This window comes from Panthera leo, chromosome A1, assembly GCF_018350215.1.
Source record: "Panthera leo isolate Ple1 chromosome A1, P.leo_Ple1_pat1.1, whole genome shotgun sequence".
Classification (NCBI taxonomy): domain Eukaryota; kingdom Metazoa; phylum Chordata; class Mammalia; order Carnivora; family Felidae; genus Panthera; species Panthera leo.
The window spans coordinates 184,616,517-184,760,695 of NC_056679.1; the positions used below are offsets into that span (position 1 = coordinate 184,616,517).

The following is a 144,179-nucleotide window of genomic DNA, read 5'->3' on the forward strand; positions in this document are numbered from 1 at the left end:
ATTTTGCTGGTTTTTTTAGTTGATTTGTTTTTTTAATGTTCCAGTATGAAGGAGTGTGTGACTGTGTAAATACCTGTGTGTGTACTTAAAGTTGGTGGGTTCAGATGGGAGGAAAACAAACACTGTTGAGAGTTTTAATTTCAATCACAGTCTGTGTTTGGAGGAGGAAGTCATCTTTGTAGACTCTAGTGCCCAAGAAGATGTGATTTAATAACTTAAAAGATCAATAGAATAGGTAATGGTACACTAAAAGAGAAAAAAAAAAAGTCCTTGTAGGGACAAAAAACCTGAATGAACTACTTCAAATTATCAAGTTGATTACTTTTAAGATCTGGTCTTTTAAAAATATATATTGTTACTAATATTATTATGGCTTATTTTTTAGAACTTATTACCGTATCTACCAAAGTAGATGATGACCCAGAAGAGAATTTCCCCCTTTTTCTCAATAAAAAGACCCCCTACAATGTTTGTAGCCAACTTAGGCATATAAACTTTTACATGAAGATAGAAGACTTAAATATTTACTTCTAATGATTGATTTTTCAAACTTTTATACTCAGGCTTAAAATCACATATTATATGCACTACATTAATTCAGAATTACTCTTTACTACCTTGATGTTGCCTGAAATAATTTTATTCAAGTTCTTCACACACATCTTTGTCAGCATGTCTTTATTAGCCCTGGATTCACACTCTGAGATGCCTTAATGGTTCTCCAGAGTTCATCATGTTCGCTTCTGCCTCAATTGTGTGAATCTGTGCAAATGCAATTGCTAACAATACTACCCATGCCTGAAGTATCACCAGCATTATATTAGGGCATTTACTCTTCTCATCATCCTGTAGGAATATATTCCTTTTTTTTTAAATTTTTGTTTACCATTTATTCATCTCTGAGAGACAAAGCATGAGTGGGGGAGGAGCAGAGAGAGAGGGAGACACAGAAGCCAAAACAGGCTCCAAATTCTGAGCTAGCTGTCAGCACAGAACCTGACAGAGGGCTCGAACTCACTGACTGCTGGATCATGACCTGAGCTAAAGCTGGACACTTAACAGACTGAGCCACCCAGTCGTCCCAGAAGGAATATATTCCAATGTCCACAAACCCAAACACAGAATTTTCCTTTCTTAAAGACTCTTTAAAAGTTTTGTTTACACTGACATACAGTATTTAAAATTGTGAGAACAACCTACAGGAACAACTCCTACAGCTGTGTTAAATACTTTTGCTTCTTTTTTAAGTCTATGATGGCAGATGATCTCTTTAAGTAACATTCACTGAGGTCGTTAGGACTTATGTATTTTCCCCAAACTTTGACCTTTTTTTACAATGTATCCCTTAGGAGGGCTTCATAAGAACTTTTTACTAAATGCCATTCAATCTTCTACAAGATAATATTTGGGGGAAAAGAAAGCCTTTCTTATGTTTAAACATCAGACAGTATGCTAAGAATCTTATATGCAATGTCTTTCAAATAAAATCCTCAGAATAACCGTGTAGGGTAGATAATATTATTGTTTCCATTTTCCAGATAAGAAAACTGAGGCAATTATGTAACCTACCTAAGGCAGTTACATAACTTGCCCAAACTCACAGAGCCAAAAAGTGATGGTTATTTGAAAATCCAAAATCTCAAGCTCTCAGCCACTACTTTCTGTGACACTCCCAGTCAAGATTGCTGGCATAACAAACATTTTGAAGAAAGGCTAAGAAAAATGAAAGGGAAGGATCCAGAGAAAAGCATGAATCGTTTTATTATACAAGGCCAAGAATTCAACAGGAAAGAAAAATCTGGTCAAAGCTACAGAACCCACAAGGGATAAAAGCTGAGTAAAATTTTTCTAAAAATGCAGCTTGTTAGAGCCTCAAAGCTTTACTTATATGAGAATATATCCTGTCTGGTTTTTTTCAAAAAGGTAAAGGTCAGGGCTAGGGAAGTGTGATTTTTCCTATGACATAATAACAGTCTTTGACATCAGTAGGTAGAAAACTTCATTCTGGACAGTCACCTGTGTAAGAAGAAAAGGGGAAGCTAAATCAAACAGGTTAAGTCAAGAAAATATAATTCAACTACTTTGTAAGTTTATTCAATGGTATTTTTGTGGAATGCACTTGATTATTCAATAAAGGTACCCTGAGTATTCATTATTTGACTACCACTTTGTTAAACACTTTAAGTTTATAAAATTAAAAAAAAAGTGTTCTCAGTCTATTTAAAATTTAAGAGTACATAGTTATCATTGGATGATAGGATTATGTTTTCACTTTCCCTTTTGGACTATATTTTCCAGCTATATCAACACAGGCAAATTAATCTAAGCCTCCATTTTCTCATCTATAAAGCATGAATAATAATAATAGTATCCATCTCATAAAATTCATATGAAAAATAGATGAAATAATGATACACAGTAAATGCTTTCAATAAATATTAGCTATTATTTCATTTTTATTGTTATTTTAAATGCTTGCTATTTTTTAATGGGACCTTTATAATCCAACTGTGGTTGAGGAACAATACTTATCCAAATTTAAATAGCTCTTATTTAAATAATTTATTGCCACCATAAAGCAATATGTAATTAAGTACCTAATAAATGTCAAACAGAATCATGAACTCAGAGGAGAGATCACTTTTGCCTAGACTGGTCAGAAAGAGCTTGAAAGACAATTCAAGTTTCCATGAATGAAGAGAAAGGAAAAAGCACAGGCAAAACCAATGTCAGAAGCCAGGAAAAAATTAAGCTCAAATCATGGAACCTGGAATAGAAGTAACTAAGAGATAATAAGGAAACAGCAAAGAGCATTGAGGGCATTTGTTCATCCAATTCCAATATCACCAAAATCTTTCTAAGTTTTGGCCATCCTGATATTCAAACATCTACTTCTTAGAAGAAGAGAAAAGCTATTCTCCCTTCTCCAATGGCTTATGCTCTGGGAATTCTTTCTTCATTCCTTTTCCACCTGCAAGTCTTCTAAGAGTTCTGTAAGCTCACCTATATTGCTAAGTGTAGGAGAATTAGTAATCACGTCACGTCGAGCCAGAAACAAACGTAAAGAGGTTTCTCTGTACCAGGTGCTACAGTAGAATGATCATAGGCTGAGAAATCAGCCTTAAATTCTAGTCCTGGCTTTGCTAATATTACTTAAATTTCAGAGTCTTAGCCTTTCCATTTGTAACATGGGGTGGTAACAACATGGTTAAGAACATTAATTTGTTAAAGTTGAGAAGGTGTTTAGTACAGCAGGCATAAAGTTAGAAGTTAAATAAGATGAGATTGTTAACGAAAATGAAGACAAGGAAAGGAGAGTAAGTGAATGTAAGGCACAATTTCATTACAGATTTTTTTTTTTGGCAACCCTTAAAGAGAGTCAAAAACAAATGGGTCATTAGGAAACCAAAGGAGAAAAAAAAGCATTTCAAAGTTGATCTACCTTGGCTTCTAGTCTAAACATTTTCAGCAATAGATCTCTACAATATGTTTCAGAACTTGAAATACAGAATCTGTTAACACCTATACTAATATAATTGCCCTTACATTTTAGTGAGAAGCCCCTATTCTTATATTTAATGATATGAAAAGTGCTTGTACTGCCTTAATTTTTTTTGCTTATACACAAACATTCATAGCCACTTTATTTGTAACAGCCAAAATCCGGAAACAACCTAAATGTCAATCAACAGGTAGTTTATCCCTACAATGGAATACTACTCAGCAATAAGGCACAAAATAGTAATACCCACAACATGTACAAATCTGTAAAGCACAGTGCCAAGCGAAAAAAGTCAAACACAAAAGACCACACACTATAGAAGTCCACTTAATGTCATCATTCTAAATACAGCGATAAAAACTACAGTGATAAAAATCAGATCAGTAGTTACTTGGGGATGGGGATCAGGGTTACCACCGAGTCCTAAGAAAACTCAGGGTAATGAATGTTCCTATATCTTAATGGTGGTGGTGGTGGTGGTGGTTATTCCACTGTATACAGTTACCAGAACTCAAACTCTACAGGTTAATAGGTGAATTGTATTATATGAAATTATACCTCAATATACTGGGGACAAAAAAATCTATAAGGTAACTGCTGCTTCCTAACAAGTAATAGGAACCTTTTCATACAGTTTTATTTTTTTATACACAGTTTTAAAGCAATGATGCAAACAGAAAAAGGCCCTAATATTTCTTCAGTCATTCAAAAAGTTTACACTCTGTTCCAAAAAAAACTTGCATACTGTAAATGTGAGAAAAATATGCTATTCACCTGCTGCTTCCTAACAAGTAATAGGAACCTTTTCATACACAGTTTTAAAGCAATGATGCAAACAGAAAAAGGCCCTAATATTTTTTCAGTCATTCAAAAAGTTTACACTCTGTTCCAAAAAAAACTTGCATACTGTAAATGTGAGAAAAATACGCTATTCACCTGTCTGTATCCGATTTCAAGGGCTTTGATAATTTCTAGCATTTGTATAAGCTCTGCTGCTTTCCATAGAATTGGCTGCTTCTTCTCCTAGTATTAATTTTGCTGTATACGTGAACTCAACAAAACGACAAAAGGCCATTTTACTAACACCTTCTATCTCCGCCTAAAGTTCCTGGGTAAACCCCTGAAAGAATTTTAAAAGAACTTACTTCAAGCAGCCAAAAGAGCCTGATGGGCCCTAAAATGGTGTCCGCTGACAATCAGAATGATACAAGCTGGGCCTGCCTTCCCTGTCCACACAGTAGGTCCAGGATCATCATAAAACGCTCAGGGAAATCCGGAAGGGATTCCATTGTCCTTTCAGCCTCACCACCAAGGAGACGCAGCAGACACAGGGTGTCGGAGCACCAGGCGCCACGTGACACAGCCGCTACCCCGGCGCGGACACGAGCTAGGGCACAGGCCACGCCCACACACCCGCCCCCTTCCTCTAGGCGGGGCGGAGCCACCTCAGGAGATTTGAAAGGCCAGGTGCTGGGAGGAGGAAATTGGGCTGCTGCAGAGTGGTTGTGCCCACTCGGAGCCTGGCTGTGCTGGGAGTGGGGGTACTCAATCCCCACACTTACCTGTCTCCCATCCCTACTTGAGTCCCGGTATGAGCTTCTGATCTGAACCTTAGAATTGGCCCTTAAATTTCTTACAGTAGGTCTAAACTTGGTCTCAAAAAGTCACATTTTCCTCACATTTATACTGTGTCAGTCAACATATCAAATAAAACCACCCTCATTCATTATTTTGCATTGACCGTTTCATATTTGTTTTTACAACCAATATTTTTCCGTGAGTTCTGGGCCAGGAACTGTGCTAGTTGTTAGGACTACAACAAGGACCCTAAGAGATGCAGGTCCTGCCCCTCCCTGGTCTTACAGTCTGGTGTCATCTCACACGATTCCCCGTCTTCAGGGAGGGCAGCAAAAGGACCATCACTGAACACCTACCATACACCACACTGCAAGAGACACTTAACCTGCATCCTTATTTAACCCCACAACAGCCAGCTGAAGTAGGATTCTCATCATTGCCCAAATGTACAAACAAGGACCATGAAACCAGAGGTTAAGAAATTTTTTCTAACATATACGTAGGGTCAGTCCTAGGCAAAAAACTAAATGTGATTGTGACATAGCTGATCCATGGTACTGTCTTGCCCTGATCTTGCCACACAGAGCCTCAGACTGGCCTTTTTCTATTTTCCTTAAACGCCACTGTATGAAGGATTATCCACTCAGCCAAATTAGCGCTCATTAAAATTTTAAGCCAACGAGCAACATTTCCCTTAAGTCCAGTGACTCTCAAACTATAGCAGCATTAGAACCATTTGAGCAGCTGATTAAAATACAGGTTGCTGGGCCTCACTCCAGCATTTGATTTAGCACGTCTGGGGTCAGGCCCAAGAATTGACATTTCTACCAAATTCCCCCAGGGATGCTGATACTGCTGGCTCAGGGACATTTTGAGAATCACTAAACTAAAAGGACAAATAGGGCGTCTAGCCCATTTAATCTAAAGAGTTCAAAGTTAACAACAAAAATCTACAAAACTCTTCCTGTTACCTACTTAAAACATGGAAATAGGAACGTCCAGAGCACAGGAGAGAAGTTCTCTCACTTGAAACCATTTACAGGAGAAGCAAATGAGGTTAAAAAACTTATGTGGATCCCAAGGTAAACTATGGACTTTGAGTGATAATGATGTGGCAGTGTAGCTTCATCAATTGTAACAAATGTACCACTCTGGTAGGAGATGTTGGTAATGGGAAAGGCTGTGCATGTGCCCAGCAAGGGGTTTGTGAAAAATCTCTGAACCTTCCCCTCAGTTTTGCTGTGAACCTAAAACTGCCCTAACAAAAGAAAATGTTAGTGGGAAAAAAAAATAAAAAGTTATGTGGTCCTTGATTATGAAAGACGTGACAAGGCTGAATCCTGATGTCAAAGGCTACAGGATTTATAGACCAAAGAATACACTTACTCCTGTGCCACAGTTTTATACATGGAGAGCAATAAATACATTACAGATATCAGATATCACTCCCCTTAGTACCCCAGAAGGCAGAGTGGGGGTAACTTGAGATGGCCTGGATCTCATGAACAGCTTCATTCAGACCAAATTCATTTGAGTTTTTCTTATGCCCTGCCTCACACCTACCATTTGGAAAATGTAGGTTTGATCTGGAATAGGGTCCAGAAATCTGCATTTCTCCTATTACACTAAATTTTGAGAAAAATTAGACAGTTGTGAATGCCTCTGGGAAATATTAACTATGTTCAAAACAATCCTTCCATTGTCACTTCTTAAAATGTTCTGAGCAGGCATTAAATACCGGGGTCAACAACAAAGCCCAGCAAGCAGCAACTTGCTTTCCATCGCTCAATTTTCCACATGGTCAATAAGCTCTGCAAATCAGGCTCGTATTGGGTCAGTGGATCTTTAATCTCCCAGATGATCTGAACTAGAAAGATGGCCCAGCGGTAAGCCAATACTGAATTAATTTCCCTTAAAATCTATATTCCATATATCTGGTCATCCCTAAGTTTTAGATGACCTAGCTTCATCTAGGGTGTCAGCACCAACCCAGCCCCAAATGATTCTATTACTCAAGGAACCTGGATCTGATTAAGCCTTAAGTACGTGTGTGAATGTGAACAGAAGGAAGAAAAGGGGAGGTTAATTGGTATATGTTAGAGGTTAAGAAACCATTTTCCTTCCCAACTCATGCCCTCATTAACCAGATGCCTACCGTATACATGTGCTGTGTACTAGACCCTGAAACTCCAAAGGAGCACAAAATCATGATGTCTACCCTTGTAGAGCCTACAGTCTAGTGAACAAGAGTCTGCTAACCAGCAGAAACAGAGGGGGAGTAATCCCTGCCTTAAATACACACATATGGATACCCAAAACAAAACACAGTTGGAAAAAAAATGACAAATTACAGTAGTAAAATAGATGGATTTAGCATCTTCACTTTAGAAAGAAGACACTGCATACTTTACTCCAGCAACATCCTGAATAAATTGTCCACATATTTCATTCTGCATAGGATTCAGGACAGCCCTAATCAAATCATGCCCTATAGTTGCCCTAAAATCTCTCTCAACAAAACAACTATGATGCCTGGGTCCTTCAGTTACTCATCCCTTCCTTTTGATTATGCCCTTTTCCCTGATCCTTTCATAACAACAATTACATTTCATAAGATTTATTCCTGAAGCCAGGAATTCTCAGACTTTGGTGAGTGTAAGAGGTCTTTTAAAACTGTAGTTTCCTGGGGCCTTTCCCTCAAGATTCTGAGTCAGTTGTCTAGAATAATATTCAGAAAGTCTTCATTTTTAACAAGCATCTTAAGTGCTTGATGCTTCTGATGCCAGACCCCGAGCTTTATAAGTGGTGTTTCATTTATTGCTCAAAATAGCCCCCCTTACAGACAGGGACCTGAAGGTTAAGTAATTTGCCTAAATTCACACAGCAAGGAAATGGCAGATTCAGGATCCTAACAGAGCTCCCAGACCCCCAAGCCCAAGGACAACCCAAAGTTGGTAAGCCAAATGCCAGAGGCAATTAAATTCAAAACTCATAAGTTTTAAGGGGAAACAGAAAGAAGTTTTAGGCTCAGAGAAGGGAAAAATAAGCAATGAAATCAGAAAGGACTCAGAAACAGATTTTGCCAGCCACTCAATTTTGCCTGGGGACAGCTCCAGTCATGTTAAGGCCACAGGTACCCCTACATAAACAAGGCAAAGCACTTTCTATAAATGTGTCAGGGGGAAAAAAAATAAAACCTTGAGATTTTACATGCAATTAATTGCAAAGACATTTCTTAATGGCAGCTTTCTCTTGCCTTTCCAAATTAATGAGTCAGAAAAGCACTCCTCTCAATAGCATCTTCAGAAGTAGGCAAGCCGCCCTCCTGGGCTCTGATTAAAACAGAACACAGGACCTTCAGCTAAATGCTGCAATGTCCTCCAATTGAGAAAGTCATCTCAAAGCTGTAAACGCCTATGCACAGATTCCTTCCTTGAGTCCTTTGTGGTCCCAGAAGAAAAAGAGAGGTGGGGAAAGAGATGAAGATGTGTCATTTGGGTAACATTTTGGATATCACTAGAGGTAATTAACTCAAATGAAAGATGGTTCTTTCTGTAAAGGAAAATGCCCTTTTTGTTGATAAATGAAAAGTTATGCAAGTAAAGAGTGTGGAGATGGGGAAAAAAACAAAATATCATATGTCAGGAAACATACTCAACAGCATTTTCAGGTCCTTCCTGTTTTCACTACAAGGGTGTCTGTTTCTGAACCCTTTCTGAATTCATTGCTTTCTGATTTCAGTGTGTGTGTGTGTGTGTGTGTGTGTGTGTGTAACAAATATTGGGGAGGAACAAATATTGAACAAATTTTCTTTTTATAACGTCCAATCTATGAATAGAGTAGGTCTGATGGGCACCAGCCTGTTCTCAAATTAAACTCCAAGTTAAAAGGCCTGGGTGGCTACCTGGTGGTTTGCATTCTGCAGAGCCTTGCCTTTTTAATGAACCAACAAGGGCCCACCTGTGTTTGCTACATGTCCCTTGGATAATTAATGCTGGTAATAACACCTAAGTGTTAGCACACAAAGCACCTGGAATGCGACTCGCTGTACACATTCTAATCACATCAGCCATCGAACTCTCCAAATGACCTTCTTCAAAACAATGACTGTCTTTGAAACCACAGAAACCAATCTAGGAGAAAGCGGTTTCCCAGGATTTGGCTGCAGCTGAGCAGTTCTTAAAGCTAGAGTGGCACCAAGTGGTCAGGAAGGGAATTGGGCTGCCAGTTTGTATTTGCATCCTCCGGGCAGGCTGTATGCATGTCAATCCAACGCTGTTCTCAGGCACCTGGAGGTTGTCCTCCATCTCCTCAGAGCGATTGACCAAGGCTGGGGAGGAAAACGGAGCCCCATATACCCCTGACATTTTAAAGGTGATCCTGAAACCCACATAAGCCCTAAACTATCCTAAATTTTTGGAGACTGATATTGTTAATTTTTTTTTTTTTTTAACATTTATTCTTGAGAGAGAGAGAGAAAGTGCGCGATAGGGGGAGGGACAGAGAGAGAGGGAGACACAGAATCCAAAGCAGGCTCCAGGCTCTGTGCTGTCAGTGCAGGGCCCAATGAGGGGCTAGAACTCACAAACTATGAGATCATGACCTGAGCCGAAGTCAGATGCTTAACTGACTGAGCCACCCAGGTGCCCCAAGGAAGACTATTTTATAATGAACACCCATGCAGTGGGGGTAGGGAAGAGCAATGAAGACCACCTCTTCCGTATCATTGTTTATAATATTTACATAGCGTTTTAGATTTTTAGTAGTCCTTTTGTGTCATTGTGCCTTACAGAGATGGTGAGAAATGTTATTTCCATTACAAATTAGAAAGGAGGGCGACCTGATAGGAAAAATAGGAAGATAATTACTCAGAGAACAGGTGAGTGTTCTATGACTTTATGTGGTTTGTTAACTGCTGAGACAATATTTCCCCCAGTGATTAGCTTTTCATGGCCAAAACCATTTTTTTTCTTTCTTGCACACAGTCTCCCCCTAACCTGTATCACTACTGCATATTCTGATTTTTTTCTTTTCTTATATTTGTCTTACTTTTTCTGCTTGTTTTTCCCCCTAATGGCTCAGACTCAAATAACTTGGGTGGCTTCAAAGACCGGTATCAGAAAGGGTTTCTCCCTCCTGTGGCTTCATATAATTATAGACATATCATTTTCCCATAATGCTGAAGCATCGTTAATCACTTCAAATACAGAGAGAGCCAGGCAAGCTTTTCTGTGAACAGAGAGCTCAGGGTCCCATTTCAATTTGTGATTATATCAATAATCTTGAGACTGTCTTATGTGAACTAACCCATTATTTCTGGAGAAACTGGAAGGAAACTGCTAAAATCCTATAGGCATACCCTTGCTGACACAGGGAGTGAGCACGTTTGTATGATCTAAAATTCCAGATGACATTTGTCAGCTGCTTTGTCCTGCATTTCTAAGTGGCAAAAAGGCAATTTTGTCTTTTCTGTCAGTACATTCATGTAAAGCATTGTGAGAACCTTTATCATTAAAAGCACAAATTATCAAGATGCCTGGGTGGCTCAGTAGGTTAAGCATCTGACTTCGGCTCAGGTCATGATCTCATAGTTGGTGAGTTTGAGCCCCAAATTGGGCTCTGTGCTAACAGCTTGGAGTCTGCTTAGGATTCTTTGTCTCTCTTTCTGCCCCTCCCCTGCTTACTCTCTCTCTCTCTCTCTCTCTCTCTCTCTCATTTCCTCTCTCTCAAAAATAAATAAACATTAAAAGTAGATAAATAAATAAATAAATAAATAAATAAAAGTGCAAATTATCTATGGATTTCTCCCACACACAGCAGAGGCCAGTAAGAATTTAAACTGCTTATAGATCAGAACAAAAACAACAAAAAATTAATCCCGATGTACTTTTCTAAAATACTCCAGTATAATTTTCATGCTGCGGTCCCTACACCCAGAGAACACAAGCAAATCTTGTAGCGATTTCACAGATAATCTTATGGCAGATTGGAAAGATTAGAGGAAGCAAAATTCTAAAGAAATTATTTCACAGGGAAAAAAAAGAGCTTAACACAAATATTGTCATTTGTATTGATTATTTCTCATAAATACATTTTTAGCCAGGGCATCTCCAAGCATTGAATAAATATATCACACACCATCACCAAAAAGAAAAATATTCTATTTGGGATAATAAATGGGGAATAACACATACTGCTATGGTAAAACAATGGAACCACAAGACTGAAGGAGGGAATGTTGAGATACAATTTGCCTTTAAAGAAAATGCATTCAGGGGTGCCTGGGTGGTTTAGTTGGTTACACATCTGACTCTTGATTTCAACTCAGGTCATGACCTAACAGTTTGTGAGATCAAGTCCCGTGTTGGGCTCTAGGCTGACAGCACAGAGCCTGCCTGGGATTCTCTCTCTCCCTCTCTCTCTCTCTCTCTCTCTGCCCTTCCCCCCACTTGCTCTTGTACTCTCTCTGTCTCTCTCTCTCTCTCTCAAAATAAATAAACTTCTAAAAAATACTTTCATTTATTTAAAAAAATGTTTATTGAGAACCTGTTATGTGCCAGGTCCAATCCTCAGGACAGAAAACAAGGCTCCTGCCCTCACAGACATTACATTCTAGTAAGGAACTGTGAAAATTGTTCTCTGTAAAAACAAACAAATGAATATAATGTTAGGTAGGGATAAATGAAATGATAAATATGAAGCAAAGTATGCCATTTTCAAAACTACATTGTGAGAGCAGCAGCTATAGATAGGGTGGCTGGGGAAGGTCTCTCTAAGAATATAAACTTGAGGGCAATGAGATGCATAATCGGATGTGCACTTTAGGATTTAACCTTAGTAGCAACCAATGGGAAGTAGCAAAAGGGAAAAAGAGGGAGGCGCCCAACAGCTGAGGATGCCTTTAATTCCATAGGGACTGGTGTAAAGAATAACCAGTCATGGAGCATATTAAATGCCTATTCCTAAACTTCTTAGAATCTAAGTACTTATCAATGTCTTCTACTTTGGCAAGGGAAAAGAACCAGGGTCATACTATAAACAGATCATCCTTGACATTTCATAGTGGTTGGAAATAATTGCCATGGGATAATAGCATCAAGACTTAAGCTTATAACAAATGTTACTTTCAAATCAGTTATGCAAATGCAGCTTTAAGAAGCCTAATATATGTAGATTTATGACTAGTTCCTTAAAGGTAATGATCTAAAACAAAATTTTTTTTAACTTGACTAAATTCTAAGAGGAATTTGTAATGTAAAATAAAAAGAAAAGAAAAATGAACAATGGACCTCTAAAGTTCTTAATAAACAAAGAAATGTAGCCTTTCCTACTAGAAATAATAATATAAACCCACTGATTTCTTTTCTCACATCGCATATTTTACTGAGCTTTCGCATATATCAGAAGGCAAAGGCAGCCCGCAATCTGGAGCTCTGGCACATAGTAGATTTCATCTCATTTTGCATATATAGGGCCTCATGCTGTGGAATTAACAACTTTTAGATTGTTCTAGTGTAACCATTGAGCTGTTGCATTTGAATATGATGTATATTTTTTAATTTAAATAAAATGCATTTAATATTGATTTTTTTCATCCATATTCAGTATGCCATCCAAACTATGAAATAGATGATATAAAAAGTCCCTTCCGGAACTTAAGAAATCTTCTATGATTTTGTAGAATGTTTCATTTATACTTAGTACAAATTTGCCACTCCAAAATTCCTCAACCCTCTCTAATCCAATCAATAACTGTTGATAGTTTATGATGTAAAAAGTTTTCCTTGACATACTAATGAAGTATAAGTACACAATGTGCTTTTTAAGAGTCTATAAAGATATAGAATTAATTTATTAGATATGTGGTTATTGAATTAACAAAGCACTGGTATACTACCAAAATGACAAATTTTATAAGGAGACATAATAAACATCATGTCAGCCTATACAGTAAGTTTAATTGAAGATGAATATGTTAAGACAGCCTTCCTCTGCATGTTAAAACCTGCACTGTGAGATCTACTACAGTGGAAAGTTTTCAAAACAACTTCTTAAATATGTGAAAGCAACTTAAAAATTTATTAGGAAGAGGGGCACCTGGGTGGCTCAGTGGGTTAAGTGTCCTACTTTTGACTTCAGCTCAGGTCATGATCTCAGGCTTGTCAGAACCCTGCACTGGGCTCCACATTGAATATGTAGCTTGCTTACGATTCTCTCTCTCCCTCTTTCTCTCTCTCTCTCTCTCTACCCTTCCCCCACTTGCATCTGTATGCTTTCTCTCTCTCTCTTTCTCTAAAAAATATTAGGAATTAACAAAATATATTCATTGTTGATGTTTATGGAATGTTACATAATCCCATCCAGATTACAGATGAAAAGACTAGCAGACAACTAAATGAAGATCACCATGGTGTCATGTAGCTCATTGGTAGGTTTTGTTTGCTTCAGGTGGTAAATTTCTATACAATGACTAAGAGAGAAAAAATAAATAATTTAACAGTTCAGTTGGAACCATCTCTATTTTTTTTGCACCAGAGATTAAATTTTTTTTCAAGTTTTTCAATTCAGTAAAAGTACAAGAAATAATGCATATACTCTTATTTATAACTATTGCTTCTTTCTGAGTTTTACGTGAGCTCAAGTGAAAACTTTTATTAAAATGCAGAAAAGTCAGATCATATAGTACAGAGAAGCAAAAACCATTTACTTTAAAATGAAACCCACAAAAAATTTATAATTTCCTGATAGATCTTCTCCTGTCATCTTCAAAGGCTGTCAGTGGAAGTTTTATTTTCATCATTTTTAAGCAGAAAATCCTTAATCATTATCAAAAGAATTTAAATTTGAGGTACCCATCTGTTGCATTTTTTAGAGGCTCCAAACACCCTTCGCAGAGAGAAACCTTGGTTTTGAACTTCAGTGATTAAACAGTGGTCTCCTTTGTACAATCTGCTTATACTGCTGTTAGATAGCAAGTGTTTTAATGCCAACTTTCAGTCAAGAGCCTCTTGTCCTACAAGACACTCATTATTCAAGAAAAAAATATCTACATTTAAAAAATGAAAGGAGGGAATCTGTGTTCACACAAGTGTTTTATGGTTTTTTTATGTTGTTGTTGTTGTTGTTGTTGTTTTTTAATCTCCAATTTGGAGGCTTTGCAATGACCAGAATTGTGAACTTTTCTTCCTTTCTGAAATAATAAACAGACCAATTAATTACCATCTCATGGTCATTTTGCCTGCTATGTGCAGATTGCAAAACTCAATAACAATTCTAATGAAAAGCATGTCTTCATGGCCACAACCTCTTTACACCTGGACCACAGCTTTTAGAAGATGATTATATGGTTGCTGTAAGAATGTCACCACACAAGACCAAAGTAACAATCCAGATGCCTGAACTCCTCCCAAGCACCTACCAGCACACTGTGGACTCAACAATTCCAAACGGTGGAGTGGCTTATAAAAGAGACCATATTTAAATATCCTAATAATGCTTTGAAAAGACAGTTTTAAGTAAACTTATTAATAGTACAATGAGGTTAATTAAGATAATGGGCTGACTTTATAAAAAAAAATAATAATAATAACCAGCATATAGTTTGAGTTTAAAATAATGGCAAGGGGAGACAAAACTGATATATTACGGTAATTTTCACCAAATGAATGAAACAATGCTTAGATAGGAGAACCTAAGAAGAATGCAGAATTCTACCCATCAATTTGTTATAAACGACAGCATATGTTGTGTTTTATTTTGAATTCTCTGATAAATGAATGTTTATCCTGGGATCAATGGCTCTGGGTGAATGGCAGATTGCAACAGCAATTGCTTTCTTACCAAGAGAATTATCTTAAATCAGATCTCCTTTGTTTCATGAAACCTAAATTGCAGGGGGAATATTTAAACATCTAAGGAGAAAATCCATAGATAAGCTAGCACATGGCTCCAAGATGCATTTAGCAGAGCTAATTGTCTCTATTATTCTTTTATTCTAAAACCCACACATAGAATGTACAAGTCAAATAGCAAAATACTGTATCATTATAGGTGCCCTGATAAGGGACAGTAGGCCACCAAAATGGTATCGTTCCTGCAAGTGATATTGGAAGGTTGGAACAAACTAGACAATTATGTGATAGTAAGCCTACCTTAATAAGTGGATTAACAATACAAACTAAAACTACTTCCTTGTGCTATGTCATATTTTTGTGAGCCTAAGCAAAACATGGCAGCTATCACTTTTGTATAGTATCAGTGGTCACAAATATATTCAGCATGCCCTGGGACCATAAGCAGCCACATACCCATGGCCCTGATGAAAGTGGTAAAAAAATTAACCACAGGTAAGAGCTCAACCCTGCAAGGCAGACATTTAAATGTTTGAATCCTGTGTCTGCCATTCACTAAATGTATAATCCCATGTAAAGTACTGAATCTTTCTGAGTCCCCTTTTACGTAGTTGGTTAGCTATGGAACAATGAGAATAGGTAAAGTATCAAGTAGTTATCTTACTACCATATTCTTACCTCTCACACACTTCTCAACCCACTCCATTATGACGTATTGCCTCCCCACACCACTGAAACAGCTCTCCTTAAGGTCACCCTCGTCACTAAGCCCAAAGGCTATTTGTACAGCCCCTATTATTCTACTATGATGCCTCAGAAGTATCTAATACTGTTGACCATTCTCCATTCTTGAGGCACCTCCTCTTCTCTCTAGAGAGACAGAGAGAAAGGCGGACACACAGAAGAGAAGGCACCAAGGTCCAAGAGGCAGTGGCCACCTATATTTCTTTTGGGTCTTGGAACCCGACCTTCCTAAGTTTGGGTTCTGTGACACTGTCATGAATCTTTGCTGTGAATTTCCCTTTGGGGCACCTTAAAAGACCAGAGACACTATGCAAATGGAAGACAGGATGACCTTTAATCTATTTTAAGTTTTTCTCTTCAATATCCAGCACTGTGTGCCTTCCCCACCTTGATTTCGTAAACTTTAGCAACAGATAAGCATACAACACATGCATTTGACAGGTACTGAGAAGCAGTGAAAAGAAACATGAAAGTCTATGGCTCAATGTGATCCATTCTTAAGCCCCTTCACCAATTAAGTGGTGTCCCTGGAGGGTTCTTCCAGGTCAGGTGTTGGAAAGGTTTCCTTAAATTTAGAAGAAGCTAGGGTAGGACAGCCCCAGGCCTGTGATTTTTCTTTACCCCTTAAGAGACTTATTTAAAATAAATAGCCAAGGCTTTGTCTCTTTGCCATAGCCTTCCCTATTATGAGCTGAGGTCAGGACAAATAGCTCATGTCCCTGACTCACAGCTAAGGATGAAATGGCTCCTTTGAGGAATCACTAAATCACACAATCCTCCTGGCAAAGGACAAATGGAGTTTGCCATTCGCCACCGGCTCAAACAGGTATCAACAGGACTTGGAATCAAGCCTCTTATGTTTCTGCTTTGCTAGAGGCCCTTCTAACTGCCCCTTGAATAGGTCACTCCATCTCTTCCCCATCCCAGCAGCACCTAGGTGGAGAGATTCAGTGCTGTATTACTGTAGATGTTCTGTGACTGTCAGTGATGCGCTTGCTAAGACAAAGACTGACAAATTGCACTCCTCACATTAATTTTCAAGTACATTTGTAAAGCACATGCCTCTGATGAAGTATTTTGAATAGTGCTATGGATGTCAAGGAGACATTTAAAATATCTCACTCATAATTTTTGAAAATCTTCCTCATTCAAAGTTGTCACAGCTTGACAGCTTAGCTCTGTTTTGAGTATATTCTTTTACAATGTACTACAAACTGATTGAAGAGCTGACAAATCTGACTTAGCCCAAACAAGAATCTTTAAATATATCTGATTGAAAAGAATGTTTAATGAAAATGCATATACAGATATTACATCTAGCATCCTATGTTTAAGAAGTCAAATTACACAATTAAAATCTTTACTGAAAATATGCTTCCAACCCCCCCACTAGAAAAAAGAAAGTCACTCCACCATCTATTGAGACAAAATGGTAAAATTATTAGAAATCACCATGATTGAATATTCATGTATCTTTTTTGTCTAAAGAAAATCAAGATTTTATTTTCCTCATGCACCTTTAAACAGATTTTACTATAGTTATTTTCCAATGTATCCATTCCTTTGACTCCAAAGGACCCTGGACTGACCCTGGATTGTAAAGCAACATAGAAGAAAAAGAGTAAAATACTGAAATAGGGTTATTATAATTCTTCTCTAATCCAGGCTGGAAAATTAACCTTATGATTTTTAAATACAAAAAAAGGAAAAGAAGAATAAAAGGGATCTGTATCTAGATAAAGAGAAATTTATTGTGTAGTGTAAGAGGCAACCATGAGTTAAGGTTCTTAGTGCATTAAGGGCTGTACTCAAACATCCACAAGCAAGGCAAGTCCATGAAATTCCACTGACAGCAGCAGAACAAAGGAGAGAAGCTATTCTAATGAAACAGCCATGAGATCATCTCCCTAAATACTTTTTGGTTTTGCTAAAATACACTTGGTTCCTTGCATTCTTTTCTTGCATTATATTATGTCACTAATAAGGAGTAGAAAAAGAATATACTATAACATAAGGCAAAACTTCCTGCCTGAAAGGAGGATGAACAAGGGAACCTTTTACAATGCTAGAAAGAAAGAAAGAAAGAAAGAAAGAAAGAGGAGGGAGAGAGAGAGAAAGAAAGAGAGAAAGAGGGGGGAGAAAGGGAGAGAGAAAGCAAGAAAGCAAGAAAAAAAGAAAAGAAAGAGGAGGGAGGAAGGAAAGAAGGAAGAAAGAAGGAAAGAAAGGAGGAGGGGAGAGGAAGGAAGGAGGGAGGGAGGGAGGAAGAAAAAAAGAGAAAGATGAGAACATCCCAGAAATCTACAACCTTCAGGATGGAAAAGGCACAGAAATACCCACACAATGTTGTTGGAATTTAAGAATACTGGGAGTGGGTGCCCCATTCCATGGGTATAGCTGAGGAAGCCAGAAGCAACTCAGAGAAGCCCAACTAAGTATTCATCAGGCACTACATACCACATGGCATGAAGGTAATAGAGCAACATCATGCCCTCTCAGTCTGGCAGATATTTAAACTGGGTACTTTTGTGGGCATTGCAAAGCCTCCTACCCTTTTAGGTGCTTCCAATGACAGAGATGAGATTTCTCCTTCAGTGTGGTTCCCCAGTGGCCACTCTAATACACAGACTTTCACAGTTGGAAGCTGTTTGCTCTCCTTCAGGGCAGAACCTAAAGCAGTTCAGAGATAGGTCTGATCTTGATGTGGCCCTCATTTGCTCCATGGGACAGATGCATTATCTGTTTGTCCATTAGTAGACATGTAGTTATTTCCTAAATGTAGTCTCTCAGGGGCTCTCTCTGCCTTTACTCAGGCTCCTCTAGCTCTTTCTGACCTGAGTGAAGTCCAAAAGTCCACAGAGGTCCCAGCTGTAGGCTCTCCTACCAGCCATCTCCCAATTGCATTATCCAATTTCTTAAAATAAATCTCTCCTTATATATGCCTACATACATATACACACATATCTACATACACACACACACACACACACACACATCCTACTGGTTCTGTTTCCCTGGAAAAACCTGACTAATACAGGGTTTAGCATAACATTCTGTAAAGGAAATCTTTTCACCAAATCCTCTCCTGTCAGCATTTTGACTCCTTTCTATAATTTCAATTTGACTGAAAGATTACTCTCTCCTTTTTTTTTTTTTTCTTCTCCCTTAAATAGGCTGTTCTAATCTGGCACTTACTTAGTTAAGGAGCATCTATAACATCCTTGTGCCTTTGAAAAATCCTACTGCAGCATTCTGTTATGGGTATTAATAGGTCTAGGGAACAGGAGAAGAGCAGTACTCAGGACAAGGTGTCACAGAGTAGGGACCTCACAACCAGAGACAAGAATAGGGCTCATGGTGATCCAGGGCAGATGCCAGCATTTGGGGGACCCAAACAATTCAATACCATAGGAATTAGCCCAGGACAAATAGCCTTTAGTACCAACCCTAAACTGACTACTTTGTATCTATAAGAGATGGTTTCAAACTAGAGGCGTCCCAGTTAATATGACTGGCAAGTTTATGGGGTTTTTTTTCTTCTATTAGAAGAGAATAACTTCTATTCTTCTATTCTTCTTTCTTCTGTTAGAGGGAATAACTAAAAGAAAAACATGAGAGCAACAGGAAATCAGTTTGGGGGGAAAAAAGCTATATATTTATTCACATCTGAGTCATAATGAGAATTTTGGCTTTTCTGATTTTATTTCAGAGGGAAAGTTGAGTAACTGCAGGCTACTCGGTATTTTTGACTGTCATAAATCAACCATGCTATAAGTTATGCATGAGTGTATCATGGATTCGCATAGAATGTGGAAAAGCATAGAACACAGAGATAATCAGCACCCAAAGGTGAAGCAGGACAAAAAATAATAACTACAGAATGATGAGGACAGGGCCATCTCCATTAGCTTCTTCTGGGATTATCTGGAAATGCCTGAATCTTTGGAGAGGACAAATCGTAAGGAAATGCCAGAACTATAATGTAGTTAAGACTGTATTTTTATTGTAGTGTGCGTGTGTGTGTGTGTGACATGCATAAATGCATACTTATAAAATATTCATTATATATTCCTGAGGTATGAAAGATAGGTCATAAAATTCATTTATTTCCAGATATTAATAGCCCTAAACAGTGATGGGTACTGGAAGTTGACATTTTGAGCATTTCTGTCTTTTAAGCAGCCAAGACTGACAGCATAGTATAATAGTTGAAAGCACATAATCTGGGTGTTTCAAATCACAACTCTTTTATTTAATAGTACCGCGACCTTGGGAAAGTTATATAACTTCTCTGTGTCTCATTTTCTGATGTGTAAAATGGGAATCACAGTAAAAACTTCATAGGGGTAATATTAAGGATTAACAAAGAGACTTAATATCCACCCAGGCCTTAGAACCATGCCTGGAATATGGTGAGGTCTACATAAAGAATTGTTAAATAAAACTAAAATGGGAATATATATTACGATTGTAATAATAAATTGTGTAAATTGTGTATTTTGTCTTATTTTGATATTTCATTTATTTTTGTTCTTACTAAACCAATCATTTTTATTTTCTTTCTCACATTCAAAAAATGGTGGAATAAATCTCAATTGCATTTTAAAATTGCTTAAATCAAATGAGTCCATGTAACAACTACAATTAAAGTTAAGATTTCAGTACATTTTTAGAAGTTTAGGAATAGCATTGAAATGAAGGTATTATAAGATTGTGGAGATATTAAACTGATATTTAAAAAGAAAAGAAGGAAACAGAAACATCAATATTTCATAGAGAAAATCTAAAAATATAATGGAGCTTTGAAATACAAACTACCATAACATTCTACTCACTAGGGTTTTCCCATTTGAATGAAACAGGGTATTTGTAAAGGGTGATTATTTTCTTTAATTCTAGATATGGTTTATAACCAACCAACACTTAGGCCAATCTTATATCTACAATAATCACTGAAAATTGATAAATTGAAAGGATTTACCTGGTACACTCCTAGATTTTTAATTAAAAGGGGCTCTCATTAGGTTTAATATACTGTTTTTAATGACAGGAGTGAACTCGAGCATTATTCCTGATTTCCAGTGTCAGGGAAAAAAGAAGAAGATGGTGCCTAACTCTCAGCTAATCAAAAAATTTTTTTAAAAAATAATAATTATCCAGAATAACCCAGCATTCAAGTTTTTAAAATGCATTTAAAATGCACAAACTACAGTAATGTGCTTGTTAACAAAGACATATTTCTACACCTGGTGACACAAAAAATAGCCACTCAAGGACATACTCATAATAGTTCACAAAGAAGTTCAGCAGCTTAGATCTTTCTGTGAGGAGAGTGTCTGGTTTTCCATACAAGCTAACCTGGAATTGAGAAATAGGGAAGGAAAATTAATATAATGGCTCTCACCAAAAGCATTCAACCTGAAGTAGATCAGGACATGCATGAAAAGATTACACTGCACACCTGGTTTTAGGAAGCTGGAGTCTATGGTCATTACCACTTGTAAACTCTGGGATTTCCTACAGTTATTTACACAAATAGAGCCTCACATCATTAAATCCTCATCAATGATGCCACTCTCTGCCTCTGGCCACACAGACTGTTAAATTAAAAAATGGTGTTTCTAGGCTTCATCTTCAGGAGACTGAGAGGTTACAATTTTCTTTCCTGGGGAACTCTAGCTAGAGGCTGAGAATCTCCTGACATTTATTTTCAGTTTCTTTCATTTGTCCTTTGTCCAGAAAGGTCATTGTCTGCTCTTCAGAAGCATCATGCCAAGCCTCTTCTTTGAGACATATACATATAAAGTCTCTTGTATAACTTGCAAAAGAGACAACCTTGAGCATAAATGCTCAGAGAATATTCTTGTTTTAGGTTGGGTTGCTACAACAGAATATCATAGACTAGGTGGCTTCAACAACAAACATTATTTCTCACAGTTCTGGAGACTGGAAAGTCCAAGATCAAGGTACAGGCAGATTTGGTTGCCGGTGAAAGCCCCCTTGCAGACTGCTACCTTTTTGCTGTGTCTTCACATGGTAGAGAAACAGAGAGAGAGGGAGAAAAGGAGACAGAAATGTCACTCTCTCTTATCTCTTCTTAAAAGAGCTCTTAATGTCATATAAGGACTCGCCTCCTGACCTCATCTAAAACTCCCAAAGACTCTACCTCCTACTACTGTCATATTAGGGTTAGGGTTTGACATAGGACTTTTGATGAGCACAAATATTTAGTCCATAACAATTTTCTGTTTCTACTTCCAGTATCAAAAGGGTTTTCTTATACCTAAACACTAGCCATACCATCATCCTCTGTATTATACCCTCTGGCCTAGCAAAAGGACAGTTTTGATAACAAAAGTAAGTAGTATTATCTGATGTTCCTCTTCACTTTATATGATGCAGAGAAAATCAAAGATTAAAATGGAACAAAATGGTTTAAGTAAAAAGAGCAGATTCTAAAATCAGTATCTTTTTGATTTTGTATAAAATACTTAATCTTGTTCCCTCTTCTGTTATATTGGATAACAATAACACCTATTTCTCAGATTGCACTGTGGATATTAAATAAGATCCATTTGGTGATTCACCCCAGTACTTCTTGGGTGCCTACTCTGTGTAAATACTGTTCTACATACTCAGGATCACACGATGAAGACAACTGTCAAAATCTCCACATTACTGAACCTCCATTCTAATCAGTGTGATAAACAAATATGTGCATTTTACAGTTGGGCAGTGCAGAGAACTATGTAGAGAAACAAAAGCAGTGCGAAAGGCTAGAGTGTAACCAAAGGTACTAATTGGGGATAGGATGATCAAGCAAGGCCTCTCTTTGGAGATGAATTTGAGTGGAGACCTATTAAAGTGATAGAACAAGTCATGCACAGACATGGAAGAAGAGAATTCTAAACAGAAAATAGCAAGTGCAAATTCCATGAGATGGCAACATGCTTGGGATCTTCAAGGAATAATGAGGAAGTTGTGGTGGCTTGTGTACAGTGGTCAATGGGGGGAGTAGGGGGAAATGAGAAATAAGGGGAAAGGAATGGAGCAGATCATAGAGAGTCTGGCAGAATGAGTGATCAAAATATAGCTATTGTTAACACATTTCATTCCTGTATTTTTGATGCAGGTTGGGATTAGATGCCGATAAGTCCTCTTTCAAAAGAAGACACTTGCTGAATAGATTATGGTCCTGTCACTTTCCCCCAGTGCTATCAATACCATATTTGGGTGCTCATTGACCCTGGGCTTTCGGTAAGTGGCAATTGCTTTTCATCTATCCAAAGTCCTGTTCATCCTAATGAAGATGCATCATTGGCACTTGCTTCCTGCATGGCTGGGAAAGAGCAGTAGAACCAAAAGGCCCCATCCAGATGGAGGAGCTCAGTAGAACATCTGCCTTGCGTGTCTGTCACCTCCCTACCTTCTGCTGCTGTGTTAGCTGCCAGCCATTGCATCAATTCCTGAATCAAGGGCCCTCCTCTTCTGGTGTTTTCTTAGAGCTTTGACAGATTATCTGCACTGTTATTCCTAACAACATCATGCCATCTTCTTAAAACTGTAGGAAAATCTTGATAGAAATCTCAGTCCTTTAAAAAACTGCACTATTTGATCTCCAAAATGGATCAATTAAACCATAGCCACACCTGAAAATTTCCTATCAACTGACATTAGGCAGTTAATTCATTGCATCAGTTAATTACATGGACGGCCTATACTGGTCCATACAACTCTGAAGAAACAAGAAAGCTATGGAGAACACATTTGTCCCTCTCCAACTCCTATACAACCATTCTAGTCCAAATCACCCTCATCTTCTGCCTAGATTAATATAGAAGCCTCCTGTGGCGCCTGGGTGGCTCAGTCGGTTGAGCGTCCGACTTCAACTCAGGTCATGATCTCATGGTCCGTGAGTTCGAGCCCCGTGTCAGGCTCTGTGCTGACAGCTTGGAGCCTGGAGCCTGCTTCGGATTCTGTGTCTCCCTCTCTATCTGCCCCTCCCCTGCTCATGCTCTGTCTCTCTCTCTCTCTCTGTCAAAAATAAATACACATTAAAAAAAACTTTTTTTTAAATATAGAAGCCTCCTGACTGATCTCGTCCAAACCACTCTAGTCCAAACCATCACTTGCCTGATTATTACTAACACTACATAGCCTCCTAACTAGCCTATTTCCAGTCCAGCTCCCTTAAGTTGATTTTCCACATTTGGTAATGTCAAGTGATATTTTGAAACCAAGTTCTAAACATCTGAGTTTTGTATAAAACCTTTTTATGAATTCCCAAAACTGTTAGGAATTATTTAATATAGATCAAGATTCCAACTGGCACCCATAAGGCAATGCCTGATCTAGCCTTTACCTACTTCTTATCTAAGAACATGCCCCGCCCTGTCCCCTTCTCTATACTTTAGTTCTATTGGCCTTTATCCTGCTCTGCCAACATGCCATGGTCCTTTCTGCCTTCAGGATTTTTTAATACTGTTGCCTCAGGCTGGAAACTCTTCCCATTCATCTCACATCACCTTCTACACTTTCTCACTTTTTACATACAACTAAAACACCCAAGGATACCTGCCTTGTGCTTCCCAGACAGATCTACCACTCTCTAATCCCCTCTATAGCTCCCTTTACTCTACTTGGGAAGCTCTTCTAGTTTGTGGTTACATGTCATTGTGATTATTTTATTAAATACCCATCTCCCGCCACTAGGCTGTACTCACGGGGAAACCAAGGAATTTGCTTTTCTCACCTCTTGAATCCCAGCATTTTCTGGCTCCAAAGGTAGTCCTCATTCTACTGCTTTCTGGAGAGATTTGTCAAAGAACAAATAGCCATTTAAACCTAGACAGCTCTCAATGTAAAGATTGCCTGTGTAGGTTTTTTAAACCTATGCCATTTACTTTATTTTATACAGACGTAACAACATCAGTACTTTCAAGCATGAGCTTGAGCTAAGAACTGAACTAAGAGCTGAGACACCCATAATATGTGTTTTGAGTAACACTTTGCAAAACCAAAAATCTTGATCTTTTCTTCTCATTGAAGGTATATCCAAAAAGCTTGACTGTGGACATAAGCACTAAGATAAAAATGGAACTAGCCAAACTTCTGCTTCCATGAACTTACCTAATTTGTTCAGGGAAAATGAACATCTACTTGTTTATTTCTGATAGGTTCTACTTGGGTGCTTTGGTACCAATTCCATATTTTAGGTGAATAAAAAGGCAAAGCCTTGTTCTGTTGCAACATCATCCCTTACTGTGAAAAACAGACTATTTTCATAAATAGTATTTAATAACACTACCGTAAACTCCTGAGTTCTTAAAAAAGCATTATTTCATACTTGAGGAAAAAGAATAAAAGAATACCACTAATTGGGGCACCTGGGTGGCACCTGGGTGGCTCAGTCGGTTAAACGTCTGGCTTTGGCTCAAGTCATGATCTCAGAGTTCATAAGTTCAGGCCTGCATTGGGCTCTGTGATGACAGCTCAGAGCCTGGAGCCTGCTTTGGATTCTGTGTCTCCCTCTCTCTGCCCCTCTCCTGCTCCTGATCTCTCTCTCTCTCTCTCTCTCAAAAATGAATAAACATTAAAAATTTTTAAAAAAGAATACCACTAATCTATCCTAATTATAAATTCCTGTGAAAAATAACAAGAAAGAAGGAAGACAGAAAGATATAGAAAGATAAAGTAACATTGAGAAAGCAGAATACTCAGTCATAAGTCTTAGAATTAGTGATTCTGTGTGAAATCATCATGTCACTCTAATGCATATACAGAAAAATGTAATGGTACACAACTACCCCCCATAACTAACCACTAAATTAATAAAGATTTAAAGCACATAAAAATGATGTTTGATATTTAGAGCATAATATAAACATTCTATAAATTGGTGGGCAATAACTTTATTTCTTTAATATAAGCAATAAATATTTACTATTAATCTACTGTAAGCAAACCACTGGAGTCCATCTGTAAATAAAACCCAAAATTTCTGTCTCCATGAATTTAGATATTAGTAGGTAAAGGTAATCAACAAACAATAAATACCATCAGTACTTTATACAATTTGTTGGAAGGTAATAAACACTATGAAAAAGTAAAACAGGGAGGAGCTGAGAGCACAGGGACAGGGGATTGCAATTTAAACGTGATGGAGAGAGTAAGCCTCATTAGGGTGGTGACATTTAGCAAAGTTTGAAAAAGGTGAGAGAGCTAGCTTTGGGAATATTTGGATGAAGTACATTTCAAGTAGAAGTCAAGACTGTATCTGGGACGTTCTAAGAACAGCAAAGATATGCGTGTGGCTGATTGTGGAGCAAGTGAGGTAGGAAAACACAGGAGAGGAATTCGGAGACGTACCAAGAGGACAGACCACACATTTTCACTTCCCTGTTGGTTAATGGTGTTGAACATCTTTTCATGTGCCATTTGTATATATTCTTTGGTAAAGTCAAGTATTTCCCAAGTTTGAAATTAGTTTGCTTGTTTCTTTACTATAGAGTTTTGAGGATTTTTTAAATGTTTATTTATTTATTTTGACAGAGAGAGAGAGAGAGAGGGAGAGAGAGAGAGAGAGAGAGAGAGAATCCCAAGCAGGCTCTGTGCGGTCAACACAGAGCCCAGATTGGGTCTCAGTCTCACAAACCATGAGCTCATGACCTGAGCCAAAATCAAGAGTCAGACACTTAACCTACTAAGCCACCCCAGTGCGCCAAGTTTTAAGAGTTTTTATATTTTTTGGATGCAAGTCCTTTGTTGGACATGTGGTTGGCAAATATTCTCTCCCAGTCTGTAGTTTGTCTTTTTATTCTCTAAATAGTGTCTTTTGCAGGGCAAAGGTATTATATTTGATAAATTCCAATTTATCAACTTCTTCTATGGATCTTGCTTTTGGAGTTCCATCTAAGAACACTTTGCTCAACTCCAGGTCTTGAATATTTTCCTCTAAAAGTTTTATAATTTTAAAATTAGATTTGCAATTCATTTTTAGTTGATTTTTATACAAGGATTTTATACAAGATTGAGTGCCATGGTTTGTAAATGGACCCAAATAGTTCCAACATTGTCAAAAGGACTATACTTTTTCCATTGAATCACTTAGGCACCTTTGAAAAAGTCAAATGGCAATTATACAATGGAATATTATTTATGAACAAAAATAAATGAGTTATCAAGTCATGAGAATACATGGAAGAATCATAAATGCATATCTTTAAGTAAAAGAAGCCAGTCTGAAAAGGCTATATACTGTCTGATGACAATTATATGGCATTGTAGAAAAAGCAAAACTATAGAGACAGTAAAAAGATCAGGGATTGCCAGGGGTTTAGAAGGGAGAATTGAAGCATGGGGAATTTTTAGAGTGGTGTAACTATGCTGTATGATTCCTGACATATGACATTATGCACCTGTCAAAGCCATTCAACTTATAAAACTTTACAATGGACCTTAATGTATGCAAAATTTTAAAAATTACTTAGGATGACATATGATCCCAGAATGGAATATAGAATGTGACAAAGCAATCTAACAGTATTACAAATGTATAAAACTACCTCACTGGAAGAGGTGATGCTGACCTAAGTAACTTTGGAAATTAATGGAATTTATAAAATTAAAGGTAAAAGAAACTCTATTTAAATGCTATGCTCAGTCACTTCTTATCGTTTTGGCTAAGATCAAGTGTAAACACTATGCTTTAGTTGATAAAATTTTTCCCATGCAAGAAAAGGTTAACAAATCTAACTCAGCTATACATGTATACTGGAATTAAACAATTAAGAGTATAAATGGTGAATGATGGAAGCCCAAGTTCTTATTGTTGGAGTGGGGTCTACGGATAAACAAGAGAAGGAGCTAGAAAGATCCATATGATATTAGAGTTGGAGACATCATTAACTCATGTTTAGCTTAATATAAATTAAAATGATTACATGCAGAAATAGTTATAAACACATGTATAGACACAGTATACAAATATAAATTTCCCTGATCCATCAACCAAAGGGCCTAGAGTCAGTAACATCTCAGTAGCAGTGGACAAACTAGTGTCCAGGTCTTGGTTTCTAATACCACTATCCAAGAAAAAGAACCAGGTCTTCTTGGAGAATGAAGGAATGGGGGGATTCTAGGGCTGAAACAGAAAATATAGAAGAGGTTCCTAGTAGGAAATGTACAAAATGTGCCAGGAGCAACTTGTAGTGCCAGGAATTAAGGAAGTACTTTCAAAAACAAAAAACAAAAAACACCATCAGGGCATATGAAAGTGAAACAGGAGCCAATTGAAAGAGTTCCCAATGTTCTGACTTGGAACAATTTGAGCAACAAAACAAAGTCATATTGGATTATAACCCATAAAATAAATATTCATGGACCCATACTCCCAGATAGATAGATAGATAGATAGATAGATATAAATAGGGAAAAGAGCTAAATCTTCCATGCAGAAGAATTTCAGGTAGTTTAGTTACATAGTCTTTCCTCAAGGAGGAGGGAACATAACCCCCCACTCCTTAAGTATGGGCTAGGTATAGCAACTTGCCTCCAAATAGTTAAGTATGGAAAACAGGGGAAATGAAAAGTTTTCAGTTGAAAAATGACAAACACTATTTCAGCCAGATGATCAAAGGCAACATCAACAGTGGTAAGTCACACTGGTAGTATGTGCTCTTGATATAATGTGATGAAAAAGGTATTTTACCTCTATGATCTTCCTCCCCCAAAAATAAAGCCACAGTCTATGAAAAAACTTCAGGGGGTCGCCTGGGTGGCTCAGTCGTGAACTTCAGCTCAGGTCATGATCTCACAGTTCATGGGTTTGAGCCCCATGTCAAGCTTTGTGCTATCAGCACAGAGCCCACATCACATCCTCTGTCCCCCTCTTTCTCTGCTCCTTCCCTGCTCACACTCGCGGTCTCCCCCTCTCTCTCCCCCTCTCTCTCAAAAACTAAAAAATAAATAAATAAACACTTAGAAAAAAAATCAGGAAAATCCCAATTGAGGGGCAATCTACAAAAGACCCAACCATACTCTTCAAGACTATCGAGGTGAACAAAAACAAGGTAAGTCTGAGAAACTGCCACAGCTAAGAGAGAACCTAAGGACACATGACAACTAAATGTAATGTGCATCCTCCATCGAACTCTGGAACAGAAAAAAGAGTTTAGGTAAAAGCTAAAGAAATATTTAAATAAAAAAGGTACGAACTTTAGTTAATAATAATGTATCAATATTGGTTCATTAATTATAACCAATGTACCATATATATTTTTTAATGTTTATTTATTTTTGAGACAGAGAGAGACAGAGCATGAATGGGGGAGGGGCAGAGAGAGAGGGAGACACAGAATTGGAAGCAGGCTCCAGGCTCTAAGCCATCAGCCCAGAGCCCCACACGGGGCTCAAACTCACGGACTGCGAGATCATGACCTGCGTTGAAGTCGGACGCTTAACTGACTGAGCCACCCAGGCACCCCACCAATGTACCATATTAACGTGAGATGTTAATAATAGAAGAAACTGTGGGTAGGGGGTATATAGGAACTCTATTATCTTCTCAGTTTTTCTGTAAATATAAAATTGTTTAATTTTTCTGTAAATATAAAATTGTTTAAAGATAGTTTTTCATTAAAATAAATAAGATAATCAAATGCAAATAAAATCAAATGGTCATATTTGTGTTGATCTATTTCTGGATTCTCCAATGATCTGTGTATTTATACTTTTGACAAAGGAAAAAGAAACTGTATAAAATTTATGTTCATTCTTCTTGAAATGTTTGCTAGAATTCACCAGTCAGACCACCTGGGCCATAGATTTCTTTTACAGGTTTTAAACTATGTATTCAGCTTTTTAATAAAGTGATAGGAGTATTCAGGTTACCTATTTCATCTTCAGTGAGTTTGGTAATAGTATTTTTTAAGGAATTAGTACATTTTTCTTATTATTGAATATTGAATTCATGTGCATAGAGTTGTTTGTAGCATTTCTTTAGTGTCCTTTTAATATCTGTGGGGTCTGTAGTGATATCGACTTATTTTATTCATGCTATTGGTAATTTGTGTCCTTTCTATATTGTTGTTTGGTCAGTCTTACCAACAACACCTGTGTACTTTTGACACTTTTGAGATTTCCTACAATAAACATTTGTCATTTTATAATTAGAAAATATACCATTTTAAATTTGTTTGTTTCTTCATTTAAATTGTAGATAATAATGCTTACAACATGGGGGGGGTGATATGTGGGTTAAAACTGGTAATGCCTATAAAAGTTCTGTATAATTTATGTACAGATGTTAACTATTATGATTATAAGTAAAGGAAGAGAGTTGTGTAACTAAATTAGAAGAATATTGTTATCCAACTTAGGAAGAGATGTCAATATTGTATTATGATTTTATGGGTTCAAGAGAAGAACCTACATTTTAAAACATGGTTTCCTACAACATTTAAAATGAGGTTGCTCACAATTAGATGTCTATGTGACATTTATTGACTTAAAATTTTTAATCATTTTTAAAAATGACTAACCACAACTAAAAATTCAAAATCTTTATCAACAAGTATAAAAGAACAGCAGAACATAGGCAATTATCTCATTAGTTCTGAAACATCCAATGTATTTCTTTGAAGACCAGTCACCTAAACTAAATCTTACCATACAGTTGGATGATTCATATTATTTAGGTCCCCAGGTAGATTACCTGTGAGCTTAGAGCATGCTGGCATATTTGTCCTATGTTTCAGATTAAAAAACAAAATTGAAAAAACTAATATAAACCAGCACTGGAAAAATTAGTTCAAATAATATAATACTTCTAAACCTTGCCTTTTATATTAGCATGGATTTTAGAGGCAAATAGGACAGGGAGAGGGAATTGTATTTTCCTTTAAAGCACTTAAGGTGGGATAATACAAATACTCTATCCCACAAAAAAAATTTTTTGCTAAATTCCCTCCCTGTGAAGCACAGAACTCTATCTGGCATTTGGAAGATACTACTCTATGAGGAAGTGATCTCCTAAATACTGAGCTCTTAGAGCCCCATGAATTTACAGGTAGGATTGAGGGGAGAGAAATGACAAGATAAGAAGGATTCCAACTGTAGGAGAAAGAAGGGCATTAGATGAAGCCAACACATTCAGTATGATTTATGCAATACCCAAGTACTAATTCAAGCCAACAGCATACTTCCAGGCTATATGCAACTACCAAATTACCATAAATTAAGCTCAAGCAAAAATAAGGCCATAAAATGGACATTTTACAGTGGCTATTGACTACAATGTTCAGTTTGCATTAAATCTTCTGAAATATCGTTACTTTGTCAACTGAATTAGTAATTGGTATCTTCTTGGGAGGGAAATATATAATACTTCAAACTCCGTATATATTACTCACCACAATTAAAGTCACTCGCTGTAAGAAGCTGCTATCTATATGCATCAGACTAATTATTTTGTGCTTTTTTACTAAGATAATGGGACACTGATGCCAGTGGGCAAATCCTGATCATACATTATACCACACTTCCTAGCAATTTTTATGGAAAACTACAGGTGGAAACAGATTATAATGGGAACATCTAATTGAAATTCATCTCCATTTTGCTTCAGATGGAAGGCATGCTGCTTGAGCCCTGAAACATATTCAATTTCATTCAAATTGGATGCAGATTTTTCCAGCAAAACTAAATTCAAAAGACATATATTTCAAAGGGTCCTAGAAGAAAGACAGGAGTACCATAAACGTTGACCACTTGGGTTTGTTAAGCTGCTGCTTTCCAAGGTAGGAATAGAAAACTGAACTTCTAGTAAAGGCTGTTATCTTTGTGATACCATATTGCACTGGCAGTTAGTAACTCCGAGGCTTCACAAAGACCATAAAGGAAAACTGTCCAATCCTTTAATAAATCCTCTAATACTCCACAGTCAGGTCTCTTCATTCATGTGCAGATCCCCACTGTCTCCTTCTTCCATGTCCACCTTTGGCACCGGCTCCTAGGACAGAAGATGGAGATTTTCCAATGAACTATTGAGTAGGAAGGTATCTCCTTCCTGGGCCAAGAAAAGTTTTAAACACAAACACACTCATAATCATGCACACACATGCAAAGTGCATGCACATTCTTCCACACACTCACACACATGCATACATACATGAACATGCACATTCATACATAACATATATGTATGTTTATATTTGCATGTACACGTGCACATGTGTGTGTATGTGATACGCATATTCCCCTCCTTCACAATAAACCAAAACATTCTTCATTGGCAATAAGGCTGATAAAATGCTTAGCAAAGTATCAGGTAAGTACTCAATACAATATTATTTAAAATGAAAATTTTCTGAGTTATTTTTGCTAAACGCTAGATAATATATTTCTTAAGAATAATTGATTTACTCCTAAATCCACTCATTTACTTAACCCATATTTGATGAACACCATCTATGTGCCATTTACTAAAGCAGGTGCCAGAGATAGACCAGGGACCTCAAAGGTCTTTAAGTCAGCCTTTAAGAAGCTTTAATTTGCGTGCAGAAGAAACAAACAGGTAAATATGTCAGGTGCTGATATGTAATACAAGGAAAAAGAACACAATGCGGTGAAAGGAGAGTAATGGTGGCTGCTATATATACAGTATTCAGAGAAGGCTTCTCTCAGAGGGTCATATTTCAAGAGACCTGAATGAAATAAGAGAGTAAAAAACTGGAGGAAGAGGATTCTAGGCAGAAGGAATGGCCTATACAAAGGCAGAAGTATGCTGTCAGTAGATATAATGAGAGGAGAGCAAAAGGAGATGAGGTCAGAGAGAGAGTTAAGAAAAGATAGGGTTCCACCTTAGAAGCTATGGTAATGACTTTGTGAGGTGGGTGCCACTGGAGGGCTATAAATAGAAGAGCTACATGATCTGATCTTTAACAGGCCTTTCTCTGTTTGCTCTATAGAAAAAAAAAGATGGAAGGGAGAAGGGAGAGACACAGGCAATGCATTCAGGAGGTCACTAGTCGAATCCAGGGGAGAGATGATGGTGACTTGAACTAGCACCCTGCATTGCACATGGTGAGAAGTGACCAGATTCTGTATATATTTTGAAAGTAGAGACTTCTGGAGTTGTTTTGTAGACAATCTGGAGTAGATTTATATAGGTATGTGAAGAAAAAAAAAGGGATTCAAAGTTTACTCCAAAGCTTTCTTCCTGAGCAACTGGAAGAACTGAAAGAACTAAATTGTATGTCAAGTGCCCAGGACACATTAGGTACTAAAAGATGCTGGCAATCAGTATGCATATTATTCCCTTGGTGTGAGACCAGAACTGTCCTCTTTACCAGACACAGGAGACCTAATGAATAGCTGTAGTGGAAGACTTTGTCTTTGAGCTGTTAGTTTGTATCAAGAAGGGAGACTCTACATGCCAAACACTTCTTCCCTGGGGGGGAAGGAGCTGGAGTCTTAAAACAGAAGCTGTAGATAAATCTCCAGGGATTCCATGGACAGTTCCCATAAAGTTTGGTTTTTTTTTTTTACTGCTATATTAAGATGTGCTCAAATCTTCACAGGCAACACACTATAATCAAAATTAATCCAATCCTTCTGATATGGCGTTATACTCACAAATAAGCATTTATGCAAGCTTCGAATACAGTGAGATAAATTTCTGACATAAAACCAAAAAAAAAAAAAAAGAGCAATACAACTAAATTCAATCTTTTAGGAAGTATAGAAAGGTGGTTTCTTTAAGGAGACATATTCAGCATGAAGATCGTATTGGTTACAAATATAAACAGCTTCCTATAAAGTACAAATAAATTCACAGAATATGGAACGATAGAGCCACAATAACTTAATAAGAGAGAATAGAGCATCCCAAAAATATATTGCTAAATGTAAAGTTGCCAACCAGGTACACAACTTCCAAAACATTCTCTAAAATGTGTGATATTCCAAAATATTCTCCTTACAGCCCTTTCCAGAGAAAGAATATTAACTGGCTAAACCATGGGCAGGGCACAGGAAGATAATTCTAAAGATGTCAGCCCTGTTCCTTAAGAGTTTCCAGTCTCTATGATGAAATCGTTGAGAAGGCAATTTCATACCCCCCCCAAAAAAAAGTGTGTCTGTAAACAAAAACATGTCCACATATTTGCCATTCCCATATTGATACAAATGTGTAACTAGAAAATATCATCTATACCAACATGTGCTAGATATTCTTTATCTGCTCCTTCAGTTCCACTCTCCAGCCTTCTCCATCTTGTCTGGTGTCTCAGAAGTCTGACTTTTATAGACTGCATCGCCTGGACTCCTGGCCCTATGGATCTGGCCAATGAAAAGCACCAGAAAGAGATCAAAGGGCCAAAGGAGAGAGAAGTTTTCCTCCCTGCCAGAGGATGGGGTGACAATGGCTGTCCATGGTGCCTGTCCAGGGGTCTTCTCTTACACCTATAAGTCCCACCAAGTTCTGGTAACTACTTCCTCCCCTTGCACCTATTTCCTACTACTGCTAGGATGGCTCATCATCCCTTAACAGTTCCCCCTAAACTTGCTCATACCTTTGTAAATAAGCGGTTATTAAAGTGTCTTTAATAATCTCTCAAAGAGACTTTCCATTTCCTGCCACCCAACTGATACAGTGATCTCCAAACTTAATTCATAATCATTTGTAGAGCTTTTTAGAAACACAGATTCCCAGAGCCTATCCAAGACCTAATGAATCAGAATCTCTATGCTTGGAGCTAAAGAACAAATAGCTTCAATAAACAACATAGGTGATTCCAACGCAGCCAATCTGGCAACCATCCCCACACCAGCATTTGGGAACCAGCCACCCTCTCTGAAGACCTTCCCATGTCAAACTGAGGCATCTGAAAACAAACATGGTGCTTCCAGAATCCAACCTCAGCCACCCTTCCCTCTGACACCAGAGCAACCAGTACATAGAAAAAGTGGGTTCTCCACGGGGACATCGAAAGCCAAGGAAAACAAGTGTATGGTCTGACATGATAGGAGATACTCCTGAGCACATAAAATAAATGCTCAACTACCTCCTTCACATTTTATTAGATTCTCAATTGAAAATCACTTTTCAACCATTTTACAGGAAATGAAATGCATTTTTACCTCCATCTGGTGCCAAAATTAACAAAGTAGAAAATGCCAAGTAGTTTAGACCTGCCCAGCTTTAGTTCAGAATGGGCACTGGAGCACCCAGTGCCCTCCAGCCTTGGGGAAATGAGGCCTGTTTATTCCTGAACACCATGAACCTCTGGTAGGACCAGCAGATAAAGAGAATCAAGAGCCCAACCTGCTCCAGTCTCATGAGATCTACTCTCCATTCTGAAGCCAAAGGCATCAGGAGATGGGCTAAGCTGACCATCTGTTCTTCTCTCTGATAATATGTAATTAAGTAATTTATTTATTCAGCACTTGAACCCCCTCCTCTCACCTCCCATTAGTCAGGGATGATTATGCCAGACCCAGCTGTAGGTAACATATTGCACACTCAGACAAGCTCTGTGCTACAAAGCACTCTGCTAGCCTCCTGGCTATTGCCACCTCTCAGACCTGACCACAGGAGTAACTGCGCGAGGCTTGCTGCTCTGCTGGCTTTGCTTTCTTCCCCAACGCTTAGGAGCCACTTTCCTGCTGTGCATTAAACCATTTACTGTGCATATTTAATTCATTTGTTCAAAGATGAATTTACCCACATCCTCTGATCACTTCCACCAAGCCAGCTAGGCATCACCAATGGATTTCTCCCATCTGGTAAATTTTATCTAAAATATAAACAAACAAATGTACACAGAGCCTGACATACAACTATAGAGTGCTGGGATTGATTCCATAAGCCTCCAGCAAAACATACCACTGAAACTATGATTACATATAGCATATGTAATGTTTTGCATATTACATGTGATGCTTTGCATAGTACATCTGTTTTTGTAGCCTGACCAACAAATATTTCCCTTTTGCTGATAGTGCCTTTTTAATATTTTATGGGAGACCATCATTCTTTACTCAATGTCCCTGGAGTTTATTGAGGCTGGCTCAATTCAAGGTTGGCCTAGCCCAATGAATGCAAATTCTAGAAATATTTTTTTAAATTTTGTTTATCTTTATTTATTTTTAAGAGCGAGAGAGACAGAGCGTGAGCAGGGGAGGGGCAGAGAGAGAGGGAGACACAGAATTGGAAGCAGGCTCCAAGCTATGAGCTGTCAGCACAGAGCCCAACATGGGGTTCAAACTCACGGAACATGAGATTATAACCTGAGCCAAAGTCGGACGCTTAACCAACTGAGCCACCCAGGTGCCCCTGGAAATATTTGTTTTAAATGAAGCTTTTTCCACTGATGTCTAAGAAGATAGCAGTTGCTTGGGTCATTGGTGATCATCTTGTCATCTTAGCATTAGCTCGCTAAATAAATTCATACAGAACTAAGAGATGGAGAGACCAACTCCTGAGCAACCAAGTCACCATTTCAGTACCTGGATCCAGCTGAAGCTATATGTATTCCAGGGTTTTTCTGGTATATAAACCAATAAATTCCTATCACTGCTTTAGTCACTTAGTTATTTTTTTTTTTAATTTGAGAGAGAGAGAGAGAGCGCGCGCGCAGGAAAGAGGGGCAGGGAGGAAGAGACAGAGAATCCCAAGCAGGCTCCACATTCAGTGCAGAGCCCAATGTGGGGCTTGATCCTACAACCCTGGGATCAAGACCAGAGCCAAAATCAAGAGTCAGATGCTCAACCAACTGAGCCACCCAGGCACCTCACTCAGTTAGTTTTGAACATTTGCAAACATAAAATTTTGATTGATATACTTTCCTCATTTTAAATGTTACAGGTCACTAGGAAGCCTCAATAACTGTTCAGGCATGGATTGGGTAAATTGACCTCAATATAGCACATTCTTTTTTTATACACATTGTACAAGGAGACCATAAACAAATATAAAACCAGATCACAAAAAGAACTTAAAAACAATGACTCCAAAAGCATGGATTCTTGAGAATTGGAAGGGGTTAAAAGTTATTATAGTACAGTCTAACGGCCAATGATATTAGTTCCCTAACACTGATATTACTCAAGGGGAGACTGGAGGACATTTGCACAGGATGTAGTAGAGAGTGTTCTCAGAGCAAAGAAGATAGTTTGGCGTCCACAAAGATTGTTGTGGTAAGCTGAATAATAGACCCCCAAAGATATTCATGTCCTAATCTCTGGAATCTGTGAATATTGTCTTATATGGCAAAAAAAGAACTTTGCAGATATGATTAAATTAAGGACCTTGAAACAATGAGATTGTCCTGGATTATCCAGGTGGACCCTAAATACAATCACAAGTATCCTTCCAAGAGGGAGACAGAGGGAGATTTGACTACACACAGAAGAGAAGGCAATGTGACCATGGAAGCGGAGAAAAGCATGATGTGGCCACAAGCCAGCAAATGCTAGCAGCCACCAAAAGCTGAAAGAGGCAAGGAACTGATTCTCTCCTAGAGCCTCCAAAGACAATGCAGCCCTGCAGATAGCTTGATTTTGGCCCACTATAACTGATGTCAGACTTCTGGCCTCTGGAAATATGAAATAATAAATTTCTATTGTTTTCAACTACCAAGTTTGTGGTAACTTGTTACAGCAGCCGTGGGAAACTAATAAAGCATTCACAACTCCAGTGTCCTGTGATTTCTTTTTATTTTAGACACCCCTTTATATCATTGGCAGATGATAATGATATTGATAAACATTTCTTTAGGGCTTACTCTGTGCCATGCACCATCATAACAACTTTATATGTATTACCCCATTTAAATTTCTCAGTGACCTTATGACACAGTTACCATTATGATGGCATTTTGCAGATAGGCAAAGAGAAACTCATGGAGGTTAAATAGCTTGCCATGGCAACAAAGCTAATAAATTATAAAGCCAGAATTTGAATTCAAATAATCTGATTTCAGAGTCTGAGATCTTAACTATTATAGATAAGATAATGCTTACTTATGTTTTATCCCTCTCAATGATGAAGAAAGGAGAAAGTCATCACCCATCTGGAAGGTGGGCTATCTTTTCTTGCACAGATGCTTCAATTCAGCATGAAGTTTCCCTCATATCAAGCCCAAATTTATCTCCTTCTAATGGGAACCCTCTTGCACTATTGGTGGGAATGCAAACTGGTCCAGCCACTCTGGAAAACAGTGTGGAGGTTCCTCCAAAAATTAAAAATACATCTACCCTATGACCCAGCAATAGAACTACTATGAATTTATCCAAAAGATATAGAAGTGCTGATTCGTAGGGGCACATGTACTCCAACGTTTAGAGCAGCACTTTCAACAATAGCCAAATTATGGAAAGAGCCTAAATGTCCATCAACTGATGAATGGATAAAGAAGATGTTGTTTGTATATACAATGGAATACTACTTGGCAATGAGAAAGAATGAAATCATGCCATTTGCAGCAACGTGGATGCAACTGGAAATTATTATGCTAAGTGAAATGAGTTACCAGAGAAAGACAGATATCATATGTTTTCACTCATATGTGGAACTTGAGAAACTTAACAGAAGTCCATGCGGGAAGAGAAGGGAGAAAAAATAGTTACAGAGAGGGAGGGAAGCAAACCATAAGAGACTCAGAGAACAAATACAGAGAATAAACTGAGGGTTGATTGGGGGGTGGGGGTGGGAGAGGGGGAAATGGGTTATGGGCATTGAGGAGGGGACTTGCTGGAGTGAGCACTGGTTGTTGTATGTAAGCAATAAACCACAGCAATATATCCCCAAAACCAAGAGCACACTGTACACACTATATGTTAGCCAATTTGACAATAAATTACGTTAAAAAAATTTATCTCGTTCTATAACTTCTGCCTATTATAAAGCCCTCTGGAGATACAAAGAATAAATCTAATTGGTGTTCCACAACACAACTCATCATACCCCTTCAAATTTTCCCTTCTCCAAGCTAAATCTCCCTGTGTTTTAAATTCATCCTTGGGGCGCCTGGGTGGCTCAGTTGGTTGAGTGACCAACTTCAGCTCAGGTCATGATCTCACGGTTTGGGAGTTCAAGCCCCGTCAGGCTCTGTGCTGACAGCTCTGAGCCTGGAGCCTGCTTCAGATTCTGTGTCTCCCTCTCTCACTCTGCCCCTCCCCCACTCATGCTCTGTCTCTCTCTGTCTCAGAAATAAATAAACATTAAAAATAAAATAAAACAAAATAAAATAAAATAAAATAATAAACTCATCCTCAAATGACATAGTATCCCAATGTTTCACTATGCTAACTGTCCCTGTCATGACATATCACAAGTCTATTAATATTCTGTAAAGTGCAGTATCCAGAACACAATGTCATGTTCTAGTTAGGTCTTGCCAGCACAAAATATAAACTATTACCTCTACTGTCCTGGTCATAAATTCCATTAGGCTACTTTAAAAATATAGTCTTTAACATGAAAAGGCACTCAATAGTACTAAGCACAGAAATACAAATCAAAATCACAATGAAATATCATTTCACACCTGTTAGAATGGCTATCCTCAAAACAAGACAGAACAAGTGTTGGCAAGTTTGTGGAAATAAGGGAACCTCTGAACACTGATGGTGGAAATGTAAATTGGCACAGCCACTGTAGAAAACAGTGTGAAGATTCCTCAAACAAATTGAAAATGTAGCTACCACATGATCCAGTAATGTCACTTCTGAGTATTTATCCAAAAGAATGGAAGAGATATCTGCCCTCCTATGTTCAATGTAGCATTATTCACAATAGGCAAGATATGGAAACAACCTAAGTGTCTGTCAATGGATGAATGGATAAAGAAGATGTGGTATATATACTATGGAGTTTTATTCACCCATGAGAAAGAAGGAAACCCCACCTTTTGCAACAATACAGACGGACCTTATTATCCTAAGTGTAATAACCCACACAGAAAAAAGGTAAATGTTATATACTACTTATATGTGGAATCTAAAAGAGGCAAACTTACAGAAACAGAAACTATAATGGTGGTTACCAGAGGCTAGGTCATAGGGGCAATGGGGAGATATTGGTCAAAGAGAACAAACTTCCAGTTATAAGATGAATAAGTTCTGGGGATCTAATGTCCAGCATGGTGATTACAATTAATAATGCTGTATTATATACTTGAAAGTTGCCAAGGGAGTAGCTCTTACATGTTCTCACCACAAAAAGACATGGTAATGATGTGATATAATGGGTGTGTTAGCTAACACTATAGTGGCTGGTGATTATTTTGCCATTTATAAATGTGTTAAGTCAGCATGTTATATACCTTAAATTTATACAATGTTACATATCAATTATATCTCAACGAAGCTGGGGAAAATACATTCTTTGACTTAGCAGTGATATAATGGACACATACTTTCAGAGTGAGGATAACATTCATGGGGTATACATGAAGTAATTCAACAAGAAAAGTTAATTTTAGGACTTCAGGCAACAATATCAGATCAGCTAACATGATATCTTCTGCTATAAAACATATAGCTATTCTGGTTAAAATATCACAAATATCCTTTTAAATACATGTCTGAACTCAAATAAAAGTACAGGAAGTACCCAGAGGTAAAAAATGAAGATAAAACTCAGTGAGATAGTATCATGTTATCCTGGTTTGGTGATTGGGGAAGGGATGGGTCTGGTCTCAGCCTAGGGGCTTTGATTTTAATAGCTGACCACATACTACATAAGACCTGGAACCTATGAGAAGCAGAAAGCTGGAAATGAGACCCTCGTCCTTAATCCAGGAACTTTAGAGGACTGCATTTTCAGTGAAATGGTGTTCTCACTGGAAAAGAAATGTAATGAGGAGGTTGGTGCAATTCTACATTTCAGGCATGAGGAGGGGAGGAACCCCCCTAAAAATTTTTAACCAGAATCCCATGAGTTTGGGTTTTATTTTACACTCTCCTTGCAGAGTCCTGTATTCCTAAGGCATGACATTAACGTAAAAAGACATCCTGGAGCACCCAGCAGGAGAAAATGAGAAACTTATTTAGATGAAGAAAAACTCAGCCTAAATCACACAGAAATCCCATAGATAAAGCTCCCACTGAGGATGCACATGCAAAACAAAATTATAGAGCTGAAGAGGAAAAATCTAGTATTCATGTTAAGTCAGCAGATAAACAGAAGGACTAGACTTCCAAGAACTTCAGATAACAGATTTTTTTTCAAAAAAATATGCTTAAAATGATTAAAAGGCAGTGTATTGAAAGCATGCATTTAGTTCTGGCTTTTCCCAAAGCCCTACTAAAATGATAGTAAACCTTTTTCCTCCATAAGGCATAAACTCATACATGTAGAAAGAAAAAAAATGAGAACAAAAACAGAAAAAAAAATTTAGAGGATAAAAAGCTTATGGACTAGTGATAATTAACTAGGAGACAAGAAAAAGCTAGCAATATAAAGTAGAAATAAGAAAAGCCAAGAAAAACCCAATTTACTTCACAGATGACACCTACATAGTCAATAAGTCCCACCCATATGACCAGAATGTTCATAGCTCCACTGGACACATAAACAGATAACCTAAGGATGAGCCATCTGAGAAAGAGGATGTAGAAGTTAGACTAGACCTGAATTCCAACTCTGCAATTCTTACTGTGTAACTTTAGGCAAGTTATTTGCCTTCTTTATAGTTCAGCTTCTTCATGTGTAAAATTGAGGAATTGATAATACTCACCTCTAATATTTAATGTGAGAATGAAATAAGTTAACATGTATTGAGTAAGTTAATATGTATAATGCACTAGAAGAGTGATGACCACATAGTAGGTATTCAATAAATGTCTGCTACTACAGTTGCCATTGTTGTCTGAAGAGAGTTGTAACATAGAAGAGAAGACAAAATGAAGAAGCTAAAGCAAATTGGAAGAAATAGAGATAATGTAGGGGAAAATTTTTTAACTTATGTGAATATCCTCAGAGAGATAAAATATCCTGGCCATTGTGTACAAGAAACAAGAGCAGACATTCATTTAAAAATAATAATAATAATAGAGAATAAGTATGGCCAAAAGAAAGAATTGAAAATAGACTTCAAGGAATCTCTGAAAGCACTTCTGTAATGGTGGGAAAAGGATATCTGAAAATTTTCTCACCCATAAAAGCAATGGAACACTGGCAAAAACTGACAAACTTATTCTGAACTCAGAAATTAACCAATGATATGAAACAATTCAAGGATTCTTTATTCAATGAAAACATCTGAGTCTCAATAAGGACAATGAGGTTTGTGGTATTCTAACTTAGCCTATTCCCATCACCCTCTACCTAATTCTGCAATAGCTCTGAAAATAAGAGTCTAACAAAAACAGGAGCAGTGGAAACAAGCAGCCTTAGAGAGTTCAAATGGTATACTCAGAAACCTAATTAACACTAAGTAAAACAGCAATGGAGAAACAGAGAAACAAAAAGACAAAAGACATAAAGATATAAATACCAAACTTGCACATATAAATCTTACCTTACCAGTGATCGCATTAAATGTAAATGGTGTAAACACTCCAATCAAAAGTCAGAGATTGACAGATCAAGAGATACAAGAAATATAATTTAGAGCCAAAGACACAAATAGGTGGAAAGTAAAAGGACAGTAAAAGATATACAATGCAAAGAGTAACCAAAAGAAGTTAGAGTGATGAGAAGGAGTTAAGATGGCAAAGGAGTAGGAAGACTCTAAGCTTGTCTCATCCCTCAAAACATCCCAAAACACATCCCTCAAACATCCTTAAAACAGCTAGATAGTTATCATTCTAAACACCCAAGAAAGCAACTGGATGTTGGAGAGAACAAAAATTGCAAGTCTACAAGCAGAAAAGCAACTTCCTCTGGGAAGGTAGGAGGTCAGGTATATCGCTGACTCGGGAGCGATATAGCTATGGGTAAGGCAGTGAGGAGGGAGTCTGCTCACAGAAGCTACTGCAAAGTATTATAAGCAGCAGAGCACAAAATCTGAATTTCTAGAAGTCCTCTACCATGGAGGACATGCCTGGCCTAAAGGTGGCAAAGCAGGCATAATCCCAGGAGTGACAACATGGTCTGAGGACTCCTGCATCACAAGAAGGAAGGGTGGTGACAATGTGCTGCACTTTTCCCAGGCATAGCAGCAGAGATTCAGGTGGAGGGCAGCAAGCTGGATGCTGGCTTTCTGCTCTGTTTTGCCATAAACTCTGAACCACTGCATGGTCATGTGACTGCTTTCCTCACAGGAGCCGGCAAATGACAAAACACAGCAAGATCCTCCCCCAGAGCAACAGTGCAGGTCTGCAGTATGGAGGTTCCTCAAAAAACTAAAAATACACCTACCTACTATCCAGCAACTGCATTACTAGGTATTTACCCAAAGGTTACAAAAATACAGATCTGAAAGGGTACATGCACGCTGATGTTACAGCAGCATTATCAACAATAGCCAAACTATGGAGACAGCTCAAATGTCCATCGACTGATGAATGTATAAAGAAAATGTGGCATGCATATATATATGCACACACACACACACACACACACACACACATATATACATATAATGTAATATTACTCAGGCATCAAAAAGAATGAAATCTTTCCATTTGCAATGACACTAATAGAGCTAAGAGTGTATTACGCTAAGTGAAATAAGTCAGTTAGAGAAAGACAAATACCATATGATTTCACTCATATATGGAATTTAAAAAACAAAACAGATGAACATACGGGAAGGTGTAAAAGATGAGAGAGGGAAATAAACCACAAGACATTTTTAACAATCAAGAATAAACTGAGGGTTAATGGAGGGAGGTGAATGGGAGACGGACTAGATGGGTGACAGGTCCTAAATTGGCATTTGTTGTGATGAGCACTGGATGTTGTATGTAAGTGATGAATTACTGAATTCTACTCCTGAAACCAATATTGCACAGTATGTTAACTAAAATTTAAATAGAAATTTAAATTAAAAAAAATTAGAGTGATACTCATATCAAGCAAAATAAACCTTAAGATAAAATTGTCACTAAACACAAAGACAATTTATAATGATAAAAAAGTCGATCCATCAGGAAGACATGATTATAAATATATTCAACTAATAAAACTCCAAAATAAATGTAGTCAAAACTGACATAATTGAAGTAAGAAATACACAATTCAACAAAGATAGTTGGAGGATTCAAAACCCCACCTTCAGCAATGGATAGAATAACTAGACAAAATACCAACAAGAAAACAGAAGAAATGAATAACACTATTAACCAGCTAGACCACGCCGAGATCTATAGAACTTTCCACCCAACAAGAGAAAAATATAATTATTTAAGGGCTCATGGAACATTCCCCAGGATATACCATATGCTAGACCATAAAACAGCTTTCAGTACATGTATAAGGATTTATATCTTACAAAACGTGTTCTCCAACCACAATGAAATGAAATTAAAAATCAATAACAGAAGGACATTAGAGAAATTGACTAATATGTGGAAATCACACAATAGAGTTCTAAATGACCAATGGGTCAAGAGAAATCACAAGGAAAATTAGAAAAATACATTAAAATGAATGAAAACAAAATACAACATACCAAAATGTATGGGATGTAGCTGAAGTAATACAAGAAAGGAAATTTATAACTATAAAAATCTATATTAAAACAGAAGAAAGACTTTAAGTCAGCAACCTAACTTTCCACTTCAGGAAACTAGAAAAAAAAAAAAAAAGAGAGAGAGAGAGAGAGAGCAAACTAAACCCAATGAAAACATAAGAGGAGACAAAGGAGGAAAGAGTAAATCCTAACAGAAAGATATAGAAACTGAAAATAAGAAAATAAGGAAGAAAAGATAATAACATTAGAGGTATATAGTCCAGGAGGTCCAACATCATTAAATGAATAAGAAAATAAAAGAAATGGAGATAAGTGAACCATCCAAACGAGAACTATTATTATTATTATTCAAGAAAGTTCCCATAATGGAAGGATATAAGCTTCCAAATTTAAAAAGGTATATTAAGTTACCAGAAAAATGGATGAAAATAAATGTACATCAAAACACATCAATGTGAAAATTTCAGAACATTAGGAAAAATACATCAGAGCATACTAAATGGCTTGATTGTGAACAGTGCCTATAAAGCCATAATAACATATACATTGCATATTGGAATACCAATCTAACAAATTTCAACTAAATTTATTGGAAAAATATGATTTCATTTTGTGGTAGGGATCAAGCAGGAAATAGAGCTAAATCTTCCTTGAGCTTTCTTATTTGAAACTGCATAGATAACACTTAAAATTTTTAAATCAACAAATTGCAATAAAAGCATGTTATTTAGAAGCATGATGTTAAATTCCAAAATAAGTTAAAACAACTAAAGTGGTTTCTCTGGAAGAGCAAAACAAGAAGAGCAGAAGAGAGGGAAGCAGGACTAAAGTAAAAGAACACAGCACCATTTTAAAAGAGCAGGAAGATTTGAGGGGCGCCTGGGTGGCTCAGTCATTGAGCGTCCGACTTCAGCTCAGGTCATGATCTCACAGGTTGTGAGTTTGAGCCCTGCATTGGGCTCTGTGCTGACCATGCAAAGCCTGGAACCCACTTCGAGTTCTGTGTCTCCCTCTCTCTCTGCCCCTCCCCTGTTCATGCTCTATCTCTCTCTCTCTTAAAAACAAATAAACATTAAAGAAATGAAAAAATGAAAAAAAATAAAGAGCAGGAAAACTTGAAATATACAGGGACAAGAAATATCCTTGCAATAGGAAAGTAGACATATTTACAATGAAAGGTGGGGCATGATCATTAAAGAACATATTGACAAATGTGAGCCTTAGCAGCTTCCAGAAGGCATTCTATTTTTCTACATAGAAATCATGGAGTCTCATCAAATCTCTCTCTCTAAAGGAGTGCCCAATGGGGACATTTAGAGGCCAACATTGACAGTGAGGGGACTTCACCTCCCTGCAGCATGTCCTGAAAGAGCTGCTAGGAATAAACATTGTTAAAGCATAAAAATTCAACTAAACTCTGTGCAGATGCAAACTGCAAGAGATGTAACAGAAAGGTAGAATTTTTCTGTGATTATCCTATCAACACTATGTCAAAAGAGAGACTCAAATACTCTGGGCCAGTGACAAAGATAAAACAGGCTGGTGACCTGGATCAGGAAAACATAGATAGAAAACTCCAAGAGGAAGAACAAGAGATCACTCTAGCTGCTTCTAACAAAGGGATTCATCTACATACTCATAATGGGCAACTAGTAATTAACACCAAAGCTACATATGGTTACATATGCATGTCATTTGTAATTTCTTGTGGGAGAGTGCATATATTTACATAAAATACTTAGAAAATTGTGTATAGTTTAGTATGCAGCATCAGTTCACAACTCAATAAATGCTTTTATTATTTTCATGAAGTTCTAGATCGGAACTTCATATCAACTACAGTAAGTAAAATAGTAACCATCATCATTCACACTCTGGGCTCCACACTGAGTAGTAGATAGGTAACTACTTCTTAACAAGTATTATCTGTGAACATTTTACCTACCAACAAAAGAGTAAACTATTAATGACAGCTCTCTAAATTTTTCTTGACAGGCAATACTTTACATCATTTGGGATCACAATACATACTTGGGGAAAAGGAGTTGCAACACTTTAAAACTACTCTTCAAGGGGTGCCAGGTGGCTCAATAAGTTAAGTGTCCGACTTTGGCTCAAGTCATGATCTCAAGGTTCAGGAGTTTGAGCCCTGCCTCCGGCTCTGTGCTGACAACTTGGAGCCTGGAGCCAGCTTCAGATTCTGTGTCTCCCTCTCTCTCTGCCTCTCCCCCACTCACCCCCCATCTCTCTTCTATCTCTCTATCTCCCTCTCTCTCTCAAAAATAAATAAGCATTAAAAAATTTTTAAAAACTACTCTTTAATACAACAGCTAGAAACTTTTCTTTTGTGGCCTAAATCTGGCCCACAGACCTATATTAACTTTTACAAGTATTATTATTAAATTAGGTGTCAAAATATAAAACTTGGAAGATTTTGCAAAATCCAGATTTATGGATTCATGTTTCTAAAAATGTTTAATAGTTGGTTAGAGCTAAGTAGAGACTGCCCACTTCTTTACCCCAACCCCTCCCCCCTGACCAGCATCCTACCCTGTCTACCTGGCCCCATGGGCATCTAACATTGGGGATCTTGGCTCTAATTGCAGGCGCAGCCCATCCTAATGGCCTAATGAAGCTTTAGGCCAATGGATCTGGTTTAGAACCATGGGTCTAGCTGACTCTACTGATGGTAGGTAATTTACTTACTATTTTAAGCCTCAGTTTGTCCATTTTTAGCAAAGTAGGAATAATTTTGTCTTTCTCATAGGACTATTGTGAGGATTAACAGGAAAAGTGCAAGTATTTCAAATGCTTGGCATATATATTCAATAAATGATTCCTTTCCTTGTAACTGAACTTTTAACCAATTCAAACACATTCAGCATCTTCAGTCTTTTGGCACACTTCTGAGTGAACTTTACATGCAAGTGATTACACAAGGAGTGATTGAAGATAAAAAGATGTGCATAACCCTTGCCTTTAAGAAACATGTAAACTAGCAGAGAAGGTAAAACCTAAGAGCCAAACAAGGTAGAACCTGATACCACAGCACACCTATTTAGAAAGGTCAAATTCCAAAACCAAACCAAATGCTGATAAGGATGTGGATGAATAGGAACACTCATTCATTGCTGGTGCAAATGTAAAGTGGTACAGCCAGTTTGGAAGATAGTTTGGTGGTTTTTTACAAAACTAAACATATTTTTACCATACAGTCCAGCAATCGCTCACCTTGGTATTTATCCAAAGGACTTGAAACTTTCGTCCACACAACACCTGCGCATGAAGTTTATAGAAGCTTTACTCATAATTGCCAAAACTTGCAAGCAACCAAGATGTTCCTCACTGGGTAAAAGGATAAAATGTGGTATACTGAGACAATGGAATATTATGCAGTGGCAAAACAAAATGAACTATCAAGCCATGAAAATACATGGAGGAACTTTAAATGCATGTTACTAAGTGAAAGAAACCAATCTGAAAATGCTACATATGCTATGATTCTAACTATATAACATTCTGGAAAAAGCTATACTATAATACATGTAAAAAGATCAGCAGTTGCCAGGTTTAAGGTGGGCAGGGAGGGGTGAATAGGTAGAGCACAGATTTTTAGGGCAGTGAAAATACTCTGTATGATACTATAATGAACATGTCTCTATACATTTATCGAAACCCATAGAGTGACACAAGAGTGAACTATGGGCTTTGGGTAGCTATGATCTGTCAATGTAGGTTCATCAATTAATGGCAAGGCTATGCAGGTTTGGGGGCAGAGAGTATATGGGAAAACTCTTTATCTTCCCCTCTATTTTACAATGAACCTTAAACTGCTCTAAAAAAGTAAATAAAAAAAAACATAATAAGGTGACAAGCAGGAGGGAAAATAAAAGGATAGAACATGATGAATGCAGAAGTAAAAACAAAATGCAATAGCTATACTGAAGTCACAGGTGATTAGGCAAGTGTTACTGCATTTTGTACAAACATTGGAGGTACTTTTCTATGTGTTACCACCTTCCTCACTTCCATCTATACCAGTACGGTGCAGGGGAGGGGGGAATAATCAAGGCTTCACTTAAAGAACTGAAAAACCACCGGTCTTGACAGATTCACTTGCTATATACCCAGCCATGTTCTCTACAAAAAGAAACAGCAGCTATTGCTGCTGTTTTAAGATAGGATGTCATACCTAGCTGTGGAATAACATTTGGAAGACTCTACTTTAGATCTGAGTATACATGGGGGGAGGGAGAAGGAGGCCAATTTTTAAGAACAATCTTAACTTGTCTGATGGGACTCACACTTCATCTCAAACACAAATGTGCTATTAAGTGAATCTAAAATAACTGATACAAATCTCTCCGCTGAGCCAGTGGGAAATTCCAACCTTTATAAGTTGGGAAGTGCTAAAACAGCAACCTTTTAGAAAAGAGTATCTATCTTTTTGAACTGTTTCTGGGGAATTGCATATAAAGCATTCTGAAAACAAAAATACTTCCCCATTTTTCCAAGATCTGTTTTGCCAGCTTGATACGAGGTTGCCCAGGACAGATATTGTCATGGCTCAAAGTGTTTGCAGAATTATATTCACAGTTTAAATGTTTTCCAATATGGTGTTTGAACATCAAAACCAGGAAAAAAAAAAAAAAAAAAAACCCTAAGGAGATGGGAGGGGAAGATAAAAAGAAAAAAAGAATTTCTTAATTCTTTAGTTCCTATAAGACGTCTAAAGGAATTTATTTTCTCTACCAACATTCTTGTCACTTAATAATTTGATAGAACTTTCTGAAAAATGTCTTTAGGAGATTTACATTTAGAAGAACTAGGCACAACATTTTGACTAACTACACTAAGCCATAAAGTGACATATTCTGATTGGTTTTATATGGAAAAGAAAAACCATATGCTAAATGTTTCTGTCTTCTTACGGATGGGAAGTGTAATTATTGGTCAGGTCCCAGGAGTTTCAGAAATGGTTAAACACCCAAACTTCATCTTCTAGTTAAATCTGAGTCATTCTTCTAATGATTAATTCAGCTTTGTAAAACGATACTCCTGTGGCAACTAACTTGGAATAAGAAGTCAATGACAAAATCTTAACTTACTTTACTGGGTTTATATTGTGGCACAATTGTCAAAAGATAACTAGATTTTTTAAAAGTAAGGAGTAATTAATACATAGGAAGTCCAAGGAAGACTACAAAGAGGAATTAAGAATATTTGGAGCACATCCCTAATATGTGGAGCTGTTATGGACTGAATGTTCATGTCCTTCAAAATTCACATGTTGAACCCCCAATCCCAATGTAATGGTATGTGAAGATGGGAGGTAATCAGCGTTGGATGAGGTCATGAGGGTGGGGCCCTTATGATAGGATTATAGGGAGAGATAGGGAAAGGAAAGCTAGGCTTCTCTCTCTGCCCCCACATTCTTACACAGAAGAAAGGCCATGCGAGGACACAGTGAGAAGGCAGTCATCTGTAAGCCAGAGAGTCCTCACCAGAATCATGCCAAACACGTTGGCACCCTCATCTTAGATTCCCACCCAGCCTATGGTATTGTGTTATGGCCAGCTGACTAATAAAGTCTGTATCCCAGAACAAAGTATCATGCTCTAACATCCCTTAGAGACATCTTTTGGGATCTGCTGCCTGGCGCATATCCCTACTGCTGACAACTGACTCCTCCACCCACAGGGTATTGATGGGACTCCTCTCCTGTCCATAACTGACTGGCTTATGAGTAGAGACCTAGTGACCATGCTGTTGTGAGCCATACTGGAGCTTGAGGCAAAAGGAAAAATCAGCAATAGTGATCCTGTCTATATTTATAATTTTGTATTTTGTTCATCATGCAGTTTTTTGTATTAATTTGTATTTTTTTAAACATTGCATTGAGGGGTGCCTGGGTGGCTCAGTCAGTTGAGCATCTGACTCTTGATTTTGGCTCAGGTCATGATCCCAGGGTAGTGGGATAAGGCCACATGTCAGGCTCCATGCTGAGCATGGAGCTTGCTTGGGATTCTCTCTCTTTCTCTCTCTCTCTCTCTCTCTGCCCCCTCCCTCCTCTCACGTGTTCTCTCTCTAAAAAACAAAAATAAATAAAAAACAAAAACATTACATTGAAATATTATTTATCTGTATTATTGATATTTTTGGGCATCACCTTAAATTTTACACCCGAGACCTTACTGCCTCATCTTAGTTTCATCTCTGCCGACAAAGCTAGGTGTCCCATGAATTTGGGAAATGGTCTAATAAAGACTGGTCAAGGGATCTTAAATGTAGCCTCAACACTACATTTTGTCTGCAGACTGGTTATGTTTAGTTTTGCCATTAATATTGTTTAATTTGAATGCTTTTAAGCAAGAAATGCATTCTGCATATTGCCACTGTCCCATCACTCACTATTAACTGAAATGTGGCCCAGCTCCTGAAGGCCTTTGGGCCTGACTCTGGCCTAGTGAGTGGGAATGAATGGTCACTGAGAATGAGAATGTGCAGTATGGGACCCTGTGATGCCACCATATTCTGCACAAGTGGAAAGAGGCAGGAAAATGTCCAATGGCATAGAGAAAAACGAAGCAAGAGCAAAAGAGAGACCTCTAAGAGAGATTAGAGTGTAAGCTTGACTGTGTTGACTTTTAACGTCCTGTTCCTATCACCCACCAGCAGCTCTAATTCTACCTCTAGTCTGAACCAAACACTCACGTGCCTTCTGAGTAACCCATTTCTCCCCCCCTCCTTCCTGGGCCACCAGCTCCTGATACATGGAAACTAACAATCCTAACCAAGTATCTTAATGAAGAGAAACCACTGTCCTTTTATTTTTTAATTTTGTTTACATTTATTTATTTTTGAGAGAGAGAGAGAGAGAGAGACAGAGTACAAGTGGGGGAGGGGCAGAGAGAGAAGGAGACACAGAATCTGAAGCAGGGTCCAGGCTCTGAGCTGTCAGCACACAGCCCGACGTGGGACTCGAACTCACAAACCATGAGATCATGACCTGAGCGGAAGTCAGATGCTTAACCGACTGAGCTACCCAGGCACCCCCAACCACTGTCCTTTCTTCCCTACTATTTACTGTGAAATGAGTAAATAAGCAATTCACCAAGTAAATTCTGACCTGCGCAGAGTCCCTAACCTGTAAAAACAGCAGCCATTTGAAAGGAGGAATGATCCTGCACTCTACAGTCTTTGTTGGGTGGTTCATAACCCTGTTGCGCAGAGAATATAGTTAACACTGAAAAACTGGCAAGCTCAGAAAAGCTGGATGAAGACAGCCTCCAGGAGCTATAAAGAACGCTGCCCAGGCTCATGCTGTGAATTACTGTTGGTATAATTATTCAGAATCAATTTTAATCAGGAAACAACACACTCATTTAAATAAAATGAAAATAAAAGCACCAGGAAGAAAACCAAAGTTTGATTCCAAGGAAAACTGAAGACTTCAGCCTCTGCAAAGAAAATCTAATTCTGCCAAAATTTAGTACATTTTACATTTAATTTTGCTCTGATTTATGACTGAATCTCCTGGGTACCAACAGTATATAAAAAACCATTAACTCTGTGGAGGCAATTGTTAGTTTTTATAATAAAAAATGCATACTGCTTATACCATTATTGCTTAGGAAATTAGGGAACAGAGCTCCTAATACCCTGTGTGTGGAATACTGTAGCAAACCACTTAACTTGCAATAATAGAGTATTGACTGGGTACAGTGATCTGTGAGATACAGTCACAGTCAGATTAAGCTACCATCACACTGTGCTCGATAGAGCTTCTCTGATAATACATTTATTCCAATTTAGCCAAAGAATTCCCAACAAATTAGCTTTGAAAAAGCCTAAAAGCCTCTTCCTATAAACTATTTATCATTTTCCCTCTTTCACTTTGTTTTCAAATATGTAATTAAAAGACTGACTTCTTTTCTCCTACCTACCTACAAAATCTTTCAGACTCTGTATTACTGAGCCCTCGACTTAAACGATGTCTGAATTAAGGGGGTTTGTTTCTAAGGCTAATTCCATGTTTACCAAATAAAATCACCATACAAAAAGCATGGGTTATCATTCACAGGTCTTGAAAGTATAACAGAATAAGTTTAAAGCTTTAAAAATGCCTTTCACGTGAACGACACTAGCCCAATAGTGTCAAAACATATAAGTGCACATGCTCTTTCTCAATATAAGCTGTGAATGGTAACCCTCTCCCTCTTCTTCTCCATCTCTTTTCCCCTCTTCCCCTCTTTCCCTCTCCCTTCTTCCTTCTCCTTCTCACACACACATACACATCACACAAACAGTCACTCACTCACACACAGACTTTTCATTACTCCCTAGTTAATCGGCTGAAGCAATCTAGCATATTATACAGTGACAGGATATGGTAAGATATCTTCTGGTCCCTGTCACTACTCTTTAATGGACACTGGAACATTTCATCTGAAGCCTTTCCTTTGCATCCTAATGCTGAAATCTATTAGCATTGTGGACAGATTCTAAGCATCCATGCCAGATGAGTTTAGGTAACAATAAAAGAGGTATCTCCCCTGGAAAATGTATCCAAGTTACAGGTCACAGGAGGAAAAGCCTCAGTGGGTATGACTTGGTAAACAAAAAACTGGCATGTCCCCAAAACATTCCTCTTGCTTTATCATAATTGGCTTTATTCCTTTGACTTCAGGCATCATCTACCTCCAAAAATTATAAAAATGTGGGTCTTTGGAACATATTTGGGGAGGATTCTTCATGGGTCTCTTACCTTCATGCAAGTTTTCAGAACAGAGGCACTGACAGTTTTTTCCCTAGACCATCTTGTCAAGGATGTTTGAATAGCAAATAGCCTTGGAAGATAGAGTCAGTTTTCCTCTGAAACAGAGGACAGATTTGTTTTCTGACCACTTTAAGAAAGATAACGTCTCCCTCCAAGGCAAAGGTTGGTCAGGTTTGCCAATAGCCCTTTTTTAAAAATTGGGGTTTCCTAAGCATGACATTCCTCAACTGTGACATAAGCCCAATGCATGCATAATATTCCCCTAGGGCCTCCTCTGCATCATCCTATGGGACATGGGGTCTAGGGGAACCAATGAGATTGTGGAGCTCTGCCTGCTCAGCTATAAATGATAAAGTCTTTTGTCTCCACCCAGGAGTCTCATATCTTCAGCCAGTATCTATGAAACTGTCATGGGCTGACTTGTTAGTTTGCAAGTAGGGTAAAATTTCAGACCATCTCAGTTCTGGACACTCACCAGACTTTATGAATTAACATGTAACTTGAGTATGACCAACTCTTCCCTCACAAAAATAACAAATTACTTGACTCCTGAATTTTAATGGTTCTCAGGTGTGCTTAAAATATTCCCCAGTCATGGGGTGCCTGGGTGGCTCAGTGGGTTAAACGTCCTACTTTGGCTCAGGTCATGATCGCATGGTTTGTGAGTTGGAGGTCCGCCTCAGGCCCTGTGCTGACAGCTCAGAGCCTGGATCCTGCTTCAGATTCTGTGTGTCTCTCTCTCTGTGCCCTTCCACCCCTCTCCTCCCCACTCTCTCTTAAAAATAAACATAAAAAAAATTTTAAATACATCCCCCAGTCCCTGTTACTGCCAATGGAATGCCTCACATGTACTCATGAACCAACATGTCAACTGTAGCCCTTACACAAAATTGTCATGTTCTCCCTCTCTGTGCCAACTGCCTCCATAGGTGTTCTGGGCTTCTTGTCAGCAACTGCTGACCACACCCACCCTGTGAGTGGCAGTATCCATGGAAGAGCAGAGAATTTTCCAAGATGTCAATTCCAAAGATGCCAAAACAGTGCTTAGAGACTTCCCTCTCTTCTATTCTGTGCCATACTCTGACATGTAGGCCTGAAATACCACTGCTTGGGCAGAGAATCCCTGAAGCCTCTTATAAGAAAAAAAAAAAAAATGGGGCTCAGTCGGTTCAGAGTCCAAGTCTTGATTTTGGCTCAGATCATGATCGCACAGTTCATGAGTTTGAGCTCCCTATTGGGCTCTACTGACAATACAGAGTCTGCTTGGGATTCTCTCTCTCTCCCTCTCTCTCTGCCCCTTCCCTGCTCGTGATCTCTCTCTCTCTCAACATAAATAAACAAACATTTAAAGAAATTATAGCAACTTTTGACCAGGGACCCATTAATAAGTGAACTCAAACCCATTTCATTGTATGAAGCAGAAAGACAAAACAAGACCCTCATCATTTTTGCCTCTCCTCCTTCATGTAAGCTTTATTGTAACAAAACTCCTTCCTTCAATCAAACTAATAATCCAATTTTCTTATATCAAAAGGTAAAGATAAATTCTAGGCAAGTATCTAAACCCTCCATTCATCCTATTAAAAGTTTTATTACAAACCCTTTTAGTTTATAAAATTATCTGCCAACCAAGGAACAGAGAATTACACCAAAGAAAATGAGGCTGCCTGGCTGGCTCAACCAGTAAAACGTGAGACTCTTGATCTGAGGGTTGTGAGTTTAAGCCCCATGTTGGGTGTAGGGCCTACTTAAAAAAAAAAGAAAAAAAATTAAGAAAAGGAGAACAGAACACATGTTGGATAATATTGTAGAAGAAAACAGAAAGGGGGAAAAAAAGGCAAAAAGAAATGGTCCAGACTTTATAGGTACATGGAAAGTGTGCACCTAGGCATTGAACAAGTTCCTCGCAGAAAGGACAACAATGTCAAGGTTATCTTCATCTTGAGCACCCCTATACAGGGCAACAGTTTTTTGCATATGTACCCCAAGCTTTGAAACTGTAATGTTTTTATCTAGATGGTGATGTTCATTTGTATATTCAAATATGCTACCTTGTGATTATGAGAAGCGATATATGTGAAACATAGGTGGAATAGAGTAATTGTACAATATGAAGCTAACTCAAGACTAAGTTTTTATCTCTCATTTTCTGTCTCCATCCTCCAGAAAAGAAGAAAACGTAGACTTGCAAGGAATAAGAATACTATCTGGATTAGAACACCTCCCAAATTTCACATTCAGTCCTGCCATTCAAACAAGGATTTGGAAGCATTTTTCCTAAACCAATAATTGAGTGGTGTCTTCCAATTTCCAATTTCTCCCAGAACTTAACTTTTCTTTTCTTTTTTTTTTTTTTAATTTTTATTTGTTTATTTTGAAAGAGAGAGAAGAAAACAAGAGCAGGGGAGGAGCAGAGAGAGGAGACAGAGAATCCAAAGCAGGCTCTGCGCTGGCAGTACAAAGTCTGATGTAGGGCTCAAACTCATGAACCGTGAGATCATGACCTGAGCCAAAGTCAGATGCTCAACCAACTGAGCTACCCAGAACTTGACTCTTCTTAAGCCATTCTACCACCTTTATCCCCTTTGCTCTTTGAAATAAGAATAAGAGAAACTGGATGAATTGTATATAGTCACAAGGAGATCATGGGGGGGTTAAACATATGAAATGAACTGTAAAAAAATAAATTAATAAATATTGTTTCAAGTCATGGGGTTTTCTGAGAAAAATCCACAAATAAAAAAATACCATCTAGAAAGTTGACAGTTTTACAAATTGGTCCATAAAACAGTAATGCTCCACTTTTTTTACTAGCCTAAAAATTGTTTAGTTTTGACAGAAATGACCCAAGTAGCAAGGACTTTATTTCTATAAGGAAAGTGACAAATACGGAAAATATAGCCAGGACCAATTTTTGCCAAAAAATCAGAGGAACTAAGTTACTTCCAGATGAGGATGAAATGACATCTAACACAACCTAAGAGTGATTTTCTTGACAGAGATTCTCAAGAAGGCTGTACCATCACCCACACTTCTAGATCTTTCTGCTACTCTGACCCATTTCTGTAACCCCAAGTTTGAGCCTATATTGATCACTGAAACAATGCTCAGGCTACACATTCAAATAAGAAAATTTTCATCTAAATCTTCATCATGAAAGAGGAGTTTTGAGAAAAATCTCTTATCCTTAAGAAACAGATTCTCCCAAGGCTGAGCCTTTTTTCTGGGAGTAAGTTAAACTATTATAGAAATACTCAGGGCGTGCCTAGGTGGTTTAGTCGGTAAAGCGTCAGACTTCAGCTCAGGTTGTGATCTCGTGGTTCATGAGTTCTAGCCCCGCATCGGGCTCTGTGCTGACAGCTCAGAGCCTGGAGCCTGCTTCAGATTCTGGCTCCCTCTCTCTCTGCCCTTCCCCTACTCATTCTCATTCTCTCTCTCTCTCTCTCTCTCTCTCCCTGTCAAAAATAAATAAAAACATTAAAAAAAATTTTTTAAAAAGAAATACTTGGTGCTCTGCTGGATCATGTATGATGAGGTCAACAGCACAGGTTTGGTGGAAGCCAGTCTCATGTTCAAAGCCCAGCTCTGCCATGCCTAAGTGACCTTAGGAAAGTTATTAAGATAGTCCTCAAACCTAGTTTTGGTATCTCTAAAAATATGAATAATAATACTACCAAACATGTTGTCCATGAAATAAAACTGTAATGATCAATCATAATATATGAACTAGAATGGCAGAATTGTCAAAGGTCTCAAACAACTTTAAGCAAGAAACACATGGAATAACATGCTTTGAGATGAGATACACAAATCCTTGCAGAAAGACAAAGAGGCATTAAAGAAGTAAACAGTTATTCACAACTTCTTCTGGAGCTGTTTTGCTTCTCCAATCTCTAGAGGCTGTTGAAGCTTCAACTCCTATAAACAATAAACAAGAGCTGACAGGTAATGAAAACAGGCTCAAAACAGCAGCTGTGGGTCACGTAATCAGCACCGTCTGAGAAGCCCTAAAACCTCGTCCTGGCTCCCTGCTGATTGGCCATGCTTGGGGCACCCACTTAACCTCTCTGAGACCCTGAATCCTCAGTTGTAAAATGAGAGATTGAACAGCATAGGTTCTAGAAGGTCCATTGGAGCTAATGAAAAGCATTCTCAATTTCTACAACTCTACTAAATCAAACACACAGATGATCCAAAAAAGATTGCAAGTCAGATTACCTTTACCCCAGAGAAATCGAGCTTGCATTACAGGGAGCTCATGCCTTGTTTGGCAATGAGCACACAGATCCACTGGGCTGGGCATCCAGGTGACCCTCATTTCTGTATAAACACTTCTGCTGGCGCCAAGAGCTCCATCCAGCCTGGAACCAGAAAGGAAGAGATTAAACTGAAGGCACAAACACCTGCCTCAATACCTGTAGGGAGCTCTAACCATCTTGACAGGCCAGTTGTGGTAATTGTCCTGTCTTATCCAATAAACCAGCTATTCCAGCACTGAAAGGTTGATGGCTCCTGTCAGTTGACCATAATTCCAATCACTTCCATTGCACATATATGCTTTATTTGCATCACACCTGTACCAACACAGACCAGGAGAGACCAATTAAACTATGATTAGTATATATGCCACCTAAATCTGACAAAGGGCTGTTCTCAATGAAATCAAAGAACTATGTTAGGGAAAGCCAGATGATAGTTTAGGTGTGAGAGGCTAGTACCAATGACATTGAGAATATACCAAAATATCCCATATTTTGAGACACACCAAAATAGTTCTAAAAGAAATAAGACTTGTTAGTTATGTTTTCTACCACTCTCGGTAGATGAAAAACTTTGATAGTACGTGTTCAGACAAAGAAGAGCATTCCATTTTAAACGTTTGCTAGTAAATAAAGTGGCAAAGGAATAGGATCCTGTAGCTTAACTTATATAAGTATATCAATTGCTGGGGCATCTGGACATTAGCATCTGGATACAACATCATCTGGACTATGGAAACGCCAAACACAAATATAGGCAAGGACATTGTCCCAACTTGCCTCTCCAACTGTATTCCTTAGGGTACTGCCAGCTGCTTTTAAAAATAAAACTGTTACATCCCATGAAAGTGTTCCTGGTGAGTAGGCCACTCTCCTCCACATGGAGATTTAGAGAACAAGGGTCCTTCCATCTTGTGACTCGGTCAATTCCTAGGCCTCTGGAATCTCCTGTATCCAGATGAGAGACAGGGGAAAGGAGAGTAAGAGAGACTGGCCCAGGAAATAATACTTCTGCTCCTTTGCCAAAATGGTCACAAGGCCACATCTGCATGCAAGGAGGACCAGGAAATGTAGTCCCCTAGGTGGGCAATTTCCTCCCAAGGTTGATCCTGTACCATGGAAAACACAGCACTAAATTTTTTTGGAGAGCTATTCTCTTCTACAATCACATACTCTCTTATATAAATATTTCTACTTAGGAGCTGTTTTTAGATCCCAATTATTTTAACTTGTACCTTATCATTGACTAGAAGTGTTACATCACATATTCCTACCTCATCATCATTAGTAATTTTATATAGTATCGTGCTGAATTTGTTTTTTCAAGATATTGGAGGATATCCAACCAGACAATAAAGATACCCACAGGTACGCTATTAGGTCCAGATGTAATAATAGAAGCAGGAATACGGTACCATTGCCTTTCTTGTGAGGAAAGAGAAACTACTGATTTGTCTTCACTTTTTTGGCTACTCTGATTCCAGGCTTCACATCCAGTATGGTGACAGCCTGGTTATAATGTCTAACTTTGCTTCAGGAACCTGGATCATGATGTGAGTCCAAACTAGCTTTGCCATCAACATGGCAAAGCTCATTTTGACACTCGTGCCAAAATCAGGGTTACAACTCATGGCTGTGCTAACTGTGGGAGGGGAGTATAGATGATGGTTAGAGGTTGTGGTCCAAGATGATAGATGGCATGCAAGAGAAGGAAGAGATGTGTTAAGAATGCCTTACTCGGCATATCAGTTGAAGTCTCAAACTCCAGCTTGGCTTACATTTCTTATTTGAATTGTATCTTGTACATCACCTTTACAAGTGATGGAGCATCCAGGGATGGCTGGACTTCGTGGGAAAAAGACAACAGACTGATCAATGTAAAAACAGAACAAACCCCAAAAACTGTCATTCACAGGAGCTACACTGAAGGAAGCAGGAGAGTGTTCATAGTCCAGGTGATAAGAACCACCAATCCCCACTTTATAAAATTGTAATGGCAGTGTCTCTTTTGTCCCTGTGTAGAGCTAAGAGCCCCACAAAGATGTGTCTTATGGACAGCCGGTAGGAGTAGTTTATGTCACTCAAGTAGGGAAAATGAGACCACGAGACATTCAGGAGAGCAGGAAAAGACAGACCTTGTAATCATAACTTAGAAAACTTCAAAAAACCTGTTTAAAAGGGGTATTCCGATAACATTTGTTTCAATGAGATCATAATATTTGTGCCATAAAGCACAGACTCTATGAGCTGCAACTTTTGTCCAGGGTAGTAAATCATTAAGGATCTCTGGGCTTAGATTTTTAACTTCTAAAATGCATGATGTAAAGTTCTGTTGATTATAGAGAATCTGATTTTCTAGTCAGCATCCACCAAAAGCAGCAACAGAAAATGCCTCTGTAGCACAGTTCTGCTGACTTATGATCCCTACTTTGCCGACTCTCATCTGCTTCTAGGCACAGCTGTTTTTAAATGGAACAGCACTTTATGCAAACAGTGCCAGCATGGCCTCAGAGCAAGAAAGCCCAGAGAATAGGAGTTAGAAATCAGTATTTTATAGTTGGAGCCAAGAATTTGGACCATCACCTGCTATTTTTGATACCTGTGATCTTACATGGCTTGCTCTTTGCTGAAATGCACTGCCTGAAGCAGATCTTAGAGAGATGTTATGGCAACCCAGTTCTCTGAGTCCTTGTGAACATCTATGAGCCTGCCAAGAAGATGAGCAAATAGAAGGATAATGAAGAAGGTTGTGGTATGCACAGCGCCTCCTCTATCTTTGCTCAACCTCACGGAGAAGACTGCACCCAAGTCGATAATTACAAGATTAGAATCCATGTGAGTTTTGTTTTTCTATAGAGTTCAACAGTGCATAGTTTCTATTTAAAAAAAAAAAAAAAAAAGCCTAAACGTAATGAATCCACTCTGTAGGATGCTTGGAAGAGAGTAGAATTTCAGAGCCAACAAGATTGGAGTCATCAAAAAGAGTAGGACCCTTGGAAAACTAAGAGAAGCATACTCCTTAAAGAGCAACACTCCCTTTGGGACCCGACAGAATGTTTCATAGTCCTCAACCTCCTCTCCTCAGCCCCTGGCTGCTGGCTACAAACTGCCATAATCCTACATCTTCCAAGACTTCCTAAGGCCAGGATTTAATCCATTAGGCAAAGTATAAATTGTAGTGTTTAAGAGCAAAGGCTTTGGAATAAGTCTGCCTTGTTCTATATCATGGCTTCACTACCTACTATATGATCATCAGTAAGTAACTTAATTTCTATTAAGCCTAATTCACACATGAAGGAAAAAGAGTTATAGATAGATAGAGAGATAGATAGATAGATAGATCTTCTAAAGTAAATAGTAGTCACCTCTGGATGGAGGGATTAGGCTTTAAATTACTTTTATTTAATTTATCTGCATTTTCTAAAAATATTTATAATTGAGCATACTTTATTTTTGTAATAAGGAAAGCAAACATGTAATATAATAAACTTAACTAAGGAAATGAGAGCTTAAGTGAAATAATTGTTTTCATAGAATAATTCTTTAATGAATGCAAACAATAGTTAGATTTTAACTTTGTTCCTCTAAATGTTATAAAAATGCCAAAAATCAATTTGAAAATTAGTTGATGGGCTTAATTTTAAAAAAAGGCAAACAAAACCACAGCACCAATGTAGTAAACTAAAATATGAGGCCTCCCCCATCTCCCACTTGGTCACTTGGTTCCATTCCTCCAGGCCTTAACTGGCATGGAAACTAGCTCCCTTGACAGTCCCATGGTGCTTCATATACCAGACTCTGTGCTATTTTCCAGATATATACCTCCCAGGCTTACCACAAAACTGTCCTTCCAAAAGATTCCAGCAAAATGAAACATTCTATTGGAATGTTTTTAAACAAGTTATTGAAACACAGAAAGGACATTGCTTTCAAAGTTTAGCCTATTCCAAGAACCCTGTTGAGATTTTTGGCTCATTCTCCAATAGCTCTAACAAAATCCAACCGATAGAGGCAGTCTAACTTCATGATAGTTGATGGAGCACAAGACAACCTGATCATCAAGGAACTTCATCAAGGAAAAAACACACATCATAAGATTGACAGCAGACTCCCAAAGAAATGAGAAATCTACAATCCCATGCATACAAAAGAGGAGACGAACAGAATTACAGAATAATCCTCAAATAAGAGAATCGGGCATAGTGGGCAAGCCCTGGCAGAGACAACATACACTGTGATTGCCCATGAAAAAATTAAAGTGCTGGAAAACAACTGCATTGGTCCCTGCTTTCAAGGTGACTTCACTATATTTTGAACGACAAGCTTCAAATCTATTACTCTAAATAAAGTGGAGGATATGCCTCCAAATGCCCCCAGATGAGCTTTGGAACAATGTCATTGTAATAATGGTAGTGTTGCATGAAACCACCCATCCCAAACTAAAGTTACTCATGCAACTAAAGAAAAGGCTCCACAGCCAAATGTTCCTCTGTTCTCCTGCCCTGCATAGCTATAGAGCCGCTCATCCCATAATCACGACTCAATAATCTACCAAAAGAATGCCTATTTTCACTTGTGCTGGAGAAACCCATTCCAAACTCCAAATTCTATATATAAGCAAGGATGCCAAAGTAATAAAAGCTGAAAAGAAAAATAACCAATCCCTATAAACAGAGCTTATAAACAATATGGAATAGAAATTTAAATATGTAATAATTATCTTCAAGAGATTTGATAGGATTTATAGCTATAAAAGGGCTCTTTGAAAATCAATCGTCAGTCTGCAAATTAAAACCATAATTGCTAAGATTTTTTTACACTAAATATATCAGTGAAATACCAAAATGGAGATCAATTAAAACTGAATTAACCACATGAAAACCTATCAAAGAGAGAAATTATAAGACTAAAAACAAGAATCATGATAGAACTAAGAACTTAGATCTTTCAAGATAGATCTCAGAAAACCAGTATCTGTCTACCATGAATTCTAGAAGAATGACAAACATGTAGAGAGAATATAATGAAAGAAATAAATATCAATTTTCCTTGACCTAAGGAAATGTTCCACAGGACATGGCCCACTGTGGAAAAAATAGCTAGTTGCACACGAATAGCCTTTCTCCCTGACTTCTTTTAATAGAACCCTGAGAATTTTAGCTAATCACAGAGGACCAGGCCAAATGATCTGTCATCCTCTCTTGCAAACCGGTCTTGTGACAAAATTCTCACCAGTAAAATGTGGATGAAAGTGATATGTGCAATTGTAACTCATTTTCTGAAAAGAATGACTTCCACTTTCCCACTCCTCTTCCTATTAATTGAAATGCAAATGTAATGGAAATGGATATTTTAGACCAAAGATCATCTAAAATAGTCATGCCCATTTGTTTACTTACTGTCAACAGGCTGCTTTTGCAGTACAATGGTAGAGTTGAATAGGTGTAATAGAGGCCTTATGGACAATAAAGTCTAAAATACTATCAGGGGACCTGGGTGGCTCAGTCAGTTAAGTGTCTGACTTTGGCTCAGGACATGGTCTCATGGTTCATGGGTTCAAGCCCTGCATGGGGCTCTGTGCTGTTGGCTCTGAGCCTAGAGCTTGCTTTGGATTCTGTCTCTCCCTTTCTCTCTGCCCCTCCCCTGCTTGCACTCTCTCTCAAAAATAAATAAACACTAAAAATAAAAATAATAATAAATAATAAACAAAATAAAATACTATCTGTCCAGTTGCAGAAAAAATTTTCCAACTCCTGGTTAAAATTTCAAAGATTGACGACATATGTGTTGGTAAGGATAAGAAGCAACCAGAATGTGCAGCATTGCCAGTGAGAGTGTAAAGTATTAGAGGCACTTTCTGATACTGTTTAGAACACAGTGTTAATAAAGTTAAATCCACAGCTGTCTTGTTACACAGCAATTTCACACCTATGTATATTTCCAAGATAAGTGAGTATATATCCACAAAACACATGTTCAAGACTGCTCAGAGCAGTTTTATTCATTATAATCAAGAGTGGATAAACAAATTGTGATATATTCATGCGGTGAAAAGCTACACAGCAATAAAAAGGAACAAATTACTGTTACACCTAATGACACAAATTAAACCCCCAAATATGCTGATAAGCACAGGACAGATACCAGTAGAATTTACTATATGATTTCACGTATATGAAGTTCAATAAAAGGAAAAATTAGTTTATGAGGATAGAAATCAGAATGGTCAGTGTCTGTGGAAGGTGTGTACTCACTGGAAAGGGAATGAGGAAGTCTTTCGGGGTGCTAGAAAGTTCTAGAACCTGATCCTGGTGGTGGTTACATGTACCTACATTTGTAAAAATTCAGCAAGCTAGGCACTTAAAGTTTGTGTACTTTATTGTATACATGTTATAAACGAATTAAAAAAAAAAAAAGAAAAAAGCTGAAGTAAACAAACAAAAAAGAATCAATGTACAAGATAGTTACTGTTGATTAATTTTTGTCAAAGAAACAGTGCAAAGCAGCAGATTAAATATATTTCCTGAAAATGTAGGACTTAAAAATGTAACAGGCTAGGGGCACCTGGGTGGCTAATTCAGTGAAGCAGCCTACTCTTGATTTTGGCTCAGATCCCTATCTCATGCTTAAGATTATCTCCCTCCCTCTCCCTCTACCCCTCCCCTCTTCATGTCACACTCTCATGTGCTCTTTCTCAAAAAAAAAAAAAAAGAAAGAAAAAGGTAACAGCTAGAATAAGAGCTTATTCACTTGCTTAAGAGATAAGACTATGTGCTCCTTAGTAAGAAAGCAACTTCTAACACAAAAATATTTTAAAATAAATAAATTGAAGCATTCAGTTTCTAGAGAATTTTTTTTTATTTTGTTTTAGAGAGAGAGAGAGCACTCATGGGCGGGGGAGAGGGGCAGAGAAAAGAGAGAGTTTGACAGAGAGGGATAATCCCAAACAGACTCCATATTCAGTGCAAAGCCCAAGGAGGGGTGAGATCCCATGACCCTGGGATCATGACCTGAGCTGAAATCAAGAGTCCAATGCTTGACTGCCTGAGCCACCCAGGCACCCCAGAGATAAGCCTACTAAATCATGAATAAAAAATAAGTCAATGACAGCAATATTCAACAAATATTACAATGTTTAGTGAAAAGAATAAGACACCAAAAATGCACAGTATGAGTCCATGCATATAACAGTCAAGAACAAACAGATTTAAAGTGTGTACATTCGGAATGCATGCTTAGGTGGTAAAGCCATAGGAAAACAGGAAAGCGAGTCTCATTAAGTCAGGAGAGTAATTACCTTAGGCAATAATAAAATAGAACTTCCCTGTGATAAGGAAGTGATGGAAGAGAGGGGCTTCTGGCATGCTGGTAATGTTATTTCTTGATCTACATGATGATTACACTGATGCTCATGTCATTACTGTGTTAAATTGTACATTTGTGTAAGCACTTCTTTTAATGCATGCTCTATTTCACATAACCAAAAGGTTTAAAATGAAGTAAAGATACAGAGGATTTGAATAACAAGGTTCATCACCATTACATATATGTTCTTTCTTCATATATAAGTATGAATAATATATTCATAGAGACAGTTATAAATTCATATGAATTAAATATGTAATATACATTTTTTAAACTTTATTTTGAGAGAGAGGGAAAGAGAGAGCAGGGGAGAGAGATTTCACAAACCATGAGATAATGACCAAGAATCGGATACTTAACCAACTGAGCCACCCAGGCACCCCATAATATACATTTTATATATGTATACATGTGTCTGTGTGTACCAAACAGAGAAGACACATTGCATTCAAATGCCTATAAAACATTTTTTTCAAAAGTCCATCATATACTTGGCCAGAGATGATTTCATCTTTGCAGCAGATCCATAGTGGCTGTGAGTTTCCCATGCTTTCAGTCTCCAAGATGAAGTTTATGTGTGTGTTGCTATACTGTCATTATTTATTGAGTGTATGGTAGGGGTTGGGAAGATAATTCAGCTTTTCATTCATAGATTTCAAGGCACCAGGAATCACATCCATCCACACTGGACATAGGACAGTGCATTATCCTGAAAGCCTGGACTTTGACCTGGATGAGGTAAGTGAATGGGATTCTGGATTGTCTTTCTTAGGGAACAGTATGTGAAGAAAGCTGTTCTGAAATATTTAGAAGCCAGAGGAATGAAGTAGGGTAAAGATGGCTACAGATCACCAAAAATCTGTGTTACACTGCCCCACATAGTGTAGAGTTGTCTCAGAGAAGTGGCTGGTCAGCTAGGGACTACATTTCCTAGTTCCTCTTACCCTGAGTGGTAGTCATGTGACTACATTCTAGCCAATTAAATGTAAACAGAATTGATGACCATGACTTCCAGACCTGACACATAAAGACCCCCACCCAGTACTCTATCCATATTGTCACTTTTCAGCTGGCTAGAATGGACATGATCCCCCAGGGTGACCCTAAAAACTACTTGTTTAGGGGTGCTTGGGTGGCTCAATCAGTTAAGCATCTGACTGATGATTTTGGCTCAAGCCATGATCTCATGGTTGTGTGGTCAAACCCTGGGTCGGGTTCTGCACTGGGCATGGAGCCTATTTAAGATACTCTATCCCTCTTCCTCTCTTACTTTCTCTCTCTCTCTCTCTCTCTCTCTCTCTCTCTCTCTCTCAATCTCTCTCTCTCCCTCTCTCTCTCATACAGTCCCCAAATGACTGTATGGATATGCAGGTGACCCTCTCTAACTTTCCACCTACACGGTACTCCTTTGTGAGCAAGGAAGAACTTCTACAGTATCTGAGCCATTATTCATTTTGGGCCTATTTGTTAGAATAGTTAGGCTACACTAGTTAATGCTGGGGAAAATAATAGTACCTACCCCACTGTGTGGTAGTGGAGGGTCAATGAAATCATGAAAAAAGAAAGCACAGGGCCTCATACATCTTAAGTGCTGAGTGTGTGTTAGCTTAGTAAGTACCCAGGAAATTATGACAAGGACTTTAGAGGCCTCAGAATGATTAAGTTTCAAGAGATGAGCTCTTGAAAATAAAGGAAAGTGATTGATGACAGTCTAGTCAGTCCATTTCTTTCAGTTAATCACTCCTTCCTCAAAGAATCCTCTGGGCTTGGTTTTAGGAGCAACACAGTAGGCAGCCACAGCACATCTGAGCAAATAAAGCTGTGAAACCAGCTTGATATGCTAACCATCAGGGACAATGATGAACCAGCTGGAGACTCTGAGATGAGTCCCTAACATGAGTGAACACAAAGAAGGGAATCCTACATAAATACGTGTGCCAAGGTAAAGTTTTTTTCCCTGCTTTTTCCATTTCTGCTTTCAGCAAGTGCATGTGCACGTCCACACACGCGTGCATACACTGACACGCAGATAGATGGCCGCACTGCAAAGAGTATTGGTGATTTTATTGATGGGTCTCTCAAATCATCACTAAAACAAAAATAAGCTGTTCACTTCACAGCTGGAGTCAAATGGAGTGATGACAGTTGTCTCACCCTTCTTTGATGATAAATGAGCCTTCCCCTGCTTACGCGGGTCCTTGACCCAAATTCACAGTTATTCCAGTGACCCAGGCAGACCTTTGAGAAGAAAAAAAGACACACTCACAAATGCCTAATGAAGCTTGTCTCAACTATTACTATTGTACCCTGTCATTCTAACTATAATTGATTTGCTAAGGTAGCTTTTTTTTTTTATAAACAGCCTAGCAGACAAAATACCTAATATAAATTAAACACATCTCTCTCTCTCTCTCTCTCTCTCTCTCTCTCTCTCTCTCTCTTTCACATTTCACCAGCCTTACTATCCCATGTTTATTTTAAACTTTCTATGAGCTTTCACATTCTCCTTTTTTATCTTGGAAGTAGGCAAATAAGTGTCTGGCCTTTAAAAATGCCTTTGGTAACAGGATCTTAGAATCACATAAAGAGAATTTCATCCCCTAGACAAGCTTTTTCATAAGGCGCAAATTTCTGTCGATTGAAGGTGACTATCTAGAATCATCTTTGAAAATAGTTGGGAAACTACATCAGAGCTTTATAGGAATAAATGCCATGATCAAATAGCAATGTCTACAAAGACAGAGTATGGTGGCATATTAAAATATAGTCCTTCTTAGTTAAAGAAGAAGAATACATAGAAAATTTCCAGAAAGCAAGGTATCTAGCCTACTGTGTAGATATAGATATAGATATAGGTAACATATATAGATACAGGAATCAATATATAGATATTTAGAATCTGAATCTTTCAAGGAAGATAATACAACTACACTTCAAAGCACCTTCCCCGAAATTGCTTATACTTGTTGGTTGTTTCCTACAACCATCTACTATAAACCCCTTGTGTTTAAAAACGTAGAAATAAAATTAAACAGCTTACTCAGAGAAAGAGAGGGAAAGAGCTGTGAGAAGTAACGGCCTGAGATTTCTATGTTCCTTTCAAGAAGCAAACTCCCTGAGAGATCTTCGAGCCTGAGATGCTACTGGGAGCCATGTGCTTTGTGGCTGCCTGGATGTCTTTCTTCAACAATGGAAGGGTGTATGTTAACAGCCTGTAGTAACAAGACTCCATTATTGCAGGAACATAACATCTCAAAGGGACTCCCAGCTACCCAGAGGTTGTAGAGAGTTCCATTTAGCACCATCTTTGTGAGGCGTGAACACCTGACACAGGATGAAAGTGGAGGAGCCGGCCCTGGGGAGGAAGGGCTTTTTCCCTTTCAAGTTTCTGAACTCCTCTAGGTCTGTGGAGGTCCAAACCACAGAACCAAGGAAACTCAAAAGGAAAGCAACAAAAGGAGCCACAAATCAAAAGCGCCCTCTCCAATGTACAGCTCCTGCTGTTCTGCTTTCATTACGCACCAGCGTTGTCTGAATGGCTAGCAGCACCTCAGCCTCCTTGTACAAAGTCAACACACTGTATTGAGGAGTGTGTACAACTTGCAAAGGAGCAGACTGGCTGCCGGCTGAATTCTCCAGTCTGCTCCAGTCTCCCTCCATGCTTTTTTTCTCTGTGGGGCTGGGAGCTAGGGAATTTTCTTTGTCCAGTGACTACGAGGTTGCTTTGGGATCTTTAGGAATACCATCAACCCTATCGCCATCACCACCCATCCCTCTATAGCCATGTTCTCCCTGAGAACTGTCCTATAATTGGGACTTTTCTTTGCCCACCTGCCACACATGTCCTCTTCTTTCCCCTGGGTCCCACTCTGCCACTAATTCTTTAAAGGTATTTATGTTAGCCAAAGCTCTGTGTTGTAGGAAACAGAAACTCACTTCAAACTGAGAAGGAGCCTCTGGATAGCTCACAAAAATAAAGCAAGATCCAGGTTTTGTAGGGCCCAAAGCTTAAACAATAAAGTGAGGGTATCTCTTTAATTTCAAATGCAAAATTAAGTATGAAAGTGAGTATCAAAAAAGAGAAATCACAGCAAACTACAAATCTTTAAATGTTGACAAGTGTCACAAATACCACAAAACCCAGAAAAATATCCTAATGTTCTTGTTAATTAACTGACTGATAATGCTTCTGTAATAACTTTGTTCTATTCCTTTTATCTGCTTGCTCTTTGATCACCTGTCCATATGACAATAGGTTTTTACTCTAATTTTCAAGGGAATAATAAGGTAGTTCAAGTCTTTCTTCTAGCATAGTGATCAAAATTCATCACGGAAGGTGGGATGACGTGCAACATCACACACAGGTGTACTCCCTGTTTGTAGTACTGAGATCTGTCCTCTTTTAAGACAGAAACTCTGACAAATCAGTTTTCATGATTCACAAAAGAAAAAACATGATGCATTTAAGCTGCCTGAATTACATAATCAAACATATTCCTCCACACTTCCATTTTGACTAGACGTCAGTAAAAACTGAATCCTCCCTCTATAACTTTATTTTTTTTTCAATATATGAAATTTATTGTCAAACTGGTTTCCATACAACACCCAGTGCTCATCCCAAAAGGTGCCCTCCTCAATACCCATCACCCACCCCCCCTTGCTCCCACCCCCCATCAACCCTCAGTTTGTTCTCAGATTTTAAGAGTCTCTCATGCTTTGGCTCTCTCCCATTCTAACCTCAATAACTTTATATTTCTGATTATTTAAATGTACAAAACTCTTCTAAAAATAACAATAAATGTACAAAGTTCTTTCAAATCTGTCTTCTCCTTTTCTCCCCACATACACTGGGTGCTAGCAGCAGTACAGTAGTTCCTGTACTAACCAGGGCACACTTTCCCACTGCATCTTCCCTGCAGGAAAATGATTACGGACCAGGAGGAGGGGAGGAGAGGTGCGGAGTGGAAGCAGGAAGAGCAGCTTGGAGGCTCTTGAAGCCACCTATGCAAAGGATGGCAGTGATTTAGACTAAGGTAATAGTGGTAGAGATAGTAAATGATCAGAGTCAGACTTATTTTGATAGTAGAACCAGTACGATTTGCCACTTAGATATGAGAGATAAGAAAATGAAGTGGAGGGATACCTGGAAAACTCAGTCAGTGGAGCATGTGACTCTTGATCTCTGGGTTGTGAGTTTGAGTCCCATGCTAGATGGAGAGATTACTTAAAAATAAAATCTGAAAGAAAGAAAGAAAGAAAGAAAGAAAGAAAGAAAGAAAGAAAGAAAGAAAGAAACAGAGAAAGAAAGAAAGAACAAAAGAAAGAAAGCAAGCAAGCAAGAAAGAAAGAAAAAGAAAATGAAGTTGAGGATAATGCTAAGTAGATAACATGACCACACAGGATTATTTCTGAGCACTTCCTGAATGAATGCTTGTAATTCTGCCTAGCATGATGCATGAAACATAACTGGAGATCAATAAACATTAGTTAAATCTAAACCTTGTTTGTATTACTTTAAAAAAAAAAACTAAGGAGAATAAATTGTATGGCAGGTCCTTTATCATTACTGTTAATGATAACAAGCATTTCTGAACATTTCTTTCACTGGCTTATGCAAATCTGTTCAGGACAAGATAAGATAACAACCTAGGCAAATATTTAAAATAAGATATTGCCAAAAAAAAAAAAAAAGAGCAAAAAGAGCACGTAGAGCACAATCTTATATTTTTATCTAGGTAAACACAACTCACGCAAAAGAAGATATCTAGGGTGGTCACTTCAGTGCAAATGAGCCACCAAAGCCTAATTCTGACTGGAGATTTTGGATTACCAACCATAATGACTTCAACCCTCAGCCCTAAATACCCCATTGTAATTCCTATTGGACCCTAGCTTTGAAAGTATACCCTTGTATGCTCTAATTTTTAATTTGAGAAATTCTTACTTTGAATTTTTTTAACGTTTGTTTATTATTGAGATACAGAGAGAGACAGAACATGAGCATGGGAGGGGCAGAGAGAGGAGTAGACACAGAATCTGAAGCAGGATCCAGGCTATGAGCTGTTAGCACAGAGCCTGACGTGGGGCTCAAATCACAAACCATGAGATCATGACCTGAGCCGAAGACGGACGCTTAACCTACTGAGCCACCCAAGCACCCTGAGAATTCTTACTTCAAATCCATACATGAAATTTATCATTGATATTTGCACCATATCATTTCACCACTTGCTTCAGTTTGCACCATAGAAGGTCTTATTCTACAATAAAATATTTCCAGTTAGTGAGGTTTTGAATATTTCCTCTTTTTATCTATGTTTTCAAAAATTTTGCAACAGCTATACATTACTTTGAGGTAAAAGTAAATTTTTTTTTTGAGCGTTTATTTATTTTTGAGACAGAGAGAGACAAAGCACGAACGGGGGAGGGTCAGAGAGAGGGAGACACAGAATCTGAAACAGGCTCCAGGCTCTGAGCTGTCAGCACAGAGCCCGAAGCGGGGCTCGAACTCACAGACCGCGAGATCATGACCTGGGCCGAAGTCAGCCGCCTAACCGACTGAGCCACCCAGGCGCCCCAATATTTTTAATACAGTAAGACAAAAAAAGGTTAATAAAAACTCAAGTGGAAATATTACTTGATAACATCTCAATAATAACAACTTCTTAGTAAATATAAATAAAATAGAACCTAGGGGCTCCTGAGTGGCTCAGTCATTTGGGCATCTGACTCTTGATTTCAGCTCAGGTCACAATTTCATGATTCATAACATTGAGTCTCGAGTCACATTCTGCGCTGACAGTGTGGAGCCTGCTTGGGATTCTGTCTCTCACCTTGTCTCTTCCCCTACCTGTTTGTGCTTTATGTCTGTCTCTCTTTTTCTCTCTCAAAAATAAATAAATAAACTTTTAAAAAAAAAGTTGAACTTAAAATTTTAACTAACCAGAATTATTGGGATAGTTAAGGATTGGAACATTCTAATGATTCAGTATAATATTTTTTTGGTTTTTAGTTACACATAAATGAACATCACCTTTGTTCCCTCCCTTCCACCTCTTACCCTAATTCTTCCCTTTTCTACTTCCTTCCCCCAAGAATATAGCATAACTTATTAAGAATTTCCAATATACCATATGCAAGACTTCGTAAATAGCATTTAGAACACTGGGTCTAAAGAAATCCTGAAGGCTTTGTTCTCTCGTAGAAGAGATTTATGTCAGTATTTACTACAAAATAAGGAAATTTCCTTAAAGAATCTGGCAAATATTGTAGGTTGGCTCATGCAATACTTATTCAAATTCCCTTTCCTTTCCTTCTGCTCCTATAAGAACTAGAGAGATACAAACCCACCTTTCCAGATGTCCCTGCAACTAAGGGCATGCATGTGACACATTTATGACCAATGAGAAATAAGTGAATGTCTCCTGGGAATTTCTTGGAACCGCCTATCTGCTAGTTCCTGTCTGGAATGCAAACAATGGTTTGAGTTGAAGCAGACATCTTGGAACATAAGGAAAAAAAGTAAGAGAATCCCAGGGCCTTTGAAGCACATATCCTTGCACCATTCATCTAATACCAGACATCATACACCTCCAGACATATTTATATGAGAAAGAAGAAAACTTCATATGTTTTATGCCTATTACAAGTTCAGCTTTCTGCTACAGACAAAGGCAAGTCCTAACAAATCTGTAGGCCACATCCTAAAGTAACTTTAATGCCTTTAACTAAATCTCTACTACCTTATGTTCCAATATTAGCCACTTTATCTTGATATCACAATTTAGGAAAATACTAATTACTCCATGGTTCTGAAAAATTAAAATTGCTTACCAGGAAAAAAAAAAAAGGATCATACTAGGCTTCTTAGACTCAATGTCCAATTAATATATTATACATTTGTAAAATAGGGACATGCAAAAGAGGCAAATGAAATAAAGTCACAAACCTGAGGAATTTCATAAACAGTAATTAGGAAAGTTAACAGTCTTCACATTTTATAAAGTTTTGTAAATTTTTGCACAGTTTATAAGTCCTGTGTTGTTAGCAAACCTTTCTATGTCAACCAACCAACTTTGCCATAATAAAGGTGACTGAGTGTTCAGAATGTGAAAAGGCCACTAAGTCCTAACTCAGAGATTTTTTTCATCTAGTCCATGGCCAGGAGGGGATCTGCATCCCCCCAAATAAGAAGAGTACAAGAGAGATCGAGGCCATGAAAAGGTAATGGGCAGAAGACAATCTTACCAAGATTACATTCCATAAAACAGAATTGGCAACATCTGCTCAATCTACTGTAGATAAACAGTGAACTATTTTCCATCTCATTAACTAAGAGGATGAGATATTAAATAAACCCCAGGGGCCTCATACTTTGTTATCACGTTTAAGGCTTGGCCCAGACTTGCTGCATTAGCTAATCCTTGTAATGGTTTACAATCTAAAATCCTACATAATTTCTTTCTTTCTCTCTCTCTTCCTCTCTCTCATATGCGCACATGCGCGCACACACACACACATACACACACACACACACACACACACACACACACACACACACACACACAATTCCCAAATGGCTTAAAACCAAAAGTTCCTTCTTAATCTGACTGTCTAATTACTAGTCACTTAGCTTAAATTATTAACCATGTCTTCAAATGTGATATATGATACCTGTAGGCCTGCAAACAGGATTCTAATAGAATTATCTAATTCTATTAAACTGCAAACAACTGCCCATTAAATATTTATTAGCCAGCTTGTATTCATTGAAGATAGATTGGAGTGTCAGCAAACCTCTAGGTTCCCTCTTCCTGGAGCTCTGTCACACAGAAGGTTGGACCAAAACAGCCCATCAGGATCGTGCCAATTGATCAACTGCCAATTACCTATTTAATCAAAATCAATGAGAAAAAAAAAAAGGTTTAGGAGAACTTACAAGGTATGGTATGGATTTTTTTTTAATACTTGGTTAAATAAGTAAATTGGTTGAAATCTAGCTAACTTGATTGTAAACACTTAAGGTTTATTTTACCATAGGGAAAACTGCTAGCAGTTAAATAATTAGATTTTCTTTTTCAGACTGGTGAATTGTATTTTTAATAAAGGAGTTGAAGAACTGTCAATTTTGGCCACCCAGGAGAGATGATTTTTGAGGCCACGCTTTCAGGCTACAATGCCTTCCTTCTTAAAGCCATATGAAAGATAACCTGACACCTTTGGCAGACAGCACTCCTTCAGATGGTAAGCATGTGGGCAGTTTTAAACAATTAGATTATGCAAGATGGCAAGTGTTCATTCACTAAAAATGCAAGAACCATCTGGATTCTCCCAGAGGATCTGGAGAAAATGAACAAGGAAAGTCACTCCTCTAAACAAACCACTTTCACATGAGTTGTTCAAAACCCCAAGTGTAAATCAATTCTTAATAGCAAATGGCCATAATAAAGAATAAAAAAGAAGGGAAAAATGTCATCTGACTCTTGTTCAACTAACTTTTCAGTAGTCAGAGAAAGACGGGCCAAAGAAAAACAGGAATTGCTGTAGCAAATAATCAGTAGTGATATGTTTTTGCTTCCTGGTTGCTGTAATTAAGGATTCGATGTATAGATTGATTCATACTTAATCAGCCTTATAGGGTGATTTTGAGGAAATACTACTATCCAGAAGCAAAATAATTAAAATAGACATGAAAATCGGCACTAGGAATCTCTAGTCATTTAAACACAAAGCAATGGGGAAGAAAAAATAAATTGCATTATATTCACATACTGGAATAAAGTATTGCAATGCAAATGGACAGACTATATAGCAACATAGAAAATGGATAATTTTGTAGACATCATGTTGAATGAGAAAGCCAGACCAAGAAAAAAAAAGAAAAGAAAGAAAGAAACGAAAAAAATAGCAGATTCTGTATGATTAAATTTACACAAAATTCAAAAACAGGCAACATTAAGCTATGTTTTAAGTAGAATAATAGTTACCTTTTGGAGAGGGGAAAAGGGTAGTGATGGGAGAATTTTGGAGTAGCTTTCTATCCTTGATCTACAAGCTAGTTACAAAAATCTAGTCCCTTTGGGAAAAACTTTGCACTTTTCTTAATGTATGTATCCTTTAATAAAAAGTTTATTTTCGAAAAGTAAAGCAACAGAGCAATTTATTTGTGTGGCCTTAGGCAAGTCACTTATCTCTGAACCTCGAAGTTTCCATCATGTGTAAAATAAGCAGTTGGACAAGATAGTCTTCAGATTTCTGCAGATTGCAAAAATGCTTTGATTCTACAAAAGATCATTAGTCTCACAAGGACAAACTGGATCAATAAATCTATACTGATATCAACCTCATTTTGGCAGTCAAATCTTTATTTAAATAGTAAATCTTCAATCTTTACTTAAATAGTAAAAAGCAAGTCTGGGGGCAGCATACCTACATAGAGAATCCTCCCTCTAGATAGGTAGATAGATACATATATAGAGATAGATATTCTCTAAAATAAAATAAAGCTAGATAAAAAGGAGAGATAGGGAACTGTCTCACTGTCAAAAACCCATCCCTCAAGTTTCTTTCAGCTCCTCATTCACGTGTAAATATTTAATCTTTGAGTTGTCTTATCCCAAGAGAGTCCATGGCTCTGAAATCACACAGGACTGAGCCTCACAGGAGTGTAAAAAAAAAAAAAAAATCTACCCAAAAATATGTCCTCAGCGCAACTACCTAAGTACCCAATGTTCCCATCATTAGAGCATCTTCTTTCATTGATCATCCCTTCACCTCACAGAGAACTGGCCTCTGAAGACATAAGACATACGACACAAGGTTTGTGCACATGGAAGAGGATGGTAGAAATCCAAAGCCTAGTGCATCTCTAGAAAAGAGGATGCTGACATTTGGTACCAAGATGGCATTTTCCGGCAAACTCAGAACCAAAAATCAAGAGAACATTGTAAGGGAATGGGAGCCAGGTATTCTCCCAGTGCTTAATCCCCACATAACACCAACTTAGTCCTGATTCTCCTCATGTCTCCACAAGAAAAATCCACACAATAAGAAAATAAAATTCCACCAATGTCTGCCTTTCCCTAAACAACCATAAGTCAACCAAATAAACTTTTCACTTTTTAAACTATTAATTATATATAGAACACTATAGGAGGACTGCTCAGAATTTCTCTTCCCTCACTAAAGAAACCAGAGCATAGATCTCTCTGCTCATGAATCTCTGTAAGGAAATATTGGCAATTCATTGGGGAATGAGCAAATGTCACTAATTCACAACCAAAATAATGGGCAGGGAAAAAATCTTCATCCCTCATGTATGAAATATTACAACTTTTAAATTCACTAGTAGTGAACTTTTAAATTCTCTAGTAATGAATCTCTTAAAAGGACAGAATAAAGTACAAATCAAGAATTGTTCTTGGAGGAATATTCCCGGATCATGTTGTCAGGAAACAGATAACATGTCATTTCTCCTTAGCTCTCAGGGAGAGTAGAAGTGTCTGTAGAGTATGCAATGAGCAGGTTACCTGCTGCTGTCTTTTACAAATCTTAAACAGAGACCAAAAACAGTTTGGTTGGTTTTTCTTAATAAGGCACATGCATCTCCAGAGAACACATCCTCACCAGGCAAAAAAACTGCCTCTAAATGTCTTTTCATGCCTTCCCAGCTGGGACCAGGGTTTTGTTCTCTCCTTTAAAGGCAAAGGGCTCTGCTACATATCTAGGGAAAGGATGGGGCAGAATTATATTTTCAAGGCATTTGTTAAGGTGTCAGTCTGCTTCTCCAAATTGTAAAAACATAAGCTATTGTGCAAATACTATTTAACTCATGAAAAACGCCACTGACCTAAGCCCGGTATAGAAAGGTCCAGTGATAAAATAGGCTTTTTCCACTCCTACAAGGTGGAAACAAGTTGGGAGAAGAGACAAGAACACAAACAAGGAAGAAGAAGAAGAAGAGGGGAACTAGAGCTGTTACTGCATCCAGAATCATTCCATAAAGAATTTATGGCTGCATAGATGCTGAGGCTCACCAAGATGCTACTCATGTGGCCATCCTTTGAGGACTACTGTGCCTGAGATTTCTAGTCTCCCACCCCATATCCATTTTTCTATAATAATACAAGTCTTTTCTCTGTACATGGCTGCCAGGTTAAAGACTACACTTCCCAGCTTTCCCTAAAATTAGATGTGGCATGTGACCAGGTACTAGCCAATGGGAAATATGAGTAGAAGTTACTTGTGCAACTTTCTGGTCACATCCATAAAAAAATAAGACATGTGAAATTCTATTATTCTTTCTGGCTTTCTTCCCACTTGCTGGAATTCAGACATAGTGAAAGCACATGCCAAGCACGAAGAGCGGCAGAAGGTGTTCAGAGGCTGCTGGGTCCCCACATCATGGATCCACTATATAAGTCCTAGATGGCTTACACTCAGCAGCCAAAACCAATATCCTAAAATTCACAACCACCAATTGCTGTTGGTCGGTTCTTCATAATCCTCAGTCCCATTGGAGTGATGATTATTTCTGCTCTGGAGATTACCCAGGCTCCCGTTAAGCATGGATGATCCTCCACTTAACAGCCTGACATAAGGGTAATCTCACCCCATCATTACTACCAAGAGTGTGAGGTTACCACATACAGATGACTTGTAGGGTCATGGTAGTTTGAATCCAGAGCCCTGTCCTAATCAAGGCAAGGCCATGATGAACCAGTTGCAAATCATCCACAGAATCTAGTCAGCAGTGGCTTTAAAACCTCTGATGACAGCTCAATAGCTTTTTTTCTCCAGCTGGGAAATTTTAGAGGTGAGCCTGAGCAGGGTCACCTGAATAGATTGCATCTGCCAAGACTTGGTGGCTAAATAAATGAGTGCATGTGGAATGGAAATTAGGGGGCCAGACCTAAAATAAATTTAACAGATTGCCTCCTCTTTAAGGGCTCCTTTTAATCAGCTGGTTTCATGAGACTTTGCTTTGCAGAGGAGGAGATGTGACTCATGAGCATGCTTGCTAGAGACAGATGCTTGTGGGTTTTGTTGTTTTTTGGTTTTTGTTTTTTAAATTCTCTCATACAGGGATCCATAAGAAATTTGGGTGAGGAGAAAGGCCAATGATAAACATGATTTGAATCAAGGCAGATTTGGGGGGGTAAGATATACAGGATTTTTACAGACTCACAGTTCCTAAAACTATGTTCAAGGACATAAAAATGCGGGCACCTGCATGGCTCAGTTGGTTGAGCATCTGAGCTCAGCTCAGGTCGTGTTCTCACAGTTCATGAGTTCAAGCCTCACATGGGGCTCTGTGTGGACAGTGTGGAGCCTGTTAGGGAGTCTCTCTCTCCCTCTCTCTTTCTCTGCAACTCCCCCCACCTCAAAATAAATAAATAAACTTAAAAAAAATAAAGAAAGGAAGGATGTAAAAGTAAAAGGTGAATCAGAGTTTTACAAATAGAGGAGCTTAGAGATCACCTAGTTCAACTCCATTTTCCTAAACACTCAACATAGTATATAATACTCAGTTGGCAATTAAATATAATTTTTGTAGTTGTTGAATAAATGATTGCCTGACTAGAAATTAAGAGAGATAAGTGATTCATCCAAGATGAATTACACAAGAAATACCCAGGTGAGCTAAGATGTGTCAATCCCAAGCTCAAGACATTTTCTACACTACTTTCTCTCATTTCTACATAGCATAGTCTCCATTTTTTAAATGAGCCCCAAATTTCATGCACACACTTTCCTTTTCCTGGTGTCTGTATCAGTTAGGATGATTTTAGCTATAGGTAACAGAAAACCTAGCAAAAGTAGCTTCAGTTAGAAGAATATTTTACTTTATAGAAATCCAGAAATGAATTGTCTCAGGGTTGATTTTGATGGGTCAACATCATTGAGAACCTAAGAACTGTCCATCCTTCCAATTTCCCATGCTCATGTGTTGCTTTCATTTGGGGTTCTATTTTTTCATGGTTGCCAAATAGTTGTAGCATTTCTTTTTATCTTCTATGAAAGCTTCCAAGTAAAATAAAAGGGACAAGGGGCATCTGGCTGGCTCAGTCGGTAGAGCACGGGATCTCAGAGTCGTGAGTTTGAGCACCACATTGGGTATAGAGACTACTTAAAAATAAAATCTTTTTTTAAAAAAGGAGGGATGAGAGTAAAAATGGCTTCCTTCTCACATCACTCTATTAATAAAAAGAAAAATAATTCCCAAAACCTTCAACATACTTCTCTTTATGTTTCACTACCAGAAATGAAACAATTTCTGGCATATTTCACCAACCACTGACAAAAAGAAATGAGATTGTGGTAACTGGCTTAGGCCAATCCTGATTCACCTATGCGAGCTGGGCACATTCTATCCCAAACAAATATATTCGTAAGGAAGAAGACTAAGTGGCTATCTGAAGACATCTATGAGATTCTGGCACATACACAGATTGCTCTGGCAGCTCTACTCAAGACTAAGCCCAAAGGTATTATATCCCAGAAATGTTAGATACAGGAGTATGAATTCAACTTAACAAACATTTGTCAATCACTTTCTATTTACCAGTCTCCCCACAGACCCTGCAACTTAAACAACAGATAGAACTGATACTTTTCTTACCCTCAGGGAGCCCACTATACAAAGGCAGATAAAGACCACTAAATATGTTATTATAATCCAATACGATGTGTGCTCTTATGGGTAAAGTGCCCACACAAATGGGATAATGAAGACATAACTAGCCCACATACGGATGGTCAGGGAAGGCTTCCAAGAGCAGGTGTCATCAACAGAATAAGTAGAAGCTAGTATGGAGATGTTATGGGACAAGCAGAGTGTGTTCCAGATAGAAGTTTTCAGCATAAGCCAAGTGCAAGAGACAAGTGAGAATATGATGAATCTGAAGGCTGGGGAAAAAAATTCTGTATGACTAAACCACTGAACATAAGGCAGAGGGATCAACTGAGACTAAAGAGGTAAGAGCTGGTATTCGAATTAGTCCTGTTTCAACTTTTTGCCAGTTTGATAAAGGATTCGCCATGACAGTCATAGGTGGAATCACAGGTGTAAAAACAACTAAAAGGCAGCAAGCACAAAGGCGACCTCCCCCGAGGAAATGGATCATGACATTGCTACTTGGTAACTCGAAATTCCCTTTGCCGATTCTGCATCTATTGAGGCTATTACAGACCAGGCTGAAAATAATGTACCAGTTCAGAGTGTGTCAACAGCTCCCCAGCAGAAGGACTAGTGTGGGTAATGAGTGTGCTTTGACAGCCCAAGGTCAGATATTTAACAATATTCCAGAGTTTAAGTATGATACACTGAGCGCTGTTTTAGCTTCTTACTTGAAAGGCTCACAGCTGCTAATATTTACAGAAATAGGAAGCAATTACAGTTCGCTGCCACAGGAGGAACTTAAATAATTTAAGACTCATAATGCCTCTGATTCTTTTCAAGCCATCTTTTCTCCAGAACCAGCTGCTTCTAGCTCTCAGTAAGCCCTCTGTTAAGAAGGCAGAGTCGCCCTGATGCACGGCACTGCTTTTGCTCGCCCAAAAACTCAAGCATACAGCTTTTTGGCATCCACGACATTTCTCCCACATTTGTACTTCATCTCTGGAAAGGGCCCCTTTTCTCACCAGCAATGAAACTCCGCAGCCATCTGCCTGGGCTAATCTGGGTAAACTGGCATGAGCAGAGAGAACCATAATGTAATTTCGCAAATTAAACTAATTTATTTCAGTAGCCATTTTCATGACACGGATATGGTAGGACAAGAATAGAGAAGAAAGGGGAATGGGGGAGAAATAGAACATGTTGAATGCCAAACAGAAGAAAGTCAAATTTTAAGTGCCTAAAGTTTCCATGTGAACTATCCCAAGAGTCTCTCCTTGCGATTCCATTGTGAATTCAGCTCTTTCCCATCATGGTCAACAACCTGATGAGTGGGATAGGAAAATGTAGACAATTGTAAATTTTTTAATTGAAGTTTAGATTGAAGAGCTTCTAATATCCGCCTATCAAACAATCTTGGCAAGAATTAAAAAATATTGAGATATCTGCTCCCATTATATAGTTTTAAAATATGACCAAGAATGTAACTGGTAAAGTTACTTCACCTGGGGATAAACACTTTTTATGTGAAAGGTGTTCTAGGATCTTTAGCTTCCACAATCCTATATTATCATCACAGCTTTTCTTGGGAGGACACCAGACTAGAAGAGAAAGAACATGTTTCCTGGCATTCAATGTATTAGCTTTTAAATCTCAGTTCTACCCCATTTTGTGCCTCCCAACTCTGAGTTGTTATCCCATGTTTCTGAGCCTCAGTTTCTGTACCTGCAACATGAAGATGATCTTATAAACATGTTTTAATCAGAATTAAATTATGTCAAGTGAAATTACATAGACTAAGAACCTAATAGTGGCTAAGCTATAAAAAGTGTCCAATGAAGCATGGCTCCATCCCTTCTCTCCCAATACCTGCTCTTCCATTTTTCTCATCAGGATAATATATATACCTTTCCAGTGTCTGTAGCATTTGGGAGAAATGCTAGTCAGCTGTCACTTGGAAAATACAAAAAAGAAGCACTTTTTTAATATCAGAAAGGGCCCTGTTAAGGGTTGAATTGTGTTCCCCATAAAATGTGTATGTTAAATTCACCACTCCAGTACCTCACGATGTGACCTTACTTGGAAGTAGAGTCATTGTCAATGTAATTAGTTAATATAAGATCATACTAGAGTATGGTAGGCCCCTACTCAATACATCTGAAAGAGAACACCATTTAAAGAGACAGGAAGGCCCCAAGGAGACCATCATGTGAAGATGAAGTGATGCAGCAGTGATCTCAGTGATGCAGCAGAAGCCAAGGAATACCAAAGATTGCCAGCAAACCACCAGAAGCTACGAGAAGGGCATGGAACAGAGCCTTCCTCATAATCCTCTGGAGGAATCAACCCTGCTGACACTTTGATCTCCAACTTCTAGCCTCCAGAACTGTGAGATAATGAGTTTTTGTCATTTAAGCTGCCCAGTTGGTTGTACCTTGTCACAACAACCCTAGTAAACTAGTACGGACCCATGGCTAAAGTTGTTTTCCACTCAGTGTACACATTAACAGCTTTCACCACTACAACCTTTTTTATAGGTTGTCAATGACTTTAGGTCTTTTGGGCAAACACTCAGTTGTATACTATAAATAATATGGCTGACTTGGACAATTCTGGCTGGCTGAGAACACAAAGATCCTTAGTACACTGCCTCCTTAGTCCCAAAAAGCACTTTGAATAAGAGGTTTTATTGGCTCCATTGACCTGGTTTTCTGTCCCACTAGGTATCAAGCTCCTTGAAAGCAGAAACTGTGTCTCATTCACCTTCAGATCCCAAAAAGATGTGGAAGGTGCATAACATTTGTTGAACACCTTATTGTTTGCTAAGCACTTAAAACTTAGTTCCGCAAACTGATCTGAGTGCCTGTAATGTGCCAGGCCACATCCTCAAACCAGAAGAGAGGGACATCAACATCCCCATCTTATAAAAGAAGAAATTCAATTCAGAAAATTTAGATAAAAAACAATAGAAAAGAAAATTAAGATGAAAATGGTGAAGGCTCTTTCTTTTTTATTGTATTTTGTAATATGATTTCAAAAAATACAAAATATGAATCCAATGTACATATTCTCCTGGAGCCTGGACTCAGAGAACACAAGAAAGAATGAGAGAGGTCAAAGTGTCAGCTCCCCAGTAAATTTATTGGTGTCATCTGCCCAATAAATTCCCATAACATAAACCATACATTGTAAATAAACCACAGTATGACACAGTTCTGACCCTGAGCAGATGTAAGTAAAATCTAGAATACAGTCATTTCTCAGAAGAAAAGTCTGGCCCAGAAAGACTCATTCCCCTTCTAAATTATTTAATACTTATTAATTGTATCCTGCAAATTAAAATGCTAAATTAAAATCATCCCCTACCTTTTACTCTTCAACACATGAGAGTGCAGCAAATAACTATGCTAAAACCAAACAGCTGCATCAAATTCATATATGCATGTAGATCAAATCCAGATAGATGGAGAGGTCAATGATAGAAAGATAAATCTATATATGAATGCAGATATTATAGGAAAATGTTAACTTCCTTCAAAAATCTGAATACTTTCTCTCAAAACGGTGGCATTAAAGGCTAGCATACTTCTCTACCTTTGAAACGTTTCTGGCACAGGTTTTTCTATTATTTTTTTAAGTTTGGTGTTGTGATATCTTGCATATCAAGACATAAGCACAACAAACATATTTGCTGTAGGAGATATGGAACTCAAGGAGCAACCTTGAGTACTATGACAACATGCAACCCACCCCCTGCTGGGTTTTCTGATCACAAAGATCCAACCCTTCCTGATAACTCGGGACCACTCTGGACCGGTGAGTACCTGTTGGCTATGGTATAAATGTTTGTGCCCCCCGCCCCCAAATTCATATGTTGAAGTCTTAACCCCCAAAGATGGTATTAGGAGGTCAGGATTTTGGAGGTATTTAAACCATGAAGGGTGGAGAACCCATGAATAGGATTAGTGCCTTATAAAATAGGCTCCAGAGAGATCCCTGACCCCTTCTACCATATGATAACACAGCAAGAAGGCACTGACTATAAACCAGGAAGAGGGCTCTCACCGGAATATGACAATGCTGGTGACTTGATCCTGAACTTCCCAGCATCCAGAACTCTGAAAAATAAATTTCTGTTGTTTATAAGCTACCCAATCTCTGTTACCTCGCTAAAACAGCCCAAATGAACTAAAACACTGATAAACCTTTGACAAATGCCCTCGGAGTTTGACATTTCTCTTGCCCATTTCACTGCCTATATGTTGGTTTTTATCTCTTGCAAGCTCCTCATTTAGGGTATTATTCCATGAAGAGGGATGAAGAACCAACTTTACAGGATCCCACAGAAACTCCTAAAACAAAAAGTCCCTCCATACAGAGCCCTTCAACCAAATCAGACACATTAGCTCTTGCCTGCAGAATCCAGATTCACTCTCAAAGAACAAAAAGAAAATCTCACCTCTGAATATTCATGAAGAATTGTTGCTAAATTAGCACCAAACTAGATGTCTAATGATTAACTAGATGCTCTTGATAAAATATCCAATCACAGCCTCACCTGGCAGTTATGCCTTGTTTTAGAGCACCTCTCAGAAGGGATGGCAAAGCATAACCCATTTTACAAACTACCTTCTTCTCTATAGGAAAACACATGTAAGCAATGAAATTCAATATTTACCCTGGATTCTTTTTCAAAGCAACTGTGAGCTTCTTGAGGAACTATGCATTTTTTATCCTGAACACCTGTCACGAGTTTTGGCACACCACTGGCTTCCAACAGATGTTGGACACGACTGACTGACAGAGAAGGTACTGAGATAAGACTAAGGCTAACATCACAGGTGAGCAAGAGGTATCACAAGTATATCTGTTTGCATATCAATTCCCAAAACTAGTGGAAGTGTTTTTAATGTTTAACTCGAATAAGACTCTAAGAATATGAAAGTAGTGACTTACCAAGCCTGATTCCTTAGTGCCAAGATGTAAGAATCTCAATCATTGCTGCAAAACCCAAGCACATTTGAAAAGACAACAAAGAAACTTAACACTTAACCATGTCAACAATTAACTTTTTTTTTGAAACATACAACATGTTTGAATTATTTTCTAGTCACTCAATCCTCTTGCATATTATAAGCTTTTGAGTTATGCCAGTATTATAAATAATTCCTGGGCTTTTAAGCTTTTTTAAATACAAAAGAAAAATTACACATGTACTAGCACAGGGAGAAATGACACAGAAAGTCCTCATGACCCAGATTATGCCTACTGCTCTCTGATATTTTTTCTTCCATATCTTTTTCATTCAAGATCATGTATACCTTAGTTCAAAAATGGGAACCTATATACTGTACTGTTTTTAATTTTTTTTTCATTTTTGTTGTCTTTAATGCCTACACTTTTGTTGTTGTTGTTATTGTTGTTGCTGTTGTTGTTTTAGAAAGAGAGCATGAATGGGGGAGAGGGGCAGAGGGAAAGAGAGAGAGAATCTCAAGTAGGATCCACACCTAGCATGGAGCCTGAAATGGGACTTGATGCCACAATCAAGAGATTATGACCTGAGCCAAAATCAAGAGTTAAATTCTTAACTGACTGAGCCATCCAGATGCCCCAATTTTTCTAATGCCTATAGTTTTTAAAATCAGATTAAAATGTTAAGTGATTAGCTAGCAAACATATACTGACAACTACATACCACTTATTTTTCATAAGTAATGAACAACTGCATGATTTGTACATTTCAATACCCCAGTAAAGCTGAGGTAATATAGGCAGAGACTGATCTCGGTTCAGAAATACATCAAAACCTAAAACTCAGGTAGTATACCAGAGCTTGAGAGATTGTCAACAAAATGTTGAAATTTCCAATATACACTGACCCTTAGGTGACTCTGATTAACTGAAACCTTTTGCTTACAAGATAAGGAAGAATCTCTATTACCATATCAGCTCAACCAGTTGGGATGTTGACTATCTGACATCAGGGGTAAGAGTGGGGGTGGGGAGAATGAAAGAAAAAATTACACATTCAGACATTGTAGTATATCAGCAGCAGATTCCCAGACATACTACAGCATACAAGCCCATCAATTATATAAACTCCCAGCAAGTTCAAATAAAACAATAAACAAAGAAAAGGTCATCATATAACAGCAAAGCAAGTCAGGGAAAACAACCACCAGTGTCAGGCAATGCTTGATCCAATCTAAGGTGGAAAATATCAGGAGAGGCAAAGACTGCTATTGGCTTTAAATCTTCAGGTGGTGCATTCCCTCTGATAACTGCAGTGGCTAGAAAGGCAGCAGTCAAAACCAGTAACCCTGGTGGCCCTTTCAGCCATGGCTCTCCCTCCCCAAATTGGTTTGTCAGTGCGTGTATGTAGGCTCAGGAGCCTGGAATTTGGCTAATGGTCTGTGAAACATTAGAATGGGCTCCTAAAAACACAAAAACGCTAAATCTATGATTTACAAATTCTCCATGAGGTCCTCTTTTAGGAGAAAGCAATTTGATCTAAAGCTCAGATCTAGAATGAGTGTCTTTCTCAGGTGACATGGCCCGTCTGAAACCTGCATAAATGATCATGGCATTTGCAGATTTCAGTTCCAAGGACTGGTCTAACCTCTTTGTTAGAAGTGTTTTGACTAGAAAGAATGCACGGCTTTAAAAGTGGAAGTTATCACATATTTAAATATTGAGATAAATAATGTACGCTATTAAAATGATTTTAAGTTGAGGTTGTCAAATTCCTGCTACTAACGTATTTTGAGGGCTTTAACTCAAATCCCTGATACCTCAACTTTTCCTCATTTCCTGTGTATACCTTAGTGATGAAAAGTGATGGGATCATCTCATTCCCTTACTTAAAATCCTTCAATGTCACCAAATCTAAACTTACCATGTTCAAATAGGTTCTTCCTGATCTGGGCAACCCTCCTCAACAACCCTCAATACACAAGGCGCATTCAGCCATATGCTGCTCCTTACAAACATCCACTATGTGCTACATGGCTTCCCGTCTCTTTGACTTCGCACATGCTGCTCATTTACTCAGGTAAAACTTTCCAAACTCCACAACCTTCCCTTTACCCCAACCTGACCATCTTCTAGGTAAACCCTCGCTCAGCACTGCTTCAATAAAACAGAACCACAAAATGGGGCTGGCTTTGGAACTAGCCAACTTTGATTTTCATCCTACTTCTACCATCTAGTAGTTACTTAACTCCCTGTGCCTTTGTTTCCCCATCACCAAGATGTGAAAAGGAATAACACCTAGAGATATTGAGAGGTTAAATAAAGGAATACTTTAATCAGGTAGCTTTCAAAAACACTCAGTGTTCAAAACTATTAGCTATTTTCGCTGTTATCATCATTATCATCATCACTATCCTTTAATACTCCAGTTAAAGCTCTTTTTTTTTTTTTTTTTTGGCAAAAACCCTTTGCCAAACACAACCTCTTCTCACAAACATGTCAATTACTTGTTTTTTCACCCATGAAACTTGACATACAGTAGTCTACCCTTATCTGGGGGGACTACATTCCAAAGCCTCTAGCAGATGACTGAAACCACAGATAGTACCAAAACTTATATATACTATTTTTACCCTATATATACATAACTATGATAAAGTTTAATTTCTAAGTTAGGCACAGTAAGAGGTTGGCAACAATAACTAATAATAAAATTAGTTAGCGACAATAACTATAATAAAGTAGCACAATTATAACAATATACTATAATAAAAGCTATGTGAATATGGGGTCTCTCAAAGTACCTCATTTTACTGTATTCTCCCTTCTTGTGATGATGGGACATGATAAAATGCCTGGGTGATGAGGTGAATGATACAAGCATTGTGATATAGTGTTAGGCTATGATATGCCAGGAGAATCATCTGCTTCCAGACCATGACTGACCACAGGGAACTGAAACCCTGTAAGGAAAACCATGGATGGGGACACGGGTCCTACTGTACTTCTAATGTGGCTCTCAAACTGGATCAAAAGGTTTTTTGCTTTTTTTTTTTTTTTTTTTTTACATATCTGTTCTCTCCCTGAAAGTTTCTCAAGAACAGGAACCACATCTCATTAATCTTGTATTCTCAGTGCCTAGCAGAGCCTGACATACAGGAGATACAAAAATAAATATTAGCTGAATGAATCAATAATTGAATGAGTTCCTAAAAAGCCAAGTGACACCAAATGCTGATCAATCAAATCATGTATAAATGCGCTAGGAAATTGGATATTCAGAGAAATAAGAAAACTTCACGGACTGGGTGAATAATAGAAAGCACATGGATTTAGGAGCCAGGCCTGCCTGTACTGGAATCCCAACTGATCCTCCTACAAGCTTTATGACATAGGCCAAGTTATTTAACCCCTGGGACCCTCTGCTTCCTCACCTTTTTTTTTTTTTAATTTTTTTAATGTTTATTTTTCACAGAGACAGAGAGACAGAGCATGAGCAGGAGAGGGGCGGCAGAGAGAGAGACACACACATAATCCGAAGCAGGCTCCAGGCTCTGAGCTGTCAGCACAAAGCCTGACGCGGGGCTCAAACTCACAAACTGCAAGATCATGACCTGAGCCGAAGTGGGATGCTTATCCAACTGAGTCATCCAGGCGCCCCTCTGCTTCCTCATCTTTAAGAAAATAACATCTAGGGGCACCTAGCTGGCTCAGTCAGAAAAGCATGAGACTCTTGATCTTGGGGTCGTGAGTTCATGCCCCATGGTGAGTGTATATATTACTTGAATAAATAAATAAAATTAAAAAAAAAAAAAAAAGAAAACATCTACCTCATCAGGGAAACAATAAATAAGAAGACATCAAGTAAAGTAGCAGGGCCTAGAAGCAAGCATTCATTAACTATTTCCCTCGGTCTTTTACGAAGAACTATTTTTATAAATTTAATTATTACTCCGTTAATCTTTGTGTTAAATTTGAATCTGCTGAAATGAGTCACAGAACTATACCATCATAGGAGTCAAGTTTTTGTTTTCTTGTCCTGTAGCATGTTCTTAAACACCCAGACATACAAACCCCATCTGCTATCTACCAGGGGACCAAATTCCCATATTCGTATGCTAGGGGCAAGTGTTTGCTTTAATTCATTTGGCTTCTACTCAAACCGTTAATTTCAACCTCGGAATTTAGAAGGTAAATTAGTAGTCGTTATCTGAGGTTCCAGGAACACAGGCTTAGACACAGACCTGAGAGTCCTAATTAATATATTCCTTAACATTGCATTACAAACAAATCCATCAGCTCCATGTGTCTAGGGGAGATACAGCTGCAAGAAGAGAAGACGTGCACAAGACAAATCTCACCTCTTTTGTTAATTGACCAGGTCTGACCATGATAATATAAACTTTTCACAGTTCCTCCATTAAAAAAAAAAAAAATGGATCAACCATTTTCCCACCGATCAACTAGAGAATTTACACATAAATGTCAAGATTAACAGATAATCCCATCCACTGCTATAGAAAGAACATAAATCACTCATGAATTCTACCAAGGTTTGGTAGGAAAGTTTTAAAAAAGGGGGGGGCATGGTTGGAAGTCACAGAATTTCTGGTTTCACAAGTCCAGGGCATTACTGGTTTATCCCTAACTGTGCTCATTGTTCATTCTTGGCCCAAGAACGAAGGGAGCAAGTAGAAGGTGATATCACTGTTCCTATTCATAAACAGAGAAACTGAATTAAAACCACCCAAAACCTTGAGATCCACTTGACAGACCTGAATCATATGCAGATATCAATCTGCTCTTTTAACCCCTAAAACCTAAATTTAAGGGGCAGCTGGGTGGCTCAGTCAGTTAAGTGTCCAACTTCAGCTCAAGCCATGACATCGCAGTTTGTGAGTTCGAGCCCTGAGTCAGGATCTGTGCTGACAGCTCAGAGCCTGGAACCTGTTTCCGATTCCGTGTCTCCCTCTCTCTCTGCCCCTCCCCCGCTTGCATTCTGTCTCTCTCTCTGAAACATAAATAAACATTAAAAAAAACATTTTTAAGTAAAAAACAAAATTTTTTAAATTATTTTTTAACGTTTATTTATTCTTGAGAGACAGAGAGACAGAGCATGAGCAGGGGAGGGGCAGAGAGAAAGGGAGACACAGAATCGGAAGCAGGCTCCAGGCTCTGAGCTGTCAGCACAGAGCCCGATGCAGGGCTCGAACCCACGAACCATAAGATCATGACCTGAGCTGAAGTCGGGTGCTTAACTGACTGAGCCACCCAGGTGCCCCCCCAAAAATAAATTCAATAGAACTGCAAGGGTAGTGGAATGGGAAACCAGTAAGGTGAGAGTGGACACAGGATGTCTTCCACCTTGTGATATCATGTAGTAGCATCTATTGTACCTGCTGTAGATGCAGGTGCCACTGAAATTAGAAAACACACAATCCTCTCTCAGCTTCCCCAAAACTTAAAAATTTATGACTACTGAGTAAGTGGCCTACCTTTACTACGTTCCAACTCATGAGAGCATCAACAGATACACAGGCTAAGATCTGTGTTTGGCTCACAGGAGGAACAGAAAAGAGGAAAAGCAACTTTGCAAAAGTATCTAACTAAAACTATAGTAGTGTGTCTATTAACAAACACCCCCAAAATAGAACTTTGGTCCAAAGAAATGCAAATTTATTTAAAGCATAAGCTACAAAATACAAGAGTTGGCATGTCAACACTACATACTGAAATTTAATCAAACTGAAAAGAACAGTTGATCTGTCTTCAAGAGAAAGGGAGGGGGTAGTATGTAATATCTTTAATATATGGATGGCTGGGTAGAGTAAATGACTGTCGCACAGAAGGTTTATCTGTAAACACTGCAGTAAGTCTGGGGTTTTTAACCACAATAAATGGCTGGTTTCAATCAGCTGCTGCTAGCAGGAAATCCATGGCCCATAGGAGCAATTACCCATCTCTTGACTGAAGCACAGGGCAATTACAAGCTCCCTAAGTACACTCACAGCACTGGAGCACACGCCTGCACGGTGCTAATGGAACTCGGACAAGAAACTGGTTTGTGGCTACATTTCTCAGTCTCAGCCCCTCGCCAAACCTTTTCATACTTCTCTTATCTCACAACACGGCAGCAGAGACAGAGAAACTGTGGTCTGCAAAACCAATATCGTCTTCACCCAAAACACAGACATTAGAGTTTTCTCTGCCCTGCATCCCCTATAAGCCCCTTAAATTTATTACACTCATCCTGACTTTTCAAAATGTACCAGGCCTTCATCTGTGGTTTTGTAGATGACTTCTTACCTGAGTCTCCCAGTCAGTATTTGGTGCTCATTACTGACCAGATCAGTTAGCCAAATCAGGATTTCTAATCTTAAGGAAGTGAAGAGGAGTCTGTCAGAGAAATAAATGGGAAAAATAATTACTCTTTTATTTCACTGTGAAAAATATGTCAACTAGGTATCCTTAGAGAAGTAACCTCTATACGATTAGAAAAAGAAAAAGAAAAAGATAGCAAGCGGTCTATCAAGTTAACCTTCCATTTGCATTGCATTTATAACAGGTAACATTTACTAAAGACCTAATGTACCAAGCATTGCATTATGTGCTTCTAGTGTATTGTCACATTTAAGGCTCATAGTAACCCAAAGTGAATATCATGATCATCCTCATTTAAAGAATGAGAGGGGCACCTGGGTGGCTCATCTGATTCTTGATTTCAGCTCAGGTCGAGATCTCATGGAAAGCTGCCCCTTTCCAGCTTGTGCAAGTGTTTCTCTCTCTCTCTCTCTCTCTCTCTCTCTCTCTCTCTCTCACACACACACACACACACACACACACAAAATAAATAAATAAACAAAATAATAAAGAATGAGATAATGGAGGGGTTCTTGGGTGGCTCAGTTGGTTGAGTGTCTGACTCTTGGTTTCTGCTCTGGTCATGATCTCATGGTTCGTGGGTTCAAACCCCACATGGGATGGGGGGTGCTGCTTGGGATTCTCTCTCTCCCTCTCCTTCTGCCCCCCTCCAACTTCCATTCATGCTCATGCTCTCTCTTTCAAAAAAAAAAAAAAAATGAGATACTGAAGACTCAGTTTAAGTGATTTCCTCAAGACATTGCAGTTACATTGTGGATTCAGGACTTGAATCTGGTCTGTAACAGGTCAAATCTAGCTCTTAAATATCATATTATCCTACTCCTGATGTTGGGTGGCTCTGTGAGAGAAGGTGAATAATTGGCAAAGCCACCTTATCATGCTCCCATGACAGACATTAACGATGAATCCCAACATCCTTTCCCACTGAGTGTAGACAAGATCACAGAATCTCTCTCATCATAGTACTTCAGAAAGCCAACTCCATTTGATGCCAACTCCATTTCAGAATTCCTCAGCATAGCAGCCTTGGCACAGTGCTTGACCCATCAGTAGGCATTCAATAAATGTTAGATTTTAAGAGATGATTGTGTAAAAGGAACATACATAGTTCCTTTAGCCCCAAACAGACCCATATTTAACTTCTGGCTCTACCATTTACTAATTACGTGATTTAAGCAACTTATCTAACTCTGAACTTACTTTCCTCAGAGTAAAATAAGGTCGTGCCAACCTACCTTGCCAAGCTGTTATAAGGATAAAATGAGATGGTCTCTAGAGTTAGGAGGTGCTAATCCTCCAGGAAAACGAGACCTCTTAATAATAATAAAAGATCATTAGTTTTGCATAAAACTTCTTGGGATCCCCAAAGACTGAAATAGATAAGAGCCATGCTCCTCAGAAGGAAAGTGGACTTACAAGTAATAGAGTATAGTGGGAATCCTGGAAATGGGACTCAGAATTAAACAGATCTTATAGCCCAGGAAGGACAGATAGCATTAAATAACTAATAAAGAGAAGTGAAAAAGACATATGAAGTCCTGGATTGGAAGAAAACCTAAGGAAAATAATCAGTTTCTTCTTCTATGTCTTGGACCCAGCTAGCAAGACTGAATCTTTGTTTTCATCCATTGAGAATCTCCTAAGAGACCATAATAATGTATAGCATAAACCATGGGTTTAATTTTAAGGCAACTGATCCTTCCCAGAATGTTGGTGATTGTGTCTTACTGGGAAATGGGATACACGCCCAACCACATATTATAAGGAGCATCAAGCACAGTGCTTGGCTCATAGTAAGTGCTCAGTGCATGTTAATTCTCATCTTTGTGTTTCCAAAGAAAGAAGAAAACTTGGACCTAGATTTGCTTCTCCAAAAGTACCTTAAATTCTTGCCTATGTATGAAATGCACCACCTCCACCCTGCCTCTCAGTAGCTAAGTAACGTCAAGGCAAGTGGAAGCAATAGTGTGCCTGATGGCTTCCAAGGAGTTGAGAGTACTGCAACAGAGGCTTGGAGTTCCCTTCCCCCAGCCCCTGTTTTATTCACGTATTTCCTATTTTCGCAAGCAATTATAAAAGCAGAGAAGATACTCTATTAGACAAATCTTCATTCATCCAGCACATCAAATCTGGACAGAAGTTGGCAGCAGAGAGTTGCTTAATCCCATAAGCCCCATGACGTGCATGGCATAGTCCTTTTCTGGGCTTTAGTGAATATAGAGAAAGGTAGATGCAAGGAAGCCAAAAGCATTTGTACAACTAAGTCATAAAAGAGCTGATGGACTACACATACCTTCACAGAACTGGTTTGGAAAAAAGAAATGACAGATATATATGGGAAAAAAGATACTCTACAAGACAAGGAGCCCAAAACTCTTAAGTTTACTGTGATGGTCAACACTCTGATTCTCTTTCACATCCTCTTTTTCCCTTCATTATCTTTCTTCTCAGTAGTTTGTGATTCAGGACTTGAATTTAGGCAATCGAAGGACACACCATGCCACTTTGCAGTTATGGATTCTCACTGCTGCCTACCCTCCCCATCCCACCATTGAAGATCCCCCTTTTGCTGAGATCACCTATTTCTATTGCCCACTAGGCTTATTTCCCAAATCAGAAATGTTTCCTGCTAAAGAGTCCACAGATATAGATTTTACAGAAATCTGAGGACACTCCTACTCCAATGTTTATAAAGGATTCTTCGGAGAAAACAAGATCTGGCATCTTTAAGACACTATACTACTAAAAATCTTTTCAACTGTGATATGACTTCACTTGAGTTATTGAAAACAGAACAAATAGAAACATGCTCTGATGGATTTAAAAAGGTCAAATACCTTTGATGACACTAGATAGCCAACAGTGTTACAGTTAACTTCATTTTTATGACAAAATTTGTTAGCTCGCCCCCCCTCCCGCCTGCCTTGGTTCACGGATGCTCTATCCCACATTACACCTTCACAAGGTACTGTGTTGTGACATTCATTCTGGACTCCTTAGACTACCAGCTCCCTACCCCTTTCCATTACCTTCCAAAAAAGTAGCCACAAAATTAAGGGGAAATATCCAGCTTAAAGGGCAAAGATTTCTAGTAGAGGAAAAAGAGTGGGAAATGAATTATTTCAGGCCAAAAGCAATTATATTTTGAAGGCAGAAGCAGACATCTTCTGGCACCACTGTCAAGATGTTACAAAAAGATTAAAGGAGGGTTTTTTTTTTTTTTGTCATTTAAAATCTGTTTCTGGTTCTCAAAAAAAAAGGGGGGGGGTCTGCTGTTCAGTTTGTGATTTTTAATAAGATTTCTCAATAGACTCCCTGCTTTTAAAAAGTATAAGGGAGAAAGAAGCAAAAAATTGAAGGCTATGTAACAAATACAGGCATGACTTTGATGCAGTATCATTCATTTTCACCATTCTGGTGGATTTAGACAAGATTTTTTGTGGGAGGTTATACCCTATACAATAACCTGTCAACAAAATATACTTATTGCAGAAACTTTTCAGGATTTAGGCTTCTATTGGGGTTAAAGTAGAAACATCAGATTAATTTCTTTCAAAACTCTGGGAAGTTTTGCTCAAGGAAGCAGAGGCAAAGGATGATATTTTCCACTGCTAACAATGTGCAAATCTCTCCCTACGCTTCAAATGTCTGCTTCTATTCTGCCCCCATTCTTCAGGGTATGGGCTCCTTCAAGTCTCCCTTAAGTATTGCTTATCGGGGAAGGTGAGTGATGGGTATTGAGGAGGGCACCTTTTGGAATGAGCACTGGGTGTTGTATGGAAACCAATTTGACAATAAATTTCATATTTAAAAACAAAAGTATTGCTTATCAAGTTCCTGCTTGAGAGACACAAGAGGTTATGTTGAAGACCTAACTAAAGGTGTTCAGTCCAAGAGGTCATGATTCCTAGTCCCTCCTCTACCCTCCCCATGTATGACATGGAAACTGTGTTGGAACTTGGTCACAGTCAAAATTCTCTCCGTGGGAGGTGAGCCACCACCTCTTTTCTTTCATCTTTCACATTCTCTCCATTTTCACTTCATTCTTTATCTCTTTCCAGTGTTAGAGTTCAACATATTTGTTTCAAAGGCTTCCCATCTGGCCTTCATCTCTTCATCCCTCCTGTACATCCATTTCTGTTGGCGAGGCTGGTGGCTCATAGCCTTGGCCGTAACACATTCGCAAGGGTTACTGCAGATGGAAGATAGGTTCACGGCTTCATTTTCTCTCATTCTAGTTGCAGTGTGCAAAGATTCCTTTCTTGCTTAACACATATATAGGGTGGGCTAGAAGCTGTGGGAGGCCATATCAAATAAGTGAGGTGACCCATCCCCTCAAGTATTCTGCATTATTTTGAAAAACAAAACAAAACAAGACTTTTGCCTGGAAAACAGGGGACAGTGTGTGATGGTAATCAATGAAGGCTAAAATCACCTGCCAACTGGTCTGACACATATGCTTTCAGGAAGGAGGGGAGGAAAAGAAGTACCTCTACTTGGCCTAGTCTTTGCATTCATTTCTCATCCTACCAACTTATTCAGATGCCAACCTGCTACAACAAATTTAACTTTGAAAAAGAATAACTTCCCAACTCTCCTCTCCTGATTTACAACACTGGCGACCTTTGCTCTCCTTTTATTTCCCGTTAGAACTCTCTTTTGAACATTACTGTTGTATTTGATACAGAATCCATTTAGAGTATATCTCAGCTTCTTCTAAAATATTTACAAGCCTGAGTTTGCCTGAAATTCCTACTTTTCACATAAAAAAAAAAGATGTGAAAATTAAACCTTCCAAGTTAGGTCAGCAAATTAAAATTTTTTAACATGAAATTTTATCAATATGCTTTTCTTATTCTAATGCTCCCCAAATGGAAAAGCTAAAATCTGAAAGAAGCTATTTTTTGAAGTGATGAAATATAGTGATGCTTCTGGGGATTTAGGATTAGAAAAACTTTTAATTTCTCATTTAACTCAATTTATACCTTTGGCCTGTCACCTTTAGCAGATATTAATGGGGGAGGGGAAAGAAGATGAAACTTAAATCAGCATGTACTAATTGCTAGAATGTGTCTTTTAAGATAAAGAAGCTTTGTAGGGAACGAGATGTAAAGTGCTGAGTAATTTTCCAGAAATTTTAGAATATTTTACATTTTCTGATTTCAGACGACAAAATATAATAAAGCAGAAAGAAAAAGGAAAGGAAAGACTAATATGAAGAAGGGGAGGAAAGAAAAGGAAGGACACAATTATTGAACACAATGGAGTGTGCCAGACACTCAATTAGGTCTTCCCTATAGCTTATTTTATGTATTCCTCATAATGATACTCACACACAGGGTTGGTATGATCTTTGTTGTACAAATGAAGCATGTGGGGATTAGGGAGGTTAAGTAACTTGGTCAAGACCACACAGCTAATAAGTATAGAGCTAGGATTTGACCCTAGATCTAACTCCAACTCTTGCTTGTACTACACCATACTGCCTCTGCAGACAACCCCTTCAGGGGGTCTTTCCAGAGTATTCACACCCAACACATTTTATAGACTGTCTTTTTTTTTAATTATTATGTTTATATTTATTTTTGACAGAGAGAGAGAGAGAGAGACAGAGCATGAGCAGCAGAGGGGCAGAGAGAGAGGGAGTCACAGAATCCAAAGCAGGGTCCACGCTCCAAGCTATCAGCACAGAGCCCGACGCAGGGCTCAAACTCACAGACCGCGGGATCATGACCTGAGCCGATGTCAGACGCTCAACCGACTGAGCCACCCAGGCGCCCCATAGACAGTCTTCTAAAGGGGAATTTGTAGGCTCAGCTAACCACGGTTGTAGGCAACAGAAAGGAATGTGTTTGATTTTTTTTCCCTTCCCTCTCATTACTTCTGCGGTCTCCGTCTTGCTGCACATCTACAAGGCAAAAGTCTAACCCCCTGAAACATCAAGGCAAGTGAAAGCTTAACCCATCAAGGTGGATAGAGATCAGGAGGAAAAGCACGGGATCATCAATCAATCTCCAATTCTGCACAAACCTATCCTGACCCAATAACCACGTGACAGACAGAATGCCCAACAGAAGCCTGACCACTACAACTGAATGGTCATAATTCCACAGTGCAAACATACATGCTCAGTTTATCTAATTAAGAGGAAAGGTTGACAAAGGTACTAGCAAGAGAAAAAATGTGCTCAGAGGACTTTGTATTCATCAGTGTGCAGTTGGCACTGGGGTGACCCTGCTGTATTGAAATGGGACTGGCTGGGTGGCGGGGCAGGCGGTGCAGGGGGGGGGGCTGCTGAAGAGACAGAGAATGCGGGGGATGAAAATGAGACAGACAACTCAGAATTTTTTCCTTTTGAATTTCAACCTGTTGGATAAAAACAATAGCAAATGAGGCACTGAATATGCATGAGGCAGGGAAGGTATTTTAAGTTTTTCAGGAGACAGCTCGCTGAACGGAATTGCTAATTATGTCTCACATTGCTCTGTCCAATTCAGTTAGCTTGATTATGGCTGAATTGTCAACTCCCCTGCACTTGAGGTTCCACAGTGGCAGCCCATTCTGAAGCTTAATACGAAATTAGAAGTATCTTTTTCCCCAAAAAAAATGTTTTCCCTCACTGAAGAGCTACCTTTACCCATTGTGACAACATAACCTTTCTTAACAAAAATAAAATTAAAACCACCGAGGGTTCAGATTCAAGGGTTTTTGGAGTTGGTGGAACATTGGGAATGCGATCGCAGCTGTGACAATTGCAAATTAAGATTGAACAATGAGCCAAATTAAAAGGGTGAGAAAGAGCAGAACACCATATGGAGTATCTCGTTGCTACCCCCACAGGATATCTTTGATTTCTTAGGATAAGGAGGATTTGCCAACTGAGGAATGGACTAAATAGAGTGCTGGAATGTCGCCTTTATTTTTTTTCCCCTAACCTACAGTGGCTGCATAAGTCAAGGGAGTTAAATTTCCCATTTCATTTACTTAGTTTCTTCACCTTTAAAATGGGACAAACCTCACTTGATACTGGTGCTAGTTGAAGAAAGTGATGATGAGTGAAACAGGGGGTGTCCTAGCTGGATAGTTAGATTGCTATCTAGAAAATTAGGACCTTGGGAGAATTCATCCTAAAGATAGAAAGAATGGGACACGATAGGCTTCAGCAAGTAAAATCCCATTGGTTTAATTCAGTAGTGTGCCCTAGTCAAATCCATTCATTCCCAGCCAAGCCCATGCTGGATTCATGTCTAAAATAGAAGAAGAATAACAGAGGATGAAGAAAGGGAACAAAATGCGGATACGACAGTCCTGCTTGGAGCCCCTTTAAAATAGTAGCCCAGAGAAGGGCTGCCTGGGTGGTTCAGTTGGTTGAGCGTCTGACTCTTGATTTCGGCTCAGATCATGATCTCACTGCTTGTGGGATCGAGCCCCACATTGGGCTCTGTGCTGATGATGTGGGGCCTGCTTGGGATTCTCTCTCTTTCCTTCTCTCTCTGCCCCTCCCCTGCTCATTCTCTAAATAAATAAATAAACTTTAAAAATTAAATAAAATAAAATAATAGTCCAGAGGGGAGGGAGCAGTGTTGCCACCTTGCCCAGGAGAGCCACACTGCTTTAGGGATATGAGGGTCCAGTGCATGGATGAAGGTACATAGTAAGACATGGCTGCAATGACAACCCTGCCATGCTGGAATACACATGGAAGGACAAGCAAAAGCTGAAGTAGCTGGCAGAGCAGGATAGCTTCAGTGGAAGGGTCTTTTTTGACAACATTTATGACTACAGGAAATGGTCCAGGGAAGGTGGTGAAATATTTCTTTATGGAGGTTGAGATTTATGGTACATAGTTGGGAAAGCTGTTAATGCAGTGAAGAAGCCCAGGCTATCCCGCTGCGGAGCCACTCAAAGGAGAGCCACCGAGCCAATTGCTAGGCATGTCGGAGAGGTTGTGCAAGCTACCCAGTTGACCACAAACACATACTGAGTCCAGCCGACACCACAGGAAACAGAGATGAGCCAGACCAGCTGAGCCCTATCTAAATGGCAAAAGTATAAGTAAATAAATTGGTGTTGTTGAAGCCATTATGTCTTGCATACCACATGGTATGAGAAAACTGATACAATCTGTACACCACACATTTCCCTCTGGTATCCTCCATTTTCAAGACAGAAACTTTTTTTTTTTTTTAATTTCTTCCCCTGTATCATTTGCTCATGAGAGCAATCTTAGTTCCCAAGTAATGTCTGCTGCTGACCTTAATCAGAGGCATTAGAGAAGTAACAATCATCCTACTTGCTAAAATTAAAGTTTTAGCTACAGTACATCATTCTGCAGGAGCAGAAAAAATCTTCCAATAGCAAGAGCTTTGATGGCCACATCTGTCTGCCCTGAATAGTATCAGAACAGGGTGAGGTATATGCGCTGTGGCCTCAGTAACACAGTAACCCCGCAACGGGTTGTGAGTTCAGGAAATCACTGCAGTACTAAAGGCTTGGGTATTTGCCCTCCAGAGTCACTTTCATAGCTGCTCCCTTGGTCCTCCAAACATCGCCATTAGGAAAAGAGAAGATAAAAACCCCATCTCTAAATAAAGCATCCAAGCTCCAGAGAGAAGAGAAGGTGAGTCAGCTGCAAAAAAGGCATGGCAAACAAAAATCACAATATTATTGATCGGCACTATTTTCCAGTGTGGCAGATATCTCCATTATTCACCTGCTTCGAGAACATAACCAGAAGATTTCCTCAGGAACACGCAGGATTACTTTATACTAAACCTAACTGAGTGGAGAAGTTACCAGGGGGGAAAAGTGCTATTTTTTAAAAGTGTTTGAAATGTTCCTTTTTTCTGTTTCTCATCTCCTGTCCTCCTTCCTCCCCAAGTGTCGTTTGGTGGGGCAAAGACTGTTTCTGAAGCAGAATTTCCTTTCTGATTAAATCTTATTCTGTTCTCATGCAGCTCCGTTGCTCAGCTCTGATAAGCCTCAGGTCAGTTCTATCTGAGCTTACAATCCAATATGAACTCTCAGTGATCACGGAAATACAGATATTTCTTATTTTCAGTGATATCAGATTAAGCTGTTACTCCTAAGCAGCCAAGGTGGAGGAATTAAAATCACATCATGAAATGCAGAAACTATTTATTCACTCGAACTCTATCTCATCAATGTTCTAGATACAAGTACATCAAAATGTTGTTTATAATCAAGGAAAATTACCCCCAAAATACATTGTAGTGCACGTGATTTTTTATGTGCTCCTGATGTCTGTCTTTAAGAAAAGATTGGTTTTATTTCAAAAGATTTGCCTGCTTGCTGTGAAGATCTACGCCAGTTGGAAGCCTCAACTTTAAGTTGATGGTTCTTAAGTAAGAAGAGTGTTTCCATGGCTCTAAGTCAAAAGATTCAACCTTTTTTTTTTTTTTTTTTTTTTAGTCTCAACAATGCAACACATACAAGGAAGCTAAACTAAATTCCATTTTTCTCATTAGGTATTATTATTGGGCATTATCTGTATGTGACCAGAGTCATGCTAAAGGAAAAAGTCAAAACTGAGATAAATCCAAGTCTGAGGAGACAAAAGGGCAAAAATGTAGGGGCAACAGACTAACAAGTTGGAAGGAAAAAACAAAAAACAAAAACAGAGGAGCCAGAGTCTTATGTCACTGTAATCGTGTTTAAGCCTAACTATTTGACTCTTGAAGAGAGCTTGAGAATGGCAGTAGAGACTCAAGGTTAGCATACTCCTACAGCTGCCACTGAAAATAAGCATTTATTATGAGGAACCACTCATCAGAAAAGACAGGCTTCTTTCCCCTGCTCTAAGCCCCAGTGCCCTTCTGGGTCCTGGTTCCTGTAAGGAGTCATGATGGCTTCCTTTCCTTTCTCTTATCACCTGATCTCCTACAACTCTTTCCTAGATGTTTACACTAAACCTAGTCAAAGGTTGTTTAACTGCAACAATTCAGAAGGTGACTGATATCTGCAAGATGCCTAGAAACAAATATCCTTCCACTGAATCATAATACTAGTAAAAGCTAACTTTTTTTCTTTTTTCTTGAGCACTTGCTATGTACCAATGGTACATATGAGGAAACTCATGGACATTGGTTATATTTGTGTGTTAATACACCCTTTCCTCTGGGGAACTGCTTCTCCCATTCTTTAATCATGTGATAGTGGGAGGACTGACACTCCTAGAACCCCACATGACCACAGTCATAAAAGGACAGGGGAACCAAGTCTAAACAACCAACGCACCCCCTCCACCAGACCACATGGTTAATTCAGGGTGAGAATATGACCAAAGTAGAACCAATGAAGACATTTTACCAGGATTTTTTTTTAATGTGTGAATTGTCAAAATATCAAGTTGGAGAACGTGATACATTTACTTGATGTAAATTAGGGACTATAACACCTTTTTCTCTGCTGTGTAGATAAATCTTGTTTGGGAAAAATAAAAGGTTGAGGCTAAAAGAAAAAGCAAATCAAAAGAGGTTGAGGCTAAAAGAAAAAGCAAATCAAAAGAGAGTAACAAGATCATACCTTAACTAACCACTCCTGGAAAGTACAGCTAGATAGATACAGAGACAGAGACAGAAACACATGAGATATAGATATAGATGATAGAGATAGAGATGATGATAGAGATAGAGATAGAGATAGAGATAGAGATAGAGATAGAGATAGAGATAGAGATTGATAAGCTACTGCATTCCCTTTATTACTTCAACAACCATAGTTTGGATTACTGACATAACCAGAGCCTTGACTTACCAAGAGAAGTGCTATTTTTATCCTCTTTTCAAAGATGGGAAAACTGAAACATAAGAGAGATTACATAACTTGCCCAAGGTCACATTAATACAAACCACAGAACCTGGATTCAAACCAAACTCAGCAGGACTCCTGTCAGGGCTCTTCATTACTGCAGAGTATAATCTTTAAGGAAAGCCATCGTGCCAGACAGCTTCAGAATGCAGGGAGGAACAAACATGCTCTTAAAGAAATAGTTTTGCAGGAAAGATAGATTGGGACATAAATAGCAACAATATAAAACGCATTGAGCTATTATTATGTACAGCACTCTTCAGTAATAATACTGCCCATTTGTAGTACCTGATTTGAACTTCCCAACAACTCTGTGAAGTGGATGGCACAGAGATTTTTGTTATACATTTTACAGATTAAAAAAAAAATGTCTAAGAAAAAGTTCTCCCCAGATGATCTAACTATGTGATGAGTAATGAGATACAGCCAGGACGGGACACTGGGTCTTCTAATTGCAACTACAGGGCCTTTCTCTACCACACTATTTACTTCCCTGGCTTACTTTAACCAGAAGTGTTGTTGTGGAGCTCAGAAAAAAGTAGTTGGTATTTAGAGAGCAAGGTTAGAATCTCCCTCTCAACACTGAACTACTTGGGAAATCTCTGATCAAAATCTCTAACCAAAACTTTTAACAATGGGAAATTATTTTTTCATCCAAAGTAATTCTTAGATTCTTAACTCTTATTTGAGTACTCAATTAAGACAGATAAGTGGTACTCACCAATACTTTCTTCCAATTCTTTCATACTTTTAAAAATTTGATCTGAATCCATCTGGAGCATACTTTCATGTAAGATGTTAGATGAGATGAACTTTTTCCCTTCCATATAATTGATCAATTCACCACCTTCATTTATAGATTAATCCAGTCTTCTCCCTCTATATACTCATTATACCCTTAGTTTGTTTGTTTTTTCCCCCAGCTATTATTTCTATAATCTTAATGTGGGAAAAACTTTATAAAGATAAAAACAAACAAACAAACAAAACAAGGGAAAAAAGATGGAGAGTTCTGCATCTGTGCAAATAAATACACATACATCAATTGATAGATTTAAAAAAGAAAAGGTTTAAGTCAAAAGACAGACTGTGATACATGGCCAAGAATCTTAATTCACAGGATTGTCATAAATACAGAAAGATAGATATCCAAATAGGAAAAAAAAAAAAAGACAAAGATTAGGAATAGTCAATTTGCAGGAAAAAAAAATTACAAATTAGAATTAAGTATGACAATATGGGGAAATAGGTATTCTTTTCTACTACTAAAGACTGTAATAATTGACATATTTCTGGAAGTATGTATCTAAGGCACTAAAGTGCCCCATACTCTCTAGTCTAGTAATTCTACTTCTAGGAATCTTTCTAAAGAAATAACTAAGGTTGTGGGCAAGGCTGTTTCATACAGTGATACCCATTATCGTGTTTATATTAGCCAATAAGCAGCCTCAAAGTTAAATGATAGCTGGACAAGCATAGAATATCTGAAAACTTATCATTCTTTCATCCAAACCAAAGTTCTTGAAGCACCTACTTTGTGTCAGGCACTGTGCTGGGCCCTGAGAATACCCAACCTGTACCCTTATGAGGCTTAAAGTCTAGTGGGAGAGACAAAACAATAAAAAAATCACACAGGAATAAAAAACTACAACTATGATCAGTGCCCAGAAGGAGACCACTAAGCAAAGGAAACATCCAGTGGGGAATAAAAAAGTCAGCAGATCAAAAATGGTTCCCAAAGGCAAGGAGATTCAGAGTAGAGTTCTGAAGAAGGCGTTCTTTGGGTAAAAGAAGGACAGTCCAGGCAAAGAAAACAGCACACACAAAGTTATCCTTCACATGAAGAAAGTATATGGATGTAAAAAAAAAAAAAAAAAAAAAAAAAGAATATCTATGAAAGAATATGCATTTTATCCTTTTTTATTTACACACACACACACACACACACACACACACACACACACACACAAACTACAAGGACTATCAAATTATTAATAGTAGTTATCTCTGGTTGGGTGATGTTTGTCCCTACCAACACTGCCTCCTTTTGTCCCCATTTTCTCTTTTATTTCTTTGTGTATTAATTTTGTAAATACGAAAAAAAAAGTATGAAATAGGACAGAAAGCTGTATGGTTGCTTCCAATACTACCCTATTTCCATGTGTACAATGTTGTATTATCCAAGCCAATCCTATCTCCAGCCAGGTCTTAAGTTGCCCTTTTAAGTAGAGAAGAAGTTAAGAGAAGGTATAAACTCCAGAGTAAGCTGTGTTTCCTTACTTGCATATCTTTAGTTACAAATGACTATTTACCTGTCAGTTGGGTTGAGAACACCCATAGGTTTTCCTTTGAAGTGAACCTCTTGGATTTAAAGAGATTTTTTTTAAGCTGTTGAAGGTTTGCTTGATCTAAAGTCTCAGAGACGTTTGAAGTTGTGACTTAATGGAAGATTATTTTTATTCATAGTGATCAAGCAGTTAATGAGATAAAGAAGTGAGGAGACAAGCTTAATAGAATATGTGGTTGCACCGCATGTTAATCTTTATAAAGGCAGAATGAAAATAACAGGAAACCAGGAAGAAACTGGGACAGATGGCTGAACAGCTCAAAGATAGGAAAAACAACTCTTCCCTGCACAGGGCTTTCAAAAGCAAAACCTGACTCATGTTGAGTTCAATAGATAAAAAGGTGATGGAGAATAGGAAGATGGGAAGCCAGGACTAAAATTTTTCTGGTGGCTGTTCTCTTGAGACCTTCCTCTAACCCTTTCTCAATCCCTTCCCCAACCCTTCACCAAAGGCCAAAATGCACCTGGAGCAGCTACAAGTTTTCAATATGGGAGGAACATAAACAGTAAAGAAAGTCACCATCTGCCTCAATCGTCCATTATGCACCATTTTAACCTCCATAAGTTATAACAAGATGAGGGGCATTTCCAGCCTGAGCAGACTCAGCAGCAATAAAGGGAGGCCACTAGGGAAGAAGACGGCAAAAGAGGGGAAGAGAATGGCACTTCCATTTACTCTCCATGTTGTTTCAGTATCATTATTTTTATTTATTTAGCTATTTTTTTTTTTAAGTAGGCTCCACATCTAGCATGGAGCCCAACACGGGACTTGAACTTATGACCCTGAGATCAAGACCTGCGCTGAAATCAAGAATCAGATCCTTAACGGACTGAGCCACCCACGCACACTCATTGAGTATCATTGTTTGTTGTTATTGTTGTTCTTTGCTTGTTTTTTGGGCCAAAGGAAAAAAATTCTGGCTACCTAATTATCCACTTAAGTCAGAAAACTGATAAAACCTGATTAGCCACAGAGCAGAAAAGAAAATTCCTCATTAAAAGGTATTCCTTTTAGGGGCATCTAGGTTGCTTAGTCGGTTAAGTGTCTGACTCGATTTCAGCTCAGGTCCTGATTTCATGGCTTCGTGGGATTGGGCTCCATGCTAACAGCTGGGAGCATGCCTGCCTGGGATCCCTCTATCTCTACCCCTCCCCTGTGCTCTCTGTCTCTGTCTCTCAAAATAAATAAATATTTGAAAAAAAAAAAACTAAAAGTTACTTTTTTTAACCCACTAACATGGAGGTAGAGCCAAATATGAATACCTTTTAGTATTTAAAGTGGCCAGTGGAATCCATTTTGGAAAACTGGCAAAGCTACATTTCCCAGTGGGTCTTCTGAAGGCCATCTGCATCTTAACTCTTTTAGGATGCTTTCTTAAAGTGCAGATTCTCAGGCCCACCCCAACTATTGATTCGTTTGCACCCAGGTATCTGCACTTTTCAAACATTTTATACATACTTACATTCTGTCCCTTATATCCAATGTCTAAAGTCCTTGAGAGTCTATATTTCTGCTAGGTCTTATTACAAATGGATTTGGGAACTGGAGTTAATGTTAGACGGGGCTTTATTTCTAGAATCCACAGACCCTTGGGCAGAGGGGACATAACTACAAGGAAAAATACTTTGGCTTCTGCCCTTGGTGCTTCAGTTCCACAATCTCAGGAGCTTAGAGTTAATTTCACAGCTGGGGTCTTTGTAAACCACTAGGAGGGTTAGGCTCCTTGTCCCTTCCCTTGGTCAATGGTAGATTTGTCTTTTAGTCTGCCTTTTTAATGAGGAAAAATGCCCTTTATGAGAAGTGGATATACAGAAGGTCGCGGGTCTGATTCTACACCTTGGGTGAGCCACAGACATTGTCTTCTCTCTGCTTCCAGCCTAAAACATTCTACTTATATTATTGTCCCTCAAGGCAGCTGTGTCTTTAGCACCCAATTACCTCTCTGAGTCACTTCTTCCTCTTCCAGTTTCTGGCCCTAGAAATTTTCATTTCTTGATCACAAGCTCAGTTATGCATTTATAATGACGTTGGATATACTTTATCCAACATTTCTAGGAGTTGTGTAGCGGGAGGGTTTTTCGGGCTCTGTTGCCTTATGTATTGCTGGAAATAGAAGTTCTGGAAACTGCATTCTTAGCAAGCACCACAAATGACTCTTATCTACACACTAAAATTTGAGGATATTGTAATCTCAGCAAGTAATGAGACTTTATAGTTGTATAACAGCAGTTTATAAAATGTTTTCATATTTATTTATTTATTTCATTTCATCCTTGCAACAACCTTGCAAAATAAGCGGGACTGGTATTTTTATTCTCAGCTTCCTGATGATAAAGCCTAATCAGGCTGTTTCTCGCCCAAAGATATAAAAGTAGTTAAAGAGCAAAAATGAGGACTAGACCCCAGATATTCTACTTGGCCTATTACATCATGCTACATTATTGCCAAGGTGATAATTTAAAGAGATCATTATCTATCACATGATGCAAACAATATCTTTCTACATCAATTAGAAGGCAGAAGGGTCAAATATTCTTTGGAGTCTCTCAGTCTGTGTTTTCCTTCTCTGTGTATGTCAAACACTGCAGATCTACTCTATGGTTAACAGACGCCAATTAAAAACATATGGCACCTGGAATAGGGGAGCCTGGGTGGCTCAGTCAGTTGAGCATCCAACTCTTGATTTTGGCTCAGGTGATGATCCCAGGGTCATGGACTCGAACCCCACGTTAGGCTCCACACAAAATCTGGAGCCTGCTTAAGATTCTCTCTCTCTCTTCCTCTGCCCCTCTTTCCTGCTCACACTCTCTCTCTCTCCCTCTAAACTAAAAATAAAAACTTGGGGTGCCTGGGTGGCTCAGTTGGTTGGGTGTCCCACTTCGGCTCAGGTCATGATCTCACAGCTGGTGGGTTCGTGCCCCGCGTCGGGCTCTGTGCTGACAGCTCAGAGCCTGGAGCCTGGTTTGGATTCTGTGTCCCCCTCTCTCTCTGCTCCTCCCCTGCTCACACTCTGTGTGTCTCTCTCTCTCAAAAATAAATAAACATTAAAAAATAAAATAAAAAAATAAAAATAAAAACTTAAAATAAAAATGTAATTTCTTTTAAAAAACATATGGTACCTGAAACTAATATAACATTGTATGTCAATTATATGCCAAGAATAAATTTTAAAAATAAATTAAAAACAAAAATAAAATGTATGGCAATAACTTTTTTTAATGTTTACTTATTTTTGAGAGAGAGAGAGAGCATGCACAAGCAAGTGAGGGAGAGAGGGGCAGAGAGACAGGGGGCAGAGGATCTGAAGCAGGCTCTGCACTGACAACAGACAGCCCAACGCAGGGCTGGAATTCACAAACCGTGAGATCATAACCTGAGCTAAAGCTGGATGCTTAACTGACTGAGCCACCCAGGCACCCTTAGCAATTACTTTTTAAATGATCTCTATAGTAGATTTACATTACTTATAAGAGCACCCATTTTTTTTCAATATATGAAATTTATTGTCAAATTGGTTTCCATACAACACCCAGTGCTCATCCCAAAAGGAGAGCACCCATTAATTTTAATAATCATCCTTCAACTTTGTAAGAAACTTATGTTGCTGGGTCAATGCATGGTCCCTACAAGGGCTCTTCTGCAGCAGGGACCTCTCCTATCTTTTACTGGCTCCTGAGGAGTTGAAGACCCTGGTTGAAATATTTATCCTTTTCCCTACACTCCAGATCATAGGGATTATTTGAATATTAGGATCAATTTTCAGGCCATCTGAGAGTCAGTGGGCAGCCAACCATTCTTCAGGGCTCATGGTCCATGCAGTTGTGGGCTCACAAGGAGACCTCAGTCATATCACTGTTTCTGGGTCATTTCTCTCACAACCACATTAATTCCACAAACAATTGAGCACCTACAATGTGCCTGAAAACAAACTAGAGACTGTCTCATAGCCAGCCTGTATTGTAATATTCCATGGGGAAATTTTACTATGGAATTAACACTGCAATTCAAGATTGCTTCAAAGGGCCGTTTAAGCAAACAATCATCCAACTAAAATATTTTTCGGCTCTGTCCAGTGTTAACAGTCTTCCCTTTCTACTTGGAGTTATCCTCCTTTCCTCCTATCTTTAGGGCTTACAGAGAATAAATGTCTTCCCTATAGAAGACATGCCAAGAATTTTTTCAGAAGCACAAATTGCCATGAAAACTTAAAAGAATTTGTTTAAAGGGAAGTTAATTAATTTTATTTTAGAGTTGTTGTTCAAATGTCTTTGAAATTGCTGCCTTTTTCCCTTTAGGGCCAAGCTGATTTCCTTTAGTCCCTTCAGCACATGGTAATTTACATGATGAGAAAATATTTTATCTGCATTAATATTCTAGAACATGACTAGTCTATATAGTCAGGAAGACAATTGGGTTAGCCAGTAAGCCTAAGTATCTATTAGTGAGAGGGTAAGAGAACCCACAAGTGTACATCTATTCAACAGAAAACTCAAGTACCATCTAAAAAAATGAGGTGAACTTATACTGACTATACCAACATGGAAAGCTCAAGTTATATCATTAAGTGAGAAAAATTAAATTAGAAAACAAGCCATAAGGTTCATCCCATCCATATAAATGTTAGAAAGAGGTCAATATTGAGAAAGGAAAAGGAAAATCAAGAAGGCAAGAAGCTCTCATTTTTAAAAAAATTCAAGAATACATTACTGAAGGAGAAATATGTGAAGGCATTCAGGCATAATATTTTTAACAATTATAACTAAGCCATCAAATACTCCCTACGTGATTATCATTGTGATTGTCTTCTAAAATTATCAGATAAGGAGACAATTCCACACTTCTCCTTGTAAAAATGCTTTGGTTGTCTTTTTTCACATATGGAAATCAAAGAATAATTTTAGTAATTGTTAACGTGTGTTGAGCTCTTACAAGGATCCAGTCACAGTGGTAGTTGTAAAAGTGTTAGCCAAAAAGGAAAAGAAAAAGAAGAGCACTAAAGTCCAATATCTATAGGTCACAGCTGCTCCAGAATTTCTATACAGGCAGAGACTAAAGGAAGCAATCTGAAAGAAGGTTGGGCTTGAGCTCTACTTTCAGAGAATTTATAAATTGAGAAAATTCCAATGGACCATATTTTAAAAATGGTAAGAGGGTGAATAACTAATTGAATGGGGGTAGACCAACCCCCTTGGTGCTTCCGATGTCCTGTGATAGGAAAATATCCAATGGAAAAGAAACTACCTCTGGGTCTGGCTCTGAGAGAGAAAATTGGATTTTATCTGGTAGAAAATTCTAGAAACCTCAGAAGGTTTCAAAATGTGTATGGAAGCATTTTTAGTGGCATAACATCTATAATGCCATGGATATAGCAACAACCTGATTCCTTCCTTTCAAAAGTATATATAAATCGTATCTAACTACACATGACCAACAGCTTAATTGTCCTCTACTGCAGTACTTCTCAACCTGTCTGTGGTAAAGGACAAGTCTGGTTTTATTTCTTTGTTTATTAACTGCCATTCCATTAGAGGTTGATGATGATAAGTAGCTTGAACTATACATGATCCATCATGTGAGTGTGACAACACCTGGATAGATGAGACCCTGATTAACAAAAAGAATCCACTGACCACTTGATTGGATGTCAGGGCAGTGACAAATTGCTGTAAAAATTTCTAAATGCTAATTCCCAATTTCTATTCTTTTCTTGACCTAGACCAGTAACAAACAGTATTGGTCTACATACTACAACTTAAGTAACACTAGTAAAAAGCATATAGATCCTATCTCAGTCAGTAGTACAAAGCAGCTTCAAATCAGGCACTGATCAAAAAAGAGACTTTTTAAAAATGTTTAATGTTTTTATTTATATTTGAGAGAGAGAGAGAGCTAACAGGGGAGGGACAGGGAGAGCAGGAGAGAGAGAACCCCGCACTGTCAGCCAGAGCCCAATGAGGGGCTTGAACCCATGAACCGTGAGATTGTGACCTAAGCTGAAATCAAGTTGGACACTTAACTGACTGAGCCACCCAGGCACCCCCCAAAATAGATGTATTTAAACAAAAGACATAAACAATTTATGCACAGAAGATAAAACATAGACAATCGAGGCAAAAATGTCCTATTGCTCCTCTTTTACACTTTTTGCCTAGTTTAATTGACAAGCATCTTGACACAGCAAAGCAATCTATTTCAAAAACTGCTACCATTTGCAACTACTTATCTTTGTGAGTTATAATTTTCTCAATATTGTGCAATCAAAATAAGATAAATTAGACACTGAGACTGGAAAAATAATACTGGCCAACACTGCTGCAAAGACGCTCTATGGAAAAATTTAAATTCCACCATAAAACACATGACCCCAGTAGAGATTTACAATATACAGTGGACGTGAAACAGCTTGCAGAAATTAGTTGGATTAACCTTTCAGGGGATTGTGAGTTATTTAAACCACAAATCTCATTCTTTACATTATATCAAGGAACATGCTGATTTACATTTTGAGAAATGCTGGAGAAGACCCTTTGTAAGGTACCTTGTCATTTCTAATGCCACAAATTTCCTGAATCCCTATATTGCTAATGCAGGTAACTTAACATTTCATTACCCATTCCATCCCTCCCCAACATGCATACTTTTTAAATGCATCCAAAATTTTTATTTTCTGTCTGGGAATGAAAGACATCTAAGGCCTTGCATTTCCAGTATTGACAATCAGAGCTTTGATTTGGAGCCCAATTTACCAGTTCCAAGACAACTAGCTATCGTGCCTACGAGTACAACACATACAAACTGTTTTGAGATATGGATGCTGGAGAGTTGACTAGAATCACACATTAGCTGAGGACTCAGTCTTCTAGCTGATGACCCAGTGAACAGAATTCAGATCTGTACTTTAGCCAAAGTAAATTTTAGTGCATTAATGGGCTCATACAATCACCTGAGGATACTGAAAGCAAAACTGTTAAATCTCTCATTGCCAGATTTCTGTGAAACAATGGTGAACTCCCTTCTGCCCAAAGACCTATGTAACAACACTAAAGCTCAAAGCAAATTGGGTGAAGCTTATCCATTTGATCCTGTCAAACAGGGTTTCTCAACTTGAGAGCCCCAACCATTTCATGGGAAGTCCCTTGTTAAAAATGCAGCATCCTTTGGATCGTAGTGATAATAGGACAACTGCATGAATAACTGAAAAATCATTGAAATGTACACTTTCACTGCATTAACTGAGTAGTATATAAATTGTACTTCAATAAGTAGGTTAAAATGAAAAAAAAATTGAAAATTCAGCTCCTGGGTCCCATCCCTAGAGATTCAAAAGCACTAGATGTGTGACAGTGTATAGGAATTCACAGTTTTTTGCAAAGAACCTGGTAATCCTTCTGAGAATCAATGTTTAGGCTACATGTTCTGAATTATACCTTGGAGTTAAGCAGGACCGTCAGAAAGCAACATTTGTCTGGATTACACATGAACTTATTTGAGTAGCTGTCATCAAGGAATGCCACCAGAAGGGAATGCTATTCATTTGCTTTAGGATGTTACGGTATCATTCAATACACTTCATAAGGAAGAAGAGGAATTACCATTTGGTCACAGCTCTCAGTGAGCTCTCAACTGATAACAATAAGACAGGCAGTAAAAACAAACAAACAAAAACATAATACCTTTAGGTTAGTAATTTTTAAAACATAAAAACAATAGGGGCACCTTGCTTGGGTGGCTCAGTCAGTTAAGCGTGTAACTTCAGTTCAGGTCATGATCTCACAGTTCGTGAGTTCAAGGCCCATGTTGGGCTCTGTGCTGACAGCTTAGAGTATGGAGCCTGCTTCAGATTCTGTATCTCCCTCTCTCTCTGGCCCTCCCTTGTTCTCTCTCTCTCTCTCTCTCAAAAATAACATTAAAAATTTAAAAAAAATAGAAGATAAATATAATTTCCTTATGAAAATATATAACTTATGACTAAATATGACTAAAAAAGGCATCAAGAGGTGCCTGGATGGCTCAGTTGGTTGAGCATCCAACTCTTGATTTTGGCTCAGGTCATGATCCCAGTGCTTAAGATCTTCTCTCTCTCTCTCTCTCTCTCTCTCTCTCTCTCTCTCCCCCCCTCTGCCCCTCTCCCCCACTCATCCACTCTCTCTCTCTCTAGAATAAAAAAAAATTTTTTTTAATTAAAAAAAAATAGGGGTGCCTGGGTAGCTCAGTCAGTTAAGCTTCCAACTTTGGCTCAGGACATGATCTCACAGTTTGTGAGTTCAAGCCTCACATCAGGCTCTCTGCTGTCAGGATAGAGTCCACTGCAGATCCTTTGTCCCCCTCTCTTTCTGCCCCTTCCCCTGCCTCAAAAAAAAAAAAAATTAATAAAATAAAATAAAATAAATAAAAATAAAGGGTTTGCAAACTAAATCCAATAACATCAGTTCCCTACTTCACATTATACAAAAATAGTAATTTCAAAAGTAGATCACAGACCTACATATAAATCTTAAAATTATGAAGCTTCTAGCAGAAAACAGGAAAAAATCTTTACAACCTCAAGGTGGACAGAAGTGTTTAGATAGATAGAACATATAAGACACCAGTCGTTAGAAGAAAAAAACATAATAAATTGGATGTCAGAATTAAACAATTCTGCTTTTTGAAGACATTTTTAAAAACAAAAAAGCAAGTCACAGGCTGGGAGAGAATATTTCCCAAACATATACCAGATAAAGGACTTGTAGCCAGAATATACACAAAGAACACCACAACTCAAGCATAAGAAAATAATCCAATTTTTAAAATAGGCCAAAACTTTGTGCATACACTTCATGAAGAAGTACAAATAGCTGAGAAGCAGAGGAAAGATGGAACACATCATTAGTCATCAGGAAAATGCAAATTAAAACCATAATGAGTTATCACTATACACAGAGTAGAATGGTTAAAATTTCAAAGATGATCATACCAAGTAGAGCCAAGGATGTGGAGCAAATGCAACTCCACGTGGATTGCAGATGGGAACAGAAAACAGGACATCCAGTTTAGAAAACAGCTTGGCAGTTTTTTCTTTAATTACACATTCACGTATAATATGACACAGCCATTCTATTCCTACGTGTTCACTCAAGAAAAATAAAAACATATATCCATACAAAGATCTACACATGGATATTCCTAAGTAGAAAGAGAAAGGAGAGGAGGAGGAAGAGGAGGAGGAGGAGGAGGGGAAGGAGGGGAAGGGGAAGTGGAAGGAAAAGAAGAAATGAGAATCAGAGTATAGTCAGGAGACAGGTATGAAAAACCTTACAAGGTTTTCATACATAAAATTCAGACTTTTTCCTGAGGACAACATCTTGGGGCTGTGAAGAGTTTTATGCAGGGAGAACCACAATTAGATTTGTGTTGTGGCAAGTTCACTCTGGCTGCCGAGGATTGGCAAGAGTAAGCAAGGCCACAAACAGCCCAAACTGTGAATACACTCTTCAAACATCTTAAAAGTAGCTACTACCAGAACAATAACAAGCACAAATCAACAAGTTTAATTAGCAAAAATCATATTCTGCCTTTTGTGAAAAAAGGAAGTTATGCAAATAGGAAACATGATAACAGTTTGTGAAATAAGGATTTAAAGGATCTAGTGAATGATGAATTTATTAGGAGCCCATAGTGGGCGATAGCTAGTAGAAAGCTATTAGGAGATTATAAATTGAAAAAAAAAGATAAAAGAAAAAAAGAAAATCTTGTGGCCTCTCTGATAGCATGCTAGATTATTTTGTCCTGTTTTGAACACTGTAGCTGTTTTAAGAGGTGACATTAGCCATTAGCACCAAGAGAGCTGGGAGTGGAGGGGCAGACAGCCATAAATTTTTTGATTTCCCATTGAGAGGCAAAATCTATGTTCCTTCTCCTTGCATCTGAGTGGGCTCTAAGACTTCTTTGATCGATAGAACATAACTGACTCTAACAGTTGTTAGGCTCAGACTTTAAGGCACCTGGCAGCCTCTACTTCTTCCGTCTTTGTGCACTGAACTACCATGTAACGTGTCCATCTTGCCCTGAGGCCACCATGCTGTGAGGAAGCCCAAGCTAGACAAGGGAATGGCTTTCTGGAGAAAAAGAAGCCCAGCCAATCTCAAGCCATTTCAGGCCCCAGACATTCAAATCATCTGAGACCAGATTCAGACATGTGGGTGGTGAAACCATTTTGGACAGCCAGCCCAAGTCAAGCCAACCCCACTTACAATTTGATTGCAACCACTTGAGAGACTCAAGCAAGAACCAGCTGATTGAGATATGATAATGATATAATCATCATTTTATATATTATTATATCGTATATAAGTATTAATGTAATAGAAAGTGGTTTTATTCATTCAGCGTGTTACACAATAAAGAACTAATAAAACATGAGGTTCCTTTCTTACCAGCCATTTCCTGCCACTTGAGTTATGATTAAAGGAACAAACTATATTTCGCCTGGACAATGGAATAGTTCAGAAAAGTATAACAACCATCCACAAATATTTGAAACTCTGGCATGTGAGCTCAAGAACAGCTTTATTCTCCAAAGGACAGATCTAAGACCAAGACCAGATGTTACAGGAAGTGGCAAACATCACAGTTCTTAGAAAGAAGAATGTGCCAGTTATCACTGTGGTACAAGAATGAAAACAGCATCATTGTGATATCAGAAACAATGTCTCTGGACATGTTCAAATGGGCACATGTGATGTCCGGTCAGGCTGGGTGTTGAAAATGAGCCTAAAGTAAGATAAAAAACTAGAAGTATGGCCAGGTTGCTGCGATCCTACTGTGTGATTCAGAAAGGTAACAACTGACTTTATAGGCATGTGTCTGAACTAAAGGTAGCCTAGCTATGTTCATTTCTATTCCTAAAATACTAACTCAGGAGGCAATCAAAATCATAGCCCTGACTCCAATTTACACTATGCTTATACAAAACTAATTCCTTAGAAATTTTACACGTATTCTATTTGTAGGATGTTCATCGCACAAACGCTACTAGAAACGTCTTCCGGTATTTAAAAACAAAAACAACTTTGTGGAAACGCTTTCGGACTGAAGAGGATCATCCTCCACTGCCACGTCTGCCACCTGCATTTGATAATCTCTTTCCTACACTTGATAATCCAGACTCTGCATTAATTTTACAGTATTTTTTGTACCACATAAAACTCTAAAAGGTCTTATCATTGTTTTACTGATGAAGAAACTGAGGCACAGAAAGGTTAAGTACATTGCCCAAACACACAGCCAATAAATCCTACACTCTTACCCAGCTGGCCAGTTGTTCAGGTAGACTGAGGAATCCTTCACACAGAAAGCAGTGACTTCCTTTTAACTGAGAAGTTCCTTGGAAGCTCCAGCCAGACCTATTCCTTTGTTTCCAGGAATGCCCTTATTTAACTATCAAAGGGGATGTCAATTTGCTGTGTTACAGAAAAGAAAACAAACTGAGGATAAAGTACCTCTCTTGTCTATGGAGAGATGCAATTATTTGGGGACTCCTGGGTAAACTTTAAGACAAAAAATACTTACAACTTCCCACATCTTCTTTCCCCAAAAACAGGTTACTTCACAAATCAGACAAATATGATATAGCACAGGGCCACCTCAGTGAAATCTAGGAAGTAAATTGTATTGACCCAAGGAAAACAAAGAATTATTAAAGTTAATCATTATTGTTCCTCTCCATTAAATAAACAAACAATAACAACAGTAAAAACTTTAAGAAAGAACCTGCCCTAGAAATCAGATAAACAAAATACACTGCTGCTATATTCTAGAGTCACTCTACCAAATAAGGCAGCCTCTGCATATCTATTCAGAAAGATATAAAAATTCATTCACTTGGGTCTCCCGTTTAGGTTTATCAGCAATGTACTGATATTAAAAAGTACTAAGAGAACAATAAATTGGAATACTTAATGTATTTACAAACCATCTCTGGATCTTTCTTGATTTGTGAGGGCACAGTGGGCAGGGGTAACGTTGGGTGGTTGGATACACAGTTATTTGTGAGGATGATTTCTGCAGAGGCGTGCACCAAATGACCCTTCAAGGTGGTTTGGTGTCTTTTGAGTACACAAGCTGTGTTTATATCCAATCCCAGATCAGACAAGCTTCACTAACCACAGAAGTTTGGGACAAAAGCCAGTTGCAACCCACATATCCCTGCGGTCCTCCTGCCTTCTGGCAAACTCCAGGACCAGATTGGAAAATCTGTGCCCAGTTCGGGGGCCAAGTTTGGTATGATCTGGGGATGATTTATATGGCTTTGGTTGGAGTCCACATGATATGCGCTACTTTGGCCAAGTTGAGCTTTAGAGTTTCTGACTCATTTGAAATAAAACGTATCAGGTGGAGACAGATGGGCTCCCCAACAGGGATCAGAGGGGTCTCCTCCAAATCCTGTGGGACACCAAGACAACCGAATTTCCCACCTCCCTACTCAAAGGTCCAAAACAACATGCAATACAGGTGGCATCAGGGTGAAGGAGTTGGATGTACAAGTGTTTCCCAGGATTCGCCAAAAATAGAAATAAATTGCTTTTAATTTCTGAAGGGAAAAAGGCTGGATTGATTTTACAGACTCTTCTCTAAACAGCAATTTACATGCTGAAACTGTAAAGCTGAGGGTAAAATATCCCTTCCTGGTGATTTGAAATCCGTTGATTAATTCCAAGTTGATGACCTTGTTCCCCTACAACAATAGAACTTTAATTCATCTCACTCAGGCTGCCTCTAACTAGTTTTCAACAATCACGAAACAACCAGCAAGTAGTGGCTGTTGGTGGATAGAATCCCTATTAATAAATACAAATTAAATGAAGCATATCAAAAGAACCTGATCCTACTACCAGACCAAATAGGATTTTCTTTGAATTTAAGAGCAAAATACTTCCCCATAGGAAGAATCTCAGATACTGTAAGGCAATTCTGTCCAGTAAAAACAAAACGCATGCCACAAATTCAAGCTACTAAGTTATTTTTAAAATTTATACTAGTCACATTAAAAAAAAAAAAAAGAACAGGTGAGGGGCGCTTGGGTGGCTCAGTCGGTGAAGGATCTGACTTAGGCTCAGGTCATGATCTCACCGTTTGCGGGTCCAAGCCCCACAATGGGCTCTGTGCTAACAGCTCAGAGCCTGGAGCCTGCTTCAGATTCTGTGTCTCCCTCTCTCTCTCTCTCTGCTCCTCCCCTGCTTGCATTCTGTCTGTCTGTCTCTCTCTCTCTCTCTCTAAAAAATAAATAAACATTAAAAAAAATTAGTGAATACAGAGTACTTGGAATTACATCTGGCATGTCATACTAATCAACAAGTCAGAAGAGGCTGATTAGAAATACCTTAAGGCAAGGACTATTCCTTATTCATCACTGTAAGTTCCAGGACCTAGAACAGTTCTGGTACCTGGAAGGTGGTCAATGAACATTCTCCTTTAAGTTGTCAAGGGTGGTAGGGGGCGCCTGGGTGGCTCAGTGGGTCAAGCACCTGACTTTCACTCAGGTCATGAGCTCACAGTTCTTGAGTTCAAGCCCTGCATCGGGCTCTCTGCTGTCAGCGAAGACAGAGCATGCTTCAGATCCTCTGTCTCCCTCTCTCTCTGCCTTCCCACCCTCTCAAAAATAAATAAACATTAAAAAAATAATAATAAAAAGAGTGTGATGTGCTGCCCAGATCCAACTTTCAGAAATAAAAGGAATTTTGCCCAGGCTACTGGGAGTGCTGCCAGCAAATAGCCCTCAACTATCATCTCCCTTTGGGGACTGCTCAAACTAAAAACCAAAGGCTTGCTAATAACAAGCACCTTTTCCAAGGTTGTTTGTTTATATGACAGGGCAGGCTTCTTCCTCCTTAGGAAAGACAGCACCAAAAAGCCATTCTTGCTCCAGAGGTGCTCTTTCTTATGTATGTATCCTTGGGCATGCATTGTGGATCTCCCCCTACCCCATTCCACTTCTTTCCCCTCCATTCCACAGGTGTTGACCCCAAAAGCATCCCTAACAAACATCCTCCCTGTTAATACACAAGCCACAGAACACAAGTGGTGATAATAAGAAACAAGAGCTGTCTGTTAACAGAAGAACTAAGACAATGAATAAATAACATTTACCAGTGTTTTCCTAACAATTTCTATTAACCAAGTCACTTGACATGTTGCCTGTATAGGGCACACCATGGATTATAACTCAGAGTCTTCCCACCAGCAGCTCATTTTTTCCAAGACGCATAACCAGGCAATGACAGAAGAAACGAGAATAGCTGCAAGCACTGAGACTCTTTCGAGAAAGCCTCTTTCTTCTTTAGGTTATCCAAGACCCACACGCTACAACCAGACGCATTCATGCCGGAGTGAGCCCAAACCACAGAGTTCTCTCGCATCTCGGACTTTCAAATTCTTAAATTTGCCCTTTACTTAAAAAAGTCAATGATTTCACCAAGAAAGTTTGATTAGTTTCTTTTACTTTCTGTAATGAAGTGCCATCCTTTTTACACTTGAAAGGATCTTTGTAATAATGCAACATTGATCTTTTGAATACAGATGAGCTAACCTAGATAATAGGATTTAGAATGAGAAAGACCAGACTGGTTATGATATTTAAGGCTCCAGTGCCATCAAGAGGAATTGTGGCATAAAACATGCTTCCAGAGACACTGATGCCGCATTAATAAATGTAGGATCATGTTTCCTCTTGCACATAGTTTTTATTTTGTTCAACATCTTGAGAGAAGTCAATATACTGTGTCCCTGAATGTCAATCACCCAGTGCAAAAGAAAAAGGGGGGGGGGGGAGGGTGGAGATTTAGCTCTGAGATCTGTCTTCTCAAGTCTGCCGCTTTAAGCCACAAAGGTCGAGAACTGGGATTCAAACCTGATACCAGAAAGCAGTTCTGATAAAACTTTAGGGGAAAATGGGAAATCACTGATTCAAAAATTATTTTGCTCCAGACTCAGCTGAAGAACTGAAAAGGGGAGATGGAATGCTTTTGCTTTGGAGAATGAAATATTGTCTAGGAAGTAGGCTGCTATTTTTCCATCTCTACATCTAAGAGAAAGAGAAAAGAGAGCCATTTTGGTGATCTCATCCTCCAGGAAAGTCTGAGCAGAGAGACTTCCTAGGCACAGCCTCACACACAGCGGGTGGCTTATTCTCCATTACAGCCTATGTCAACAACTCCTGTGTATGGAGAAACGTTTAGATTTAATGTCAGAACAGAATGAAAAAGGACTATCACAAAAGACCCAATCCAGTGACAAGTACAAAGGGACCCTACAGCCACCTGGGTGACTCAGTCAGTTAAGCGTCCAACTTCAGCTCAGGTCATGATCTCGCAGTTCACTAGTTCAAGCCCTACATTGGGCTCTGTGCTGACAGCTCAGAGCCTAGGGCCTATTTCAGATTCTCTGTGTCCCTCTCTCTCTCTGCCCCTCCCCTGCTCGTGCTATGTCTCTCTGAAAAATAAACATTAAAAAAATAGGATCCTACAAAAGGATGCCATTCATCTCTCTACTTATGGTACGTTTGAAATTATCCATTTTTAATTTTTTTAAATAAAAATTAGTAAAATTAAACTTTTTAAGTAAAAATTAATAAAATTAAACTTAATTGAAATCAAGTTGATTTTACTTATTTTGAGAGAGCGCAAGCACAAGCATGAGTTGGGGAGGGGCAAAGAGAAAGGGAGAGAGAGAATTCCAAGCAGGCTCCACACTGCGAGCGCAGAGACTGATGCAGGGCACCAACTCATGAATTGTAAGATCATAACCTGAGCTGAAATCAAGAGTCGGATGCTTAACCAACTGAGCCACCCAAGCACTCCTGAAATCATCCATTTTTTTAAGAAATTAAGTGCAAATCTAGTGTGGGGAGCTGTAACTAAGTCACAAACAAAATCAAGTGTTAAGTCTGTGACACTAATTATAATATTTAGAGATGAGAGAGCTCAGTATGGGCTAAATTGATCAAAAAAGCCCTTGGGACTTGAATAATATAATAGCTAATAATTATTGATCTCTTACTCTGTAACAGGCGGCACAAGAAGCACTTCATATGGACTATCTCATTTAATCTTCATCAGGACTGTATAACGGAGTTATGCTTGCTTTACTGATGAGAAAAATTGAGGCCCAAAGTTAAATAACTCCCTCAAGAGTTTACAATTATTATTAGAACTCAGTTTATCAGATCCTAGAGCCTGAACCCCTCAGCAACTAAATCACATCAACTCTGAAAAGAGTAAGTAAGACTACAGGGGCATGGGACCAAGAATGAAGACCAAGGTATCCTAAGAGGCCCAGAGGGCAAGCCAAATTGAAAGATATAGGTTGGCATTGTGTGGGGAGACAAGCAACATAGAATCAAGCTTGGGGACAGAGTAGGATGCCAGACTTTGGAATCACAAATAAAGCCACAGGAATTGGGATAACAGACAGGAGACCAAGAGCAGGGATGTACTTACTGGAATGCTTTATGAGATAGGGACTTGGTTACCAGGTAAGATGGTAAGAGCACAGTACTAGATGCAAAATATGACTTCCCAGAAGAGCAACAGCAGGGCTGATTGATGCCCTTGTTATACCCCACTTGGAAACACAGTTGGTCCCAGGGTTTGGCCTTGGGCTCCCCTACGTAGGAATTCAATAATCTCAACTATAATGGTCAGTGCTATAGCCTCCAAAACATGTACCATGACATTCTGGCCCCATGAAATATTAAAAGGAAGAAGAACAAAAGAAAGGAGGGAAGGAGGGAGGGAAGAAAGAAAGGAGGAAGTGTTTTAAATTCCTTAGGTCCAAACAGTGTGAGAAACCCTACATGCAATAGCATCTTTTGAAGGATTTATAAGGCATACCAGCATATAAAACTCCATTTAAACAAGCAACCGTTTTCTTAACTTATTTAGCCACTGACCCTCAGAGGGTGCACTCTAGGAGGGAATAGTTTAAAGAAATGCAGGGGCAGAGAACCACACCCACACAGGCCTCAGGAGAAGGAAGAGTATTACACAAAGTGAGGATGGCCTGAGAAAAAAGGCATGAAAAGGAGCAAACATTAACTAGAAATTATGGCCGGGAAGGGTCAGAGATTCAGTTTGAAAAAAATTAGGGACAGATGACAAAGGATCCAGAAAGTGAGGGACAGAAGGTGGGAGGTTCCTGCACCGAGGAATCACAAAAGCAGCAAAGACCGAATGCACTGAATCTAAGAGTTCAAAATCTAAATTGGGAGCAAATGTTGGTGAGGATGGAGTGGGGTGGGGAGGTGGGACGTGTTTTTAACTCGATGGGCAGTACATACAGTAGACAGCCAGGGCTTCGAAATCAGACACTTCAGTGCGAATGTCAGCACTGTCCTCCAGCCCTACATAACTGTGACTTAGATGCTCAGTCTCTCTCCACCCCTCTCTAGCCAGGGAAATGAAGGTTTAAAGAAGGAATGTGACTTGCCCAACATTCCACAGCTAAAAAGCATCACAGCCGGGACTGAAAACACAGGTAGCTGCCTCCAGAACCCTAGGGCTGAACCATGATATCAGACCATATCTAAGACATTTTCATCAGCAGCCCCTCAAGGCGAGAAATTCAGTGATTCACCAGTCTATAGCTCCCCTGGTTCCTCAGGTCTCCATTTTCCCACTAGGAAGCAGAGAGCACCCTCTTGGCCTCCCTTCCCACAGGAAATCTTTCACTGGAATACAAAGTTACGTAAGATCTGTGATACTGTTTTTTATAAATTCACCAAACTCCACCTCTCGCGGATATATTTTTAAACCTTATTTATTTAATTTGAGAGAGACAGAGAGAGGGAGCACCTGTGGGGGAAGGGCAGTGTGAGAGAGGGAGGGAGAGAGAGAGAGTCCCAAGAAGGCTCTGCACTCTCAGCATGAAGCCCAATCCCATGACCGGTGAGATCATGACTGACGTGGCAGACAAAGGCAGAAGAAAATGACACATAAAGTTAAATTTCCTTATAACCTGCAGCCCATTGGCAAAGACTTGAGGAGGGCAGAGTAAAATGTGTCTCCAGGAACTCTCTACTGTCTTAATGCTAATGCTTTGCTGGGGGAAAAACAACCTTAGCTTGACAATAGCCAGGCCTCCAGGATCCTGTGACTCTTCTTTAGCATATGAAAACCTCACTGGAAACTTCCCAGGGACTTTACCTCCTCCAACTCCACAGTGTATGCAGTCTCTCCTCCTGGTCCTGGGGCATCTCCTTCTGTCCCCGGGTCCTGTTCCTGTGCTTTAATAAAATCACCTTTTTGCACCAAAGACATCTTCAAGAATTCTTTGTTGGCCGTCAGCTCCAGACCCCGTAAACTCCACTATCACCCCCAAAAAACCTCATCAATGACCTGAGCTGAAGAGCCACCCAGGTGCCCTTTAGCCAACATATTTTTCTTCCAGACACTAGTACACTTTATTTTATTTCAAGGTAACAGACATACCCAATCCAGTTACAACAGTAGACACCATTCAGGTAACAGAACCAACACCCCTCCTTAAAGATATCTTCTGTGGCTTCTATTCCGTGAGCAGCATGCTTTATTTAGCACCTTTGTTCAAGCTGCAATTCCCTAAAGCCAGCATCTGTCAATTTTCCTATTTTCCTGCTGCTCACCTCATTCCATAACCCACAGGTGATGCTCCATTGGAAAATTCACCAGTGCTAAGGGCTTTTTTTTCTTCTTCTTCTTCCTCATCCCTCTTCCCAAATTTGACCCTGGGAGGCCTGGGGTGAACAGCCCTGAATCCCCAAGGGGTAGAGCTCCACACGAACTGCCCCACCTGGTTATCCGGTGCCCCGCTGCGGAGGCGCCCAGAGTTAGCAAAACGCGCTGCAGGCAGCACCCCTGCAGGTGAGTGTGCATAGAAAGCCCGCCTGAGCCTCGGCTTTGACTTGTAAACAGAGGCTTTGAAAGAGCAAAGTTGTGAGTTTGTCTCCACCAAAGCAAACTTCCTCTGCTGTTTGCTTTGGGCGTTTTGCCGATGAATCTGCAGAGCAAGAATGGATTTCCTGTCTGTTCCTCCAATCCTCCTGGAGCCCTGCGGAGCTCAGCTGCCACCTCGAGGCTCCAGGACTGGCATCTAGCCACATCCGGGTCTGAGACCCCGTCCAAAGGGCTTTCCTCGTCCGCCCCACTTCTCCCTTAACCTTTTCTTCCCCCAGCCGGGTCAGGCAGTGAATCTGCAACTTACCAAAGCGTGCCCGTTCAGGAGGCTGCGTGGCACACCAGCCTGAAAACCCACCGCCCCCAGAGGAAGGTAAGACAAAGCCAGGAGCTCGCCGACCATACTGCGCTAAGCGGTGTGCCCAGATAACTCCGTGATTACCTTCCAGGGCTGCTGTGGGAGTTAAATGAGATTATCCCCATTCAACCAAGGGGATAAAAAGATCACCGGAGTGCTGCTGGTACTTTACCCAAGGTCAGCCCCACACCTGCCCACCTTCAAAGGCACAGCTCTCCCACGTGGGAAATTCAAGGTGCTAGCAGAGTAGCAGAGCAGGTAGTTTCCCTAAATGCTGCAGCAGGGAAGGCTACATTCAGGCTCATTTTCCTTGAGACATGTGGCTCCATGACTATACCTTCCATTTTTCTATTCTGAGACTGACAAGGGTATTAAATTCTCATTTTCCTTTTTATTGTAACAAAAACAGTGCAAACACGGTTCTAATGAGCACCTCTCTAATGTCAGGGAAACAAAAGGGGAGACCTGGGTATGTAATGACTACATATAGCCACAAAGAAGGTGGCTGTGGGCCAATTGTCACCCAGAGACTGTGCAGGCTAGTCATTCCGATTGTCCAGTGTTTCAAGAAAAGCAAGACACTGGATCTTTAATAGAACTCTTTGCATTTAAGTGTTAGCAATTTTTAAAAATTAAATACTGCATGAGCCAATACAGCATGACAAACCAACTATGCTCAAAGGACACATGCTAGAACTGTCCACAGTTCTGCAGCAACCTTTGCATTATCCCACCTTAAGAAGATGCAACGGATTAGCTCTGACTTAAGACCCTCTGCATCCACAAGGGCCAGGGGACATTTGGAACCCAGCAGGACTAGACCTATCTGTGAAAGAGCTACTTCAGAGTTTCTGTGATCGTGGGGTAAGGAAGGTCACAGGGTCCCAACTTCAGAGAAAGCTGGCTAGATTCTGCCTACCTAATAGGTATGGAGAAAGACTAAATGCAACATTTTCCTGAAAGCAACAGCAGGAATGTAAGTCATATCTAAGGGTGTGGAGGGTTGGAAGAAGGATGGGCTTATGTATTATCATTGTGACATTTCCAATTAAATGCAAAATCAACAGAACATCTTCTACCAGGGTCACGGTGGTAATGAGCACCCACCCCAGCTTGTTAGCACAACAATCTCTCAAAACAGCAAAAAGGAGGGTAAATCAACTGCTTTTGCAGCCTTTATCAGCATAAACAAAGAGATAAAAATACGGCATAAAATTTTAACTATCTTCCCCCATTCTACCTGCAAATGTGAAATTCCCCTGTGCTTCGATAAAGGAAAAATACATCCAATGAAGTCTAACAAATGTGCCATCTGTTCAGAAAGCAGAAGGCAGGCATCTTTTACATGTGACACCACTGCCCTCGTGTGGTTTAAAAACATAATGCCAAGGAGGCTTGAAAGGTTATGACTAAAAATTGTACTTCTCATAAACATAAATCATTTATAACATGGAACAATATATGAAAAAAACTTTCATTTTAAAGAACACAAATATCACTTATATTAAAACCTCCATTCAAATCAGACCCTGGACTCAGGGTTTCATTCTGCACTGAGTTTTCTTATGAAAGGGAGAAGAAATCAAGAGGGGGAAAATGTCATTAGGAAGCAGCTGAGTACCAAGGACGCACAACTCTCAGACCTAATGATGACATCAGTCATTTCCCTCCTACCATGCCCATACCTGGCTTCACACCTCACCGCCTTGCTGCATGGATCCTGCAAAGGTGGAAAAAAGACCTTTTACTTTCCACTCATTTATTGGCTCCACCATTAGTTTTGTGCTGCCACACTCTGGCATGGCAGATCCATCGTGGCGAGATAATCCCAGAAGCTGTTCCTGGGTAAGTATCTCCTGGGGGAGTGGCAGGAATTCAGTGCCCAGACGAAGAGGAGAAAGGCAAACTCTCCAGCTTGGTGAACTGGACAGAAAGGAGAAAACATTATACCTGAAACTACATAAATAATACCTATATTTTCTTCTCTCCTCCACTGACTACAGGGAGATGGGGTCAGTTAATGAACAGATATTTAAAATGGAGTATCTATAGACATAAAACAAGGTGTCAGGCGCACTCAGGATAGAAACTTCTCTGAGCCAACTTTCTTACCTGTAAAATGAGGATAATGCTTTCTATCTAATCCTTACCATCACTCTATGGAGGGATAAGATAAGGCTTTCATCCTCAAGATTAGTTGAAGGCTGTAGGCTTTTACCATGATATTCTAGTTTAAATTTGGGTGCAAGTATTAGATTTAAATTTTGTGAATGTGATTTTTTAGGTATTAATCTGAAAACTGAGTAGGTTACTTCAGCTTTGTGACTTAGTAACACATGCATGCCTGGTTCTTCCCAGTAAGGGTTGAAATCAGACCAATTTGCTGCAAAAAGGCAAGAGCCCTCAAGCTCCTCCCCAGGGGAGCCCAACAATAGCTGTCCCGTCCATGCTCCCAGAGTCAGTGTTGGGAGTTGCTGACTGAACAGCTGGGTCCTAACAAACTGAAACCAGAGCACTTCTGAGGGCTGCAGGCTGTGACAAATCCCCAGTCCCAACTCCCAATGCCCGAAACCATTCCTCAAGATTGAGAACCTTACTCCCCGACTAGTGACCAGGGGGCAAAATAGCTGGTGTTTGTTTTATTTATATCAGGCATGTCTGCTGCTCTCTGTGAATGCCCAATTCAGTTAAAGGGAAATAATTAGCTGTTTATTTACTCCACCTTTAGAAGTAAGAAATTAGTGTTTAATCAGACCTGCAATTAGAGTGGCCCATTGAAGATTCACTTTGAAAAGACAAGACAGTAAGTACTCTTTGAGAAAAATGGGCTTTGGCATCAGACACACCCAAGATCAAGGCCCACCTCTGCTACTTACCAGCTGTGTGATCTCAGCAAATTAATTCTCATCTTTGTTTATATTCTAATCTAAAAAATGAAGACAACGTTTTCTAACTCTCGGGTTTGTGTGAGAATGTATGCATGCCTAGAAAGATCTTAGCATAGTCCCTGGCACATCACACATGTTAAAGAATGATAAGAAAGCTAGCACTGTAAATAAATGAAGCAGGCTTTGAAGGCCAGGTGAATTTTAGCTTGGGGTGAGCAAAAGTATCGAAGCCAGAAAGCCTCCGGATGTGATTTAGACTTAGTGGCTGTGAGGGATGCAGACGCTCCAGCATCAAGACCAAGGGCAGGATTGGGAGTCAGACAGCCTGGCCAACATGACCCACAGCCATTTGTAGAACATTTACTTCTTCCCTTGTAACCTGTCAGGAGCCACTATCGATCATTTCCCTTCCCTGCTGAGCCATCCCAGCAGCTGGGCTGACAAGGGTGAATGGCGAAGTGATGGCTCCTAACTAGAAGGTTTTCCCACCGCCACATTTCTCCGGCTGCCGCTACAGTCTTTTCACACCAGGGTGACCAGCCCTGCCCCGGAGTGTTTCAAATGTGGTCCCCCTAGTGCCGCTGAAAGGCAAGCCCACGACCTTCTTTGTTTCCTCACTGTCAAAAACTGGGCAGATGGGTTAGCCTTCCAGTCCCTTGTCTCCCTTCAACCTAGTGTCCGTTCTCTACTTTGTATTCCAGGCCCTTTTATAGACCAACTCCCGACAGGAATCTTGGCCCCTGATCCCTCATTACCTTTTCTGTGAGCCTCAGTCCCAACTGCTCTTTGCAGATCCACTATTCCTTTCAATCACTCCACCTCCATTTTTTCTTTTCTTTTCCTTTTTTGTTCCTTTGCCAGTGAAATATAGCCCCCTTTGACCTACCTCGTCTGTATCACTTTCCCCAGTAAAAATTGAAACTGACTGAAGCCCCAGTCTCAAGCTGGAGTTCTATGTTAGGGTTTGTTTTTTTTTTTCTTTTTCTTTCTTCTTCTTCTTCTTCTTTTTTTTTTTTTTTTTTTAGTTTTATTGTGATATTTACATATCATAAAATGTACCACCTTTAAGTATATAATTGAATGAATTACAGTAAAATTACGGAGTTGTACAGTCATCACCATAATCTAATTTTAGAATATGCCCATCAACCTAAAAAGAAACCTGTTTTACAGTCAGTCCATATTCCCACCCCCTAGACATTTGAACATTTCATATAAAAAAGACAATGTGTGCACTTTTGTGTCTGGGTGAGCTGGGTTCTTTTTACACATCCTAGTGCCCTTGGGCATCACGTTGGACAGCCTAAGTCCATATATCCTTCTGCTCTTGTTCCCTCACCTGTTAGGGAAGATGCTTGCATTTCTTAACAAGCCTGAGCACTTTCTACATATAAGGCTCTGGGCTTAGCCTGGGGATACAGTGGTCAGCAAAACTAGATACTGTCCTTGCCCTCACCAACCCACACAGATATGCATTTCACCCAAATATATTTAAAGTTATCAATGTGATTTGTTCTACAAAAGAGAGACAAAAATCTTGATTTTTATCTGAGCTAACTTAATGCAGTTTACACTTACCGCCTATTACCAAGAGAGTTAGCATCTTGAAAAACAGACTTTCTGGTCACAGTGGAAATGTTTTTGCTAAAAGTAAGCATGGTATTCAATGTAATCCCTATCAAAATCCCAGCTGCCTTTTTTGCATGAATTGACAAGCTGAACCTAGAATCCATATGGAAATGCAAAATACCTCAAATAGCCAACAATCTTGGAAAAGAAAACCAATGTTAGTCCCAATTTCAAAACTTACTACAAAGCTACAGTAATTAAGACTGTGTGGTACTAGCATAAGAATAGACATATACATCATCAGAATAGAATTGGGAATCTGGAAAAAAAAAGTGATTTTCAACATGCGTGCTGAAATAATGCATTGGGGGAAAGAACAGTCTTTTCAACAAATGACGCTGGAATGACTGGATATCCACGTGCAAAAATTAACTCAGATAAAAAAAAAACTAAACATAAGTGTTAAAAGCATAAAATTCTTACAGGAAAACATATGTAAATCTTTGTGACCTTGGATTATGCAATGGATTCTGAGATATGACACCAAAAATATGAGTAAAAAGAAATAAATTAGACTTCATCAGAATTGCAAAATTTCTGCATCAAAGGACATTATTAAGAAACTGAAAAGACAACCTACAGAAGGGAGAGAATATTTGCAAATCATATTTCTGATAAGAGTCGAATGTCCTATATAAAGAACTCTTACAACCCAACAACAAAAAACAAACAATCCAATTAAAGATAGGTAAAGGACTTGAATAGACATTTCTCCAAAGAATATATACAAATGGTAATAAGCACATGAAAAGATGCTAGGATTATTAATAAAATATAATTTCATTTTATACAAAAAAAATCACAGTAAGATATCACTTCATGCCCATTAGGATGGCTATGATCAAAAAGACAGACAATAACAAGTCTTAGTAAGGATGTATAGACTTGGAACCTTCATACATTGCTGGTCGGAATATAAAACAGTGCAGCTGCTATGGGAAACAGTTAAATGGTTCCTCAAAATGTTAGACATAGAGTTTCCATATGACCCAGCAAATAGAACTATACCAAATAGAACTGAAAAAAATACAGCCACACAAAACTTGTGCAAAAATGTTCACAAACAGCAATATTCATAATAGCCCCAAAGCAGCAACAACCCAAATATCCATCAACTGATGGGTGGGTAAATAAAAGGCTGTATACTTATATAATGGAATATTATTCAGCTATAAAAACTAATGACGTACTGATACATGCTCCAACATGGATGAGTCTTGAAAACATTTTGCCAAGTAAAAGAAGCCAAACAAAAAGACAGAAGCTCACATAATGTATGATTCCATTTATATTAAATGTCCAGAATAGGCAATTCCGTAGTAATGAAAAGCAGGTTTATGGTTGCCTTAGGGTTAAGGGGAGGGTGGGGGATGTAGTGGGATAGGAGGTGATAGCTAAAGGGCACAAAGTTTCTTTTTGGGCTGATTAAACTATTGTGCAATTAGTGGTGATAACTGCATGACGTTGTAAATACACTAAAAAACACTGTATTGTATATTTTAACTGTATACTGAAACGGGTATGTGAAATATATCTCAGTGAAAAATAAGGCCTGGCTGGTTCAGTCAGAAGAGCATGTGAGTTTTCATCACAGGGTCGTGAGTTTGAGCTGCATAGTGGGTGTAGAGATTACTTAAAAATAAAAAAAAAATAAGCTTAAAGAAAATTAAGGCTTGGGGCACCTGGGTGGCTCAGCTGGTTCAGCATTTGATTCTTGATTTCCACTCAGATCATGATCTCACACGGTTCATGGGATTAAGCCCCGTGTTGGGCTCTGTGCTGACAGCACAGAGTCTACTAGGGATTCTCTCTCTCCCTCTCTCTCTAGCCCCTGCCCTCTTATTTTCTCTCTCTCAAGATAAATAAATAAAACAAAAAAAGAAAAAGGTTTGATCGCTGTAACCCAATTCAACAATGCTGAAGTACATAAACGTAAGTGTCTGCGTTCCCTTACCCCCACATGATTTATTAAGTTCTTGTCTCTGGGCTCCACACCTACTTTCCTATATAATCTGCTTTGTGATACTTTGCTTGAGACTCTGCACTTCCCATTTCTCACAAGAGGGAGAGCAGGAGGCAGGATGAGCAAGGAAAGTTCCACTTCTGATTTGCTTGCTGCCCCTATCAGTGTCACTCCAGCAACCCCACTCATCCCCAGGAGTGCACTGAGTTCCAGACCCAGTCTCCAGCATCTTCCAGCTCACCTAGCACCTTTGCCACAACATCCCAGCAGAGAGGCCCCAGCAGAAGGCAAGCAGTGCTCCCTTCCCAAAGATCACAGCCCTCCTCTGAGATTCTAATCACATATGATCTCAACCTCTGTTTCTCACTCCTAGATGGCAGCTGTTTCCCCACAGTACTGTCCTTGTGACACCTCAATAACCCTGCCTGCTCTTTGAGCACCTCCAACCTATATGAAATCTCTTATGTTGAAATATTTTGTGTGGTTTCTTTTTGCTTACCTGCATGCCGACTGACTAAGCCCATTATAGATATAATATATTCCTCTAAATTTTTTTTTAATTTTTTAATGTTTATTTATTTTTGAGAGAGAGACAGGGCATGAGCTGGGGCGGGGGCTGGGGGGCAGAGAGAGAGGGAGGCACAGAATCTGAAGTGGTCTCCAGGCTCTAAGCTGTCAGCACAAAGCCCTACGCAGGGCTTGAACTCACAAGCCATGAGATCATGACCTGAGCCGAAGTTGGACGCTTAACTGACTGAGCTACCCAGGTGCCCCATGAGTTTCTTTTAATTCATATTGAAATATTACCTACCATTTTTCTTTACATGATGGACTAGTATGCTATGCTGTAACCTGTTTTATATTGTGGGCATCTTTACCAGTGTACTGCCACACCACTTTGAATACAATTAATACATCATTTTAAGGTAATTGGATCCAATTCATTATTCTCACATCATGTTCCAAATTTGTCTGACATATATTGATCTTTTAAAGAGGTTTACCTACACTGAATTCTAATTATATTCATTTATTTATGAAGCACCTACTCTGTGAAATCTTGATACTGAGGATTTGAGGATATACTAATAAGTTAGACATGGTGTTGCACTGAAGGAGCTTGAATTTTGTGGGGAGGTAGGAACTATAGCTAACACTATAAAATAGAATTTTTCAGGACATTTCTAATTTTGATTAATCTGTGCTTTTCCCTCAAATACACTAATTCTCCCAAACCCAAGTTTTTCTTTTCAAAAACAAACAAATCTCCATTCAGTTGCTACTATGCAACTCTTTATCCATCCGCCCCATAAAAAGAAGGATTCTATTCATAGCTTGTAATGGTTTTAAGAAGGGAAGAAATTCTGAGAGTATTTAATTTAATTCCTCCCCAGATAAAACGGTGGCCATTCTAAGGAGGTACAAGATTTATCTAGCTGGAAAACAAATAGCAATATAATTACACTTAATATATTATACTGGTATTCAGAGAATTATCTGAACCAAACTCAACTTTGACCCTACTGGAATTTAAATAGACTCCCCTGGGTCACCAAAAGTTATTTTCTTACACATCCTAACAGGGTCATTTTTCTTAGTATACATTTTACTCAAGGGCAAGATATCAATCCTACATTTCATTTACAACTGGGAGAAGCCCAGAGGCCCAGAATAATTTATTAATGACATTCTTTTTTAAATAAGCTCTCTTCATAAGTCCATAATATATTCAAAACAAAAAATGGGGAACAAAATAAGCTCACTGGACATCACTAAGTGTTGCCAAGTCATTACTTTGAAATTTGATAATTAAAACGGAGAGAACAAGTCTGCCTGGCTGGCTCAGTCAGTAGAGTGTGTGACTCTTGATCTCAGTGTTCTGAATTCAAGCCCCACATTGGGCACGGAGCTTACTTTAAATAAACAAACAAACAAACGAACGAACAAACATCAGCATATACTATACCTTTCTAGAGTAAATATTTTTCAAGACAATGAAAATAGCCTTAGTGAAGGAAAAAACAGTTTCTACTAAAATAATTCCAGCTAATAAATACAGAAGAAATGATAGAATTCAAATATTACCACTTCACAATATTCAATGAAATAACCAAATCTGGAAAATGGTCACTGTGTTAGTTTCCTAGGGATGTTGTAACCAAGTACCACAGAACTGGTGGCTTAAAACCACAGAAATCTACTCTCTCAGTTCTGAAGGCTGGTGGTCTGAACTGACAGCAGGGAAATGCTCCCTTTGAGACTCTGGACAGAATCCTACTTTGCCTCATCCTCATTTCTGGTGGCAGCTCCATCAATCCTTGCACACTCCTTGGCTTGCAGCTGTATTATTTCAGTCTTTGCCTTTTTCTTTTTCTTTTTTTTTTTTAACTGGAGCCTTGAACCCATTTTCATTATTAGTAAAAAACAGCAATGCTTTGGACATGATCAGCTAGGAAAAAGACTGGTTGGCTGTATTTAAAAAATATATAAAGTATGAAACTAGGGGTGCCTGGATGGCTCAGCTGGTTAAATATCCAACTCTTGATTTGGCTCACAGTTTGTGAGATCAAGCCCCACACAAGGCCCACATCCGTCTCTGTGCTGAAAGCGCTGGGCCTGCTTGGCATTCTCTCTCTCCCCCTCTCTCTGACCCTCCCTGGCTTACTTGCTCACACGTGTGTGCTCTCTCACTTTCTCGCAAAATAGATACACATGTTTTTAAGTATATTTAAAATACATGTAAAGTACATTAAAATACATTTAAAATAAAGTACATTTTAAGAACTAATAGAAAAGAATATTTAAAAGGCTTTTCTGTTGAGTGCCAGGACTCAGAAAATGAAATAAAAATACATCCCCCTTATACCTAAGAAACTGGGTTATAAAAAGATTTGCCTATTATGTTCGGGAGAGCATAGTGGGAGGAGAAAGCATCCTTGCTGGCTCCTTGTGTACAATGTCCAGAATCTGGCCTGGAGCATTCTCACCCACCAGCTGGATCAGTGGGGGCCAGATCAGCCCATGTTTCATCTGAGTGAGGGCAACTGGAAGGTCTCCCCACTCTTTGAGGCATGGCATTCTCCTTGTGTGTCTCTGACTTTACATGACATTTTCTTCTGCTTGTGAAGACACCAGTCATATTGGATTTAAGCCCACCCTAAGGACCTCATCTTAACTGGATTATATCTGTAAAGACCCTGTCACAAACAAGACTACATTAATAGGTACCAGAGGTTAGAATTTCACTACATCTCTTGGGAGGACACAATTCAGTGTATAACAGTCAATAATAGATGACAGAAAGATTAAATAAAATGTTGGTGGGAAATTTTACACGGAAAGAGTGAGAATATCACCACCTGAAACCATGGATCTATTAGTATCACTAATAGCTAAATAACAAAACATTATGTATCACATGAAATGATAAAATAAAAACTGCATGGCACCACTATAGTATATTCTTCCAAAACAAATAAAAAATAAATTGCTGCAGAAATTAATTTGCCTTTTGTCCTATCTCCCCCAGCATACAGGGTACTAGAGACAGAGAAACAAGTTAAACTGTACCAGGAGGATGCGTTGGCCAAATCCAGAATATAGGACTTTCTATGGAACGACTGCCTTGTTTCTTCAACAAACAAAAACATGGGGAAAAAAAAGTAAAGGGGAGTGTTCTGGGGCAGGAGAGATAGAGATGAAAGAAAATTGAGATTTAAGAATGAAAAAACAGGGACCATGGGTGGCTCCAACTCTTGGGTTCAGTTCATGTCATAGTCTCATAGGTTCATGAAATCGAGCCCCACAGCGGGCTCTGTGCTGATAGCATAGCGCCTCCTTGGGATTCTCTCTCTCCCTCTCTCTCTGCCCCTCTCCTGCTCACGTGTGCTCGTGCTCCCTCTCTCTCTCCAAATAAATAAATAAACTTGAGGAAAAAAAAAGGAAAAAACAACAAAAAGACATTTGGAAACCAAATCGACAAACAGCAAATATTTAGAAAATGAAAATTATGATAATCAAAGTGGTTTTCATATGTACTGAAAAAAAATGTACTGAATATTAGATAATATTAAGCATGCTTTGTTAATTCCATTAAGTCTTAATATGAAACAACCTCCCTTTATAAGAGGCATTCTGAAGTATTCAGTGATTCACTCTCAGGCTATATAATATTTACCTTAAAATGTTCCACACAGCTAGCACTCCTTGTTGAATGAATGAATGAGGATTGCTATGACCTTCACCTGTGGATTAGGTCTCACTGCTTCAAATGCCAAGAGTTGCCCATCCAAGTGAGATCTAAAGATTACTTTTTACTGAAACCAGCATTTAAGGAGCAGGCTCGATTCCTGAAAATGTCTTAGCTCTTTCGAACTTTTCCTGAAGCACTGACTTAAGGATGAGCACAAGGCTAAAGGCAGCCATTTCCTGAGCACCTACTATGCGGCAGGCACTGTGATAACACATTAAATCTATTGTCTCAATTATACCCTAAAACACTCAGATGAGGCAAGTACCATTTTCATCTTAATTTTACAAGTAAGGAAATGGAGGTTTGGTGAGATGAAGTGACTTTCCCTGGGTCACAAACGGCAGAGCCATTGTTTGAACAGAATTCTGTCTTCCTCTAGCACTTGTGATTGTTAAGAATGATGCAGTAAGATAAACTAGGAGGGCTTCGTAATCAATAGTATGCTTCACGTACATAGGAATAAAAATATAACACACACCAAAAGTGTCTTATCATCATCTAAAGAAAGTGTTAGGAGACTTTCAATAAAATTCAGGAAACAGAACACACACATTATCTCCCCTGCCTCCCCAAACCTCACTATATCAATACTAAGGGGATTTTAAAGGAAAAAAGGCATAAACTCATAAGGCCAAAGAATAAGAAGAGAAGTGAACGTGAAAATAAAATTTGGGGATTTGGAAAACAGACAAAGTGGTCATTGATTTAGCTAGCTGACCTGGGAAACAATCGTCAGCTGACAGTAGAGAGATCCAAGAAGCAACCCATTTGACATCAGAACCTAAAAGGCACAGCAGTTTGTCACATTAGATACTTCTGGGACTATGGAGTAAGGATGGGACTAAAAACCTCAAAACTGGTGTTATCTGTTTCATAAGCAGTTAGGAGCACAGATTTCCTCCCCTACTCTGCAGGCAGAGGGCCAGTGAGGGTAATACAGAGGCCGAGGCAGGGACTGTCTACCAAAAGCCAGAGAATTAAGAGAAAGTTTACATACCAGAACCTGAGAAGCCAGCCTTCCTCCCCTACTTGAGCCCAGAATGTTGACACCCAAATTATACCCTCTAGGCATGATATAATAAAAGACTTCTCTAGGGAATCTGACCAGCCAAAGAGGAAATACCTAACAATACTGATACTGGGTTATCCTAATGAAATAGCCAGTGAAGTCACCTTACAGTGAAGCTCACAGTTGACAACCCCCACACTCACTGCAGCTTTTTGTGCCTTATCCTTAAAAATGATCAGACTTGTATGATTCCAATTATATGAAATTTTGGAAAAGGCAAAATCCATGGAGACAGTAAAAAGATCAGTGGTTGCCATGGGTCTGAGAAAGGGAGGGATGAACAGGCAGTGCATAGGGGATTTTTAGGGCAGTAAAACTACTCTGTATGGTACTGTAATGATGGATACATGTCATTACAGATTTGTCCACACCTGTGGAATGTACAACACCAAGAGTGAACCCTAATTAAACCAACGTCTTTGGGTGACTATGATGTGCCAGTGTAGGTTCATCGATTGCAACAAATGGACCTCTCTGGCAGGAGATGTTGATAATGTGGGAAGCTGTGAATGTGTCAGGCAGGCAGTATGTGGGAAATCCCTATACCTTCCCTTCAATTTTGCTGTGAACCTAAAACTTCTCTTTAAAAATTGCCTTTTTAAAGGGGATTTCTTTGTATTATTATTCTTAACAAATATTTTGAAATCTTATAATTTTGTCAAAATAAAAAGTTACCTATCCAGTGGCCCCCAAACCGATGTGTATAGAATTGATGGAAGGGGTCAAGAGATAGACAGAGTTGTGGTCTAAGAGGACTTGAGATCTTGCTTTCAAATCTTTAGAGTAGTTTTAATGCCCCTCCCCCTTTCCGGAAATGCTCATATTCAAAATCTGCTTGTCTATAACCCTGGATAAGAGAGAATTTCCAGGTAGTTAAAAAAAATGGCCTGATACCTATTGTAAAACCAAGGTTCAGAATATAGACAATTTAGTTCTGATTTGGCAGAATATACAAGTGTGCTGAAAGCAACAGCATAAAAAGAGGAACAACTTCAAAAGCCAATAGTAGGTAAGTGATTAAATACATCGTGTTCCATCTACAGCCTGTAATAGTATGAAATGGATTTTTTTTTAAATTTAAATCCAAGTTAGCTAACTTATAGTGTAATAATGATTTCAGGAATAGAATTCAGTGGTTCATCACTTATATGTAACACCTAGGGTTCATCCCAATAAGTGCCCTCCTTAGTGCCCATCGCCCATTTAGCCCATTCCCCCACCCAGTTCTCTTCCAGCAACCCTCAGTTTGTTCTCTGTATTTAAGAGTCTCTTATGGTTAGTTTCCCTCTTTTTTTTAAATCTTATTTTTGCTTCCCTTCCCCTATGTTCATCTGTTTTGTTTCTTAAATTCCGCATATGAGTGAAATCACATGATATCTGTCTTTCTCTGAGTTATTTCGCTTAGCATAATACACTCTAGTTCCACCCAGGTTTTTGCAAATGGCAAGATTTCATTCTTTTTGATCACCGAGTAATATTCCATTGCATATATATATATGTTGATATATATATATGCATATATATATATATATATGGTTTGAGCTCAGGAGCAATATACATATATATATATACATATATAAATACACACACACACACACATATATATATATATATATATATATATATATATATATCTCACATCTTCTTTATCCATTCATCAGTTGATGGACATTTGGGCTCTCTACACTTTGGCTATTGTCGATAGTGCTGCTATAAACATTTGGGTGCATGTGCCCCTTTGAATCAGCATTTTTGTATTCTTTGGATAAATACCTATTGCTGGGTCAAAGGTGAAAGAGATATTTTTAAAGATTATTTATTTTCATGGTTAAATGTCTATAATAGCATATTGAGGAAAATAAGATAGCAAGAAACACATACAGAGGACTCCATCCAAGGGAGTGTGTACATTTCCCTTTAGTCTGTGTGTGGCACAGCAGTTTCTAAGAACTTAACAAGATCTATCTCTCAATGGATGCAAAGTATTTAGCAGGTGACAAATACTCTGTCAATACTATTAAAACAAACACTGGGTGAAAATAAGCCAAAATGTTAACAATGACTATTTATGCATCGTAAGATTGTGAGCTTGCTTTCTTGTATGTGTGGTTTGCTCTTTTTCTTCTTCTTCTTCCTGTTTTCTATAACTATCATTCATGACCTTTTTTTTTTTTTAATCAGGAGAAACAAATAAATTTTCTTCTCCTGGCCATGCAGATTTTACCTGGAAGTAAACGGACCACTAACTGACCAGACACAATGTTCCATTATAGGCATCCAGAGAGAGTCCTATAATTGAACAAACAGACCTGATTTCACTGGCAGCAAGAGCATTTATTTCCAAAGAGAGCACAATTGTTCCCTTACAAAGACTGAGAGGCTGGACATGTATAGAGTAGAATGAGGCAGGTTAAAAAAAATTATGTGAACTTGAAGTTTCTCAAAGAGTACAAGGAAGACTGCATAAATCCTTGACAAAAGTGGCCATTAGATATGCATTAAATCCAGTTCAGAAACATGTGTTTAGCTTGGCTGGAGATTGGCACCAAAGGTAAAGGGAAAGGTGACTTGGTTATTAATAAATATATTTCTTACTTAAGAAAGAAAGCTGAGGGGCGCCTGGGTGGCTCAGTTGGCTAAGCGGCCAACTTCGTCTCAGGTCATGATCTCACGGTCCGTGAGTTCGAGCCCCACGTTGGGCTCTGTGCTGACAGCTCAGAGCCTGGAGCCTGTTTCAGATTCTGTGTCTCCCTCTCTCTGACCCTCCCCCGTTCATGCTCGGTCTCTCTCTGTCTCAAAAATAAATAAACGTTAAAAAAAATTTTTTTTAAAAAAAGAAAGAAAGCTGAGAAAGCTTTTGGGAGACTAAAGTATCACACTACCCTGTGGAAATTCTCTAGGCTTGAATTAGGGGACCCTCACATAGGTAGATTCAAAGGTTTCAAAAAGCTCCTGAACAGGGACTATGGGTCCCGGATCAACATGAATGCTCGGGTCTGAGGCTCTGTCAGCATGTAGGAAAGGTTCCACTTCAAATTATCATTCCCCTCCCTACCCACTTCAGTGATAGAGGTTACAGGGTTTTCACACTTGAGAAGAACTCTTTCAGAAAGATCTCACACAAAAGTCCCTCAGAATTGATCCATCTGTTATGGACGGAATTGTGTCCCCCAAAATTCATATGGTGAGACCCTAACCCATAATGTGACTATATTTGAAAATAAGGCTTTCAAGATAATTAAAGTTAATAAGGTCACAAGGGTGGAGTCCTAATCCAAATGGACTGGTCCTTACAAAAAGAGGGAAAGAAACTAGAGCACTCTCTCTGCGCATGCACTGAGAAAAGGCCATGTAAACACTCAGTGAGAAGGTGAGAAGGCGCCTTCTCTGTTTGCTAGCCAAAAGGAGAGCTCTTACCAGAAACCCACCCTAACAGCATCTTGATTTGGGATTTCCAGCCTCCAGAACTGTGAGAAAATGAATGTCTATTGTTTAAGCTACTCAGCCAAAGATATCTTATTATCACAGCCCAAGTCAATTAATACATCACCCTTGCTTTTTAACCCACAAAAATTGACCCATGCCATACTAAGGAAATAGATTCTACAATAGTCAGACTTACCAGATTTTGAACTTGCACTCCCTAATTACCTTTTCATAAAAATAAAGCTAAAAGGATATTTTCCTCTAATATGGATATTTTATAACACTTGATCGTTCACTTTATTCTGACGTTACTCTGTTTGTCTGAGGAATTGGATATATAAGAAGCAAATAACTTCCACTGATTACCAAATAAATGCATAATGAAAATATGCAAAAGCCATGGGGTCTACACAAAGCCATCCTAGGTATCATTACTGCTCCCTTCAAGCCTGTTTAAGTTTAAATTATAGAAAAATGATGGAAAAGTTCCTTTCGTTGTTTAGCTATGATGTTTAGAAAAACAGAAGGGATCATGGAGATTTTATGTTTGACACTAACAGAAAAGAACTTCCGTTGGAAAGCAAAATGCTTGTATGCTTCAGTACTCTGTAAAATGACCAGAAAGTCACTCTAAAATTTACTTCTGAAAAAGTGTCAGATTTTTAGTGACCTCATGGGAGCCAGATTTTGGTTAATTAGAAGCTCATTTATGAACAGGCATTTGAAAGTTCAGTGAGGAACCATAACAATTTTTAGACAGGTTTTTCTTCATTTGTGGTCTAGGCAGAGAAGTCAGATAATATTGGGATCCATCCCTCTTTCTTATGATAGTTCTGTTTTTGCCACAACACACATTCAGTGAGCTGGTGACTTCTGAAGGACAAACTTTAGTTGGCCTCCTTTATTGATTTGCTTGACCCCAGAAATACACAATAAATAACATTATGTTCAACTATTTATTATTTTATTTTATTTTATTTTATTTTATTTTATTTTATTTTAAAGACAGAGAGAGAGAGAACACACGCAAGCAAGTGGGAGAGGGGCAGAGGGAGAAAGAGAGAGAATCTCAGATAGCCTCCATGCCTACCTACAATCCCACAATCCTAGGATCATGACCTGAGCTGAAATCAAGACTGGGATGCTCAACCAACTGAGCCACCCAGGCAGCCCTCCAACTTTAAAATACCAACCAGACTTCCAACATTATCCATCCAGTCTAAATCCTTCACTGATGAAAGAAAGAAAAAAAGAGAGGAGAGAGAAAGACCACACAAAGAGCAGGCAGCAAGCCAAAGGCAAGACCATTATAAATAAAATGATCTGCTTCAGCAAGGAGGCTTGATATTCTCCATCTAATTTGAATATTGTCATCCGGTGAGCTAATAATTGGATCATCTCTTTATATGTACCATATATAAAGTACCATAAAAGGGGATACCATCAGTGACAGAGCAAGAAGTGTATATATATTGGAGAAGTGTCTCTAACCTCCTTCTCTTGACCTATAATGACCTAAGCCTGCTACCCGGATTTTGCTCAAGGTGATGTTTGTAGTATAACAAATGTCCTTCCAATTAAGAGCAATTAAGTCTAGACCTATTTAAGTTATTCTTCTCACTACCTGGTATTATATTTATTTTTACTTGTATATTGCTCCTGAGCTCAAACCAGAATCAAACCCACAAAAGGCAGGGTTTGTATCTGTCACTTCCATTTCCTCAGTATTTGATGAATAAATAAATTAATGGATGAAATACAAGGGGTTGAGAATGCTGCAGTTGCTTTTAGAAAGCCCCTAAGGATGATATGAGAACTTAAGTGATCTAGAGGGAGGGAAATGGAACAACTACTGTAATCAGAACATTACCCCTTGATCATTAAGCAAGAGCTAGGAAAAGCCATCTGGTATAAAATAGAGAGATCTTGTTGGGAACTATCAAAGGACACTGCCCCCCATAATCAATGACTATTTATAAAAAACATAACTTCAATATGATGGGAAACTATGTAGCCATTTTAAAAATCAGATTACAGATTGTATTTTAAAGGGGAAAAAAGGTGACTATAAAGGGGAGGTGGCCTGGCTCTATACCTATTCACTGGCTGGCATGTGTTTATGAGAAATAGTCATCTTTGAAATGGATGCCTCTTTGAAATGGATGCCTGGGCCATCAAAGCTTAAATCAGGCACTTGCATCACAAAGAAACAAACAACAAACAAACATACAACACCTGTCAGGGTTTGCACTATAATCTCAACCTAATCTGTTAAACTCCCTGGGACTCACCCAACAGCAACATGGCTCTTCCAAGTATCCTCTGATCCTTTCTCTTACTTTGGATTCCTTTTCTTATCTATGTACCAGAGTCTTGCCTCCCATTTGTCCATCACAGATCTTTGTGTTTCTTGCAGGTGCAAACAGAAGGTTCCTATCCTATCTGTATCTACCCAAAAACTAAGACTCAAACTGAAAACTAAACATCTCCTTACGGCTGCAGGCTTACTGATGCCTACTGCATGGTGTTGTCTTAAGAACAAAGTGGTCATCCCAAAGTCAGATGTACTGGGTGGGGATAGGGAGAAGTTCCTGGAGGATGTCCCCTCAAACTAAACATAAAATTAATCTGAGGAGCTAGGTAAATGACAAGTTTCCGTGACCTGGCTTCCAAGGGTGGTGGTGGTTGTTGTTGTTTTTGGGTAGGTCATTTTTAATGTGTACAATGAATATGTTTCTAAGGCAATTCTGCTGCAGATGGTCCATGGATCACATTCTGAGAAATAGTGGTTTCAGACTTTATCTAATGACACAGGACAGGCTGTTAGGCCAATGGAAGTGCCTCAAAGTTTTACCCCATCTGTGACTGAACTGAAGTCAAGAGGTTTGCCTCTAGCTAGCTGTAAAAAAATGCTGAAGTGATAAAGTAGATTTTCTGAGCATTTGGGATTTAAATATCAATTTCTCCTTTTAGGAATGTGACAGTGTTCTCACCTGGGGACTTTAGGCAAGGCTGTTTTGCATTTATAGTTTATTTTGCTCAGTAATTATTCGCCAAGTGTTTTACAGGATATATTCAGTCTCCCCAGCTTGATCGTAAACTCCTGGGGTAGCTGAAAGGCTTTCAAAATATTTCTTAATGACATGGAAAGAAAGAAATTGTGCTTAGCACAGTGTTGTTGACAAAAGTGCATCCAAGGTCATTAGGTATATATTTTCTACTACACCTCATTTAGCTCTAAATCTGGGGTATGCTTCCTTTTAAATTGGAGACGAGGAGCAGAAATATGAGGTAGAGAACATAAACTTTTTAAAGTAAAGAAAGCTTACATTTCATAATCAGGGGAAATTTTGTTTTAATGCAGTGGTCCTCAAAATGAAGTCCACAACTAGCAGAATTAAAAAAGAAAGTTATCTTGTCAAAAAATGCAAATTATCAGGCCCCTCCCAGACCTACTGAATCAGAAACTATGGCAGCAAGCCCACCATCTGAGTCAGCTCAGGCTGCTATAACAAAATAGCATAAGCTGAAGGTGGGGGGGGGGGGGGCGGCATGCAGGATACTTAACAAATACTTATTTCTCATACTTCTGGAGGCTGTGATGTCCAATATCAAGGTGCTGACAGATTCAGTTCTCGGTGAGGGCTCTCTTCCAAGGTTGATGAAGAGTGCCTTCCTGCTGTGTGCTCACAGGGCCTTTCCTAGGTGCTCTCTTTCTCTTCTTATGAAGGCACTAACCCCACTACCAGGGTCCCACCTTTAATCTAATTACCCCTCAAAGGCACCAACTCCAAATAGCATCACATTGGGGGGTAAGGGTTTCAACAAGTGAATTTGAAGGAGACACATTCAGTCCATAATACGCTGAAATGTGCACTTAAGTTTAATACTGGGGTTGGAAAGGATGGGGGAATCTGTCCTGTGGATTTTAGAAACCAAAAAAGAAAACAAAACAAAGCAAAAAAACTTGGAAGACTATAAAACAGTAAAGCTACCATGTGATCAAAGTGCACAATCCGCTTGCTAGAAATCTCAGTGTTAGATGTGCATGAAAAGAGATTCCCGTATGTATATGTATTAAATGAGTAAAAGAAATACACAGAAATGACCAAAAATATTTCTGCTGCATTTTACAAAGTGTTTTGTCTCACCTAATCTCAGTGGAGTCTCCTCACTTCCCTGAGATGAAGATTAAGTCCTATTATTTTCCTATTTTACAGCTAAAGATTCTCCACTCAGAGATGGCCCAGGGCAAGCCACATGGGTACCCAGGGGTGCCTAAATTCTATATTCACTTCCCTCCACCAAAAAGCATTTCCTTCTTTTATTATAACAAATGAATTCCCCTGTTCCTTCACCCTGCTTTGCAAGGATTGGGGTAAATGTCACCTTCCAGAGCTTCTTGCTAGTTTGTTTGTTTTCTATAGACCTTTATCTTCATTCACAAATTAACAGCTTGTCCTCATATTAACCAGATGGATGGATGCACCTGATTAATTGCAGTTGTAAGATGGATAAGTAGATTAAAGAACACAGCGGCTGGAGTGCTCACTGCTGGCCAGACATAATTAAGAAAGGAGGAGTGAGCAAGTTCTACTGGGGCTTCGGTGAGGCAAAGGCTCAATGGACTGATTTCCTGGAACTGCTTCAAATGCTAAATTATGAGAAGGGCTTGCTGCCGCACTGGGAGAACGTTGAAATCCTGCTGCTGAGAGGGCACAAATCCTGCTTCTTCCCTAAGATGCTCCGCATTTAAATCAATGTTTCTCTGAGTGTGTTGTTTGACTACCCTTGTCAGAATCATGTGGATGTTTATTGAAAATGCAGATTTCTGGATCTCATCCAGGACCCACTAAAATAGGTGGGAGGGTTGGTGGTGGGGATCAGGAATCGGCACTGTTGACAATTTACCTGGCTTATTGCTATCCTCAAATGTGTAGAATTTCCAGAATCACCTAAAAGACTGCACAAATCGGCACTTTGTGAACAATGAAGAGCACTTGTCTACCAAAACCTCCAGCAATTGAATATCCAACCCCTGCAAAGATCTGACAAAGCAGCGTCTATGCCAGAATCCAAGGTTTTGTCTCAGAAGTCTCCTGAGACACTTGTTAGGAGATGAGAGTGCTAGGCCTCGGCCAAGACCTAGTGAATAAGAACCTCTGGGGATGGGGTACCCTCCGGATGAGTGGTAGCGTGCTAAAATTTAAGGATTACTGCTGTAGACCCGTGCTGCTCAAACTTCAGTGAGCATATGAATTACCTGGGGATCTTGTTAAAATGCAAATTCTGTTTCAGTAGGTTTGGGAACTAATAATCTCCCCAGTGCCGTTGATGCTGCTGATTCACAGACCACATTTTGAGTAGCAAAACTCTAGGTTACTTTTTATCTAATGTCATGAGAGAAAATTCATATGTACAAAAAAAAAAGAAGTCAGAAGCAGGTCCCCAGGCCTGGGCTGAAATGATTGGCTAATCAGCATACCCCGGGCATAGAAAGTGAAGCTACCAAAACACCATCAGTTGGTTTTGAGTTTTGAATACTAAGCATGCATTTGTACTGATTGGCCTACATGCCATCTTCCAGGAAAGGGAGCCAAAATGGCTTTGCAGGAATCAAACTCTGCCTTTGCCCAACTTTCAAACAGCTAATAGGTTCCAATAAAGTGTACTAACCCTCTCTAGAGTGACAGTGTGCTGTGTAGCTGGCTCTGTCAGGACCTGGAAGAGTCTTGCTATCAGCCCACATCACTTCAATGGGCCTTGATTTCCTCACTTATTGAGTGATGGGTCTGGGGTCTTTACCTACCCTTAAAAA

General features: G+C 38.8%; 1 long non-coding RNA gene across 1 annotated transcript; it reads right to left on the bottom strand.

The window, feature by feature from the left end:
• Window positions 1-46,818: 46,818 nt before the first annotated feature.
• On the bottom strand, window positions 46,819-116,862 carry LOC122224947. Its single transcript, XR_006205040.1, has 7 exons — window positions 115,156-116,862; window positions 90,616-90,705; window positions 84,295-84,339; window positions 83,404-83,456; window positions 73,518-73,609; window positions 57,313-58,301; window positions 46,819-47,660 (listed from the first exon to the last, which is right to left on the bottom strand). It is a non-coding gene; the product is annotated as an uncharacterized LOC122224947 (long non-coding RNA).
• Between the last annotated feature and the right edge of the window lie 27,317 nt (window positions 116,863-144,179).